At 35.8% G+C, this 144,179-nt stretch overlaps 1 protein-coding gene across 1 annotated transcript; it reads right to left on the bottom strand.

The window, feature by feature from the left end:
* Positions 1 to 24,926: 24,926 nt before the first annotated feature.
* LOC149773244 (dual specificity mitogen-activated protein kinase kinase 5-like) lies at positions 24,927 to 131,772 on the bottom strand. The gene is made up of 20 exons (XM_089946559.1): positions 131,611 to 131,772; positions 111,497 to 111,545; positions 98,148 to 98,215; positions 93,993 to 94,062; positions 86,137 to 86,177; positions 77,392 to 77,483; positions 74,929 to 75,048; positions 70,896 to 70,935; positions 67,285 to 67,353; positions 65,858 to 65,939; positions 61,353 to 61,463; positions 57,665 to 57,738; positions 56,763 to 56,813; positions 55,727 to 55,798; positions 50,900 to 50,929; positions 46,930 to 46,947; positions 43,259 to 43,291; positions 38,449 to 38,510; positions 35,238 to 35,283; positions 24,927 to 29,077 (listed from the first exon to the last, which is right to left on the bottom strand). The coding sequence occupies exons 1-20, from the start codon at positions 131,710 to 131,712 to the stop codon at positions 28,973 to 28,975; spliced, it is 1,335 nt and encodes a 444-aa protein (XP_089802685.1). The 5' UTR covers positions 131,713 to 131,772; the 3' UTR covers positions 24,927 to 28,972.
* Positions 131,773 to 144,179: the final 12,407 nt, after the last annotated feature.

Raw genomic sequence — 144,179 nt, 5'->3', positions numbered from 1 at the left:
TTGGACGTGTGTTCGCTGTATCCCTACGTGTGCAAATATTGTCGCTTTCCTGTAGGGCACCCGCAATTGTTGACGGAACACATCGACCTGGTCAACATTCGACAATACGAAGGCTTGATCAAGTGCAAAGTTTTGCCTCCCACGAACCTATACCATCCCGTCTTACCTCACCATTGTCAAGGCAAACTGATGTTTCCCTTGTGCCGTACTTGTGCCGAAACGTGCAACCAAGACCAGCCTTGTCAGCACAGCCAGGAAGAACGGGCCTTGACGGGAACCTGGGTCAGCGTGGAATTGTTCAAAGCTCTGGACATGGGATACCAACTGTTAGAAGTGTACGAAATTTGCCACTTTCCCAAGACACAACAGTATCGCAAGGGTGACCCCACGCAGAAAGGCATTTTCGCAGACTACGTGGATGCCTTTTTGAAACTGAAGCAAGAAGCTAGCGGCTATCCTTCCTGGTGTCACACTCCCGAAGACCAAATACAATTCAAAGAGAAATATTACGAACAAGAAGGTATCACTTTAGACCACATCGAGAAAAACGAAGGCAGGCGATCGTTTGCCAAAGTGATGTTAAATTGCTTGTGGGGTAAAATGGCACAACGACCGTGTTTACCCAAGACGGAATATTTGACAGAACCTTCCCGCTACTTCCAGATGATTCACGACAAAACCAAATACATGAAACACGTGGACGTCGTTCGAGAGAATTTGATCTTGGTCAATTACGAAGAAGATCTGGACTTTGTACAAGACGACCCTTTTGGAAATGTCATCATTGCGGCTTACGTGACAGCCCATGCTCGCTTAAAATTGTACGAAGCTTTAGAACTGTTAGAAGAACGCGTCCTGTACTTTGACACGGACAGTTGCATCTACATCCATCACCCGATTCAACATCACCCTAGCATCGAAGGAGACCGTTTAGGAGCCTGGACAGACGAGCATCCCGACGACAAGATTCTAAGTTTTGTCAGTGGCGGTCCCAAAAATTACGGCTACCAATACCGGGACAAACAAGGAGAAGTGCACACGACGTGCAAAGTGAAAGGACTGACTCTGAATTATCGTACCAGTCGAGTGGTCAACTTTGGGGTAATGAAAGAAGCCTTGCAATCGGGAGAGGATGGAAACTTTAAAGTGACCACTCACCAACCGAACAAGATTGTACGTTTACCCACTCATCACATCGTCAGTCGGCCCTTGGAAAAAGTCTATCAAATCGTGTACCAGAAGCGAGTTCGACTTCCCAATCATTTCACCTTACCGTACGGTCACGTCGGTATTGGTCTGTATATAAAAAAGGAACCCTAGGCAAGATCGATAGTTCATTGTGACTACCAAGACCGAGCGAACAAGATGAATACTTTGAAAAAGACATCGTTCCGGTTTGGGGATTGTAAAAAAGTTGTATCTTCCTCTAGTGTGACTAATACTGGATGGATAAGACCCATGCATTGCGACGGAAAATGTCCGGAAGGAAACTGCGATTGTCCATGTGGTTACCATTGTAATTGCGTAACGGAGTTTGCAGACGAGTGCGATTGTGAGCCTTGCGATGGGACCGATGCTGCACGTTGTGACCTGAGTGATGCCGTAAAGCATCATGGGAACTTTGTTTTCACTGCCCCTGTCATGGAAAGTGATGCTGTGCGTGTCAAACCTGAGGGATGCGAAAGCGATGCCGCTCGTCCTCTTAGACATTTTACCGGGTTTAAAGGGGAATGTTCACCTTCACGTCTACCCCCCTACGGATGTCATCCAGCCCTGAGCAAACTCCTGTTCATGTCACCCAACCCTTATCGAAACGAACCTGTGAAAGACGAATATTCGTTTCCTGTGCGTTTGTCGGAATACTGCGACTTTGAAAATCGTCTTCAATCGTTCAAAGGAAAATGGCCAAAGTATCTGGGAGGACCGACCCCCGAAGAATTAGCCAGAGCCGGATTTTTCTACTTGGGCGAAGGAGATAAAGTCAAGTGCTTCAGTTGCGGTGTGTCACTTCACCACTGGGAACCGCAAGATTCGGCCTACGTTGAACATGCTCGATGGTCACCGAACTGTCATTACTTACCCTTAGTGGGACCGAGACATTGAAGAAACTTTTTACCATAATCATCTGTTCATGGATACTTTACAAGAGAACATTCGTGCTTTGCCTGTGGAGTTGAGAGAACGCATTTATCGAGAGCTGGTCAAAATACAAGTGAAACGTAAAGAACAATTGCATCCGTTACGTCACCGGTGTTTGAACCACTGGTACCTGAAGGCTATACAAGGACTGATTCAATTGAAAGTGTTCCATTGGACAGACATTGATCAACGACCTCCTGGTTATAAAAAGGAATGGTTTGGTATTGACGATTCTATCTACTACATTGTAAACGTACTGCATCGAATTCCAGAGGAAGAGTTAACGAATTACCAACATCTTTCACGCAATGTCAACTTGGTGAAAGAGGAAACTTCTGAACGAATTGTAATGTGTAGATTAGTGACTCAACGATTTAAATTCGACACTGAAGTGAAACCATGTTTGTGCAAAGAGTACATTTCTTGTGTCAGACCAAAGAGGATTTAGTATGACCTATTCATGGATACTTTACAAGAGAACATTCGTGCTTTGCCTGTGGAGTTGAGAGAAAGGATTTACCGAGAGCTGGTCAAAATACAAGTGAAACGTAAAGAACAATTGCATCCGATACGTCACCAGATCTTTAACCACTGGTACTTGAATGGTATAAGAGAACTGATTCGTCAGAAATTCTTTCAATGGTCAGACATTGTTCAAAACTTTGAGGTCGCTAATGATCGACATGTTCATGATTATGGTTACTTCGAGATTCACCTAGTGCAATGCATTGAGGAAGACAAGTTAAAGGATTACCAACATATTTTACGTGGAATCTACTTAGAGGAAGAGGAAACACCTAAACGAACTCTGACGTTTCGGTTACAGTATGCAAGATTTAGATTCCCTACTGGAGAACGAAGATCTCTGGCTAGAAAGTACGTCTATTGCATCCGAAAAAAAGAGAATATAAAAAGAGGCTGCCATGCCACGGTTTATGTCACATGTCATCCAACAGATTCCGTGGAAGGAACTCAATGACCTATTCATGGATACTTTACAAGAGAACATTCGTGCTTTGCCTGTGGAGTTGAGAGAAAGGATTTACCGAGAGCTGGTGAAAATACAAGTGAAACGTAAAGAACAATTGCATCCGTTACGTCACCAGATCTTTAACCACTGGTACCTGAAGGGTATAAGAGGACTGATTCGTCAGAAATTTTTTCACTGGTCAGACCTTGTTGAATACTTTCAGTATATGAATGATGATGGGCTAGACGTTCGTAATTTTGGTTACTTGGAGATTCACTTACTGCAACGTATTGAGGAAGACGAGTTAAAGGATTACCAACATTTGTTACATGGAATCTGCTTAGAAAAAGACGAAACATCTAGACAAACTCTGACGTTTCAGTTACAGTATGTAACATTTAAATTCCCTACTGGAGAACGAACGTGTTTGGTTAGAAATTACCTTTATTGCTTCCGAAACAAAGACACTATAAAATCAAGTTGTCATGCCACGGATTATGTCACATATCATTCAACAGATTCCGTGGAAGGAACTCAATGACCATATTCAAACCGTGGATCATTACCATCAATTATTACAAGAACTATATCCATTCAATTTGGGACGACAAGTGGTGTGTGTCTTAGTGACTTGTTTTCTGGGATTTCGTTTACCAGCCGATTCCTTGTGGACTCTTTACGATCAGTACTTACCACCTCCATGGCCTTAAATGGTCACGAAAAACTCCTTTTGCTCAAAGCCTTGCGTTTTCATCTGGATACTTCTCGACCTCAACAGGAAAAAAAGATTCGTCAACTTTTAGCGACCCAAGACGTGTATGACGATGTGTGTGTAGCTTGTGACTTACACCCTCATTGGACAGATGTTCGTGATTGGAAAAAGGGGGGTTTTGAGGCTTGGACCCAAGAAGTGGCCCAGTATGCACAAGAGTTGTTCAAGGAAAAAAGTTACTTTTCAACCCGTGTTAGTGACGGTGCCAGAAGAACCCGTCACCGAGAACAACCACTCGCTTCAGGACAGGACTGTCATGGACATGCCTGAAAGGTCATTCCGGGAGGACACTTGTGTGACAATACCTCATGTAGAGACTGTAAGAACATTACACACTGTCCCTAGGACATCTTGGTTACCCAAAACATGTTGTACAGACACTTGTTTATATTCCACTTTGATCGCTTTGCTGTGTTTTATATTCCTGTACATCACTATTTGGGTTGTATGTATTTTTGTCTTTCGTGTTCATATTTGAAACATTCAATAAACGTGTTCTGAAAAAGTATATAAACTCTTGTCTTGTTTGTTTTTCGTGTCACAAGTGACATTTCTCACACCATGGCTACCTCTGCTGTCTCTGCTCCCTCTTCCTCTACTGTCAAAGTCATCGACGAACACTTAGATCGTGCCAGTTGGGAGGCTTTGTATCTTCGCCATCCCTTTAACATGCTCATTGCTGGACCTAGCGGTTCTGGCAAAACCGAATTCGTCAAACGTTTGATCGAACATAAACATCATTTGATCGATCGGCCCCCTCAACGGATCGTGTGGTGTTACAAAGAGTGGCAATCGGCGTACAACCTCTTGCGAGAAAGTCAAGGCGATTCCATCGTGTTTGTGGAAGGCATTCCTAAAGAAGACGATGGCATCGTCTCTGACTCCCGTCTAACCCATTTGGTCATTTTCGACGACATGTTAGGAGAAGACGAAGAAGAAATTAAATTGTGGTTCACGCGCAAAGGGCATCACCGTAATGCCAGTGTCGTTTACATCACCCAAAATTTGTTTCAACAAAGTAAAGCCCATCGCACCATCAGTCTCAATGCGCATTACGTGGTCTTGTTTAAAAGCCCTCGAGATAAATCGCAAGTGCAAGTCTTAGCCAAACAGTTAGGAACGCCTTGGCTGACTCAGGCGTACGACGATGCCACTCAAACTCCACACGCCTATTTACTCGTCGATTTGAAACCTACGACCCCCGAGGATTTGCGATTTCGTACCCACTTGTTTCACCACTGGTGCCAAGACGGAGGGCCTGTCCTGTACACGTCTCCGTCCTCGACTTCATTTCACTCCTCCCATGAAAAAAATCTATAAAAACCTCAGACCCTTTTTCGTCTGTCTCACACAGTGTGAACATGACGTCCCTTCAGTCGCATCTTCCCGTCAAATTGATTCGTGCCTTGTATGGCATCAGCCGAGAAAAAGATCCACAAACACGAGCTCGTGTCTTAGAAGCTAGTCTCAAAGAAGTCTTACGATGGTTCACGGTGACGGCACGTCAATTACTCCAAGGAATCATTCAGATTCCTCATCAAACCCAACGCTTTTTCGATAGAAACAAAGTCGCTTTGGTCCAACTGGCCGATCCCCGCATCGACACTCAAACCAAAAAACAAATCATTTTGAAACCTGGAGGGAGCGGTACTCTAGGAGGGGTCATCATTCGCTCACTCTTAAGATGGGATCCTAATGCCCCCAAAGTTATCCCTAAGACAAAAGTTCAACGAAGCCCCAAGAAGAAAAAGAAAAAGACCAAGTCCCCAAGAAGAACTTCTCCAGTGGCAGGACCCTCCTCTTACCAGACACCACCATCACCCCGGAAAAAGAAAAGAAGCCCCCAGAAAAAGAAACAGAGAAAAAGTCCCCAGAAAAAGAAAAGTCCACAGAAGAAGAAGAAAACTAGTCGCAAGAGAGGCACTTCGGCCAGGACGCAACCTTACACTCGCAAGCCACGACCTGCCACAGCGTCTCCGGCAGCCTCACGTTTGTCCACTTCTCCGTTGATGTCACCAGGAACTGAAGAGTACTTGGAGACGTTGATTACACCAAGAACTTCTCCGTTGATGACCCCCAAAAGAACTTCCCCAGTGGCAGGACCTTCCAATTTAGCGGCAGTGGCTGCTGCTCACAAAGTACCTTCTCCCAAAATCAAAGTCCAAGAAAGATCGGGCATGTTACAAAGTTTACTGGATTTGTCCAAACAAGAACTGGCTCGATTTAGTCCGTTACGTACCCCTGCACGACGTGTCATGCCTGTCCTCAAACTGATAAAACGTAAAGACAATCAGTGGCGACGCGTTCCAGTATAAAAAGACCTGTGACCAAGTCGGGGTATCAGTGAACTTGTAAAAGATGTCACCTCCAAAAAGCCACAAAAGAAAGAGACAAAGGCAGACGCGTCATCCGACAAAGCGCTTAGCCAAGCATCGACGTTACCCTAAAAAAAGACACAGTCGTTCCAAGAAAAAGAGGCGCCAACAAAGGGGAGGATTCCTTGGCGATTTTCGGAAAAACATTGTTACCTTTATGACAAAGCGATAGTCCCAAAAAAAAAGATAAAAGGGTGTGCGTTAAGTCATCGACGTTAGTGTCTGTTCGGTGAATGTCCCGGAACCCACAAGCAAAAAAATGTCACCCTCCAGAAAACCCCAAGGAAAAAAAAGGAAAGGACTGCCACCACGTTTAGCCAAACATGGGGACATGTTATCTGTCCTGTCCAAAGCTTCTCCACCCCTACGAAAAAAACTCATTCAAACGGCCTCCAAAGAGGTCATCGATACCGTGTGCGAATGTTGTTTGAACGTTTTGAAAGGCACGATCCCTTTGTCCAAACACCAGAAACAATGCTTAGGCAAACATCGTCACGTTCTTCGGAAAATGGTTCAAAAGAAAATTCCCATTCGTCAAAAAAAGAAGATGTTGGTCCAACGTGGAGGCATTTTACCTCTCTTGTTAGGCCCCATACTAAAAGGAGTCTTGGGAACCATGTTGGGAGGACTGATGGGAGCAAGATAAAAAGGCCTTCGGAAGTCCCAAGATCTCAGAATTCACCCCTGACAACCCCATGGAAGGACGAAAACTAGCTTTAGTGCCTTACAAACGATGGATGGAATACCATCGGTGGCAAGAACAACGCACCCCGCATTTACCTCCCAATCCCAATTTGAGCGAGATGTCCCAGTTACAACACGAATTGCAGTCCTTGATGGATCGTCAAGATTTGTCCGAAACAGAAAAATCGCAAAAGTATGGTCAACTCTTGCAAAGACTGCAACTCTTTCACCAGAAAGCTTTAGACGAAACAGCTTTACCCACTCTAAAAGATTTTAAGACCTTGATGAAAAGTCCAGCACCATCATTACCACCACCACCACCACCACTACTGTCATCCCCAACCGTCACCAGAGATGCTACCCCACAAAGACCTGAGGAAGAAGAGACGCGCGAAGTGTTTCAAACACCGTCAGCAGCTCCCATTTCGAGTAAGATTGCAGGATCCTTGTTGACCCCGTCCCCCACACCCCAACGAGAAGAAATGAAAGCTTGGGTTAAAAAGATGATGTCCACGCCTTCTTCGACAGAAGTGAAAAAGAAAGAAGGGAAACCAGAAGTGAAAAAAGAAAAGAAAACCAAAGCCATTCCATTGCCACCTCCACCACTACCTTCGACTTCTACTCCCGTAGCCCATCGGACACGTAAATCCGTTTCCAAACCACCCTTTCGACCCACCCAAAGTAGCATCACCGAAGAGTGGGTGACTTATTAACACACCAATACAAAATAAAAAAATGGAAAAAGTCTTAGCCAGCATTTACTACGATCCCTCGCATCCTGCAGGTTACGCAGGAGTTCAAAAATTGTATCGTGCTGCCAAAACGCGACTGAAAAGTCTCCGTTTACCTCAAGTGCAACGATGGTTACAAGAACAAGCTACCTACACTTTGCACAAACCCATTCGACGCAAGTTTGCCAGAAGTCGCACCCGAGTGGAAGGCATCGATCATCAATGGCAAGCCGATTTAGCCGATGTCTCTCATTTGGCCAGCTACAATCGTGGTTACAAATATTTGTTTTGTGTCATCGACGTCTTTTCCAAATTTGCCTGGGTCGTGCCCTTGACTTCCAAATCCAGCAGCGAGTTAGTGCGAGCCCTGCAACGGGTGTTGAAACAAAGCGGTCGTCGCCCTCTTCGATGGCAAACGGACAAAGGCACCGAATTTCTGAACCAAGCTTTCCAAAAAGAATTAAAGAAACGTGACATTCATTTTTTTACCACCGAGAATCCCGAAACCAAAGCCAGCATCGTGGAACGTTTTCAACGCACTTTGAAAGAACGCATGTGGAAATATTTTACGCATCACCACACTCTGAAGTACATCGACATCTTACCACACCTGGTGCAAGCGTACAACCAATCTTACCATCGAAGCATCGGACGTGCCCCGCAAGACGTGACTCCCGACAACGAAGTGCTGGTGTTTGAGCGCCTGTTCGGTACGTCCCCGACGAGGGCTGTCCCCAAGAAAAGTGGAGAGTTGACCGTAGGAGATTGGGTGCGCATTGGCAAAACCAAACGCACTTTCGACAAAGGTTACTTACCTAACTGGACGACCGAATTGTTTCGCGTCACTGGACGAGTGCATGGCCGTCATCCTGCCGTCTATAAATTGGAAGACATGAACGGAGAAGTACTCAAAGGAACGTTTTATTTGCCCGAGTTACAACGTGTCACCAAAAAAGAAGACGACGTGTACGACATCGAAAGCATTCTCGAACGCAGAACCCGTAAAGTGGGCAAACGACGTGTCAAAGAAGTCAAAGTACGTTGGAAAGGATATCCACCCAGTTTCGATTCTTGGATCGACGCTTCGCAAGTCATCGACTATAAAAAGAAGAAGTGACCATCATGCCCTTTCACACAGCAGCAGACGCAGCTACGTCGACCACTCCTTCTTCCCCTAGTTCTTCTGTGCAAGATTTACAAAAACAACCCTTGTGGGTGTGGTGTGGAGAACGTGTGCCTAAAACGCAAATCGTCTTTTTCTGTCAAATCTTCGTGGTGTATTGTGTCATCGGGGCAGCCATCGCCAATTTGAGTTTGCAACAAGGAGACAAACAATTGTGGACCATTTTATTGAGCAGTTGCATCGGTTACCTGCTTCCCAATCCCTCCCTGAAATTCTCCTCGAACGGGAACGTTGTGTCCAGTGCCAGTGCCAGTCACCACTCCAACAACCACAACCAGAACCCCATTTTGGGCGGAGACACGCCTCTGACATCCACTAACCCCTTGGACAGCCACAGAACTCTGGAATTATGAGTCACGAAAACCAATTTTACTTAACCTTACCCAGTGACAGTTCCATGGAGGTGTTTCCCAACAACAAGTTGTGCTGTTACACGGCCAAATTACCTCAAGCCATCCCCTTAGATCACGAAGCCCATTGGGAAGTGGCTTTAGTAGAAATGATTCACCCGACCCAAGTCCTCAATGTCCTTCCCAATCAAAATAAATTTGATGTGGAAGTTTATGACGAACAAATACAACAGTGGATGGATACCCATAGCAAATATGACAAGAAAAACCGTAACAAAGAAAATCCAAAGTGGACTGACTATCAGTTGTTCATTCCCCCAGGCTATTATTTTAGTGGTCAACATTTGGTCAGCACCATAGCCACCAAGTTTAATGGCGTGTTTGGGGAAGCTTTTAAGAATGTCAAGAACAAAACTGTCACCCTGGAATACCACAAAACAGCTCGTCGCTTCCTGATGAAATTTCCTGAGGGGGAAAAAATCATGGGTTTCTATTTTAATGATGAATTGTTTGACATGTTGGGTGGTGACATAAAGATGAGGAAGAAAGTAGAACAAACACTACCCCAAAGAACCATCATTTACGACAACGAGTCTTTTGTCAAGTATTTTCGTACCCCGGTAGAACTGAACCAAGGACTGAATTTGATGTTCGTGTACTCCGATGTGGTGGAGTATAACGTGGTGGGACACACCTCTGTGCCGTTACTGCGTGTCATTCCTTTCAAAGTGGATTCTGCCACAAACGCTGACGAGGAAGGTGGAAACACTTACCACGTCCACCGCGAATTTGTCCATCCTCACTATTTGCCGGTCAGCAAGTCGTATTTGGACACGGTCAACATTACTATAAAAGGAGATTTGGGACAAGATATTCCATTCACCAAAGGAAAAGTCACGGTGAAACTCCATTTTCGAAAACGGTTCTCTCACGATTCGTAAGTAAGTCATGTATCCAGTGTACCGAGGGGTGGCACGACAGCGAGGACACGGTTTAGGAGACATGTTAAAATCGGCCTTTCGTTCGGTGGCCCCGGTGTTGAAACCGATGGTGACACGCGGATTGCACGCCTTGAAAGATGCGGCACTGACGCAAGGCAAAGAATTTCTCCAAAATGTCATCATCGACAAACAAAACCCTAAAGAAGCCTTCATGAGGGCTGGCAAAAATGTCTTGCTGCAAACGGGCAAAGACATTTTGGGCCGACGAGACACACCTATAAATGCCCTGCACGCTACCGAATCAGGCATTCAGCAAGGACAAGGTAGAAAGAGACGAAGACGAAGAAAACACCCTTTCACCAGACTTCAAGCTAGAAAGGCCAAGAAAAGAAAAACCGTTCGAGACTTAGACGTTTTCGATTATTGAGACACAGAGAAAAATGATGCACCGAGAGTCTTGCGCTTGTTCCAAGACGGAACTGGATCTGTTTGCCATGCCCCCCACCATGATGACCATGCAAGAATCCCAGTGGGTGGAATTTCATCCCGTCTCCTCATTGACGGAATCAGCTCCCATCGAGTTCGAAATCAAAGGACAACCCGAAGATTACATCGATCTGAATAGCAGTTACCTGTACTTGAAAGTCAAAGTAACCGAAGCGAACAACGGTGCCATAGACAATGATGATGTAGTAGCTCCCGTCAACAATTTCATGCATTCCTTGTTTAGCGAAGTGGACTTGTACTTGAATAACAAACTAGTCAGCAGCAGCATGGATACATACCCTTACCGTGCCTACCTGGAAAATCTCTTGACGTACGGAATAAATGCCAAGGACAGTCATCTGGATGCTTGCGTGGTATGGAAACCTGACCCAGCGAATAAGTTCAACGCTATTGCACTTGCTGCGGATGCTTCACATTCAAAGGGATTTGTAGATCGACGAGCAAAAATTGCTGGAAGTCGTAGTTTAGAACTGATGGATCGCTTGCATTTGGACATGTGGTTACAAGAAAAGTATTTGCTGAACGGGGTGGATGTCCGCCTGAGACTGAATCGCAGCAGTGCCGCTTTCCATTTGATGGCTGCACAAAATTCCACTTACAAAACCATCATCCAAGAAGCCAGGCTCTACGTACGTCGCGTGGAAGTGTTGCCTAAAGTAGGTAACGACATCAGTCAAACGTTGAGCAGAACGACCGCCAAGTATCCGATACGACGTGTGGAAGTGAAAACCTTCACCATTCCTGCTGGACAACGATCCATGATCCAAGATCATCTGTTCCAAGGACAGTTACCCAAACGTTTGATTGTTGGTATCGTCAAGAATTCAGCCTTCAACGGAGCCTACGAAGAAAATCCTTTTGAGTTTAAACATTACAATGTGTCCAAGATAGAAGTCAGTCGCGATGGCAAGACCTTGTGTACCCGACCTTTCGAGCCTAACTTTGCCCAGAAGAATTATTTAAGATCGTACTTGTCCCTGTACGAAGCTACCGGACAGTTAGGAACCAACACCAGTCACAGTATTAAGTACGACGATTATGACGGAGGCTATGCTTTGTGGGCTTTCGATTTCACTCCAGACCAAGGCAGCGACGAGGGACATTTCCACCCTATAAAATCTGGCCAGATTCGTGTGGAAATTCAGTTTGCAGAAACTTTACGCGCAGAAAACACGGTGAACGTCATCCTGTATGCAGAATTTGACAATACGATAGAAATCAACAGTTTGAGAGAAGTCATTCTAGATTATTAGAAGCCATGGAAGACTGTTATCCCTCTTTACAAAGTGAAGAAACTTTGGACATGAAATGTGAGGAGACCGTGGAAGGAGAATCCCAAGACGAAGAAATTGTCATGATGAAGTCGAGATGGCCAGAACAAGAAGCCCATTTAGTCTCCTGTTTTGCCAAACACTTGGTCGACAAAATGACGGAATTGATCAAGAAAAATTGCTATGGATGTCAAAACGATCATCCCAGTCAAATTCAACACGATAAATGCCTGATGTTAAGTCAAGAAGAAAAATTGGACGAGTATCTGGACGAAGCTTGGAGTCTCATCTCGAACAAAGACGTGTTGCACCAGTGGTATAAAGACTTGCGTGAACATTCTTGTCCACCATTAACCACTCAAGAGATCCATCGTATCGAAGCTCTCCTGAATCAGAGTGAGGAAACAGAACGAATAACCGTTTATTCGTCAGACATTTTCAAGCAAAAAGTCAGAATCGAATTGACCACTTATTATTACCTGTGAAGAAGAAAAAAACACACAAATCAATGGATACCTGGGAACTTTATTACCTTTTGAACCATAGTTCGTATACGGCTTCTTGGAATCCTGTCGTCTGTGCTAAAGATGAACTCCCTCATCGCAAACCTAAAGACCATCAAGCTTACGTGATCAACACGGACGAAAGTCATCTCCCAGGAACCCACTGGGTAGCCGTCTACTTTCCTCAAGAAGGATGTGTGGAATATTTTGATTCGTACGGATTGCCCCCTTTGGAAGACGATATCATCGACTTTATGAGAAGAAATGCTCAAACCACCCGATTCAATAACGTGAAATTACAAGGCACAGATTCCTTGGTGTGTGGACAGTACTGTGTGTATTTTCTGCATCATCGCAGCCTGGGCTATTCCTTAGAACATTTAGTGACTCATTTTGATCCTCGTTCTTCTGCTAGAAACGATGTGAAAGTAGATCGATGGTTTTGTGACCATTATGCTTATCTTTTGTCTCAAGCTAGGAAACGTAGTGTCCATCAATGGCCTAATGATTTCCAACAGTGGAAATCACAATTTCATTCACAACGTTGTCAGCCCTGTTTAAAGTAGATCGTCCATTGAGAAAAAAAGTGTTTGTAATTTGAAAAAAATTGTTTGATGTTATCATGTTGGATTATTGTTAAAAATGTTGATGTTTAGTGTTAAGTGATTTTTTGAATAAAAAATGTTGTGTTTAGAAAAAAATGCCTTTGTGGTTTGTTTAGCTATAAGAATGTTGAATTGATGCTCTTTCATTTCTTACTATCCCTCTCATGAACGTTGCGGCTCGAAAACCGTGTGGGGGATGTTTTCCTTCACGTCCGCGCTTTCACTTTAAGAACCGGGTTGTTCCCAGTCTAGCCATCCATTGTCGACTCATCCTCCTAAGAAGATGTGCTCCAAACTAGCTAAGCTCAACGAAGCCTACGTGAATCTGCATAGGGTCAGACACAGTCTGATACCGAAACCAGAAGAAATAGAGAATGTGAGAATGTTAAAAATCACTGAAGACCTGATAGAAGAGCTCTTCAGAGAAGAAATGAACAGGGAGAAAGAAGAATGGACAGAGAAGTACAGACTTCAGAGACAGCAGCAACAGCAGCAACAGCAGCAGCAGCAACCTGAAGCTGACAGAGGCTTTGTCGATTGTCGTATCGACACCAAAGAATTCTTCTTCTCTTTCCGAAGAAGCAGACCTATCGCCAGAAAGTCTATCCTCAGAGGACATCGCATTCTTAGAAACTAAAAAGAATGCCATAGCAAAAAAAACAGCCCTTTTAAGGGCTACCCAATACTCTAGAAAAGAAATAACTATTAATTTGCCAATGTGAGTAGGTAGAGTAGTGTGAAAATAAACACTAACTCTTTCTTAAAAATTTTGAGGGTATGTGTTGGTGTGTTTGTGTTTGTAAGTGATAAAGTAGGTTGGTGTGGATAGTAGATTAAAATGATGTTAGTTTTTTGGGCTGTTTGAGGTATATTTGGGGTTAGATTGGATTGCTTTGCGTATGTGGATAGTCTATTGAAGTGATGGGTAGCATAAAAAAGTGAGCGAGTGTTTCTTTTAGGTCGGCGCGTTGTTGTTGTTTTATGGTCATGATCTAGGTAAGATCAATTTTATGTTATTAGGGGATGTTTTCCTTCACGTCCGCGCTTTCAGTATAAATTGAAAGTCGTTAGGCAGTCCAGCTACCCTTGTTGATTGATCAACACCAAAAAAAATGAACACGAGACTTGAGAAACTGTTGGAGCTTCATGTGCATCTGGAATATGCCAGGCGCATATTAAATGAACTGGCCGCGGAAGCCATTGTCGAGGAGGGAAGGATAAGAGAGGAGGAAAGAAGAAACAAAGAAGAAGAAGAAAGAAGATATAAAGAGGAAAGAAGAAACAAAGAAGAGGAGGAGGAAAAGGAGAGAAGAAATTTCAAAATCCCGGAGAGCGAAAATTGGGATTCTGAAGCAACATATCCTGCCTCTGCTCTCTCCCCCCAAAAGGTAAAAAGTAACTGGGGGATAAGATGCGTATGTGGCGCCAGGCCTGGAAGGTGCCACCATTAACCAGGTGCCCATGAAGTTCCAAACAAAACAGCCCTTTTAAGGGCTACCCAATACTCTAGAAAAGAAATAACGATCAATTTGCCAATGTGTGTAGGTAGAGTAGTGTGTATATAAAAACTAACTCTTTTTTAAGATAGTGTGAGGGTATGCGTTTGTGTGTTTGTGTTTGTAAGAGCTCAGGTATGTTTGTGTGAATAGTAGATTATGGGTTTCTTAGCGTATGTGAAGAGTAAAGTTAGGGTTTTATTATATGAAATGAGAAAGTAGGGGGGATGTTTTCCTTCACGTACGCGCGTTGTTGGGTCATGATCTAGGTAAGATCAATTTTATGTTTTTAGGGGATGTTTTCCTTCACGTTCGCGCTTTGAGTATAAAACTAACAGTGTTGGCCATTGGAACCCATTCTACGGAATAAGCAAACAAGAAGATGCCAGCAGCTTCAGCTTTATATAACAATCTTATGGGAAGTTGGTATTGGATGGTAGATGGATTGAGTGTAGTAGAAAGGGTTGAACAGGAATGGAGGTATGGAGTGACAAAAGACTTCGTCTCAAGACAAGTAACCAGCCTCCACTTATCCGTAAATATTGTAAAAGAAATGATACAGGATGAGGAGAAGAGAATCAGAGGTTTAATTAACCCACCGTATGTCAAAGTGGGTAAGTTAAAAGAAGCGATAGATCATGTGACGAGTGCAAGGTGCTTTCTAGAAGACATTGTAGAATGGACAGATTGGTGTTTCGCGAAGTGGGGGTTAGAAAAACTTAAGAAAGCTGAAGAACTAATGAGGAATGTGCTGACCGAAGAGGTCAAGAAGATCAAAGAAAAGTGGTTAAAGGAAAGACAAGAAGAAGAAAATAGAAAAAAAAGGGATGAATTCGAAAAACTGAACACAAACTGGATGAAAATCCAAGAGAAGTTCCGGGCCATGGGCCACCCGGACTGGTTGCCGGAAACAGAAAAGAAAAAGAAGAAAGGAATGATGGACAAAATAAGAGGATGGTGGAAGAAGTTAAGAAGTTAAAAGAAGAAGAAGAAAAAACCCAAAGGCCCTTTTCAGGGCCAGCCATATTTCTCGAAAAGAGATAGTCTTTGAATTGCCTACCCCTTTTTTAAAAAAATTTTTAAAAAAAAAATCCCATGTTAAATTCCCCTTGTCCGTAGAGTGACCCACGATTTATTGCCATGTTAAATTCCCCTTGTCCGTAGAGTGACCCACGATTTTCTCCATGTTAAATTCCCCTTGTCCGTAGAGTGACCCACGATTTTTCGCCATGTTAAATTTCCATTGTCCGTAGAGTGACCCAGGGGTCCCTGTAATGCTAATTCCCATTGTCCGTAGGGTGACCCCTTTCACTACTAGCGATCTCACACTATAAATCAAAGGAAGCAATGGGCTATCACTTGGTCGACAGGAAGAGTCATTGAAAAATTATTATCATTTGAATATTAAATTGTATTAAATTGTTATTCTTTTGAATTTCACCTTTTGTGTTCTCAGTAATTTAACTGTCGGCATTGCTGACTGGGGGCTCAGAGCCTTACCTCTCTTTATCACTAATTTCACTCCCTACAAAATCGAGCCCGGGGTGTGACTTCTATGGTAATTGAAATAATATATTGGGAGCACCCCTCCCCAACCAAACCAAACGCCATGTTATATACATTTTCTTTAATTGTTTGTATGTTAGTTTTAAATTATTGTTATTTCTTTACATGGTATTGTAATGTAACATTGTTTACTGGACTTGACCTTGTCCAAAATCGAGTTCATTTCTGCTTGACCTGATTGATTTTTTTAAAATATTGTTTTGGTTTCATTTATGTAACCAACTAAAAATAGCTTGATTATACTCTATATGTATGAGTTCATTAGCCAAATTATTATTCAGGTAAACAAGAAGTGATAAATATGTTGATCAAGGTCAGGGTTTGGGAGATTCCCACGTGAATTTTATAGGCTATTGAGTAGTAAGGAAGCAAGGCTCATTAGACCATTCTATAAGTTTTTTCTCCATTAGGTAATAGTTGTTTTTAGAAAATGCTAATGTGACCTGAGGTCAAGCAGAGAACTATACTTTCTTGTAACTGTAAGGATTTTAACCAGTCGTTCTTTTACATCTAGCACTGTAAGTTGAATTATGTTTTGACCAGTTTGGGCTGAATTTTATTTTCATCAAATTATTGAATTCAAGTGACTATTTTCTCTGGAAATACAGAAGTGTCCTGAAAAAAATTGTGGATAAAGACATTCATAGAAACAAAATTATACTGAATTCAAATCTGGAAAAATGGTTCTGTGATTCAACAAGAGACTGTTGATACATCAGCACTTCGCTGACCATAACAGACACGTCATCGACTTCAAGTTTTGATCTCATCTGGACTTGAACTCAATTTCATTGAGGATTTTTTATCACTAGGACTTTTGTTTTTCATTCTCGGATCAACTTTGGATTTAATTCGCAATACGTAAGTTCTTTTTTCTCATTTTTCACTTTGTATTCCAGGGAATAAACTATTTGTTAAATATTACAATCCTTGTTGTCTTCACACTTTTTTGTTGTTTATGTTAAGAGCATATACTCGTAACACAACAGTCTTTTCTAATATATTCCAAGGTTTCCTTGTTTGAATTCACTATAATTCCCAGTTAATGTGTCTTTCCAAGAATATAATAGAGCAATTTGAATTTCCAAAGAAGAATAACTTGAAAAAAAAAATTTCAGTCCAAATTAAACACTGAAAACAACAATGAATCTACCTCAAATTCTTATAGCACGAATAAAAAGTGTATAGATCAACAAGGTTATACAATTTAAAAAAGCTACGACACAAAAGAAGAACCGATACCGTAGGTCAAAAGTTCATTTCCAAGCTATAATTAAACAAGGTCTGTTACTAAAATAATAATATAGTAAATGGTTAACATCATGTAGATCCAGCATTTCAGGGGGAATTTCCAATGCTCTGGACTCAGATTCAGACAAGCATGTTGTTTAAAAAACCAAAATCAACGATTTTGGTCAGGTAGAAAATGAACTTAATTTTGGACAAGGTCAGCTAAAAATTACAGGTTTGCATAACCTAACGCATATAATGAATAAAATAATCTAACAAACAATGCAAACCAAATATACGTAAGAAGAGTAAATGGGTAACAAATACAAACTGCCCTCACGTCACAAATCTGGAAACAGTTGAATATGTGCTAAACATTTGCCATTATTACGATCAGGAAAGAACAGAATTACGCAACATAAAAAATATAGGAGAAAGATCGAAGCACACATCAGGAGTTATTGGAGGCCAAAAATAAAAACCTGGGAGGATAACCAATAACATCCTACAATAGTTAACTAAAAAAGGAAAGAAGAGGACAAATTTTTAAAAAAATTCAAAGGATAGACTACAGGTCATTCTAGACTCGCCCTGAGAGAACTAATTCTTAAACAAGTGTTCCAGCTCTAAAATATTTAACAGAAAGGAGCAAAGTCAAACAAATATAGTAAAACCTAAATAATTTAATTATCAAAGTTAGAAAATGAAAATGTAAGAGAAACTTACCGTACTATGAACTGAAAGCAGAATAATCTTAAAATGTTATATTCAAGCCCAAAAGAATCAAATTTACAGAATGAATGTTTGATCCTCGAATGCAGTGTTCTGCCAACAGTCCTGATGTATCAAAATGGCATTGTCCAGAACCCCTTTTAACAATTCACAATAGTCCATGAATTATATTTTAGTCCGATGAGCACTTTGGAATTCCAATGAGTAATCTAAACAAATGTTTTCTGTCAAATAATATCTAAACACAACAATATATGCGTTCGAAGAGTGATGTCACAACAAGAACAAAACAAATAAGACTGACCAAAACTATCCAGCTCAAAGTACTTATATACAGACAAAAGGGGTGAAACCGCATTTTGCTGCTACTAGCTACGTGACTTTTCGCAAATCTCCCACATCGTAAAACAAGCTACATGACCTAATCCATCGAAAGGAAAAAAAATTAATTCTTCCAAGAACCCACCTGACCCCACCAGCCAGTGAGTAATTACCCCAAAGTTTTCAACGGGTTTTACTACTAATTTTCGTAAAAACCTACGACAAACAGTCATTTATAGAACTTACGCAATTTACACACTTTAATGTCTTAAATAGCATTTTATGCTCGTTGGCAAAAGATCAACTATCTAGTATCCAGCAGCGTACTAACGTGGCGGGGGTGGGGGTGTGGGGGTGTGGTGGCGGTCGAACGAGATGGTTGCAACGCCCCCAGAGGTCACGTGGCGCCAAAACAGGGTGACAGAATAGTTTTTAAGAAAATGATCAGAATTGGGTTTGTAAATTTGTTTTTCTTGAATCAAGAACTTTCGGTAAATTATATAACGCACCCTTATAACAAGAATATGTGTGCTTCAAGAAGAAACTGATATTGTCTCCATTAGCGTCTCTCCTACCTCCCACCCTGCTAATCCTCTTTCGCATCACAGCCACTGAGAGATCCATACTTCGACCAATACTATCACCTGGGCACAAATCAGTTAAAATATACGTCTTTCTTCGAATCCGTCAGAAAACTACCAGTAGATTGTTTACGGGAAGGAATATGGGGGATTATATTTTTGTAAACGCCTGCGGATGGTGTATGTTTAAAATAAGGCCGATTTCTTCAATATCGACCTTTAACTTTCTGTCAGTTGTGATTTGGTTTTGATCGTGTGTTTATCGCCAATTGTGTATTACGTTCCTTAGTGATAGACGACTTAACACTTGAAAACGTTACGGCGATTGCTCCTGAAGTATTGTGTTTCTCGAGTTAAATTTATTTGCGACATGTTTTATTAATATAAAGAATAATGACTCGCGGGTGTGCTGTGAAAGGTTGCTTTGATTCGGAGAAAATTACTATTGTATAACAATATACGTTAATTTCATTTTGGTTTTAAACTAGCGAAACTTGGGAGAGTTGTATAGTGTTATGTTTATTTAATTTAATTGTTTGTCTGTTAGTTTTAATTTGTTTTTATTCCACTACGTGCTATTGTACTGTAACATTGTATATTGTATTTGACGCTCTCCAGAAATTAGTTTTATATTTTTTTATATTTTAACTTTTCAACGTAAACAACTAATAATAGAAACAATGTATCTAGTTGCTGACCATGTTCCAAAATCAGTGATAATTTTGATAAACAACTATTTGTTTTGTTTTTATTATCTTTCTCAGAGTAAGAATCATTGAGTCATGGTCATAGATGATCTACGTGACATCAAGTATGTATCAATTGGTAAACAAACTTCCATTTTTTTCCAGAAGGATGAACTTTTGCCACTCATCCGGGATTCTGTTTTGCGTCTTAGTCGTATAACAGATGTATTGATCAAAGCTAGTCAGTCGTGCTAAAATATTTGAAACGTTAACTTGTTTTATGTTGTGACCAACTTTTGCTGAATTTTATTTTTCTTCAAATTAGTGAATTCAAGTGATTGTTTTTCATGGAAATACAAAAGTGCTCTGATAATTCTTCAGCAAAGACATTTACTGGAATTTATATAGAATTAAAAACTGGAAATATATTTTCTGTGTTTCAACAAGAGACTTTTGACACATCAGAACAACGCTGTCTATTACAGATGTCGTCGTCTTCCATACTGAATTTCATTGGGATTTGAACCGAGATTAACTTAAGAGCTTTTCATTGATAGGAATTTTATTTTATAATTCTTGAATTATTTTTGGATTTAATTCGTAAAATCGTACGTTCTTTTATTCTCATTTTTCACTTTGCATTCTAGGGAAATAAATTATTTGTTAAATTTTACAAAGCTTATTGTCTTCGCTCTTTTCTGTTACTTATTTTAAGAGCATAGACTCATTACAATTGTTCAATAAGTTTTAGAATTAAATGTGTAGGGTGTAAGGTGTTTTGGTAATTAAAATCTTAATTTGATTAATGTGCCAAATGAGGAAATGACAGATATGCATGCAATTGTGCTTGACTGTCTTGTGTGAACGACATAATTTAGATACCTTAAAAGCCATGAAATGGAATTAAATTACAGACAGATCGTTGGCGGACAGGGCTGCGCCTTGGCCTCTTCTGGGGTGAGTTCACAAGGCTCCCCCAAACTCCCCGCTCGTGGGAGGTGCCCCTCTCAAGAACCTTCCTCCAGCTTCGGTTCACTGGGCTCTCAACGTCACCATGGGCGCCATTGGCCCCAGGCGCCATTTTACCATTTCACCCTTAAAACATCACTGGGTACCTTTTCGGAAACAGCAAGTACGATCAATACACTAAAAGAAACAAAATACATAATAAGAGAATTTCCAACTCAGGAATGTTTTATCCTGGAATGTAGCTACTGCATTTTTCGGCTTTAGGAGAGAGAAAGATCATGCAAATAAATAACTGGACATATATTTGACATACAGTGTGACAGTTGCAAGGCGAAAGGATGGATGGATAGTTGGATGGATGGTTGGTCGGATGGATGGATGGAAGAGGACAAGGAGGCGGATAAGAGAAAGCGGACCCAGTAGGGCTTTCCTCTCTAGACGGGCGTCGGTCCTGCTGTCGTCCTCTCTTTCCGTGGCTTGCTTGGGCGGCATTAGTAGTCTGGGGATAAATGGAAAACATAACTAGTGCAAGACGGGCACGGATTAAAGGGTCACACGTGCTGACGTAGGGGATAAGTGACGATAATACAAACTATTATTTTCATCTTACGTGAATGTTTTGGGCATCCTAGCCTGAAGACGCTTAAACCTTCCCGTCCCCGCACCATAATTAAAAAGATAAACAAAATAAAACTGAATAAGAATCTCCTCGCTACATTTGACTTCGATTATAATCTCATTTATCTTGCGATCTGAGTGGAGTCAGATAAAACTTGCGTAGATAACCACGTTACACGAATATTCAAACTTGAAACCTGAGCAACGTTTACTTGTCATAGACAGGCTAAAGTTTTCAGGCCTTTTGTACTCATTGTTTATTACGACAAAATAATAATACAAATAATAATAATAATAATAATAATAATAATAATAATAATAATGATAATAGGATGAAGAAGAAGGAAATAAGAAGAAGGCATTTTGAGGCCTAATATATTCCTTGACATTGCTGAAGTATCTGTAGACAAGTAGAACTGAAGTGGGGTTTTAAACCAAGGCATGTAATCCAAGCTGTCAAGGAAAAAATACATTTATTACAAGTACATATACAATACCTCCACTACGAATGCGACAGGGAAATATACATGTATCGTTCTCATATACGTTATTGCTTTTGTTGAAAAAAGAGCAAATTTCTTTCATTTCATAGTTAATCATTATCATTTTCTCCATCTTATTATTATTATTATTAGCATTGTATAGTAGTAGTAGTGGTAGTATCAGTATGCCGTATAATATTGTTATTGCATTATTCCATATTTATCCGTCCGATATGTTCACCAAGTTTTGGTTGATGAGTTGTTCATAAGGAAGACCTCTGCGTGCTTTCTGTATTTCATGGCAATCTCCCCGATTTCATTACGATTTGTTTGCTTTTGTGTATTTCATGGCAATCTCTGATTTCATTACGATTTGTTTGCTTTTGTGTATTTAATGGCAATCTCCCTGATTTCATTACGATTTGATTGCTTTTTGTATATTTCATGGCAATCTCCCTGATTTCATTACGATTTGTTTGCTTTTGTGTATTTAATGGCACTCTCCCTGATTTCGTTACGATTTGTTTGCTTTTGTGTATTTCATGGCAAACTCCCTGATTACATTACGATTTGTTTGCTTTTGTGTATTTCATGGCAACCTCCCTGATTTCATTACGATTTGATTGCTTTTTGTATATTTCATGGCAATCTCCCCGATTTCATTACGATTTGTTTGCTTTTCTGTATTTCATGGCAATCTCCCTGATTTCATTACGATTTGTTTGCTTTTTGTGTATTTAATGACAACCTCCCTGATTTCATTACGATTTGTTTGCTTTTGTGTATTTCATGGCAACCTCCCTGATTTCATTACGATTTGTTTGCTTTGTGTATTTCATGTCAACCTCCCCGATTTCATTACAATTTGTTTGCTTTGTGTATTTAATGGCAACCTCCCTGATTTCATTACGATTTGTTTGCTTTGTGTATTTCATGTCAACCTCCCTGATTTCATTACGATTTGCTTGCTTTTTGTATTATTCATGGCAATCTCCATGATTTCATTACGATTTGTTTGCTTTTGTGTATTTCGTAACAATCTCCCTGGACTCATTACGAAATGTTTGCTTTTGTGTATTTAAACGACACTTTAAATACATCAGCAATTATTTCTTGCTGAGGAAATGGGTGCTGCGTATCTTTCACAATGACACAATGAGGCAGTCGATCGGGATGTTATGTGCATATATCGAATCCGCTACCCGTGGATTAAAAGTCTAACGGTCTGCCACATGAGATATCATGGCTCTCTGGGTTTCCTCACGTGATATACTGGCTATTTAAAAAAGACATTGCATATCTTAGGTATTGTTAAAAAAAACCTTTAATTCCCTTTATTTTAGTGCATGATTGATTGGTGTAATATGGGTTATAGAGTATACAGCTTGGCCTTACTCCAGATGTGCATCTTTAAAAAACTGCGAGCTCCAATTGGTCATTTTCACTTCCTGAACTTCAGAGGTAAATTGTATAAAAAAGTGCAGATAACTTTTTTTTACATTTGATATACTTGGTAATTCATTCATTGCATTTTCAGAAGCTGGTATTGTCTAGTCTGGCAAAATTCATTTTTCCTATTTGAATAGGTGCTAAAGATGGTGTACTTTAGACTAATTCAGGCTGATTTTTTTTAGCATAAGGGAGTAGCCAGTTTTAGTTACCAGTGTGCTTGGATCATGTCTAGCATCTAGCATCATTTAGATGCATGTCTAGCATCTAGCATCATTTACATGCATGTCTAGCATCTAGTGTCATTTAGATACATGTCCAGCATCTAGTATCATTTAGATACATGTCTAGCATCTAGTATCATTTACATGCATGTCTAGCATCTAATATCATTTAGATACATGTCTAGCATCTAGTATCATTTACATGCATGTCTAGCATCTAATATCATTTAGATGCATGTCTAGCATCTAGTATCACTTACATGCATGTCCAGCATCTAGTATGATTTAAATACATGTCTAGCATCTAGTATGATTTAGATGCATGTCTAGCATCTAGAATCATTCAAATGCATGTCTAGCATCTAGTCTCATTTAGATGCATGTCTAGCATCTAGTATCACTTACATGCATGTCCAACATCTAGTATCATTTAGATACATGTCTAGCATATAGTATGATTTAGATGCATGTCTAGCATCTAGTATCATTTAAATGCATGTCAGCATCTAGTATCATTTAGATACATTTCTAGCATCTAGTATCATTTAGATACATGCCTAGCATCTAGTATCATTTAGATACATGTAAAGCATCTAGTATCATTTAGATGCATGTCTAGCATCTAGTATCATTTAGATACATGTCTAGCATCTAGTATCATTTAGATGCATGTCTAGCATCTAGTATCATTTACATGCATGTCTAGCATCTAGTATCACTTACATGCATGTCCAGCATCTAGTATGATTTAAATACATGTCTAGCATCTAGTATGATTTAGATGCATGTCTAGCATCTAGTCTCATTTAGATACATGTCTAGCATCTAGTATCATTTAGATACATGTCCAGTATCTAGTATCATTTAGATACATGTCTAGCATATAGTATGATTTAAATGCATGTCCAGCATCTAGTATGATTTAGATGCATGTCTAGCATCTAGTATCATTTAGATACATGCCTAGCATCTAGTATCATTTAGATACATGTAAAGCATCTAGTATCATTTAGATGCATGTCTAGCATATAGTATCATTTAAATGCATGTCAGCATCTAGTATCATTTAGATACATTTCTAGCATCTAGTATCATTTAGATACATGCCTAGCATCTAGTATCATTTAGATACATGTAAAGCATCTAGTATCATTTAGATGCATGTCTAGCATCTAGTATCATTTAGATACATGTCTAGCATCTAGTATCATTTAGATGCATGTCTAGCATCTAGTAATAATTTAGATACATGTCTAGCATCAAGTATCATTTAGATACATGTCTAACATCTAGTATCATTTAGGTCCAAGTAGACCTTGGGATGAATGATCATGTACAGTTGCAAGGCAATCCTCAAAGTAGCTTGGAGTAATAAAAATAACTTAGTATAAAGCATGAATGGTTGATGGAAGAAGAAAAACGATCCCATAAGATCTCTATAACCTGTAGAGCTTGAAAATATAATGCATGTCATTGCAATAAATGATGTAAAAGTACAACACTAGAACTCCTGGTCTAAAATTAGGTCCATAAAGACAATATAAGCATACCATACTTTATTTAATAATCACCACAATCAACAAGAAACATCCAATAATACATGTAGTCTGCTACCTAATACACTCCTTGATAAAATATCACATCTGTAACACTTTTATGGTTCAAACAATGTATCTTAAGAACCAATGCATTTTCAAGGTTTAAGGCTTCCTAGTTTATGTTGTCCATCACAATGAAAGCATTGAAAAGACAACTTTTTTTAAAATCCCTGCTAAGTACAGGTAAGTGTTTCCTGTTTTCATTTTCATGTACCTAAATTACAATAAAACTTCTGTTTATTTCTTTGCAATCACTAGCTCAAAACTTTCCACTGCTGATAATAGGTACTCTGAGTATACATGTCAAATATCACAAAACAGAACTGTAATAAATCTCTAATTATAATGCCTGATATGTACATTGGTTGAACAATAATGAAACAGACAATTAGTATATAAAATATCACGACTTTTTAAGTAAACTCAACACAGTTGGTACTAAACAAAGTGATGAATGACATTTTAAAAAAATAACTGCTTTTTGCAACATCATCTCACTGATAGAATGAAATAGTCAGTAACTATGTAAAAAAGTAGACTTTAAAATAATTCCAGTTAAAATATCACTCTATCAATACAAACTGAATCTAAATGCTGTTTCCTTTTTATAACATTACATTCAGCACAGTATAGGATATATCGTGTGGAGGAATGAAATCTAAATACCTTTCCCAAAGACATACAAAGGCAGGTGGCTGACCTGGACTGGCCTTGGATTACAAATCATATGTTTCACCAATGAAACTACTGTAGCTAGTCTATTTATAATTTATTAAATGCCATCACTAAGTTTCATATCTCATATTTATTAAACAATTAATCACAATATTTTATTGTCATTAAATGTTTGTGAACCTTTCATTTCAGCATCCTTGCAACACATTTAAAACGACTTATAAATGTACAAAAATTTAAAGTTTTGGCTGTGTTTTTTCATAACTTATCAAAACTGATGTGTGACAGGAAATAAGGTGTGGTCATGATTAGATCATCAACAATATATATAACAAGAATTATAAGTAATAGTGAGGAATGTTTAAAACTAACAAAACACATCAATCTTTACATCCACAATATCATCTCCACAGTCACTGTTTTTCTGGTTCCAAACAGCACTTTTAACACATCATTGGCAACTCAGACTGACAGAAATCAAATGAAAACCCTAAGATTATCAGTCTGTGGCTTTACTATATGAGCAATTGTGGCTCTGCTCAGTCTTTAGAATATTGCATCCCTCATGCAAAAGAATATTACATCCCTCATGCAAAATGGCAATCAGGAAATGTGGCTACTTAAATAAAACCCCTTCTACAAACTTTCAGATCTGTCAGTCCCAGCAAACACCAATATTTATATCATGCATCTTCTTTACAAAATATTAGAGAAAATTTACTTCAGTAAATCTTGAATGACATTAATTTATTACATTACAGTAAATTAAATGGATAATATTAACTCATTAAGTTATGATTGGTGTTATATTATATAATGAATTCAAAGGTAGTGTTTCAGGCAAAGATACATCGTTAAAACTATTTCCTTAACTAATTTCTGTTGAAAGAATTCAGACAATTTCATACACCATGTGATAAATAGGTCACTTATAATCAAATTTATGAACATTATTGAATATCATACATCTTTAGCTTGCCAAGGCTTGTAAATAATAGAATCATCTGTTCATAATTAAACAAAACTCCAACAGATATCACCAGTATACAAGTTTTTAAATTCTGAAATATATGGCAGGATGGAAAACAGATGTCAAATTTTGTTGTTGACAGGTAATTTGAAGAGGTATTGTTGCATACGTAATAGTATGAACTGAATCAAATTGAATATTTTTTATTCCTCTTTCTATAGCAATTTCATATACTGAAAGATATTTTGTTTTAAATGCACTGACAATATGCATTCAAGTTATTCACTTTCAAAAAAGGTACCACTGTTTAAAATTTCATACGCCTTATCTACACTGATGAAGCAATGAAGCACAATGGATAATTATAATAACTGTTTATATACTAATGACTATATTAATGTTATAGGCATTCTGGATATTTTGTATTTACCCTAATTGTTTATTTGAAGTTGGTTTGCTAGCTTGGTTGTTAGCTTGGTTGCCTGTATTGTAGGATGCAGCCTGTTTCAATCCAGACAGTGTCTCACTTTTATGCCACATGATCAATATCAACTGGATAAGTAACAGCTGTAATCATAATAAAAAAAACACACCTTTCCCTGTGTGGAGCTAGAGGAAAAGTCCTGTCTGGATGCATATTAATACCTGTTGCAGCATGCAAGTTCTGTGTGGCAAGTGGCTGTACGAAAAATTTTGTAAAAATGTCAGGATGTTATATTTTCGTGCCATCTTGCCACAAAGAAAACTACAGATTTATGACAGTCAGTATGTATCTGACTCTTGTTTTGTAACTGGGTTTTGTAAATGAATATATTAAATATAGAATATCTATGCTACTGTATCTATTGATGGTAAACAAGTGGCATGTTTATCACAAAACAATGAGGAATCTTTTTGGCAAACACTACATGATTTACAATATCTAGTAACATCAGCTTGTACCCCAGGCCTATAGAATTGCATGGGAAACTTCTCTGCAGTTTTCTACACTGACACGTTTGCAAAGGTTCTGCTAGATATATTTACAGGTCAGATATTCCAAAAGAGATCCTTACTGATGTGGGAACAAAGTTTGTCTCTGCTATCATGAAAGAAGTCAGTATTAAGCTCCAATCAATGAAACATTTGGTCATTAAGATATACCATCCACAATGCAATGGTCATGTAGAACTCTTCAATCAATGCACTCCTATTATCTATATCAATATTTTTTGTAACTCACGGTAGATGATTTGACCTCATTTTTATAATTTTTGTTCATGGCTGTAAATTTTACAGAATATCTTTATTTAGTTTTGCTTAATGACTTGAATCTGTTAAAAGCATAGTATTGCATAGGATCTATAAATAGATGATGACATATGTCTTGAGATTCACTAATAATAATCTTAAATATATGACTTAAATGGCACCTTTGGCTTAATTTCTCACTGACAGAATTTGATGAGGTTTTTATTGTTCTAGAAGAATTTATTAAATTCTCATTGGTTGGGCTAGGTCACATGAATAGGCAAGTTTGATGCAAAATCAGTAGTGTGATCTGTCACATGGGGTCTACTGCAAAATATAGTTGCAACAGAGGGTGCATATAAAGAGAGGACTGAGCAGTCAGTTTCACTCTGATCTTGGAGTCATTCGCATTTCTTGTGTTCCTGTTGTAAGTCTGCAAACGTGCTTTATGTTGTACTTAAGTATTATTCAAGAGGAAAAACATTTTGTTTGGACTGTTCATAGGAAATAGAAAGTGGACTATAGCATTATTCTGGAACTGTTATAAATTATTCAGAGGAATTTCGGACACTGCCATCTTCATGTCATTGTTTTTGGAAGACCAGTATATTTCCAGTTATACAATTTATAAGGAACTTTTCATTAGAACTTTCATAGACTTTTATAAGTATTAGTTTGGATTTACTTTATAATACTGTAAGTTCCTCTCATATTTTTCATTTATAACTTTGATAATTAAATTGTTTAAGTTTTACACAATTTGTTGGGTTTGATTTTTTTATGTTACTTAGTTTATGACCACACTGTTGTAACACTTCAATGCTGACATGAAGTAGCCGTTGGAGTGGAGGCATCCAAAGAACCAGCTGTAACACCTTTGCACATGCTAAAATCTGGTTTTAAACCAAGGTCTACTGAGGTGATGAGTAAGGGTTCTACTAATGTTATCTAACCCTCTATCTGTTTTCCTTCCAATGAAGTCCCATCAATTCTATTCAAGTCACATTCCTAACACAAACAATTACTGATCACATATTTGTTGGCATTCAACAAAATGTATGACATTAATTCACATGTGATACACAAAAATAAATAATACTGTCATGTGATATTTTCAGGAAGTAGTTTGATAATTTTGCATTTGTGACAATTTAGCTTGTACCCAAGCAGCTATTATGCTGGTGTTTCCATCACTGTACTGCTGAATAAATGGATGTGCCTGGAAAATACAAATATCAATAATAATAATAATAATAATAATAATAATAATATTAATAATAATAACAATAATATTAATAATAATAATAATGATAATAATAATAATAACAATAATAATAATAATAATAATAATAATAATAATAATAATAGTAATAATAATAATAATAATAATAATATTAATAATAATAACAATAATATTAATAATAATAATAATAATAATAATAATATTAATAATAACAACATGGGTGACAGCTTAATAAGTTGGGCCCATGATACACCAGTAACTAGATGTAGGGCCCACGACACACCAGTAACTAGATGTTGGGCCCATGATACACCGGTAACTAGATGTAGTACCAAAAATGAAACAGCTCCTAAAGTCTTTGACCTAAATGACTCAGGCAATAAAATTAACACCCCTACAGAGTGTCAGGCAATTACATGCTCCATAAATTATGACCATGACAGTGATGGCTTAAACCTTAATGATTTCTACATGTGTCTAAGTCAAAAAACAATTAGGAACTTGGAGGCCCAAACTGATGAATGAAAACTACAGTTACATGCAATTAAGTCAACACAGGGAAGGATTAATGAGCAAGTAACCTCATGTGAAGACAGACTCCCAAATAGCAACAGTGTCAGATGCTCAGACACAGACAATCACAATACCAGCCAAGAGAAAATGTAAAATGACCATGCAAATAAAAACCGATACCCAAAGTAATCCTGCATTGCAAACAAAAGTAACCCCTCTCTCAGTCATGTGTCACACCTGCAACAGCAATAAGTGTACACCCATGGCCCACAGCTCAGACAAGTCTGTTGCCTGCACCAACAACTGCATTTCCCAGTGCTCAAACAAATGTGTCAACATCAGATTGAGTAGTTCACACAACCGAAACACAAATTTCAGCCTCTCTTCCTCCAAGAGATGTGTCTGAAATACAATCCAGAGTCCAACACATGACATCACATGCCAGAAAAGATAGGACTCTAATAATTGGCTCCTCAATATTGAAAAGTATAATACCAAGGAGACTTTTTAAAACAGATGTACAGACACTAAGAGGTGCAAATATCGACAACATCATGGACAGAATAATGAATACTGACCTAACCAAATACAACTAAATTATTATTTTAGTAGGTGGAAAAGATGCCAGTGAAAGAAGGTCACTAAATCAAATCAGAACAGATTTTGAAAGTTTACTATATGCTGCTAGGTACTGCAGCCCAAATACATGTAAAATAATGATATCAGGACTACAACACAAAGGTGAAAGAAATCGATGATCTGATAATTGACCTATGTGAAGACTTCAACCTACAGTACATTCCACAATACACATCTTTCTTTCTTCAGAACCAGGATGTCAACCTAAGTCTCTACCACAGAGACAAAATTAATTTATGCGGAAAAGGAACTTCTCAATTACTGAGAAATATTAACATGTATGCCCTCATTTTCAGGCACTATAATGAAGAGTACTGTCTCTACTGTGGAGAAACTAGGCACATGACACAGGTATGCCATCATGGCAAACAGATTGAGTGCTTCAGGTGCCATAAATAGGGACACAAACAAAGACTTTGTCAATCAATGTATTCTACATATTAACAAGCTGGCAAAGAGGAGAATGACAATGCTTCATTTACAACAAATCTAAATGTACATAATGTGACTCTTGTCTCTAACTATTCATTGGACACAAAAGTTAATGGATTTTCAGGGTCTGTATGTGACTTTGAAGATGCTAATATAATATATGAACATTTAAATATAGAAATAGGATGTTAGAATGATAAAAGTAGTATGGAGGCAATCTCAGTGAGTACCCCATTGCATGATGACTATAATTGATATGAAACTAAATACAAAGGTCACTTAAATGTACAAGGTATAGTGGGAAAAATAGACCAGATGAAGTTAACGTTGTCTTCCAAAGAAAATAATATACGTGTTTTATGACTCACTGAAACCAAAATTAAATGATAACCACAATGATGATCTATTTCAGTGTCAAGGTTACAATAAACCATTACGCTGGGACAGAGAGACAGCAGGGGGAGGTATTGTTTTATACATTAGGGAAGATGTAAATGCAGAAAGGAAACTTAACTTGGAGTCACATGAAATTGAGAGTATCTGGGCGGAAATTTTTCAAAATAACCAAAATCATTCCTAGTTGGTTTCATTTATAGGCCACCTTCCTCCAAAGCAAATTGGAATGATAACTCTTTGAAACAAATGGAAAATGTTCTTGCACAGGAGAGAGAAACATGTATGCTTGGCGATATAAATAAGGACCTTCTCAATACTCAAAAAAGGAACAACTGGAAGGAATTTATTGAATCATTAGGCCTAGTCCAGCTGGTAAATGAGCCCACAAGGGTAACAGAAAAATCAAGCACTCTTATTGATCACATTTATACCAAACTACCAGACAATGTGGCTTGTGTTAAAGTACCGAATGTTGGTCTTAGTGACCACTATCCTACTTTTTTGACAAGAAAGGTTAAATACAAAAAAAATAAGAAAAATACACCCTAAACTATCACTTACAGACTGTTCAAAATTTTTAATGAAGAACAATTTTATATAAAGTTCCATGGAATATGATCCAAAATTTGGATGATATAGATTAAGCTCTGAGGGTGTGGACTGACTTATTCACGGATGTAGTCCCTAAGCATGCACCACTGAAAGTACATCGACTAAAGACTGAAATTCAACATAACTGGCTTACTACTGAAATCCTAGATGCTATGAAAACATGAGGCCATTTCAAGGCTATGGGAAACCATGCACAATATAAAGTATGGAGAAATAAAATAACAAGTATGATTAAAAAAACTAAAAAACTTATCATCAATCATTGCTTGAAAACAAAAACAGCAACACAAACTCCATTTGGAAAGTCTTCAATGAACTCACTGGATAAACAAAAAAAGATCAGACAAATAAAATTCGCTCACTTCTGGTAAATGACACCATAGTCACTGATGACACTGATAATGCAAATGTTTTCAATGATTTTTCTCTAACATTGCCACAATGTTAAAAGAACCAGTGATAGAAAACAACTTTAATGAACTGATTAAGTTCTGCAGCAGCAAAATCTCTAAGGAGGTATGTTTCTCTATCCCACCAGTATCAAAAAACTTTGTTAAAAAATATCTCAGTGAACTTGATACCAAGAAAGCAACAGGACTTGATCAGATTGGTCCACGACTCATTAAATCTTCTGCCTCTGCTATTGTAGATAGCATAACATTCATAATTAATTCAAGTATTGCAACCTCATCTGTCCCCAAAATATGGAAAACTGCAAATGTAACTCCTATTCACAAATCTGGTTCTAAGGATGATGCTGATAACTACCGACCAATCTCAATACCATCAAACTTGTCAAAAAATAATTGAAAAACATGTCCATGACTCAATCATGTCATATTTAACCAAACACATGCAGTTACACCCTAATCAATCAGTCTTTAGACAGAAACATTTCTGTGAGACTGCCTTGATCTCCCTAACTGATAAATGGCTTCAAGCACTTGACCAAGGTAGAATAATAGGATCTGTATTTGTAGATTTCAGGAAAGCTTTTGACATATTGGATCATGAAATCCTTTTGAAGAAACAGAAAAAATCTACCAATGTGATGAATTAACAATTAGATGGTTTACTTCATACTTAAGTGAGAGAACACAACATGTTTACATAAATAATGTTCTGTATGAACCTGGAACAATTAGATATGGAGTACCACAAGGCTCAATTCTAGGTCCATTAGAATTTATTTAATTTATTAATGACCTACCACTTTTACTAAGAGACTCAATATCATCTACAAATCTCTATGCAAATGACACAACATTGTCAGACATCCAAAACACAAAGCATGAACTTGAAATTTTTTTACAGAATGCCCTAAACAAACTGGAAAACTAGTGCACATGCAATGGCATGGTGGTAAATACTGGTAAAACTAAAATATTACTTATCTCAACAAGGCAAAAAATGGACAAATCTTGAAAGTGATGAACTATGTCATACGTGGAAGGATACAAATTTGCAAATGGTCTGTCATGATAGACTACTTGGTGTTCTGGTAGATAATAACCTATCATGGACTGAACATATCAAACATATCAGTAAAATAGTCAATTCAAGTTTATGGCTTCTCAGTAGGATAAGACATTTTCTCCTTGAAAGGCACAGAAATCTATTTTATAATAGTTACATACAACCCCATTTAGACTACTGTAATACAGTATGAGGTAATTCAAATGATAAAAACATAGCAAAGCTGACACATTTTCAAAAAAGAGCATTAGGGCTAATATCAATCCAGAAAGAAAGCAAGGAAAATTTAGCTGGTAAGTTAAAAATATTACCTATTAAAGACCAAATCTGTTTGAGAAAAACCAAATTAACGTACAGGATATCCCATAATAATGCTCCTGAATATTTACAATCACTATTCCTATTACTGTATAAGCTACCTGGTAATACTCCTCACCTGCAATCCATGTCTACCAAACAGTATGAAATTCCCAAACCAAATAAGGAGTTATTTTTTAAAAAATTCCAATACTCTAGAACTCTGCTCTGGAATAGTATTCCAGTTGAGATTAGAAATGCCCATTCTATTTCCTCCTTCTACACCCAATACATGGAGTGGCTTCAGAGATGCAGCTAACATAAATAAATTCCTTTGTAGGAGCACCTCAAGGTATATTAGTTCTTAGCTAATTGTGTTACCCTCTTTAAATACGGTCATTATTATTATATGATATGGGTGTCAGCCTAATAAATTGGTCCCATGACAAGATGTAGGTGTCCACCTAATAAATTGCTACCATGATAAGACATATGTATCAGCCTCATAAAATGCTCACATGTCATAAGACATGAGTGTCAGCCTCATAAAATGTTCACATGTCATAAGACATGGGTGTCAGCCTCATAAAATGTTCACATGTCATAAGACATGGGTGTCAGCCTCATAAAATGCTCACATGTCATAAGACATGGGTGTCAGCCTTATAAAATGCTCACATGTCATAAGACATGGGTGTCAGCCTCATAAAATGTTCCTCTGATAAGACATGTATGTCAGCCTAATAAACTGTTCCTTGACAAGACATGGGTGTCAGCTTAATAAATTTGGTCAGTGATAAAACATGGGTGTCAACATAGTAAATTGGTCATAAAGAACGAGTGACCGTATTATTAGACAAAGAAATCATATGTAAATACTTGCAATAATTTTGAAAAATGAAGGGGATGCATCAGCAATGATGAGATTTGTATCATAAAAATATGGTGCATGTTAACCTATTATCAACAACCACCTCTTCTACCCAGCCCCATTTTTCTACCCAGCCAAAATGTTTTCTTCTCATTGGTAGTTACTTCAAAGAGATTTCAGTGTAAGAATGAATTATCATCAGCAAATGGATTTTACTAATTAGGAAACCATTCACCAAATGTCAAACAGCTAATTTGGATAGACATCCATGATGCTGTAGAGCATCTGAGTGACACTAGTTTCCTGTTCCTGTCCCAGGATAATTCTGAATTTCAGAAAATATCCATTCATAAAAAGTCCATTCAGTCATGCCACCTATTTAACACAATTTACTGCATTTATCAGAGTGAAGTGTAATTATAGATATAAAGAGACCATCGATTTTCCATTATGCATTTTTTCCATATACGAGTCTTAAGATTTTAAATAATTCAGCTAAATCATACATTCATAACAGTGCTACAGTCTGAAAATGTTATACTCTGAAACAACAAAAGATATTCTGCACTGTACAACTTGACTGTCAAAAGAAGACAAGAAACTGAGAAGTTAAACTACCGGGTATGTCCAGCAATACTGTGAATTGGCTGTTTTTGTGGTGATCTGATTTTCATCACTGCTGCAGGACCAAGAAAAGACTTAATGACCCAAGGAACACTGATCATTGTGTGAAAAATATATGATTCTTGGCAAGGCATATAAATTGACATTCAATTTACATTAGACCTATTCATAATTAAAAAGACAGTTTTGTTAGTACTTTATTAAGGATGAAAACTGAATAGTAAAACCATTTCACAGTTATCTTGAAATGTAATGAAGATATGAACTCAAACTTACTGTTATATCTTGTGGCATTATCCTGTCTGCAGGACGTTTCTGCATGCTGTAAAAGAATTAAAGTAAAGATTCGTATAATGTACTCCTTCTCCAGTCCATCACGTCTGTCATCAGACTTCTTAGCTAGACTGTTCACATTTGACTGCCTAGTTTGATAGAGCAATAAAAAAGACATGGCTACCATTTTCTATTCATAAATTAAGAGCTTTCAAATGCTTAATTTAATATTACAACTCTCTTGACAACTCATGCACAACAGTGTCCACTATAAGTGAGGGTGTGAGTTACCAAAGGACCTCTGAAAAATAAAGAAGTGGGTGGCATCTGGGCTATATATCGAGAAAATCATGAAAAGGTGGGTGGGGAGTGGCACTGTTCAAATGACTGAATACTTGTTTTACAATCATATTGGGAATAATTGTAATAAACAATTTTATGTAATTAAATATTTTGCTTTTTAGCTTAAATTAATATTTTTTTCACTGTGTATTACATCACTGCTTTCAGCAGAAGAAAACAAAATCCTTTTTGTTAAAAAAAGTAGAGTTATTTGTTTCATGAAAAGACCATCAGCATTAAAATTTGACTTCTAAATATTAATTTATTAATGAAATACTGATGTAGTGATTTCATTGCAATAGTGAAACTTTCACTTATCTTGGAGCAAATCTCTGAGTGCCAATTCAGGATTTTTAAGTTCACTACAACATTTTAAATGTGCTTCTCTGTGATGAACTGTATCTATGAAAAAAGATTTGAATTTACTGGGTACTCCTTTAACTTGGTTTCCTTGCTATCTTTGATCACATCTGTGTATGACAAGGATAATTTCATGTAGTTAATTATTACTTACACAAAAAATATTTGTAAGTGTTTGAGTGGTCAATTGAAATGAGTTGACCCAACACATGACTGTTTCCACTAGCTGTTATGCATGTAGGATTTGCATGCATTTGAACTTTTTTCAGTCCATTTCCTTTTTTTTGATTTGATACAAAAGACACAATTAACATGATAATACAAAGCACGTATGCCTTAAATTGAGTGTAACAATAAAACAAATATGTCCACAAATTGGAGATAAAAACAGCTGGGAGTTAATGAAGTTCTTAAAGTAATGCCTGTGGAGATAACTAGCACAGTGGATTGACATTTTTCCCATTTGAATACAAGAAGGCATATAGCATTTATGATAATTACAATCAAGCCAAATTAAAATATACAACTAAAACATGAATTTCCCTTGACAAAACATACTTCATTGCCATTTATTTCTTAAAGTGTAGGCATTATGGTTAGGCATTAGTGACATTTTCACAGATAAATATTTTATCAAAGATTGTTGTTTATAGTGTACTGAGAATTTTTGTAAAGAAATTGTGACAAACTGTAAGACTTCTTAATATAAGTTGAGAGTTTCATGGTGTTGATTCAAATTTCCAGACAGTAGCCACCGTTTTTCCTGATAAACCAAATAATATAACAGGATTTTGTTTACCAATTTTGATTACAATTTTCTTCATGTTCAATATATCAGGGTAAATTCTTTTGGACTTTTCTAAACCGAAAAATTGGGATTCAAGTTTTCCTCATATTATAAGCAGATTCGAGAGTTACATGGGCAATACACTAACATTATTTGTCTGTCACAGACTTAAAAAGGTTTACATCAGCTGTCATGACATTTGTTGTATCACAGACTGGTTCCAAAATTCTCATTCACTTCATAATAAACTGAAAAAACTTGGTTCAGTCTAACAATATTCACAGAACCAGTTTAAGATGAATGAAATGACAACCATTCTAAAATCTAATTGTGACTACTTGACACTGTTCTCATAGCAATAAACTTTCCATTTACAAGCTCTAACTGCTGAATAGAAAAAATAATCTAAATCAATCGATCTGTGACTTGTTTATTGCTCAAACATTACCACATGATTGAACTTATTGCAGAAAAATGCCACAATCTTGAGGATGTAACATAAATAGCATGGATAACAGTCTTAAAGTCTCAAGCATTCACCAGCATATAGTACAAAACTATCACCAGCACTGAGCTAGATCTACCTAATCATGCACAGGCAAATCAGGTCTACATCATTTAATAAAAGCAAAGACCCTGATCAAGTGGTGTTATATGTGCAGACAGATCAAGGTCTATATCATAACACTGACAAAATTAAAAGCGTGGACCCTGATCAACTGGTGTTATATGTGCTGACATATCTGAGTCTATGCTGTTCTCCATTTGACTGACACTTTAATTCTTAATTGCAACATACATAGTTTAAAGGAATAATGAGTAACGAGGCTTGAAAACTGATTACACATTCCATTAATCAGTTGTAGTGAAGCGAACACACATCATGCATGGTGTGTAACCAATTTTCACATCATGCATGGAATGTAATCAATTTTCAAGCTTCATGACTTCAACATTCCTGTAAAATATGAAGTTCAGTTCTTCTAATTAAAAATAGCTAAAAATATAAAAATGGAACTCAAGAAATAAACTGAAATATATTTTAGTCACTGTTAACAAATGTTGTCAAACGCATACCAAAAAGACAAAGGAATACAATACAAATGTCACCAGGAGATCTCCAAACCAAGCAGGTTGACACTGATATGTCACTTTGAGGATCTTGACATAACAGTCTACACAACTTTCCCTGAATTTTTCTACCTGTAATAGGATCATAAACTCTTAACCTTTATGTAATGTATGCAGTGCTCTGGCCAAAAACAAAAGAAAGCAACTTTTAAAATCAGAAAGAGTAAGAAATCCCTGGTGTGTCATGTTTACAAAACATGTAAATGTATCATTATGTGACTATCTAGCTTAATATAGAAATACATGAAACTTGCAATTCTATGAGCATAAATAAGATATGTAATCATCAACAACAACTTCCCATTTTATCATTTTGTACATGAAACGTACTGAGTGTAAAAAGGATGTTTTATACAAAGGATGTTTTATACATTTACCAAAATACACTTAACCACCAATTTTTGTTTTATTTCAATGCAAATGAAGAAATATTAGTGTCTTTTGTCAATGTCAAACAAATTTCCTTTATAGCAAAATCATAGATGTATTTTTACTGGGAACTGCTGAAAATGTCAACTGTACAAGTGTTCTGTATATACAGGTGTCCTTTAAGATGAGCTTCACTGTAAAAAAATTGGTAGACATGTAACTTACCATCTGGCAACAAAGTCTATGAAATATGGAGAAAATACTCCCTCAGGCAAAGTTGGTGATGTCTGAAATTTAGAAATATTATACAATTTAGTGCTTTTGTCGAGTTTAATATTTTGTTCTACTGACCTGTGAAAATGATATTGACCGAAATGAAATGTAGTTTTATATTTCACAGCTCACTTAAGAAATACATTTAGCAAAATAAAAACTATTGTTTTATTACTTTCATTCTGTGATTTAAAAATATCCTCACACAAGCACAGTGTTATTTTGTAGAGGGGGCCCCGAGTGGCCGAGTGGCTTAAAGCGCTCTCCGTTATGGATCATTGCCATCTCACCTCTGCCTGCGTGGGTTCAAGTCTAGGATTCGGCCAAGGTGGGTATGTGAGGAAGCTTGCCAGTAACTTCTCGTGGGTCAGTGGTTCTTCCTGGGGTTTTCCCGGGTTCTTCCTCCACCATTAATACTGACCGCCATGCATAGCCTATCGTGTGCTGAAAAATGGCGTTAAATCCCACAACAACAACAACAACAACATTTTGTACAGCTCAAATCACAGAGGATGCCAATATGTTGCACTACAGCTGAACACATGTGACCTGTTCACCTAATTAGAATTCAGAATAAAGTTTTTGAATGTAATAATGAACAATTTTATGCAAAGATGAGCACATCAAAGTGATTTACAAAGAGAGGTTTCAGCTTAATTCTATCACTTGACAGTCATATTATTTAGGTAAATATAAAAAGAAATAAACTTCATATTTTAGTTGATTAGCAGCAAAGCAAAGGCTGTCCTTACTTTGTGTATAGTCAATGTTCAAGCTTTATGACGTTACGAGTCCTGTAAGTTCAATTCTTACACTGACAAATAATTAGAAAAACAATTAAAAAAATTGAAGAAATAAAATAAGAGAACTTTATTTTTAAAATTGTTGACAAATATGGTCAATAGTACATGAGAAGTATGTAATCAACTAATAACTCCTAGTTTTTTGCATCACATGATTGGATTTAACCAATCCAAACACTTGTAACAAAGGCTTTGTAAACCTTTGTAATTACTTATATCATAAATACCCTATATAGTAATATCTTAAGAAATTACAAATGAAATCAAGATGAAAAGCAAGGCAAAGGCACACTGATCAAAGCATCATTTTACTTCAAAGACATTTCACACGCTTTTCTAAGGTTTTGAAAATAAAATCAAACTAAGTATTTGACATCATGTGATAATTAGAATCTTACTTTTGTTTTCATTTCAAATGTGATTTATGCAACTTGTGAAATAATGTCAATTTTTTTTAGCATTATTTGACTCATTTTATACATTTGAAATGAAGATTATGTAGCACCCTTAATGTCTGGTCTGTGAACAGTGCTATGTTGTATATTACATACTTTTCCACACAATTTAGCACTCTTGTTGACAAAGAACTCATGGCTAGAAAAGTGATAACCAAGTGTTGTTTATAAGGCATACAATAAATCTTTTTTATTCAGATGGTATAGAAAAATGAGTTAATACTATATTAGATAAAATCAAAGGGATGAACATAACATTAAAGGGATGAACATATCGTTAAAGGGATGAACATAACATTAAAGGGATGAACATAACATCAAATGGATGAACATAACATTAAAGTGATGAACATAACATCAAAAGGGATGAAGATAACATTAAAGGGATGAATATACTATCAAATGGATGAACATAACATTAAAGTGATGAACATAACATCAAAAGGGATGAACATAGCATCAAAAGGGATGAAGATAACATTAAAGGGGTGAACATAACATCAAATGGATGATCATAACATTAAAGGGATGAACATAGCATCAAAAGGGATGAACATAGCATCAAAAGGGATGAAGATAACATTAAAGGAATTAATATAATATCAAAGAGATGAACATAAGATCAAAGTGATGAACATAACATTAAAGGGATGAAGATAACATCAAATGGATGAACATAACATTAAAGGGATGAACATAACATCAAAGGGATGAACATAATTAACTTACAATATGCTGAAATTAAATTCTCTTTTAATGATTGTAAATTCTAATATCAATCTAAATACATGTAATCCTAACAATGTTTTAAATTATTTCTTCTCTTCATCTATTAACTAACACAATAATTTCTGACAAATATTTACAAGATAGCTTTTGTTGATTTTCTATTGAAATGACTCTTTACTCTCTAAAGTGTTATACAAAAGCTCTCAGACGATATCAAGGGAAGTAAATGCTGACCAATCATGTCCTCTCTGGATAAGAATTGGAGTTGAGTCCCTTATTATATCTTGAAAGATCTTTAAAGGTCAAAAACAGAGACCAGAAAGCATGCAATAGGCTTTGGAGAAATTTAAATCCTTCAAGCCAAAAATCCATCAACAGTTTGATTAATTCATCCATATTTCATGTTTTCAAGTATTTCTCATTCCAGAACCTTCATCATTTACTTAAAGAAAATGTTCTCCACATTGCTAATACATTGCTCTTTCTTGTAAAATGAAGTTTAAAGCAAAAATTTAAACTTCACAGCCAGTAAGGTTTCAAAAACTCATTTCTTTAACAACACATGCATAATTGGACTATGCTGCCTATAATATACCTATGGTTCTTCAAAATAGTAAATAGCAACATAAGGGTATACACATTATGTACATGTGGATTAAAGACAACTTTTAGACTGGTATACACATTATGTGGATACTGATTAAAGCTATCTTTTAGACTGGTATACACATTATGTAGATCTAGATTAAAGCTAACCTTTAGACTGGTATACACATTATGTAGATCTAGATTAAAGCTAGCCTTTAGACTGGTATACACATTATGTGGATCGAGATTAGAGCTAACTTTTAGACTGGTATACACATTATGTAGATCTAGATTAAAGCTATCATTTAGACTGGTATACACATTATGGAAATCTAGATTAACGCTATCTTTTAGACTGGTATACACATTATGTAGCTCTAGATTAAATCTAACTTTTAAACTGGTATACACATTGTGTAGACCTAGATCAAAGCTAACTTTTAGACTGGTATACATATTATGGAAATCTAGATTAGAGCTAACATTTAGACTGGTATACACATTATGTACATCTTGATTAAAGCTAACTTTTAGATTGGTATATACTTTATATAGATTTATAGTACAGCTAACTTTCAGACTGGTATACACATTACATAGCTCTATATTAAGCTAACTCTTAGACTGGTACATACACATTATGGAAATCTAGATTAAAGCTATATTTTAGACTGGTATACCAATTATGTAGCTCTCAATTTAGCTATCTTTAAGACTGGTTAACACATGTAAATCTAGATTAAATCTAACTTTTAGACTGGTATACACATTATGTAGATCTAGACTGAAGTAACTTTTAGACTGGTATACGCATTAGGTGGGGGTTAGAATTATAAAGAAAGAGAATTTCCCCATCTTTCCTCAATGGTTATACTGGCTATTTAAAAAGGACCTTGTATATCTTAGGTATAATTCAAAGAACCTTTAATTCCCTTTATTTTGATGAATCATTGATGGGTGTAATATGGGTTATAGAGTATACAACTTGGCCTTACTCCAGATGTGCACATTTCAAAAAAGTGCTAGCTCTACTTGGTCATTTTCACTGCCTGAACATCAGAGGTGCATTGTATGAAAAAGAGCTGATAATTTTTTTTTTACATTTTATATATTTGGTAATTCATCCACTTCACTTTCAGAAGCTGGTATTGTCTAGTCTGGCAAAATTCATTTTCCCTATTTTAACAGCTGCTATGGATAGTGTACTTTAGAATAATTCAGGCTCAATTTTTAGAACAAGGGAGCAGTCATTTTAGTTAGCAGTGTGCTTAAATCATGTAAAATTTCCTAAAGTACAATATCCAAAGAAATATCATCCAAATTACAATAATGCAGCATAGAGTTATGCAAACATTCTCTCAACTGTGCCTGTTTTAAATGCAAACAACTTCACCTTACATACGTCACTCTCTCAAAAGTACATAATAACTGGTGAGCGCCCCCTTATGTAGACCTAGATTAAAGCTAACTTTTGGACTAGTTTACACGTTATGTTGATCTAGATTAAAGCTAACCTTTAGACTGTATACTCAATATGTAGATAGAGATTAAAGCTATCTTTTTGACTGGTATACATATTATGCAGATCTAGATTTGAGCTAGCTTTTAGACTGGTATACACATTATGTAGATCTAGATCAAAGCTAACTTTTATACTGGTATACACGTTATGTATGTCTAGATTAGAGCTAACTTTTAGACTGGTATACACATGTAGATCTAGATCAAAGCTAACTTTTAGACTGGTATACACATTATGTTGATCTAGATTAAAGCTAACCTTTAGACTGTATACTCAATATGTAGATCTAGATCAAAGCTAACTTTTATACTGGTATACACGCTATGTACATCTAGATTAGAGCTAACTTTTAGACTGGTATACACAGTATGTACATAGAGATTAAAGCTCACTTTTAGACTGGTATACACATTATGTAGACCTAGATCAAAGCTAACTTTTGATGGACATACTGAGACTAAACTTAAAGACTACTAAAAAGTTATCTTATTTGCTGTTCTGATTAAAAAAATATGAAGTATCATGAATACATTGTTGAAATGACTCCCACAAGACCAAACAGTAGCATAGTATCGTTAAATGTAAAACTAACAGCTAGCCTTAAAAAGTACATTTACTTTTATATCATTTCTAATATGTATTACTATGCAGAAGAACAAACTTACTCCTTCTAGAATTAGCTCAAATAGCTTCCTTGGCTGAAAGATAAATAAATGAACAAAAAGTAAATAAACAATGATAAATGTAATTTGCACTTACAGCCTCTAACACTTATGTACAGTTTATTTTTTAGAATCAGTAAATCAACAAAAACATCAATCTAGAATAAAATTGAAAATACATACGAAAGACTTTCAACAGTTAAAGAAGCAAATATACCTTTGACAGAGTATGTTTTGATATTGTTGGTACAATAACTTGTAAAGAGTGAAGAGTCAGATTATTAGTGTGATAACCATTCTTCAAGGCATGAAAGGTACAGTTCCAGAGTGATAACCCCACACATAAAATTCTAGTTTTGACTCACACTGGGACGTCTGATAGAGTGGGGAGAGTCCTTCTGCATTATTCCCATGGATGTAAAATGCTTGTGCATTCCATTCATGATACTAGCACTGTTTTGCATCATACCTAAAGAGTCTGACATTGTTTCAATGCCATTAGGCCACATATTTACAAAACTGAAATAAAACAGGTTGATTTAGAATTATTACTAATACGTGTATACACTTAACAAATACGATGAGAAAGAGAGAGATATGTCAATACTGTAGGAATGCACTTTATGTTTTCCAGAAACTGCAGACTTTCAAGCATGTACATACATAGTATCATCAATGAAAACTCTGAATAGTTATGGTCATAGAAATAAATATTTCTACAAAGAATACATTACCATGGAATTCAACTCCACATTGAACAAATCACCATGGAATTAAACTCTAAAATAAATACATTACCATGGAATTCAACTCCACAATGAACAAATTAATATGGAATTCATCTCTACAATGAATACATTATCATGGAATTCAACTCCACAATGAATAAATTACCACAGAATTCAAAACAACAATAAATACATTACCATGGATTCACCTATACAGTGAATAAATTCCAATGGAATTCAAATTACAACGAATACATTACCATGGAATTCAAAACTACAATACAATACCATGGAATTCAACTCTACAATGAATATATTACCATGTTATTCAACTCTAAAATGAATAAATTATCAAGGAATTCAACTCTACAATGAATACATTACCATGGAATGCAACTCCACAATGAATAAATTACCATACATTACCATGGAATTCAACTCTACAAAGAATTCATTACCATGGAATTCAACTCCACAATGAGTACATTACCATGGAATTCAACTCTACAGTGAATACATTACCATGGAATTCAACTCTACAATGAATACATTACCATGGAATTCAACTCAACAATGAATAAAATGCCACAGAATTCAAAACTACAGTGAATAAATTACAATGGAATTTAACTCAACAATGAATACATTACCATCGAATTCAAAACCACAATAATACATTACCATGGAATTCAATTCTACAATGAATACATTACCATGGAATTCAACTCTACAATGAATACATTACCATGGAATTCAACTCTACAATGAATACATTACCATGGAATTCAACTCTACAAAAAATACATTACCATGGAATTCAACTCTGCAATGAATACATTACTGAAAGTTACTGGAGAGTAACTGGGTGATAGAGTTCAGCAACAAATATTTACTTCGGTAGGATATATTAATTGAAACAAAACAACTAAAAACAACTGCATACTTAAATGAAATATATCAATAACATTTAACTAACTTTGGTACAAAAACAGAAATTCTGATGTTCAGGTTAATTCAATATACAGATGCAAAACAAATACTGCACATTTATTGTTAATTTGTAAAGTGACACTTTTTATGGGTTCTGTGGAGGTCAGAGACATCAAACTTAAACACTTGAAGCTAAATATATTTTATCATAAGTGTCACTTTGTTTGAGGTAAAGAAAAAATATTTAAGATCTACAGTAGTTATAAATTTCACTTTTCAAATATGACAAAAACAATTATATCCATTAAAACAAGTTTCTCAAAGGGACTGACACTCTGCTGGCCAAAAAGAACTTCTAGGAATCCACAAGTCCATTTCTTCCATTCTTTCATTCTTTCTATTTGAAAAACTGACACCATCTCTCATATTCTTGATAAATACCAATATGACAAATCTGGTAACAACAATATTTTTTCAACATGATTGAGTTAACATGTTCACAAAATACATTTCATTACATTTCAAATTGTTTGTCATGGTTTTTAACCTTGAACTTGATATGATCTATGAGCCACTGAATTTTCTTGTATCATTGTCAAGATATGCCCATATTTAAAGTTTGGTTAAATCTACAATAATTTTGGAATTTCCCTTTCTATTGACTCAGCTTCATTCAGTGTATTTTTTAGATATATGCCCAAATAGGATTTGATAAAACCTTGTCATACACAGTTGTTTTATGATGCTTGAAAGCCAGTATTGCTAAACACCTAAGTCATGACCTTGACCTAAAATTCAATGTCAGAGTGCTGACTATTAATTTGTTTATTGGAATGTAAATCTATACTAAGACTGGTCAAATTCATTTGTACTTGAACAATTCAATCTGTTCATAAGTTCAGATAAATACAGAAGTTCTATGAATGACCTCTGACTTGACCCAAAGGTCAATTAAGTCTGGTTTTCGAACTCTTTCACAAATTTGCAGCTATGATGAAGGTCAGATCTGAGTCACTTCCATTCAGAATCAATTATATATTGCAGGAAGTTACCATCAACCAACAACAAAGAGGAGCAGTGATAACAAGATAGTTAGATGGCTACTATGGTGATAACAAGATTGTTAGATGGTTACTATGGTGATATACTGGAGCTCAGCTGAGCATCATCTTCATTCAGTTTGGTCTGGTCTTAAACAATTTTTGGCATATCAACACATGATAGCTTTTAGTGCTTTGTCTAGTGACAGAACATGGGAGGTAAGACTGATCTGTGTCCAGGATTCAGACTTGCACTCTTATAGTCATGGTCTGGCACACAAACCACAGACACCATGGGTCGTAATCAGTCAAAATATGCCACTATGACAGTCTCTTCAGGACAAAAATTTTTCCTGAATGCTGCCAAAGCAGTCATTTTGGAGGTTGTGGAGGTATTTTCATGATTGATGCTAAGGCAGTCATTTAAAGGTTGTGGAGGTATTTTCATGATTGCTGCTAAGGCAGTCATTTGGATGTTGTGGAGGTATTTTCATGACTGCTGCCAAGGCAGTCATTTGGAGGTTGTGGAGGTTCATGAATGCTACCAAGGCAGTCATTCAGAGGTTGTGGAGGTTCATGAATGCTACCAAGGCAGTCATTTGGAGGTTGTGGAGGTATTTTCATGACTGCTGCCAAGGCAGTCATTTGGAGGTTAAGGAGATATTTTCATCACAGCTGCCAGGGAAGTTCTTTTGGACGTTGTGGGGGTTTGACCAGCATCATCCTAATATAAGAGCAACTTTTATTTGGAGCCAACAAGACCTTGAGATGAATGTGCGTGTCTGAGGTTTCATAGAAATTCTCACAGTAGTTTAGAAAAAGGAGTACTAACAACTTGTAATAGCAGACAGATGACAAGCCATCATGTGAGTTGTTCTGATCTGTAAGTAGCACTAACCAAATTAATTTAAAATATACTAAAACCAAGGCACATTACAAGCTGGTACTTTATATATGATTTTGATCACAAACTTACCGCTCCTTGGCCAGGAGGCTGAAATTAAAATAGTTCACAGAACATAAGAGATGAATGATTCATCTAGTATAATACACAGTAATCATCCAATGATGAAGACATCTTGATTACCATTAAATAATTAGCTGACACTGACATGGACTGTTTATGAATATAGATTTGTTTAGCTATAGTCAGTTCATCAGGAAAATAATGTCTCCACATACCTGTATGTAAGTCAAGTCCTATTGCCAACAGCTTTAATCCTGACCTGCCCTCACATGAAGCAATGGCAGATCTTAGGGTGTGCAGCTAGTTAGACTGGACATATAAAAGAGTATTAACAGTACATAACCTGTACAGGTATCTTATCCTTGGTGTCTGATAGCATCATTAGTATGTCGATTCCAATACAAAAAGGTATGCATTCATTCTGTGGGAACAAAACTGCAGTTCTCCACACACCCAAAAAGTATGCATACACTATGTGGAAATTCAAACACAGTTCTCCTCATCCTCGAAAGGTATGCATTCATTATGTGGAAATACAAATGCATTCCCCCAACCCAAAAATGTTCTGTGCCTTAATGGCCTGTGTTGCAGTGCTTTTATTTTGTGACATAACATTAAAAATACTGCTCAAGTGCCCAACACAACAATAACCTTACTTTAATGCAAATTCCTCCTGAACACATTGATATCATGCTTTATTTTAATGAAAAGCCCTTTTTTGTTTTATTTTTTGATTGATGTAAATCAGTTCATGGACAGATAATCTGATTTTAGGAAGTGATGTTTCCATTTATAATCATCGACTGCCATAACTGGTATAATCAATCAAGATTTTGTTCAACTCCCCCCCCCCCATTCATCTCATCTGATATCATTTCAAAAGTACTTATTGGTTCATAAGAGCATAGATGTGTGATAGCAGTCAGTTACTTCGTGATGCTGGAGTTACTCCTTATCATAGGTTATATCACATAAAGGCCAAAATTAAAAACCAGTTACCAAATACAAGTTCATTGTTCCAAGGTCTAAGTTACAGGTTTGCTCCAGAATTCAACAAAATTTTTAAATCATTTTATCAACTTTAAATTTGTTTTATGAAAAATGTTTTATTAATGATGAAAATGATGTAAAAATACCAAAGTTTTTAAATATTTCTGAAATATAAATATGAAAATGAAAACAAAGAAATTAGAAAAAATAAAAATTTACAGATAAAGTTACAGAATAATAAAGAGTCCTAATTTAAATTTGTGAGTTCTTCTGTATTTTTTGAAAAACATTATTTAAATTATGTTAAGTCACAATGTTAAAAGGCAGAGTATCATTAACTTGTCCACTGGAGGCATTAAGTAAACTATCTTACACTTTGACTGCTTTATAATTAATTTCATTATCCATCTTGACTACTTTATAATTAATTTCATTATACATCTTGACTGCTTTACAACTAATTTCATCATATATCTTGACTGCTTTATAATTAATTTCATTATACATCTTGACTGCTTTATAATTAATATCATCATATATCTTGACTGCTTTATAATTAATTTCATTATACATCATGACTGCTTTACAAATAATTTCATCATATATCTTGACTGCTTCATAATTAATTTCATTATACATCTTGACTGCTTTATAATTAATATCATCATATATCTTGACTGCTTTATAATTAATTTCATTATACATCTTGACTGCTTTATAATTAATTTCATCATTGACTGCTTTATAATTAATTTCATTATATATATTGACTGCTTCATAATTAATTTCATTATATATATTGACTGCTTCATAATTAATTTCATTATACATCTTGACAGCTTTATAATTAATTTCATTATATATACTGACTGCTTCATAATTAATTTAATTATACATCTTGACAGCTTTATAATTAATTTCATTATATATATATTGACTGCTTCATAATTAATTTCATTATACATCTTGACTGCTTCATAATTAATATCATCATATATCTTGACTGCTTTATAATTAATTTCATTATACATCTTAACAGCTTTATAATTAATTTCATTATATATATTGACTGCTTCATAATTAATTTCATTGTACATCTTGACTACTTTATAATTAATTTCATTATACATCTTGACTGCTATATAATTAATTTTATTATATATCTTGACTGCTATATAATTAATTTCATTATACACCATGACTGCTATATAATTAATTTCATTATATATCTTGACTACTATATCATGGAATAAGATCCATGACATTACCTGTCTTGTAAGAGGAATGGTGTTATAATGAAGGATTCACAGTGAGAGAGTGCTGTATCCCATCTTGTAACAAGAATGGTGTTATAATAAAGAATTTTACACTGAGGGAGTGCTGTATCCTGTCTTGGTTACCTCAAAAAGTAGTTAGATCTTATAAGCTACCTTTATGATGAACACTTGGAATCAGCCTAGTTTATATGCTGTTTGTACTGTAAACACTTGGAATCAGCCTAGCCTATATACTATTCGTACTGTGAACACTTGGAATCAGCCTAGTTTATATGCTATTTGTACTGTGAACACTAGGAATCAGCCTAGTTTATATGCTATTTGTATTGTGAACACTTGGAATCAGCCTAGTTTATATGCTATTCATACTGTGAACACTTGGAATCAGCCTAGTTTATATGCTATTCGTACTGTGCCTACAAACAAGAATTCCTTGAAGTGACTGACTCTAATGGGCAAAATGAATTGAAGACCATATCTGACTTTTAACTGCTCAGTGGTGAAACCATCTCTGATAATCTTCAGAAAAAGTTTTCAAATGAATGTCAGATTCACATTAATTTCATTTAGGACAAAGTAGACATCATTAGAAGTCTTTTTGTAAAAATGCCATGTTATAATCATCATCCATTCAGGGAGAGTATTGATAAGTATTTCAAGATAGCTGTCTTAACAGCCACTAGACATACGATTGTCACCATTTTCATTTAGGATCAACCAGGTATCATAAGAAGTCTACTGGTGAAAAACTCACTTTGATATAGCAATCCATTTTGGAGAAGTAGAGATATAGTATTTTAAAGGTATATTGAGGGTTAGCCGTTTTCATTTAGCTACAAATGGACACCATAAGAACTTTTCTGATGAAAACCCCATGTCAAAATGACTTTCCATTTAAGAGAAGTAGCAAAAACAAAATTTAGAAGAAATGCCACATACCGAATGTCCGAAGATCACCATCTTAATTTAGGATCAACAAAACCTTATAAGAAGACTTATACTGAAAATGCCATCCTGATAATGACCACTCATTCTTGTCGAGAAGAAGTGATAACACTATTTTCATGACGGCCACTGTAGCAGCAATATTAATCTCAGACTGGCAGTTTTTATTCAGAAACAACTAGAAATCACAGGAAGATTTTTGGCAAAAAAAAAGTCAATATTGCATTCAATTCATAAGGAGTAGCAATAAAAAGATTTCAAATGTGTGTGTATAGCACATGGCAATCCTCCAAGAAGTTTAGGAGAATTAGCAATAAACAAAATTTTTGATAACAGATAGATGGCCAATGGACCATCCCAATAACCTCATCTGGACTAGAAGAGCAAAAAAATATCTAGGGAAAACCATGCTATGAATTTTGAGAAAAGATTATTTACATGGGGAAAAATAACTTGTTATCCAATATTCTTATGTACAATAATAATGATTTTAAACATGCAGAATCTCAATGGACTTATGAAAATACAGCGTGTGCTTTTCAAGCATTCAAACCTTGGCATTAAAAAAGGTTGAATGCTACCCAACTGGAGATTAAAAAAAAGGAAAACAGATGTACAGCTCAGTGATGATGAAACTGGCAACAATATGATAAAGAACATAACTAAATTTTATAAAGAAGTCAAATAACATACTATGACAACTTCAAAAAACTTCATTAGAGTGCATGATTTCAGTTGTTTATGTATGACATCATTAACTTGCTTACCAATTTAAATGGAAAGTGACCAGTGGCAAGCTGAAAAAGAATTGATATATAGAACTTAAAAATTACAAAACAGTAATTAGCTCACTATCTTCATGGAGCACTTGGGCCTAAAATTTGTATATATAAAACTAGACCAATTCAAACATGTTACATATATGACCATTGTGCCTAAAACTTGTATCTATAAGACTAGACCAATCAAATATATTATTACAAGTATATGCTTTTAAAACAAGTAACAGACAAAGGTGAAAGATAAGCTTTGTAAAATTTAGCAAATAATTTATTTCCCTAAAATACAAAGTGAAAATCAGAAAAATGATCTTACAGTATTGCAAATTGAATCCCAAAATAATCCAAGAATTACAGACACAAGTCCAAGTAACTTAAAGTCCTGAATAAAGTTCAGTAAAAGTCCAGAAAAAAATCCCAAAACTGAAGTTGATGACATGTCTGTGGTAGCTATTGAAGTGTTGATGTGTCAACAGTCTTTTGTTGAATCACAGTACATGTAATATAATTTCAGGTTTGAATTCAGTATAAGTTCCAGCGAATGTCTCTATCTATGAATTTCATCAGATCACTTTAGCATTTCCAAACAAAATAATCACCTGAATTCAATAATTTGAAGAAAGTAAATTTCAGCCCAAACTGGTCACAACATAATACAACTTGAAAGAGCTAGATGTTAAAGCTTGAATGACCAAGTCCTCACAACCACAAGATTATATAGTTCTCTACTTGACCTAAGGTCACAATTAGCATTTTCTTTAAAAAAAACATTATTAATAGAAAATAACCTTCTAGAATGATCCTGATGTGTACAAAATCAAAACCATAACCTGTAAAATTCACTTAGGAAAGTCTAAAACCCTGATCCAAATAAACATATTTACTTCTTCTATTACTAAAGATCCTGATATTAAGCCTATAAACATTGAGAATAATTTAGCAATGTATTAGTTGTTGACATAAAATGAAATAATTTTTTTTTTAAGTCAATCAGGTCAAGCAGAAATTAATTTAATTTTGGACAAGGTCAAGTCCAGCATACAATGTTACATTACAAAAGCATGTAATGAAAAAAAAATTTAAACTAACAAGAAAACACTTAAATTAAATATACATAACAATATATGTAACAGATATGACCATACTGTAGGTAAATAGCCTAAAACATGTATATATAAAACTAAACCAATCAAAGCATGTAACAGACATGCCCAAACTAGACCAATCTAAACATGACAGTACTATAATGTTGACAAATGCGACTAAATCTTGTATCTATAAGACCAGACCATTCAAAACATGACATGACTATATTGTTGACAATGTGACTAAATCTTGTATCTATAAGACAAGATAAATCAAAACTTATATCTATTGGACTATACCAATCAAAAACATGGCATGACCATACCACAAGCAAATGTGCCTCAAACTTGTATCTATTGGACTATACCAATAAAAACCATGACATGACCATACTGCAGGCATCATGTGCCTAAAACTTGTATCTATAAGACTAGACCAATCTAAACTAACATACCAGTCAACATTTCAAAAACCAAGTTGGAAGACTGAATGAATAAATAGGAGGATTGGGACCTAAAATCAGGAGGGATTTTGCAGCATTTTTTCAGCCTCATTTTCACTAAATATTGACTGATTTTCTAGGTCTAACACACATGAAATTCTCAAAGGATGTGCCATTTTTCCCTGTGATGCACCTTATTTTCTCTCAGGACATGCCCTCTTTACATATTCTGGTCAGCTGTGGCCAAATTGCACAATAGCTAAAGGTTAGTTATAAGTAAACAAGTAAAAAAGCCAGCATGACTAATTAACAGTTAATCCTTCTCACTGCAATTACCTTGTGAAAAGGACTTATCCTCCAACATAATTTGAAGAAACCATGTTCTACAAGGTGTGTTATGTAAGCACCAGCAATTGATTGGCAAATAAACAATGCCCAATTTTATTGTAACAAGCAGCACCTAAATATGCAGTCTCAAGCTACATGTATCATACATGTAGCAATTATTTTTACTATATTTGACATCTCTCTTTAATTCTCAACTCGAACAGCATTTAACATTATTTACTAATAATTTGTTGAGGGTACATAAGCTTCGTGGTATGCTTCTCCATTCCTTCTTTCAATTTAATGATGGTAATTCATGTTTGTATATATGGTACAGTAATGCCAGGTGTTCATTCATGCAAGTTTCTTTGGTGGGAATGGAGATGCTACAGAATCAAAGTAATCATTCTTGGGATTGAAACTAATTTCTGACAATTTATTGTTGTGGTTTATTTGTTGTGTTTTATTGTCTGATTTTAGTACTGTCGTAGGGTTAGAAACATTCATAAATTGACTTGAATAATGTTTAAACTGAACATTCTATTTACTGAGGAAAAATGTAATAATTGGGAGTTCTCTGCAAAAATCGGGAGATAATATGAAATCGAGAGATGGGTGTGGAATGACCCCATAAATCATGAATTTTTTTCTCCTGCCAGGAGAGTTAACAGGTATGAACATGACATGACCATAATGCAGGCAAATGTGCTCGTACCATTAAGACTATACCAATCAAAACAAGACATGATCAAACTGCAGGCAAATGTGCTTGTACCAATAAGACTATACCAGTTAAAACAAGACATGATCAAACTGCAGGCAAATGTGTTTGTACCATTAAGACTATACCAATCAAAACAAGACATGATCAAACTGCAGGCAAATGTGCGTGTAAAAAAAAGACTATACCAGTTAAAACAAGACATGATCAAACTGCAGGCAAATGTGCTTGTACCATTAAGACTATACCAATCAAAACAAGACATGGTCAAACTGCAGGCAAATGTGCCTAAAAGTTGTATCTATACAACTAGACCAATCAAAACATGTATCAGAATTCTGACTTGTGCAGAAATTTCCTATAATGGTTGAAATTGTATTGCCATTTAGATTGTGAAAAGTTCCATTTAGAACTTTAATTTCTCTTCAAACTGTACAAATAATAATATTAAATACTACTACTACTACTACTACTACTACTACTAATAATAGTAATAATAACAACAACATCAATAATATTAACAACTACAACAATATCCTTTTAAATACAGCATGACATAGATCACATTATGGCCCTGCAATGAAAACATGAAACAAATACAGCTGTAATACAAGAAATCTGTGACTCTTTCCTAAGTTCCTAATTTAGTTAAATATTTAATGTGCGTTTCAAAGTGGCCGGACCAGAATGAAGCATTATCAATAAGTCATATTTGAGACTGTTTTAATTGGGATACCAATAATTCTAAGTAGAATTATCTACATAGGTCTGTGCTAAGAAGATAACCATTTAAGCTAATTACTGCTACACATCCATTTGATGACACATTGTAAATATTTATTTAGTTTGCTCTCAACGATGCTAACACCTTTATTGCTAACATATTGTGAAATATCTGCATACATCAACACTAAAGACAATATCAAACACTCTGAAAATCATTTTATACATAATATGAAAATGAGAGGGCCAAGAGTTGATTCCTGTGGCACTCAAATGGAAATTTTCTTAAAATCCGACATAGCATGTCTCTAACTCACAATCTGTAATCTGATGTAATTGGAAAAGATGCAAATCAGTTAGTGCTTTGCAGATAACTTACATTGTAAACCTGTCTGATTATGTAGGTCTATGAATAAAACTCCAATTCATTCCTGTCATCAATAGTCATTAACCAGTGATTAATCAAATCAGTCAGTGCAGTCTCAGAGAATTAATCTAGGCAGAATCCTGATTGATATGGGATATCAAATTATGTTTTGATAATTAGTCATAAAATGAACTGAAAACACATCTTTCTAATATTATCATAACAATAGCCAAAATATACACAGATTTATTTTTAATGAATCAAGATTGATTATTCTGCTTCTAATCCCAAGAAATTATGGTTTAATTTAAATCTTCTCTCATAGTATGACAATAAACAAAATCAAATTAAAATCAGTCAATGACATGTCTTCAAAAATGTATTCCATGTAATGTAATAATAATGTCCAAGTCACAATGGCTTGTTCTGCAATCAGCAAAATAAACATTTGCCTACTTAAAGAGAGTGGAAGCAGAGTAAGGCACAAACTGCTGAATATTAACTTCAGGCAGCGAATCTCCTCAAACAGTGAAATGTTTAGTATCAACACCAACCAGTGAAACACCTAATATTAACCTCAAACAGTGAAATGTTTAGTATCAACACCAACCAGTGAAACACCTAATATTAACCTCAAACAGTGAAAATGCTAAATGTTTACCTCAATGAAACTCCTAATATTGACTTAAAACAGTAAAATTCCTAATATTTGCTTCAAACAGTGAAACTTCAAGCAATGAAACACCTAAAATTATCATCAACCAGTAAACTCCTAATATGATGTTCAGAAAGAGAAACTTCTAACATTTACCTCAATCATTGAAACTTCTAATATTTACCTCACACAGCAAAACTTCTATTATTTACCTCCCACAGTGAAACTTCTAATATTTACTTCCCACAGTGAAACTTCTAATATTTACCTCACACAGTGAAACTTCTAATATTTACCTCACACAGTGAAACTTCTAATATTTACTTCCCACAGTGAAACTTCTATTTACCTCACACAGTGAAACTTCTAATATTTACCTCAAACAGTGAAGCTTCTAATATTTACCTCAAACAGTGAAGCTTCTAATATTTACCTCACACAGTGAAAATTCTATTTACCTCACACAGTGAAACTTCTAATATTTTAGTACTTACCTCAAATAGTGAAACTCCTAGGCTCCAAACATCTGAAGAAATACCATAGGTATCTGCACGGATTCTCTCGGGCTAAATTTATTGAGAAACCAATTGCACATAATTGTATCAATCATGGATAAATGGAAATGACTTTCATTAGGTATTTTCAAACATGTACATTTCTGATCATGACTTGCATTTATATACCCACGACGCATTTTAAATAAAATGAATGTCACTACAAAATAATGAACAAAAAATTGTATTGGTGTTTTTTTATATATAGGGTTTAACACCATTTTTCAGCACAAGATAGGCTATACATGGTGGCCAGTATTAATGGTGGAGGAAGAACCCGGAAAACCCTGGAAAGAAACACAGACCCACGAGAAAATACCTGCAAGTTTTCTCACATAGCCACATACTCACAATGGCCAAGCCCGAGACTGAAACCCACGCAGAGGTGAGATGGCAGTGATCCATAACAGTGAGCCCTTTAGATCCCATGGCCACTCGGGGCCCCCCAAAAATATGTATAATAGCAATAAATAACAATATACAACAGAAGCATGACAATTTATATGATGAATTGAAAATGCTAGTGATTATTCCCTGATGTTTCTTTGAATACACTAAAAGGGTGAAATTTACTCAATTATAATTTAAACAACTTTTTGGAATTCCCTCCCCCCCCTTATCAGAACAAGTTGTTAAACAAAGCCAAGGTAATGGGAAATGCAAGTCAGACACATACAAAAATTAAATATTTACATCATTATACCTTTTTGACCAAATTTGGCAAATATCAGTACATATTTAATGCACTGTACGCAGTGTGAATCAAAAGTTTACTTTTAACGTTTGAGTTTATAAAAAGTTCTCTGCCATTAGCAAGGAGGTAGAGGATAATTGATTGGTCATCGATGAAGGTACATTTTTTCCACCCAAAATAAATTAAACAAGGCTCAGAAAATGAGTTGAAATCAAAGATTAAATAAATGAAGATCATGACATATAATTGCTATATTGCTGATGGAAATTGTTTTTTACTTACCGACATATATGCATTAGTTCCTACATATGTCTCAGCAATAGATTTAATAAGCTGAAATAATAATTAACATCCAGTTAAATCATTTGTATAGTTAACTGTTCTTCTGATCACCAGATGATAAAAATACACTCTTCTATATTATCTTTAAATAAACTATCCTGCTTTGATCAACTATTGAGACACCAATATGTTGGAGTGTCCATCAGTATAAGGCTTCATCACTTAAAACACCAGTAGCTTATGATTTCAATTGAGAGTGATATAATGAGTATTAAATGTATTTGAATGAGACAAACTATTTGACTGGTCAAACATCAAAATTGGAATGTGACATCTTACTTGATTGGTCAAACATTAAAATTTGAATGTGACATCCTACTTGATTGGTCAAAGATCAAAATTCGAATGTGGCATGCTACCTGATTGGTCAAAAATCAAAATTTGCTGTGATACTATACCTATGATAGAAAAAGAAAACTGCAGCTGCCAATTTGATAACATTACATTTTATCATAAAATAAAGCAACTCTGAATGGCAAATGTGATAAAATCTATGACCTAATTTCCAAAAAGTAAAGAATTAGAATGGGGATTAAAAATGTATTATTGGATTTAAAAACACTCACTGCAGTTTTTGTCATTTAAAAAATCTGCCAAGACATCAGCAGTAAACATTTGCAATGGTAAAACCATTATCAATATCTTCAAGTCCAAATTTCAAACATTTTTTATCTAAGTGAACTTTTTCACTGAAAGACAAAGGTCATGACTTCTTCATTATTTTGTGTAATAAAGAATAAACTACTGTAGCAGTTGTTACCTTATGTAAAAACTGTACATGCAATTTTATCCTTCTATCTTGTTGCTCTCTCAGCAAACACATTAAGCAAATGTTAACTTACCTGTGCACTAACTCCAAAATCACATAGTTTCACCTCCCCTCTTGTACTGACTAGAATATTTGATGGCTTGATGTCTAGAAGTACACAATTATACATAAAGCAACAGAATTTCAAATCCTGTGAGCAATGACAATGGGTGAGTGAACTAATTTAACTTAAGACATTAAATTGGGAACATAATTAAGGATGTTGACATTTCTATAACAAATATTTACTGTGCATCTTGATAACTATCATGTTATATTGACCACCTACATAAAAAAAACACTGTCCATTAATACCACAAATGTTCAGTCCCATCAAAATTCCCCACATAGTTTGCCTGCAGATAGTGGCTATCTGCTTCATTTGACCACTGCTTATTGGTCCCTTGCAAAATTATGTACTATGTTTAAAGTGACCGGAGATTATAAGAAGTGCATCTCTATTTTATCCCATATGCAAATTCTATCCAACAATCTATATTTCCCCCTTTCTTTCTCTGCTTCACAATATTTTCCAAATCAATGTTCATGACAATTAACTGTATATAGAGGTAGTTAAAGTAGCTTTAGTGGCAGAGCATAAGATTCATAATTCAGAGTCACAGGTTTGATACTTGTCCAGGTCAGTCTGGGTCAACTGCCTGAATGTTTCTGCAAGAGGCACTAAGACCCCATTTCCTTGGCATGGTATATGCAACATTGTGCTCAAAGTTCTTTTAAATACCAGCCAAACAACCAACTACTGGTATAGAGAGACCACTTGTCTATACTACTACTTTAGTGTGGTCCCTGTTATACATAGGTTTGATTGTACTGTAGCACATCTTAATATTTCAAAGTTATTTCACTATATTCCATACGCATGTATGCTGCGATGACAATGTTCCCAATGAATGGACACTATAACATTAATTTTCCTCTACGCAAAATCTACCTGGTGTGCTTTTGGTACAGCCTACCTTTTGGCTCAGTATGACGAACAAAGTGATAAGATAATAAAGTGATAAGATAATAAATTACCACACAAAACAAGAGTCTCTTGAAGGGAATGAAACTTTAATGCTGAGTGATGTTACCAAATATTCCCAGATATGCAGCAGGTTGTAAAGGTCATCATCCCTATTCATCGTTGGTTTACGCACACAGATGTACATTCTGTAACTTCTCGATCAAACTAGGTTTGTTCTAGATCAAAGATTTGTACTAAATTCCAAGATACAGTATGACCATGGTAAACATTGTGGATCAGTCATGGTACCTCAGATGAGCTTGAACTTGGCCTTCTTTGTTCATTAAATCTTGTTTTCAATGTCCCTTCCGTTTCTCCAATATGGTTCTGATGGCACTGTCTTTTAGCCTGTCCTCCACAATTAATGTGATAGATAGGACCACAAATATCTTTCATATCAGTCTTATCCTTTGGCTCAACTATCATCTGGGACAATCTATTAACATTTTTCACTATTCCCTTGGGTGATGTTAACGGTCAGTAGAGAACAGATCCATCTGCTGATGAAATCCTTAGTACAAGGACAAAAGGCTTCCTATATTTATTGTGTATATGATTTGAAAGTTAAACATTATCAAATATGAATAATACTACACAGTTAAGTTTTCATTTACTGTGTATGTGATTTAAAAGTTAAACACTATCATATATGAATAATACTACACAGTTAAGTTTTCATTTATTGTGTATGTGATTTGATAGTTATTCATTATCAAATATGAATAATACTACACAATTAAGTTTTCATTTATTGTGTATGTGATTTAAAAGTTAAACATTATCAAATATAAATAATACTACACAGTTAAGCTTTCACCAAACTATAAAAAATTAGCTGTTAGACTTAGTACTGTCAAATATCATCACAGCACACACATACACATATGTGCAAACACTCACATAATCACAATCATGCTGATGTTAGAAAAAAGGTACAGCAAGTTTCCGTCTTTAAAATCCTTTGGATGTTGGCATATAGTTTTAACTGGATGCAGTATTTGCTATGCTCAATAACTTGGTGGGGGGGGGGGTTGAAGGTTATGACTGTGTCACGTGCTCAGCTCTGCACTCTTTGGAAACTGGATGGTGCAATTATTGAAACTTCCTGCTGGATTCTCTGAGTAAATCCTAGTCAGAACTGAGTTTCTCAGGCCAACCACATTGTTAGCTATGACAGAACTGTATCCAATGCAGTTTAACCACTAGATATGCTTGTCACTAAGAACAATGGAAATTTACATCACATTTTGGATTCACTATATCGTTGTGTGTGGGTGGAGGTGGGCCATAATTGTTTCAAGCTTTTTGGAGGCCTTACAACAGTAATAACTGCCTCTGTCCAGTATGAGTGTAGACCCAATCACTTCATAAATACACATCAACCATGTAAACATGAGCTTGTGCTGTTATGACTCTATGGTCTTAAACTAATTAACAGAAACAAGCAATAACCAAAACGTTTTGTAAAATTTTAAAAAGAATGTTTTATCAGCCTAGAATACAAAAATGAAAATTTGAAATAACTTCCAGTATTGTGAATTAAATCCCAAATAGTCCTAAAAGTTCTATCAAAACTCCAAAAGAGTAGAGTATTCCAAATGAGTTCAGTGGTTTTCTGAATGATGACCAATCTATTGTGCTAAGTTACAACAGCCTTGAACAATGTTGATATTGTAACAGTCTTGATGTATCACAATGATGTAATAAAAAGTGACTTTAAATAAATTCATAGTAATTCCAAAATAGTTACTTAGTCCTAAATTTAATGAGCACCTTATAATTCCAATGAATAATTATTATAAAAAAAATCCTCTTGAAAAATAATTAAACACAACTAAATGACTGTCTTCACCACAGATGTTTAAAACAGGAATACTACTTCTGCTATTCTCTACCTTATATAAGAAATAAAGACACAATTTCTGAATCAGATGAGTTCCAAATGTTCACTTCCAGATGATAAGAACTTCTAAACATGGTCAGGTCCTTTAACTGCCAACCGAATTAAAACCAGGTGAGCCTGAATTTCCTTGGGGAAAACTAACGATTTGAACTCAAATCCCATCAAATTCATCAGCAAGATTACTTCTACACCTTCCAAGGTCAATAAACCACAAAAAATGTTTACTCAAAAGAAATGACCTCTTTCCAAAGTACAAACACACATTGGAAAGAATTAGCTATTTAATATGTTGTCTACTAAATGACCCTTACAATCTACAATCACAAGTCAAAAATGAAACACGCACGTTAGATATACATACCATAATGCACAGATGACTGATGGGCAAAATCCATCCCATAAGCTTTTCTGGTCTACAATATACGATGGACAATAGGTCGTACCATAAGCTCTTATGGACCATGACCAGTAGACAGAAAAACAAAATTCTGCGGATGGATCCAAAAGCAGTGTTTTCTCTAGAATGCAAGACTAAGAAATCCAATCAAAATTTATAGTCCCTTTTAAACATGAGAAGGGCATGAATATTGTACAAATATGCCTTTTAATGGGACAAATTAAACCTGAAACCTTCTTTAACATTAATAGCTAAAAGTCATCAGTTAAGGACTAGATTGCAAGATCATTGTGTCAAGATTTATGTATTTAATTAGCTGATATGCTGTATTGTATCAATATGAGAGTCCTTGATATGCTGCAAAAATGTTGAAAGAATATTTGGCTTAATCTCACCTCTGTGGAGAATTTTGAGATTCCACATGTACAACAAGCCCTGTACAATAAAGACAGCCATCCTCCCTAAAACTGTTTCAGGAACCTGCCCATATTTGTCTAGGGAGCCACCTGCAAAGAGAGAAATAAAACAATACTGGATACAGCCCAATTAGTGGCCATGGGATACAGCATTTTCATTGCCGAGTTAAAATTAATAAGTGCTGTTCTTCTCCTCAGTGAGCAGTAAGAGTGACATCGACCAATGAACTCACAATTGATAGCCATCCACAAATTTTGGTAACTAATGATTGTTGACAACTTGAGTAACAGTGCAAAAATAAAACTGAAATAAGGTATGTGTATGTTATCTATGGATGGATGGCTAGAAGGGAAATATCATAAAATAATGGCAGACAAGTAAAAAATGTAAAACTAAGTAATAGATTTATGCTATTTTTGAAATATAAACATGGGAGAAGACATAAAGTTAGGAAGTACATTTTTTTGCAACTAAATGAAAGAACTCATAACAACAAATATTCTAATTTAAATTTAGGAGTTATTCTGCACTTTTTCCTTGAAAATTATTTGAAATTTGATGACTCATGCTTCCAAAAGACTGTGATATCCTTTTATATCCTATTTAATTTACCTCAAAATATATTTATATCTAATTAGCTACTTTTATGATGAATACTAACTTCCACTAAATCAAGCTCTTGCTAGGGTTAGCTCTTTGGATTATGCCTTCATGCTGAATGCTTACTTGTACTGAATCAAGCTCTTGCTAGGGTTAGCTCTTTGGATCATGCCTTACTGATGAGTGCTTACTTCCACTAAATCAAGTGCTTGCTAGGGTTAACTCATTGGATCATGCCATATTGATGAGTGCTTACTTCTAATGAATCAAGCACTTGCTAGGTTTAGCTATTTGGATCATGCCTTACTGATGAGTGCTTACTTCCACTAAATCAAGCTCTTGTAAGGGTTAACTCGTTGGATCATGCCTTCATGTTGAATGCTTACTTCTACTGAATCAAGCTCTTGCTAGGGTTAGCTCTTTGGATCATGCCATACTGGTGAATGCTTACTTCCACTAAATCAAGCTATTGTTAGGGTTAACTCGTTGGATCATGCCATAATGATGTATGCTTGCTTCTACTGAATGCTTGCTTCCAATAAATCAAGCCCTTGCTAGGGGTAGCTCTTTGGATTATGCCTTACTGATGAATGCTTGCTTCTACTGAATCAAGCTCTTGCTAGTGTTAGCTCGTTGGATTATGCCTTACTGATGAATGCTTGCTTCTACTGAATGCTTGCTTCCAATAAATCAAGCCCTTGCTACGGGTAGCTCTTTGGATCATGCCATAATGATGTATGCTTGCTTCTACTGAACGCTTGCTTCCAATAAATCAATCCCTTGCTAGGGTTAGCTCTTTGGATTATGCCTTACTGATGAATGCTTGCTTCTACTGAATCAAGCTCTTGATAGGGTTAGCTCTTTTGATCATGCATTACTGATGAATGCTTGCTTCTACTAAATCAAGCATATTCACGCACTCTTTGGATCATGCCTTTATAATGAATACTTGTTTCTACCAGCATGCGAAACTCACCAAGAAATCCCACAAGCCCACATACCCAGTAACCTTAAAATTCTATTTGTCCTGTCCATAACCAGTTGGTTCTAACATTCATCATGATACAAAAAGACAACATGCTGTGAATGACTCAATGGCAGATAGACATGAATTTAAGCCCTTAGTATGGTAGTAAGATTATCTAAACAACTATAACTGGAGAAAAAAAATACAAACCGAAAAAAATAAAATCGTCTGATAATATATAATTTATTAAATATTATGTAAATTCATCAGCATTTATTGACTAGGACAATACAGTGAACTGTCTAGATAATACAGATATATATATACCTCATCTAGAAGCAGGGCATCATAATCTGATGCTTCCATTGATGACACATATGAATCATACAATTAAATGCAATCCACTGATGCATTATCAACAAAATTACATCAGGCATCAAAGATAGAGCAATAGTATCCAATCATGAAATTATGTCTGCCAAAAGACAAGTTCCATCAGTATATATTTAATTAATGTTTTAGATACTGTGGTTTTATATTTATCTATATGACTTGCAATAAATCTTGTTGCTAAAGGGAACAATGATAATCCAAGGATATTTGTAATCCATCTATATTTAGAACATTGTTTTCTTTAGATAGCATCATATTCCATTTGAACAGCTCTTTTTTCCTGAGCTGTTTCAGACCATGATGGCATCAATGCATCCAAATGCCAACCCATATTGACTTAGCCAAATGTGGCATCGCACTTCACAAATGTGTAGAAGAGTCTTTTAACTGGAGTCATTAGCATATTATGCACAAGTTATTTCCCATGTCATCTAACCCAGCAGATCAGATTGCTGTGCTTTATATTAACAAGAGATCATCAGTAAAAAAAAATTTCCACATGGTTTCTATTATTTAACATGATAAATATACAAATTGTCAATTAAATTTATACAATATAACTAAATACACTAATTGGACAGATGGACAGGCTATTTAGTTTTACCAAGTAAGGCATGAAGTTAGCCGGCATTAGACCAGTGAACTGATGGCAATTTTGCATGCTGACTTCTTCTAAATCAAGCTTTTTCATATGTTCTTTCAATGATGCCTTAATTGGTTACTTATAATGAATCAAGCTTGTTCATACACTCATTGGATAATGCCTTAAAAAAATCTTCGAAGAGTTAGTGCCCTGGAATAATGCTTTGTACATGTGATTCCCAAAATAAATTTTATTGTAAAGAAAATTTTCAAGATGTAAATTTTTCATTTTCAGAAAACATAATGCATACATTAAAAATCAATTTTCTCATAAAATGTATTCAATCAAATTTCCCAAAATTAATGGTTAAAATTAATGAAGTGTCAGAACATTGAAAATTACAGACTGCATTAAATACCTTGCTCAGGTTGCTGTTATCACTGACATCATCCTTGAACAGTCCATAAGGCCACTAAATGTCAAACTTGATGAGTTAGCAACCAATATTGAGATAATTTATCAGATGTGCCCAGTAAATATTACAATTTCGAAAACTTTACACAGGGCTTCAAAAAGCACATATCCATCATTTTTAATACACCCCCATTATGAGTGACTATACAATGTATCTGCATGTCCTTACACACTCTATGTAACTTATGAATAGGTTTCTATCAAACACAAACACAGTTCTCACTTCCCCGAGTCATAAAATTGAATGAGCATAAAAACTGGGCTCATATTCCAAACTCCCAAATATTGTAAATTCCTGTGCTTTTGTGGGCAACCATTTTCAAAGGTTTCTGAAAAATTACCATACATACTTGGTTGTAAGTCAAGATCAACTGAAAACTGCACACATACAAGTGTGCTGTTGCAAAATACACCAGCATATCTGGGTCTCTGTAGTTTTTTAAGAGTAATCAGTAGAAGAAAGAAAATAAACCATCATCTGCCAGTGCATTATGTGATGTTAGACCATGATCAATGCTGCTGGCAGCTGGACCAATTGAATAAGTGAGTATATTCAGTAAATTTACATCAGCACTTCAATTCATCAATTGGAGATTGGGTCCTACTGTTTCCAACAAAATAAAAGTTATCTTCTGGTCTTTAAATTAGTCATGTGCAGCAATCATGAAATTCATGCAAACTAGCATCCATACGAGCTAGTACCCATACAAACTGGTACCTATACAATACTGGTACCCATGCAAAATGGTATCCATGCAAAGTGGTACCCATGCAAAATGGTATCCATGCAAAATGGTGTCCATTCAAGCTGGTACCCATATAAACTAAAAGCCATGCAAATGGTACCCATACAATACTTTAACTCCTGCAAACTGGTACTGATACAAACTGGTACATTTACAATAACTGGTCTGGTACATATACAAAATGTACCCATACAAACTGGTACTTCATGCAAACTTGTATCCATACAAACAGGTATCCTTACAAAGTGATGCAAATTGGTATCCATATAAATTAGTACCCAAATAAACTGGTATCATTAAAAACTGGTACCCATACAAGCTGGTACCCATACAGAACTGGTACCCATACAAACTGGTATCCATACAAAACTTGTACCCATGCAAATTGGTATTCATACAAAATTGGTACCCATAAGAAACTGGTACCCATGCAAACTGCAACCCATGTAAACTGGCATTCCACATAAAACAGTGATTCTTGAGAAAGTTTTTTAAAATTACCGATATTGTGAAAACTAATTTTAGAAGAGAGAATTTCATGCTACTTCTGAAATTACTAAAGCTTTCATTTCTGTTTTGAGTTAAATTATACAAATTCTCAGTGAAAAGTTTGTACCAACATATTCCATTACTTCTGGGCCCTGAATTAAATTCTCTGAACTTCTCTATAACTTTATTTTTTGCATAAAGTCTGCACATGAAATTAAAACAATATTTTACCATCCATAAACTCTGTACACATTGAAATCCTGTTTTCTTTGAAGTACGCTCCATAAAATGTTATAATAGCTGGGGACTGACACTGAAATAAATAAAGAACAATAAATTTAAACTGTACAACCTTTCAAAACCTAGAAAGTCAGGTCAACATTTCTCTCTTAAAGGAAGAAATGTGCAAAAGAGAAACAAATTTAAACTGTTTTCATGCTAAATTCCAAAATTATTCCAAGTTTATGTTTTTTTCCCTCACCATTATGGCATAATATTAAGGATTCGATTATTTAGCAGAACAATCTGAAGAGGTTCCCTCTCCCTTGCCATTGTTCTCAATGCACAATATAAAATACATGTATCAATAATTACACATGTATCAGATTTGGCAGGTCAATCTGAATTCTGGTGGGAAAGATATATATGTTACATCAGGCAAATCAACCTGAATCCAAGAGAGATTTATCATATGGCAAGTCAACCTGAATCCAGGTGGTGGTTATACATGTATAACATCTGACAAGTCAACCTGAATCCAGGTGGTGGTTATACATGTATAACATCTGACAAGTCAGTCAGAATCCAGGTGGTGGTTATACATGTATAACATCTGACAAGTCAGTCAGAATCCAAGTGGTGGTTATACATGTATAACATCTGACAAGTCAGTCAGAATCCAAGTGGTGGTTATACATGTATAACATCTGACAAGTCAGTCAGAATCCAAGTGGTGGTTATACATGTATAACATTTGACAAGTCAGTCAGAATCCAAGTGGTGGTTATACATGTATAACATCTGACAAGTCAGTCAGAATCCAAGTGGTGGTTATACATGTATAACATCTGACAAGTCAGTCAGAATCCAAGTGGTGGTTATACATGTATAACATCTGACAAGTCAGTCAGAATCCAAGTGGTGGTTATACATGTATAACATCTGACAAGTCAGTCACAATCCAAGTGGTGGTTATACATGTATAACATCTGACAAGTCAGTCAGAATCCAAGCGGTGGTTATACATGTATAACATCTGACAAGTCAGTCAGAATCCAAGTGGTGGTTATACATGTATAACATCTGACAAGTCAGTCAGAATCCAAGTCGTGGTTATACGAGTATTACATCAGGCAAGTCAATTTGAATATATGTGAAAGTTCGATCGATCGATAGATAGATAGATAGATAGATATGTAAAATGAAAGAGCTTTAGTAATTTGGCTATGGTAATCATTCAAGGGATACCATGTGTATCAGTGACTGATGTCTGATTTGATATTATTAGCCTTGTAATATAAAATGTGTTCTTAATAAAAACTTTGCCAACACTGTATTACTGAAGAAGTACATTTCATAAAAATAAAAAATAAAAATGAAATCAAACTGCCTGACTTTTTGTTTTGGACAAAACAGTAATTACTGAAGTAAAACCTTACCTTGTATAAAATTTCTAGCTCAGATATAATTTGTTTCTGTACATCAACTGCCACACCAAGCTCTGTTACCTAAAATTGGTAACATTTAAATAATAAGTTTTTTATTTCAACAATAAAATCAAAGAAAATTCCATGATACTGAAGATGTGGCCCCAGTTTCACTAAACATCAAATGTTCTTAAGCAAGTATAAAAAAGCATTACAACATTATGTATACTACTGACTTTTACCTTGTTTTCATCTTGGGAAATTAAAAGATTTCATCAAATCAGACAAATTACTCAATTTGTTTTTATGAAGCAAAAGAAAATTTTTGATCCTTTCTTTCATGTCAACTTTTAAGCAAAATCTGAATAGTTTTCGAAATTTTAAAAGCAAAATAATTCAGAATTTCCACATGAAATAAAAGGAGAAACAGAGAATCTGAGGTCATGTCTTTATAATATATGTGGTTCTTATTACTTACAGTAATATATACATAAATCTTTATTAAAAATAAAACTGTACAATTGCACTAATTAGAGTCCAAATGGTTATCTTCTAGTTAATTTCCATCCTTGAAAAACACATCTTTGTTAACTTTATTTCTATAAAAAAGAAAAATGTTCATGAAAAGGTTTCCATTTAATAGAGAATTTTGGAAGATGGAAGATCACATATAACATTTATCAAGTTTATCAATGTAGATGAGATGCATGTGTGTTCATCAATGTAGATGAGATGCATGTGTGTTCATCAGTGTAGATGAGATGCAAATCTGTTCATTAAGGGGACACTCACCAGTTAATATGTACTTTTGAGAGAGTGACATATGTAAGGTGAAGTAGTTTGCATTTAAAACATGCACAATGGAGAGAATGTTGGCATACCTCTATGCTACATTAATGTAATGTGGATGATATTTCTTTTGGATATTGTACTTCTGGAAATTTTACATGATTTAAGCACACCGCGAACTAAAATGACTGCTCCCTTGTGTTAAAAAATCAGCCTGAATTAGTCTAAAGTATACTATACATAGCAGCTATTAAAATAGTGAAAATGAATTTTGCCAGACTAGACAATACCAGCTTCTGAAAGTGCAATGAATGAATTACCAAATATATAAAATGTAAAAAAAGTTATCGGCTTTTTTTATACAATTTACCTCTGAAGTTCAGGAAGTGAAAATGACCAAGTAGAGCTAGCACTTTTTTGAAAGGTGCACATCTGAAGTAAGGCCAAGCTGTATACTCTATAACCCATAGTATACCCATCAATCATACACCAAAATAAAGGGAAGTAAAGGTTCTTTGCATTATACCTAAGATATACAAGGTCTTTTTTAAATAGCCAGTATAACCAGTGAGGAAAGCCGGGGAAATTCTTTTTCTTTAAAATCCTAACCCTATGCAAAATATTAAACTGTAGAGTGCCACCTAATGTTGATGAGTTGCATGTGTGTTCATCAGTGTAGATGAGATGCAGATCTGTTCATCAATGTAGATGAGATGCATGTGTGTTCATCAGTGTAGATGAGATGCATGTCTGTTCATCAATGTAGATGAGAAGCATGTGTGTTCATTTAATACTTGATGAAGTTTTCAATTGAAACTTAGCTGCTGTAGATATCGTGATATGCAAGTTGGTGACATGTTAAATGAAACTTGACCGATATAGATACTGTCAATTTTTGTGGGGAAAACAATAGTGTTGATTTTGTGATTTAATCAAATTACAAAATTTAATAACAAAAAATTAATCTTATGTTGAAACAATATGACCCCTCCCTCAATCGCTGAAATTATAATTAGGACCAAAAAAAAGATTTTTTTGCCAAACCAAGAAAAGTAATAACCATGAAAATAAAGGACTTCACTGTATATATCCACACAGATGCCAACCTTCCAGACTCGCAATTAGTGAAAATAGATAAAAATTAGTGAATTTTGAACACAATTAGTGCAAAATTATGCCATGACACTAACTCCATCCTCTTTGAAGGTCAGTACTGCATTATATGAAAATCCCGAAATAAAACTAAAACATTATTTATAATGATTACATGTACAAATGTATTTGCAGCCAAATTTACTGATATACACAAACTTCATGCTATTTGTCATAATGCTGTGGTGGACTTGAACTTCCTCAATCAGGCCATGGTTAATTTGTTTTAAAACAGTTAAGGCTCCTTGCCTTCTGTTTAATCTTGCTGACTAAAATTGTTGCAAATTTTAGGCACCTAAGGATGCTCTAAAGTTTGTCTTATTTTCCCTTACAATGGGAAATGCTCTTTCACTGTTACTGTTGCTGATCTCCAACTGAGAAAGGCAGGCTATGTTCAGAAAGAAAACTCACAAACAATGCTTCAGCACTGGTAGCTTGCAGAACTTGAGTAGGAGGCTTAAAGTACTCTAGAGCTGAAATCTGCTGGGTGCTCTTCACTTTTCCAATAACTATGTGCTTTTTGCAAGCTGTGTGCTTTTTCACATCGTTCTACATGTATCATGTAATATTATAATATATTACATATATGACTGGTTGTTGTTGTTGTTGTTATAGGGTTTAACGCCATTTTCAGCACAAGATAGGCTATACATGGTGGCCAGTATAAATGGTGGAGGAAGAACCCGGGAAAACCCCGGAAAGAACCAACGACCCATGAGAAGCTACTGGCAAGCTTTCTCACATATCCACATTGGCCAAGCCCGAGACTTGAACCCACGCAGACAGAGGTGAGATGGCAGTGATCCGTGACGGAGAGCGCTTTAGACCACTCGGCCACTCGGGGCCCCGTATGACTGGTAAACTGTAAGCAATGATATGAGCCTCTGTGCATGTTCCCAATTCTAAAATTCGCAGCATACTACTGTACAAAAACCATAATGTTCACCGATGTTTGATGGCTGAATGCAAGCCCAATTTTTGGTGTACTCCAATCTATATTTCACTTTTTGTGAAATATATATCTTTTTCCATGGAGGCAAAAATATTTTAATTGTTGTGTAGCCTAATTACAAAATGGTAATAATCCATAGGATGAAATGTCAAACAATTAGGGCATAACAATTAGTTGTGTCGGCGCATGCGCGTAAAAATATGAACGTGAGCAAATTACGATACATGCTAAAAATATCTGACAAATGAAGACACTCGAAAAAGCTGTCTTAATTTGGTGTTTGTTTAAAACAAAAATTAGATGCTACAAGTATATACAAGTGACATTTTTTTTAAAAAATCAGCTGGGCCCCGGTTTTCTTCTATAGTATTTGTAAAACTTCTGTCCTAAATAAAGATTATATACTTTACAATGCTGAAACAGGGAAAACTATAACAACTGAATCTAGTTTTACTAACATCGTGACTAGCATTACAAAACCGTTATGGGCGTGAGTGACATTGCTGCTATTCTGGCGTGTACTTAAAATTTATTTTATTCATGATGTAAGCCAAATGAGAATTCAGGAATTTCTGATTTTTTTTGCAAATGGCATGAACTCGTGAATCACTATCTCGAATTGTGAAATTCATGCCAAAATTGTGAGGGTTGGTAGGTCTGTATCCAGATATTCACATAGTGACAGCATCGTTATAAGACAGCAAAGGTGAAATATTACAACTGTAAATACCTTGACAGCCATCTGTTGCTGGGATGGTATGTGTATGGCCCTGGAAAGAGATGAAAAATAGAGGTAAAATGAAATGAAAATGGCAAATATATCTGAATTATGTTAACTTTAATACAGTTGTGACTTTATACCAATGTTGCATGGAAATAGTGGTCTTAATAAAGAGGTGTCGTTGTATCAGGCATCCCTGTTACATGGAAATAGTGGTCTTAATACAGTGTTGTCTTTGTATCAGGCCATCCCTGGTGCATGGAAATAGTGGTCTTAATAAAGTGGTGTGTTTGTATCAGGCCACCCCTGTTACAAGGAAATAGTAGTCTTAATTCAGTGGTGTCTTTGTATCAGGCTATCTCTATTGACCAATGTGGATATGTGAGAAAGCTTGCCGGTAGCTTCTTGTGGGTCGGTGGTTCTTTCTGGGGTTTTCCCGGTTTCTTCCTCCACCATTAATACTGGCTGCCATGTATAGCCTATCTTGTGCTGAAAAATGGTGTTAAAACTTAAAACAACAACAACAACAAATCTCTACTGATTGGAAATAGTGGTCCTGCGAAATACAGGTTCTACTGAGGCTGGGGGTGGGTGGGAGAGAAATGTCAAACATGCTATGCTGGTGTTGGGTAAAGTGGACTCTGATCAGGGGTGGCCTTTCAAATGAGAGACAACAGTATTTGCCAAAAGTAAATAAATATGTTAATGACTTAAGTTTCTTTATGGTGTTATATTTAGAGCTCAGAAAAATTTATATTTTTTGTGGATTTTCAAGTGGCCATGTAAATAATATATTTAGTCCTGTTTTATAGCCAAAATCTGCCATCACATACTGGCTAGCCAAGATCTGACATCACACAATAGCCAAGATCTGCCATCTCAAACAGAACAGCCAAGATTGGCATCACAAACAGAACAGCAAAAATCTGCCACCCCATACTGAACAGCCAAGATCTGCTATCTCATACTGGACAGCAAAAATCTGCCATCACAAACAGAACAGCCAAGATGTGCCATCACAAACAGAAGAGCCAATCTGCCATCACAAATAGAACAGCAAAGATCTGCCATCACATACTGAACAGCCAAGATCTGCCATCACATACTGGACAGCACAAAATCTGCCATCACAAACAGAACAGCCAAGATGTGCCATCACAAACAGAACAGCCAAGATCTGCCATCACAAATAGAACAGCCAAGATCTGCCATCACAAATAGAACAGCCAAGATCTGCCATCACAAATAGAACAGCCAAGATCTGCCATCACATAATGGATAGCAAAGATCTGCCATCACAAATAGAACAGGCAAGATCTATCACAAAATACATGGTCATATCAGATTATTCAGTATTTATTAAATAAACATAAGTAGAATCAAAATCATGGACCTGATATGACAGTGTACAACACTCTATCTTATAGACCCTGATACAAAAGTGTGCTATATTCTGGCTTATAGACCCTGATGTGACACTGTACTATAATCTGGCTTATAGACCCTGATATGAAAGTGTACTACACTCTGGCTTATAGAACCTGATGTGATAGTGTACTATAGTCTGGCTTATAGACTCTGATATGACAGTGTACTATAATCTAGCTTCCAGACCCTGATATGACAGTGTACTACACTTTATCTTATAGACCCTGGTACAAAAGTGTCCTATATTCTGGCTTATAGACCCTGAAGTGACAGTGTACTATAATCTGGCTTATAAACCCTGACATGACAGTGTACTATAATCTGGCTTATTGACCCTGACATGACATTGATCTAGATCTGCCATAGCATAATCCACTAGAAGATCTGGGTCTATTAAGTTATGAGTAATCATTAGAACAAACAACACAGACCCATATCTTCTGGTGTAATATGTACCAGCAGATCATGATATATAATGTTTATAGTTGAACAAGACTTCTATATGAGTACAGATGGTAGATGGCCTATTAGGATGTTTAATACACTATCCAGTATGAATGTTAAGTCTTCACCTCAATTCAGTATACTCCTGGTCAGATCGTAATTTGTTCACCTTTGCCTTGAATTATAGATGTGAATTCCTCACACCTAACCGATTAACTCCTTGTCAAATGGTACTTCATTCCATGTTCATGATGCCCTCACCCCTATCCAATTAACTCCTGATCAAATTGTAATTTCTTCTTCCTTTGCCTTGTGTTTTGTTATATTACAAATGTAAATTAGAAGCCTTGAGAAGCTGGCAGTCCAATTCAGTAGCAGACATTTCACTCTAATTTTCAAAGTCATTTTATTTTTAATTGGCAAACAGATTTTTTTAAAGTTTAGAAAGTTAACATAAGTGTGAGTGAGATGCAAGTGAAAATCATCAGTCAGCCAAGTGTTAGCCAAATGCTATATTAAAAAAGATATTGCCATTTTAATGATACTTTTATCACAAAGTTGATTTTGTATTTTGAAAATAAGTGATACTAAATACTGAATACAAATCGGTCATGTTAAGTCAGTGATTTGCATGACCAGATGATTCATGTTATAAATCAGTGACAAAATTTGCATGCTCGGATGTTTCATGTGATAAGTCAGTGACAAAATTTGCATGCTCGGATGTTTCATGTGATAAGTCAGTGGCAAAATTTGCATGCTCAGATGTTTCATGTTATAAGACAGTGACAAAATCTGCATGCTCAGATGTTTCATGTTATAAGTCAGTGGCAAAATCTGCATGCTCAGATGTTTCATGTTATAAGTCAGTGGCAAATTTTGCATGCTCAGATGTTTCATGTTATAAGTCAGTGACAAAATCTGCATGCTCAGATGTTTCATGTTATAAGTCAGTGGCAAATTTTGCATCCTCAGATGTTTCATGTTATAAGTCAGTGACAAAATTTGCATGCTCGGATGTTTCATGTTATAAGTCAGTGGCAAATTTTGCATCCTCAGATGTTTCATGTTATAAGTCAGTGGCATATGATAAGTTGGCGGCAAAATCTGCACTATCAGATGCAGGGGGTTGCGGGTTTGAACCCCAGCCAAGTCATACCAAAGACTTATAAAAATGGTACTATTGGCTGCCTCACTAGGCGCTCAGCAATAAGAGTTAGTATTAGGACTGATTGGCCTGGTGTCAAGATAAAGTGACTGGGTGGGATATCATGCTACTTGTCTGTGGCATGATGACCCAGTGCTAGACACCATTACAAACTGCCACACTGCAGACATCATAGCAATATGACTAAAAAATTGTTAAAGCTAAATTTAAAATTTAAATCACAAAGGGGCCTCAAGTGGCCGAGTGGTCTAAAGTGCTCCCCATCATGGAATTTTGCCATCTCACCTCTGTCTGTGTGGGTTCAAGTCTCGGGCTTGGCCGATGTGGGTACGTGAGAAAGCTTGCCAGTAGCTTCTCATGGGTAGTGGTTCTTTCTGGTGTTTTTGCCGGTTCTTCCTCTGCCATTTATACTGGCCGCCATGTATAGCCTATCTTGTGCTGAAAAATGGTGTCGAATCCTATAACAACAACAGCAACAACAACATCAAATCACACACAAAAAAACACACACACACACTTTTATCAATATATAAATTCATGAAGATTATAAATAATCTTTGACTTGGAACTTTTTTTATATGTCTGCCAGTATCCAAAATATATTTTATTAACATATTATATTTCATTATTTTGAATTTAATTTTATAAATTATGACACTATTGAAAACATTGTACAATAATTCAAAGGGACATAATTCAACCTTAATTAGGAAATGCAACATATTTTAAAGAAATATATATATATAGAATACAGAGTTTGGATTCTGGCAGATATATCTAAAAAGTTCCTAAGTCAAAGATATTTATAATATTCATTAATTTATATGTTGATTATTTTAAACATTATTAAACTATCTATTTCTTGATATATTTCAAATATTCCATAATCAAGACATTAATAACAGAATATTAGCAAGTCCGAGATTCACAACTATGAAGAAAAATATTCTAGTGTAGCTCTACTAAAGAAAAAAAAAGAATTACCTGTACACTTTGAATTACCTGTACACTTTCCCCCCATTACCACTGCCCAGCAGTTGTAGAATTTGTAGATCAGTTTCTGTGATTTGGCCACAAGCAAGTATCTCCTTTATGTCACCACCAGCTCCAGCCCCGCCTTGGCTGAGGAAAAAGCAAATAGCATTTGAAAGATTGGAACTATCTCTATTCTGATGGGTAATACAAAGCAAAACATTAGAAAAAAACAACAGATTTTATATTACCAACCTTGTGGATCATACAAAACAAAACTGTTTCTTACTTCCACTGTGGCTGATTAGATGATACCAAATAATTTATCATTCCCACTGCACTAGTTCAAATAAAACCAAATGATTTATCATTGTGATTGCAGTGATTCTGTCAAAACTCAGTGATTTGTCATCTGGACTATGGACAAGATCAAATTATTATACTCTCTGAGGCAGGCTGGATGAGATCATATTATTGTACAGGCAGGCTGGATGAGATCATAATACTGTACAGGCAGGCTGGATGAGATTATATTATTGTACAGGCAGGCTGGATGAGATCAGTGGATGCAATAAGGCAATTGATTTTAAGTCATGCTTTGATGTAGTAGTACAATTTCTGTTTTGTACCTTGATGGGTAACAAATACAAAATGACGCCTTAATAGCATTTTACAAAACAGTAGTAGATAAGACAATTTTTTAAAATCCACAATGCAGTGTTTCAAACATTATCAGTACAATATTTCTGGCAGCTGTCTTTTTCAAATACCACTTTTCATAGTCACATTTTTCCATAAGTTTGCATAACTCCAACATCTTTATCATTTTATTTTCTGTTCATTTGATGATTCCATGATGTAAAATGCCAAGTCATGAAAAATTTGGGCAATGGCACTCTAGATTATTGTCCTAAATTTCATGAAACTCATGAGATTTATTTCTATTGTAAATATCTTTTTTCATCCACACAAAATGAAATAATAATATATCAATATGTACTTATTAAAGATTTTCTCCTTTTTTTAACCTTGATACAATTATACACTGATTGTAACTTAATTACAAAACAAGGTACATGATGCAAGATATTGGTCTACGATGCTCCATAAATTAAAAAAATGCCAGAGTCTAAAATACTGATCCAAGATGGCCCTTTAGTTACAAAAAGCCAGAGTGTAAGATAATAATCTAAAATGGTCACTGAGTTACAAAAGTCACAGTGTAAAATATTTGTTTAAGATGGTCCTTGAACTACAAAAAGCCAGAGAGTAACATAATGGTCTAAGATGGTCCTTGAACTACAAAAAGCCAGAGTGTAACATAATGGTTTAAGATGGTCCTTGAGCTACAAAAAGCCACAGCATATGATATTAGTCGAAAATGGTCCTTGAGTTACAAAGCCAGAGTGCAAAATATTTGTCTAAGATGGTCCTTGAGCTACAAAAAGCCACAGCATATGATATTGGTCTAAAATGGTCCTTGAGTTACAAAGCCAGAGTGTAAAATATTTGTCTAAGATGGTCCTTGAGCTACAAAAAGCCACAGCGTATGATATTGGTCTAAAATGGTCCTTGAGTTACAAAGCCAGAGTGTAAAATATTTGTCTAAGATGGTCCTTAAGCTACAAAATGCCTTAGCGCATGATATTGGTCTAAAATGGTCCTTGAGTTACAAAAAGCCAAAGTGTAAAATAACGGTCTAAGATGGTTGCTGAGTTACAAAAAGCCAGAGAGTAAGATAATGGTCTAAAATGGTCCCTGAGTTACAAAAGCCAGAGTGTAACATAATGGTATAAAATGGTCCCTGAGATACAAAAAGCCACAGTGTAAGATATTGGTCTAAGATGGTCATTGAGTTACAAAATAGCCTAAGAATCTATAGGAAATCACAAACAGCAGACAAGCGACAATGTAACCCAGCAAATGCCAGTACAAAGATCAAAAATAGAACCATAACAGTACAAAGACTAATTCTCACCACTGTACCATCCTGATAATTAAAGGATCATGCGTAGAATATCATACCCAGTACTAAATATGTAGTGGCTGATGTCATAGAGTGGAATATCACACCTAGTCCAAAATGTGTAGTGACTGATATCATCAAGTGGAATATCATAGTCAGTACTAAATGTGTAGTGGCTGACATCACAGAATGGAGTATGATACCCAGTCAAAAAGGTGTAGCGGCTGACATCATAGAGTGGAATATCATACTCAGTACTAAATGTGTATTGACTGATATCATCAAGTGGAATATCATACCCAGTACTAAATGTGTAGTGGCTGACATCACAGGTGGACTATCATACCCAGTACTAAACGTGTAGTGACTGATATCATAGAGTGGAATATCATACTCAGTACTAAATGTGTAGTGACTGATATCATCAAGTGGAATATCATACCCAGTACTAAATGTGTAGTGACTTACATCATCAAGTGGAATATAGTATCCAGTACTAAATGTGTAGTGACTAAGTTTGAACTTACTTATGAGCTACTGCCTCACTCAAGTGTGCTTGGGGCTTCAAAGATGACTCAGTCTTTACTAATGCATCAGATGCTGACTTTGGAGTTTTGATCTGCAAGGAAAGTTATGAATAATGTTTTAACTTTGTTTTACCCCTCCTGTTTCTCTTGTTTTGCTTCTTTTTAAAAAAAATTGACTTTTTTCTAAAATGAAGTTTTAAATTTAACAGTATAGCACATTTGCTGAACTTGTGAACTTGTAGACCTGCTGCATTAAATAAGTTTGAAGCACTTGGATAAAATGTCATTGATCTATCCAATTATTTTGTATATAACACTGTAGTAAAACCATCCTAGCTGGATGATTTTCTATTTTTCATGGGGGAGGGGATTCATGTAATAATAATGGAACTCCCAGTGAACTAGTACATTCTGCATCTGGGTCTGATGATCGTTTTTGGAGCAGTTTCCGAATCTCCTGTAGTATGGACATTCGATAGGTGGCAACCTGATTATTTTTGGAGATCTGAACTTTCACTTTGACTTTCCCCGAAACCAAAACACATCAAAACAGTCAGTTAATCAACCCACCCATAAACATGGTCACATTTTAGACTGGATTCTTCATAGACCTGATGATAATATTCTACGGTCCTCCCTGGTATCCCACAAACTTGTATCAGATCACCTCTGCATTATATGCCATATTGACGTATCAGTCCCTAACCCTCCACCTTTATCTGCTACTAAGAAAAACCTCCATATGATAAACAGAACCAAACTAATGCATGACATCCAAGCAAACCTAACAACTTGCCTACCTCCTACAGCAGAACAACTCAATAACTGCCTGCGCTCACTGCTCGACAAACATATGCCCCAACTACCAAGCGCAGAGTATCAATTCAAAAGTGTTCTCCATGGTATAGCAGTGTTAGGGACCAGCTTCGCACTGCTAAAAGAGACTGCAGTAAAGCTGAGAGGCTTTGGATTTCCACCAGACTCACTATTCTTAAGCAAATTTATGAAGCCGCTAAGAAGAACATCACAAACATAGCCTATGCAGCAAAATCAGCCCACTACAGTCCTACGATCATGGAAAGTTCCAGCTGCAAAGAGCTCTTCGAGATTACTAACAAACTAATGTCAAAAAACAAATGTACACCACTTCCACCTACCTTCTCTCCAGTCAACCTTCCGGACTTGTTTGCAAATTTCTTCCGTGACAAAGTACAAACCATTAGAGATAAGCTTAACAACACAATTTCAATTGACTCATCATCACCACACAGTTGGGATACAGAATTTCTGGGGCAACCATTAGCAGCATTTGAACCTGTCTCTATGGATTTCATATGTACAATCCTGATGAAGAATGCATCAAAGTCATGTAAACTTGATCCAATTCCAACATCACTGCTGCATGAGTGCTTAGATCCAGTATTGCCTTCACTACCTGATGTTATTATTACCTCTCTCTCATCAGGGGAATTCCCATCATTTTTCAAAACTGCCATTCTAAAGCCTCTGCTGAATAAGCCAACACTTGACAATAATGATTTAAAGAACTACCGCCCTGTTTCTAATCTCTCATTCATATAAAAAATCTTAGGAAAAGTTGTTCTATCCCAGCTTGTATCTCATCTGAATTCAAACAGTCTTTTTAGCAATGTAAAATCTGCATATCGCCCTTGCCATAGTACTGAAACTACTCTTCTAAAAGTAGTTAATGACATTCTCTCTGCTTTGGATAGCGGAAAGATTACAGTCTTTACCCTCCCTGATTTGTCTGCAGCATCTGACACAATAGACCATGATATATTACTTCACCATCTCCAGCATGTATTTGGCATTCATGATACAGCCTTACTGTGATTCAAGTCCTACTTGGTCAACAGGGCACAAATTGTGTCTGCAAATGGAATACATTCCAGCCCAGTTGATCTATGTTGTGGTGTTCCACAGGAGTCTGTTCTTGGACCTGTTCTCTTCATTCTATACACTCAGCCGCTCTCAAGTATCATAGATCATCATCCAGTGTCTCACCAAAGCTGGAACTTTCCATGATCTTAGTACTGTAGTGATCTGATGACGCCCAAATATACAAATCTAGGCACCAAAATGAAGCTGATGCAACCATCCAAGGTGTAGAGAGGTGCATTTCTGATGTGAAATCATGGATGACATGTAACAAGCTGCAGATGAATGATGATCACTACACAAAGACTTTCTCATTCACATCCTTTACCTCAAACAATAAATATCAGCAACACCAACATTAATTTCACACAGTCAGTACAAAACCTAGGTGTTACTCTGGACAGTACTCTCACACTGCACCAACATGTCATTAACATATGCAAGGCTACATATCTTGAGCTGAGACGCATCAGCTCCATTCGCAAATATCTTTCAGTTGATGCCATTAAAACACTTGTGTGTTCACATTAGTACTTTCAAGACTGGACTATTGTAACTCAATTCTGTCTGGTTCATCTCAATACTCCAGAAACTTCAAAAAGTTCACAACACAGCTGATCGGATCATCCTTGGAGAATCACAATCGAAGCACACCTCCACACTATTCTGTACCCTACACTGGCTATCCATTCGATCCATATCAAACACAAAATTTGTTTTCTGTGCTACATTTCACTGACAGACTCCAGTCCAACATACCTATCTGACTTCACCCAGTGACACACCATCAAGATACTTAGGCTCCTCTTCTGACAATACTATACTCATTATTCCCACTATGAAAACAAAGTCATATGGACAATGTTCTTTTGCATACCAGGGCCTATCGATGTGGAATGAATTGCCCACTGAACTTAGACACAAAGAAACAAAGACACAGTGAACACATTCAAGAGTGCTCTTAAAATGTGCCTATTTAAACTGCAAGAACAAACTTAAACACATAATAATGTTTCCTACCTTAAATATTTTCAGCATGTTTTTTTTATATTTTCTAATTTCATGGTGTTTGCTTTTGTAATAATATCATTATATATGTTTTCTTTTATCTTATAGGTGTTGTCTAATGTTGCAAAGCACTTAGAGCTTCTAAAGATTATGTGCTATACATAGTCCTCATTATTATTATTATTATTATTATTATTATTATTATTATGAGTCAGTAAAATAATTCTATGAACCAGTCTCTTCTGCAGGTAACTTAAAATGGGTTTGATGAGTCAAAAATATAATTTTAAGATTGCTTTCAAATGTCCAATTCCTAGAGGAGCAAGACTTCTATTCCTGGAAAATGGTTTTTAAAACAGTAATTTCGATCTATTTTCTAAAATTATTCTATTTCTCTGTGAAATTGTCTTCTCCAGATAAAAAGCCACTTGAGCAATTTTTTGCCAGAACTTTTCACTCTGATTTTGCATAAGAATATTTGCTCTGAGATTTTTTCTGACACTCTTTTCAGCCTTCTTTCTAAAGTATTTATTTCTCCATATTTTGATATCTAGTCAGTGTGAAGGAGGCTTTGAAGCTGTCCCTCTCTTTGTTGTTTATTCCTCTGTCTTTTCTTGAAAGATGGAATAGGACTTTCCTAACATACTCTAAGAGCTTCCCCATGTAACTATCTTTGATGGTAAAATGAATTTCACCCCAATTTCCTGTTTGTCTGATCCATTTAGTTCTATAGTTTGACTGATCCATTTACTTTATAGTTTGTCTGATCCATTTAGTTCTATAGTATGTCTGATCCATTTAGTTCTAAAGTCTGTCTGATCCATTTAGTTCTACAGTTTATCGAATCCATTAAGTTCTATAGTTCATCTGATCCATGTAGTTCTATAGTTTGCCTGATCCATTTAGTTCTATAATTTGTCTGATCCATGTAGTTCTATAGTTTGTCTGATCCATTTAGTTCTATAGTTTGTCTGATCCATGTAGTTCTATAGTTTGTCTGATCCATTTAGTTTGTCTAATTCATTTAGTTCTATAGTTTGCCTAATCCATTTAGTTTGTCTAATTCGTTTAGTTCTATAGTTTGTCTGATCCATGTAGTTCTATAGTTTGTCTGATCCATGTAGTTCTATAATTTGTCTGATCCATGTAGTTCTATAGTTTGTCTGATCCATTTAGTTCTAAAGTTTGTCTGATCCATTTAGATCCATAGTTTGTCTGATCCATTTAGTTCTATAGTTTGTCTGATCCATGTAGTTCTATAGTTTGTTTGATCCATTTAGTTCTAGAGTTTGTCTGATCCATGTAGTTCTATAGTTTTTTTGATCCATTTAGTTCTACAGTTTGTCTGATCCATTTAGTTCTATAGTTTATCTGATCCATTTAGTTCTATAGTTTGTCTGATCCATTTAGTTCTATAGTTTGTCTGACACATGTAATTCTATAGCTTGTCCGATCCATTTATTTCCATAGTTTGTCTGATCCATTAAGTTTGTCTGATCCATTTAGTTTGTCTGATCCATTTAGTTCTATAGTTTGTCTGATCCATTTAGTTCTATAGTTTGTCTGATCCATTTAGTTCTATAGTTTGTCTGATCCATTTAGTTCTATAGTTTGTCTGATCCATTTAGATCTATAGTTTGTCTGATCCATTTAGTTCTATAGTTTGTCTGATCCATTTAGTTCTATAGTTTGTCTGATCCATTTAGTTCTATAGTTTGTCTGATCCATTTAGTTCTATAGTTTGTCTGATCCATTTAGATCCATAGTTTGTCTGATCCATTCAGTTCTATAGTTCGTCTGTTCCATTTAGTTCTATAGTTTGTCTGATCCATTTAGTTCTATAGTTTGTCTGATCCATTTAGTTCTATAGTTTGTCTGATCCATTTAGTTCTATAGTTTGTCTGATCCATTTAGATCCATAGTTTGTCTGATCCATTTAGTTCTATAGTTAGTCTGTTCCATTTAGTTCTATAGTTTGTCTGATCCATTTAGTTCTATAGTTTGTCTGATCCATTTAGTTCTATAGTTTGTCTGATCCATTTAGTTCTATAGTTTGTCTGTTCCATTTAGTTCTATAGTTTGTCTGATCCATGTAGTTCTATAGTTTGTCTGATCCATTTAGTTCTATAGCTTGTCTGATCCATTTAGATAAAGATATGTAGTGTACAGAAGTTGACATGATCAGAATCAAAAAGACTGTTGTTGTATTTCCATCTCCACCCACCAAACTCCAGTCTGTTCAGAAAATTTCAAGGACAAGGACACTGGACAATGGTCTAATGTTTAACAACATTCAGTATCGGAGTTTTCTAGAAATGTCCAAAAGATCAGAAGATGCAAAACATATACTATTCTGCCACATCCTTTATAATAATTTTAATAACATATTTTATCTTGTTATAAACTCAGAATCTCCTAGAATGTGAAATTCCATTATGTCGTAGTATTTCCAGAAAATAATAGTTTTGACCTAGGTCATGTAGAGGGCTTTATAATCTTGTTTGCTTAGAGAAATAACATATTCTTGCTTTTACTTCTTGTAGCAGAATAAACCTTACTGTTGTGCTCAGCATTTGATTTGGATGAAATTGTTTGTTCAAATTATTCATTTGCTGGAAATACAAAGTGCTCTTAAATAATATTCTTGGACTGACACATTAATATGTACTGATAGTGAATTCAAACATGGACAGCTTCGATTATATTATTGTGATTAATTGGAAGACTATTAGTGTAACATCATAACTTCAGACTAATGGTACATTAGTACATTCAAGACTACAGGCACATCAATGCCTTCAGCGCTGGATCTTATTTTGAAAACCACTGGAATTTAATTAGGTGGGCATGCACACTGAGTGAACAGAAAAGTTCCAATGCAATGGGGAGTAACCTAGTTTTTGAAAAGGTCGATATCACTGGACAACAAATTTTTACAAAAGTCATGTTACTGAAATAAAATTAGTCAATTCTTATCAATTTTTATGTGCTGAACACGAATATGACAGTCAAATTGCAAAATTGGCTCTAGTTTTTTTGTAATCTGCAAGAAATTAATGTTTACATAACGAAATGCATTCCAATAGTAAAAGGTCAACTGTAATAGCCTACCTATAAAAAATCAAGTCATTGACTACATCTTAGATTTCTTCGCCTGTCTCTTGTACAGCTGTTCGGGAGCATCTCTGAGGAGTGTCCAGCAGTAGTCAGCCAGCATTGTAGTGGACCATTTTCCCTGGTATCTTTGTTCCATTGTTGCGATATCTTGATGAAAACGTTCGCCGTGTTCATCACTAACAATACCACAGTTGCTAGGAAAGAAATCCAAATGGGAATGAAGGAAGTGAATCTTTAGAGACATATTGCAGCCAAGTTTCTTATACTTCATCAACATGTCTTCTACTAGTTCCTTATAGTTTTCTGCCCTAACATTTCCGAGGAAGTTTGTAGAAACTAGGCGAAAAGCATTCCATGCTTGTTTCGCGTCACCTTCCAGCAAGTTGTTGAACCGGTCATCTTTGAAAAGCTCTCGAATCTGAGGACCCACAAAAACTCCCTCTTTAATCTTTGCTTCGCTGAGTCGAGGGAATTTTTCATGCAGGTATCGGAATGCTGGCAAAGTCCGGTCAATGGCTTTCACGAAGTTCTTCATCAAACCTAGTTTGATGTGAAGGGGTGGTAGCAAGATTTTCTGAGCCTCAACCAGAGCTGGGTGTTGGATATTCTTCTCTCCAATGGCTACATTCTGCCTGTGAGTCCATTCCTTCCTCATGTAGTGCATTTCCCTTGCTCGGCTATCCCACTCGCATAAGAAACACATGTATTTTGTATATCCTTGCTGCAGTCCCATTAAAAGGGCAACTACCTTCAAATCACCACAGAGGTGCCAGCTGTACTTGTTATACTCAATGGAATTCAGTAGCTGCCTTAAGTTATCGTATGTCTCTTTCATGTGGACAGCATACGCTACTGGAATAGATGGAAGAATGTTTCCATTGTGCAAAAGCACAGCCTTGAGACTCAGTTTCGAAGAGTCCACAAATAGTCTCCATTCTTGTGGGTCATGAGTGATTTTTAAAGCATTCATGAGGCTCTCAATATCGGAACAGAATATCAGATTACTTTCCTTTCTGAAGAAAGGCTCCAATTGCTGGTGGCGCTTTCGATATGCAGTAATTGTGACATCTTCTTCTAGAAGATTCCATTGTTGGAGTCTTGATCCTAGCAATTCTGCCTTGTTCTTTGATAAGTCCAAATCACGAATCAGGTCATTTAGTTCTTCCTGTGTTATTCTGTGTGGGGTTGATGATGCACCACAGTGAAAATCTGGATCACTGCATGCTGATGGACCAGGAGAAGAACAGGTCGACTCACCTTTGTCTTTGTCAGATGAATCAAGAGAATATTCTGCTGGAGGTTCTGGAATAGGAAGTCCCTCACCATGTGGAACTGGTCTCAATGCAGACGGAATGTTTGGGTAGACTATTCTCGACTTCTTTCGCTTCGTTATTCCGCCGGAAAGAGGAGGAACCAAGCAGAAGTAACAGTCATTTAGGTGGTTGCTTGGCTCTCTCCACACCATTGGGACTGCAAACGGCATTGATGACCTTTTGCAATTCAACCACTGTGAAAGCTGTGTTGTACATGTAGCACAGCATATATGCGGAGCCCAAGGCTTGTCTTGGTCACCAACCTTGCAGCCGAAGTAAAGATGATATGCCTTCTTCACTTGAGAATTGATACTTTTCTTCTGGTTGGCAAATGTCACTTCCCCACAAATATAGCAAAAATTGTCCGCGGTATTAACACACTTTCGAGGCATTACTGTTCTTTATTGTACGTAAATGGATAAAATAATAAGTTTTATGTAACAGTAGCTTGAACTGTCTTGCACAACGTCTAAAATATTTTAAATGCTGAACCTATCTGATTGGGCTTTATATAGTACACTGCTTACGTCAGCTTCAGCAGCCGCCTGGCATTAGTATAATAGGCCTACACATGTATAGTACACTGCTGACGTCAACTTACTTCAGCAGCCGCATGGCATTAGTATTGCACTGCATCAGAAAATGATGCAATCAACTGTGGATGATGTGAGCATGATGGTATTATGCAATGTTACATCATTATTCCGGATGTTGCTGCAGTCCTACTGGAGAAATTTACACAGTGAAACATAGAAAATGAGGTATATGAATATCTTCAAAACGAGAGCCAATACAAATTTTTCACGGTTATATTCGTGTTCGGCACACCAAAATACTACAGATTAGGGCCTTTTCAAGTCAGTAATGATTTCACTGTTGACCAGTGTATCTTATAGACAAAAAATAAGCTTGACACTGTTTGCAGGTGGGTATGTCTTATGCATGAACAATAAGCTAGACATCTAGATACAAGGAACAAAATATAGCCAGTCATCAATTATAGGTTCATATTAGATGCAGAAAGAAAATATAGCTGTGACCTTAACAATATTTTGCACACTGAATAATAAAGGTGAGCCTTATGGTTTATACAACTGTACACTACATAATTATGATGAAAACAGCACTGTACCTCATATTTATGGCACAGACTGTATTATAAATGAAAACTGGACAAGTCATGTCTTATAGTAATGAAGACAAAACTAAAACCGTATCAATGTTTTAATAACTTAAGTTATACACAACTTAAACATAAGTAACTGAAGTTATGTATAAGTAACTAAGTTATATGCTAGTAATTGTGGTTACACAAAATTAACTGAGGTTACACAAATGTAAACTGAAAGTACACACTGGCAATCAACATTACAAACAAGCATCTGTGACAGTAATTGAGTTTACTTACTGTGAGACCATATTTGTTCCTCATATTTGGGGTCTTCCCAACTGGAAAAAAGTGCAAATAGTCTCATGTTTAAAAGTGATCAAAAATGATGTGGATCATTCAGAAAGAAAAATGAAACATTGCAAACTAGAGATATTGCAAATGTGTGCATCAAATGGGCCTTGCTTGTTACATTCTGATTAGCTGGATCTAAATGGGAACAGTTAATTCATAAATTATTAAACATGCATTCTTATGTTTTAGCCGTAAATTTTGTCTAAAGTAATTCATAATGCTTGCAATCATTTAAAAAATATAGTCTTGTCAAATGCTCTGAAGGGCATTTGGCAGGTCTATCATATGTTATGAAGGACAGATGACAGGTCTATCATATGCTATAAAGGACAAATGACATGCCTATCATATTCTATGAAGGGTATATGACAGGTCTATCATATGCTATGAAGTAGAGATGACAGGTCAATCACATGCTATGAAGGAAATATGACCAGTCTGTCATATGCTACTGGTATGAAGGACAGTTGACAGGTCTATCATATGCTATGAAGGACAAATGACATGCCTATCATATTCTATGAAGTAGAGATGACAGGTCAATCATATGCTATGAAGGAGATATGACCAGTCTGTCATATGCAATGAAGAACAGTTGACAGGTCTATCATATGCTATGAAGGACAGATAACAGGTCTGTCATAAGCTATGAAGGACCAATGATAGGTCTATCATTTACTATGAAAGACAGATGACAAGTCTATCATATGCTATGAAGTACAGATGACAGGTCTATCATATCCTATGAAGTAGAGATGACAGGTCAATCATATGCTATGAAGGAGATATGACCAGTCTGTCATATGCAATGAAGAACAGTTGACAGGTCTATCATATGCTATGAAGGACAGGTAACAGGTCTGTCATAAGCTATGAAGGACCAATGATAGGTCTATCATTTACTATGAAAGACAGATGACAAGTCTATCATATGCTATGAAGTACAGATGACAGGTCTATCATATGCTATGAAGGACAGATGACAGGTCTATCATTTGCTATGAAGGAGAGATGACAGGTCAATCAGATGCTATGAAGGAGAGATGACAGGTCTGTCATATCCTGTGAAGGACAGATGACAGGTCTAACATGCTATGAAGGACCAATGATGACAGGTCTATCATATGCTATGAAGGACAGGTGACTGGTCTATCATATGCTATGAAGGACTCATGACAGGTCTATCATATGCTATGAAGGACCAATGACAGGTCTATCATTTGCTATGAAGGACATATGAAAGGTCTATCATATGCTATGTTGACAGAAAAGTCTATCATATGATATGAAGGACATATGACATGTCTATTATATGCTATGAAGAACAGATGACAGGTCGATCATATGATATGAAGGACATATGACATGTCTATTATATGCTATGAAGGACAGATGACAGGTCTATCATATGCTGTGAAGTACAGATGTCAGATCTGTCATATGCTATGAAGGACAGACGACACATGATAAGTCTATTCAATGCTATGAAAGACAAATAACCAGTCTACCATATGCAATGATGGACAGATTACAAGACAAAATAATCAGTCATTTCAGTCTTTCTTTGACAACTCTGCATTTTGTGAATAAATATCATACATGTAGATTGGGTCTATTCACCAATAAACATCACACAAATAGATCATGGGAATATTCACCAACAAATAACATGCATGTAGATAGGGCCTATACACCTATAAACATCATACATGTAGACTGGACCTCTTCTGTTATTCACATCATACATGTTGATTATGGGCCTATTCACCAATAAACATTATATATAGATCATGGTCATATTCACCAGTAAACATCATATATATAAATAGGGCCTATTCACTTATAAACATCATACATGAAGATTGCGCCTATTCACCAATAGACATCATACATGTTGATCATTGACCTATTCACCAATAATTATATATAAATAGGGGCCTATTCACCAATAAACACCATACATGTAGATATGGCCTATTCAATAATAAACATCATACATGTAGATTGGGCCTATTCACCAATAAACATCGTACATGTAGAGAGGGCCTATTCACTAATAAACATCATGCATGTAGATAGGGTATATTTACTAATAAATATCATACATGTAGATTTGGTCTATTCACCTTTAAATTCATACATGTAGATAGGGTCTATTCACTAATAAACATCATACATGTAGATTGGGTCTATTCACTAATAAATATCATACATGTAGATAGGGCCCATTTCCTAATAAATATCATGCAAGTCATGTAGATAGGGCCTATTCACTAATAAGCATACATGTAGATTAGGCCTATTCACTAATAAGCATCATACATGTTGATTATGGGCCTATTCACTAATAAATATCATACATGTAGATAGGGCCTATTTTCACTAATAAGCATACATGTAGATTAGGCCTATTCACTAATAAGCATCATACATGTTGATTATGGGCCTATTCACTAATAAACCTCATGCATGTAAATCTGGCAAAGTCACTAATAAACATTATACAATCATGTAGATTGGGCATATTCACTAATAAACATTATACATGTAAATTACGGGCCTATTGGTCCAATTAGCATCATACCTGTAGATTATGGGCCTACTGACCCAATTAACATCATACATGTAGATTATGGGCCTAGATTGCCCAATTAACATCAAACATGAAGATTAATATCATACAAGTAGATTATGGGCCTAATTTGCCCAATTAACAACATACATGAAGATTAATATCATACATGTAGATTATGGGCCTACTGGCCCATTTAACATTATACATGTAGATCATGAGTCTCTTTGTTAATAAAACAAGTATCATTTACACAGATACATAGCACATATTTTTATTTTTTAATGCAATAATGAACTCATTATGTCTCAATTTTATTTGTTCTATCTGTTGCCAGCATTTACAAGATCTTTTATCCTGATCCTGTTAAAGCTATGTGAAGATTAACCAACTTACCACTGGTGAAATTAAGGAACCCCTTATGCAAAAATATGTGTCATAATTAACGCATATCATTATAAAAATGTGTGTACAAAACTTTTGTAAATGCAAAAATAAAGAAGCGACCTTAGGAATGAAGATTTGTATGAAAACACGAACATCCCAATCATATTACCAGTAAGATACACCAAGTAACTGGATACAGTCAATATGGATTTGTCCTTTGATAATTAAAAGACCTGTAACGTGTACCAACTATGTGAAAAAACAAATTATGACATAATCCCTGTCATATAACCTTTAAAGATACACAAGAAAATTTACTGTTAAAATCTTGAAAACAGTATTTCCTAAGAAACTAAATCAACCTAAAAGTATATCTTTTTCTCTGTTACGGAAGACAGGACTTTTTAAGAAGCAAATTTAAACATATCACTTAATGCAAATTATTTTGAATTATGCATAACTGGCCTTTATCAAAAAGGAAAAGTAGAATCTGTCGTGGCACCTCCTGGTGTCGGATTCACTCTGACACTTATCTTTATGGTATTAACACAACCCAAGCTTGCTAGGAATTTATTTGCAAGAGGAATCTTCTTCAGTAGATGCTTGATAGATTTAAAGAAATCTCCTTCTTCTGCTGTTCTGGTTTTCATTTTTTTTTAACAGACATATTTATCAAGTACATGTTGGGTTGAGTATGCAGAACATAACCAACAAAATGAAACAAACAAGTTTATGAATGTTTTAATATAATCTGCAAATATCATCCACTCAAAATGAATTCTTCATATCTGACTTGAAACTACTGATAATAAAATACAGAAAATAGAAAAAGTACATTTCAAAAGTGACATCATACAAAAAATAAGCATGACTTGGCCATTTTATAATTTGCCATCTTGAAAACTGAAAAAGGAAATAGAAAAAAAAGAATCTTCAAATTTAAACGTCAAAACTCTGATGGTGCAAATTTTTGTGGACATAAAAAAAATCTTTGGACATCTGACAATCATGGGTCATAACAACTTGGAATGATGATGTCAAATGCTGAAAATTGAACACAATCAATAACTTATCAACACAAAACTACACACTAATTTGGATGAAATCCAACAATCTTTGCTGAAGCTATGCATGGAAACCAGAGTTTAGGAACATCAGCAATCTGGGCCTAAAACATTTCTAAATGATGACATAGAATGTTATAAATTTAATTCATCCGGTTGAATATGGCCGAAATTGAATCATTTGAAGTAAACTTGTCTGATGAGATCAAATTACTGATGGATGGATGGACACACAGATAAAGTAATTGTGAAAGGACTCCATGCAATTCACTTAGCCAGGACTTAATATTAAATTATTCACAATACTAATGGCTAGGAGTGGTGACCATGAGATCTTATCCAAAAAATCTGGTCCAAGTCTGTGATGTGGAAGTAATGTTACTTTGTGGAAATCTTTGTTCCTCGTTCAGTCTCACATTGATCTTGGCTCTCAACCTCTGATCCCAAATTAGACTGGTTTTGTCCTTACCCTAAGTGCAAGCCATTCACAAAGCTAAGTAGCCTAGGTGAAAAACTTGAGTCACAATGTGTGGAAAACATTGTTCTTTCAGTTACAGTGACCTTGACCTTTGTCCTTTTGACCCTTATATCGACAGGGTTTTTAATAATATGAAGTGCAAGCCATCAAAAAAATTAGTACCGTAAATGGTGCAATAATTGGGTTATTGCACAGAAACATATTTTTGTCAGTCCTAGTTACACTGATGCTTGAACTTTCAACCCTGTAAAAGCAGGCTTCTCCAATACCCAAAAAAAGGAAGCCATCCACAAAGTGTGGTATCAGTAGATGGTTGAAAATTCAAAGCTATTATCCAGAAAATAGTTTTCTTCTTTCCTTCACCTTTGGTTTTGGACCTTAAAATCAATATGGTTCCTCCTCAGCCCCAAGTGCAAGCCATCCACAAGGTCTAGCAACTGTAGATGGAGGACAACTCGAGTTATTGTTTAGAAATAAAAACTGGCAACAAATGGGCTGACAGAAAGAAATCATAACATAATACACTCTGCCTCATTGTGGGTGAATAAAAGAGTTACTGAGAAGTACAGGGAGCCTGCAACAGCCTTTGTAGGACCCACCTCCTGCCTGATGTAAAGAAGTAACTGTATTCATGGATAGAAAACAACATCAATACATAAATAACTGTATTCTACTATCAAAAACCACATCTACATATCTATAGAAAACAACTGTACTACAGGAAACCATATCTATACATCTATAGAAAATAATTGTACCTACATGAAACCATCTCTAAACATCTATAGAAAATAACTGTACTACAGGAAACCATATCTACACCTCTATTGAAAATAACTGTACTACAGGAAATGATCTCTATACCTATATAAAAAATAACTGTACCACAGGAACCATATCTACACCTCTATAGAAAATAACTGTACAACAGGAAACAATATCTACACCTTTATAGAAAATAACTGTACCACAGGAAAACATATCTACATCTCTATAGAAAATAACTGTACTAAAGGAAACCATATATACACATCTATAGAAAATAACTGTACCACAGGAAAACATATCTACACCACTATAGAAAAAAGCTGTACAACAGGAAACCATATCTACACATCTATATAAAATAAATGTACTACAGGAAACCATATCTATACCTCTACAGAAAATAAATGTACCACAGGAAAACATATCTACATCTCTATAGAAAAAGACTATACTAATTGAAACCATATCTATACATCTATAGAAAATAAATGTACCACAGGAAAACATATCTACTCCTCTATAGAAAATAACTGTACAACAGAAAACAATATCTACACATCTATATAAAATAACTGTACTACAAGAAACCATATCTACACCTCTATAGAAAATAACTGTACTACAGGAAACTGTATCTACACCTCTATTGAAAATAACTGTACTACAGGAAAACATATCTACATCTCTATAGAAAATAACTGTACAACAGGAAACAATATCTACACCTTTATAGAAAATAACTGTACCACAGGAAAACATATCTACATCTCTATAGAAAATAACTGTACTAAAGGAAACCATATTTACACATCTATATAAAATAACTGCACTACAAGAAACTGTATCTACACCTCTACAGAAAATAACTGTACTAAAGAAAACCATATCTACACCTCTATAGAAAATAAATGTACCACAGGAAAACATATCTACATCTCTATAGAAAATAACTGTACCACAGGAAGCCATATCTACCAATCAAGAGAAGACTATTGAGAATACTGATGTCTGAAGTGATCTTAATTTACATTAGTTCCGATAGAAGACTCCAGAGATAGTGTTTCACATGACCCGTAATGTATTATTTTGCTATTATAACATATTGCTTTAGCTAATCTTGATACTATTTTCTAAATTTCTTTTCTTTATATTTTTCAAAATAATTTATGTTAGTTATTGAAATATGTAAGGAATTAATGTCCTTATTAACTTCTACAGGCATTTTTCAACGCAAGTGCAACTTCTTTAGAGCATCTCCAAGGGAGATTACTATCAGATATAATAATTTACATAAATTTAAATTGTCTCCCTTGAATTACCTCCTAGACAGCAAGGTTCAATATAGTTAAACATGCTTTGCTATAAAACAAATTTCAACAGTTATGGCATGACTCCTGAAATTTTACAATCATTTCACTAATTTCTTGAAGTACTACAAGCTGTAGCACCAAAACAAACAGAATTTGTTCTAATAATTTGGCAAGACACATTGTGTTCCTGAAGAAAAAAAGATCTATTTTCACTCCATCATGCTTATTTACAAAGGATGTTAGCTCCTTAAAAGCTGATTTGATAATCTAATTATGACTGGACCATCAAGAAGAAAGCCATTAAATCTTTTTGTTGGTCTGTAATCGATTATGTTTACAATTATTGCTCTATTCAAGGTAAGCAATAACATGTCTGCTCAGTCACCTGGCGTACAGAACTAAGCACCAACCAATGTGATGGTCTAAAAGTTTTGCATCCTTTGTTTTATCAGATATATTAGACAAAGACCATTTGTTAACACATGATCATGACCTGGGAATATTTTTACTGATCCACCTGATTCATGATCATTGGGGTTTAAAATTTCCTTCTACAAATTTATTGATCATGGATTATCAGATTGACATAAATTTCAAGCCATTCTAAAGATACTGTTTTGCCTTGATTGTTTCTAAAACTGAAATTGCATGAATGAAACAAAACAAATATGAAAACTTTTATTTGAGTTACAGTCAATGTACAAACTCTGGCATATACATTTTGCAATTTTAAACGTTCAAGTTTAACAAAATTTGTTCATGATCACTTTCTGATGCATCTGTCACAACTTGTTGTCCATACCTACCTCTAATTATAGTAACAACGTGTTTTGGTTAGATGAATCAGTACAGTGGTCACTAGAGAAACTGCAAGCATATCATGGCATGATAACCACGGGTAAGCCAACAAAACATGTCCTGTATCTGTGATGTATTGAATACTGAATAACACCAGTGTAGTAATTCCTAAAATATCCATCTTTGCAAACTATTGCAGTATTAGGTACAAACTTTCTGAACACATGAAAACAAATTCTGGAAGTAGTATACAGGAATATTTCCAAGAATAATTAAGTTCTAGAGATGATATGGATATGTCTTAAAATTAAAAAGCAAGATTTTTTTTTTCAGTCAAAGAACAACAAGCAGACTATGCTTGTAATCATTCTTTGCTTTTGACCATACAGCAAATTCAATTTTTGACCACTCTCCCATCAACATACCTCTAGGGTAAATGATGAAAGGAGGAAGAAGACCTCTGGCAACATCATCTTCTGACAACATCTCATAGTACTGCAAAGTAAAGGCAACTTTTCAGCGAAAAATATTCACAATATATCATATACAAAATATCACTGCAAGGAATTCTGCGTATATGTCCATAGTTTGGCTTTGTCAGGTTGCCTGTTATGAGTTTTACATCATTTTCTGACATGACAGGCCATATATGGCAGCCAGTATATCTGGTGAAGGAAGAACCAACAAAAACCCCAGGAAGAACCAATGACCCACAGGAAGTTACTGGCAAGCTTTCTCATATACCTACATTGGCCAAGCTGTGACTCAAGCCAACACATAAAGAAGACAGAAGTTAGTGATCTGTGAAGGCTAGCATCTTAGACTACTCACCCCCCACCACCAAAGTTTGTGGAACAAACACTATTAAAAATGCTAATTTTTGTTTTCTTTTTTCTTTTTATTTTGTTATACCATGTCCAAATTTTCAGTCTTCAACATAAAATGAGATGCCTTTATGCATGACACTCGAAGTATGATGCAGTATTGATCTCAAGATTTGCAATCAGATTTTAATTAACTATTATACATTTAAAAACAACAAAATAAAAAATCCTGGATGATACAGTAATGAAAGATACAATTTTCTGTAGGTAAAAAATAAAAATCCAAAGTAAGGCAAAAGGCAATTCGCAAATGGGAAAATGCTAAATTACAGGGAATTCACAATGGATTATGATTTTTTTTTTGCGACAAGGATTAAACAGGACAAAGACCGATGGGGATGAATGATAGAGAAAAAAATTATATGATGACCTAAGCCAGGGCCAGGACCCAAGGGGAAGAATGCTACAGGAAGTAAGAGAATTACCATATGTTGTAACATGACCTTAACAAAGATCAGGACACAAGAAAAGAACTGCTAGAGAAAGTAAGGTAGTTATCTGTGTAACATGACCTTAACCAGGTCCAGGAACCAAGGGGAGGAATGCTACAGGAAGTAAAGGAATTTTCTGATGATGCTATGTATACCAGAAAAGGTGCAAACTAGAGATGTTTGAAATGTTGCTTACGAAATGAAATTCTTTCTTAAAATAAAAATTAAAAAATCTAAGCATAACAAGAGGCTAAAGTAAGCCTGAGATTGCTCATCTGGCTGACAGTTGCCAATAACCATGGGCATTCTGCTAAAAACTGGGTCAGTATGATGTTTTCCATTGCAATATCTTACAAGAGCCGATGGTTAAAAAATGTGACTCAGTAGGATGTTGTGCCATTAACTTTCTTCCAATGTTGATGACTGTACATGTTATGAAAACTGTTGTTTCCTGTTTTTTTGCATCTTCATCCACATATGACAGCACATCTGCATAACAGCCAACTGAAAGAGCATGTGGTCACGAAATATATGCCAGCTGGATGATTTCATTTAAAACTGATATAGTACTATTTATACCTTATGTTAAGAAAACAAATGTTTCAAAGTTTCTCTAGTTTTTGTACCATCATTTATTTAAGAGTTTAATGTTGTTTTTTCTGAGTTTATATCATATAAGAAAAAACAAAGTTAAACTCATAATTGTAATTCTTTATAACTGTATTAATTTTTTATTTTGGTTTTATTAAATGATATTTCCTATCAGTTTTAGAGCCTGTTTAAGCATATGAATTCTTGTTGAGGCATCTGCTATGTAGCTATTTAAAGAACAGCAGATTCTCCATCTTTTATATAAATTGGCATATGTGATCTGAGTAGAAGTTTGATATTCAAAACAAAGGATGTGTTGTTTTGTTTGGCATACAAATGACTTGGATTTGATGCTATCATAAGTTCATAGCAATTTGGCCGATTCATTATTGTCCAATCGTGTGAATAACCAATTTTCATGTCTTTAAATCTATTTTCGTGTTGACTAACAGTTTAGGCTACCTATAGCGGCTACTTACAAATGAAATTAAGACTATCGGCAAATGGTTATAGTGATGGGGGTCCAATAGTCAAAAAGTACAAGACATTGACACTGACAGTTATGAAGGGGGTGTAGTGAATCTCTCACCCAGCCCACAGCGTAAATTTCAAGGTCGGCATCATACAATGTAGGACTGTAAATGCAATTGTTATCCAGTTAGCTTTTTAACTCCCCATCTCCCAATTCCTATATTCATGCACCTATAGTTTTAGCTTCATTTGTAATGAGCTGCAGTAAATTTACTGTAGCCCTAATGTTCTTGGCATATTTTGAGTTTCTCAGCTTTTCTTTCGCATATAAGTCAAATAAAGAGTTATTGATATTAAAAAAACAGTAGAAATGTGTTATTTATTTGATTCTGTAAAATCAATTTAACCATTTTTCTGATTAAGATATAAACCCACCATATTTATTTCATTTTAAAAGCATGCTGTGTATACCTTCCAGTTCAGTGTTTACGATAGTTACTTTGCACATGACTCTATTTATAGAAGTTAGTATAAAGTAGTACTCCATACAGTTTATATAGAAATAAACACAATTAGGTCTGATCACATGATTATGTTTTCACCAATGAAAATCTTCCCTTCATTTATCGACTGATGCAACTGCAATTATATCTGAATGGCTTTAATGACAGTATGCTCTGTGGTACATGTGGTTACAATGGTTGAAAATTACAACTACTGACAGATCTTAAATGACACACAAGAATAAAGGTACATACCACAAGCCTACCTGGCCTTATAGCCAGGTCAGCTAATAAAAAATGCATCCACAAAGACATATTTATCCCATGTCACAACCCAGATGCTTGTATCCGGAGTAAGAGTGTGTCAAAAAGGAAGGTAACCATGTGATGGCAAAAATTTCATTTAAAACCATATTCATTGTGGTTCAAAAGTTATAATCTGAAAAGCAAAACAAATTAAAAAATTGTATCTTCCATTGATATGTAACACAACACACTTTCCAGTCATCAAATTGCAAGTCTTAAACTGTGATTTGTGATAAGTGATGTGATTTTGATTTTTAATGTAGCTTTAACAATTTTTCAGTCATATCGCTACGATGTATGCAATGTGGCAGTTTATAGTGATGTCTAGTACTGGGGCATCATGCCGCAGACATGTAGCATGATGTCCCACCCAGTCACATTATCCTGACACCAGGCCGACCAGTCCTAACACTAACCTCTTAATGCTGAATGCCAAGCGAGGCAGCTGTTAGTACCATTTTTTAAGTCTCTGGTATGACTCGGCCAGGGTTCAAACCCACGACCTCCCGCATCCGAGGTGGACGCTCTAACCACTAGGCCACTGGAGCGGTAAGTCTTAAACTATGTAACAGAAAGGAAGTGTAACAACAAATTAAGTAAAACTCAACAAGCAATTTATTTCTCTGAGTTACAAAGTGAAAATCAAAGAGGAACTTAGAGTATTGCCAATTAAATCCCTAATAACCCTAAATGGCCTATCACCAGTCCCAAAAGTATAAAATGTTCTGAATGAATTCCAAGTTTTGAATGTCTTGATTATCACAGTGATGTAATCTAGACTGTCTTTGAAGAGTCCTCAATAATTCCAAAATAGAAAAGTAGTCCAAAAAGTCAATGAGCATTTTGTAATTCCAATGAATAATTCAAATACATTATTTCTCTGAAATTATATCTGAACACAACTATAAGTGATTCCACTGACAAATCATAAAACAGGAATGAGTAATTGTTTACCAAATCCTTTAATCAAATATTCCACTTCACCTAAATCACAACTGATTGGTCTGGAAAACCCATATTTTCCAACAGAAAATTCCTCCATAGTACAAATTGCCTCCAGAACCTTTGAAACTTGTAAACAAGGTCAGGTCATGAACTGAAATTCAAGTAAACTTCTTGTTTACTTCTAAAAAACCATGACAAGAATCAGGTAGATATTAATTCCTCAATCATCAACAAAAATTAAACACACAATGAAAACATATACAGAACAATGGGCAAAGTTTCATTAAGATCTCTCCAACTATTACAAGAGTTATGGACCAAGCAAGCAAATATTATCAGATAGACAGGCAGATAGAAAATGTCATAAAAAGTATAATTACGCACAATTCAAGTTGTGCATACAAAAGCTGGAAAATATTGAGATTTTTAAACACAAATGAATTACATACCAATTCAAACATAGCTTTCAACTCATCGTCACTACGAACTGTAATCCTTTCTCCATCTTCATCATCATCTAAAAAGACAAAGGCTCATAATGTTGGTTTTGATTCAAACGAACATAGTCAAATCTTGAAATTATAGTATACCACATCCATGAAAATGGTCAATGGTCAAAACCTGAAATACGTAAGATAATGTCTCATCTGCAAAGCCTCCAATGAGTGAATTTAAAAAATGTGATTTGAAACCTGGACGGTTCAATGTTCTGGAATTATTCCTTTTTCTGCAAAGATGATACCAATGTCTCACAATGCCTAGAGACAATGATGCCTATGCAGCTGAGACAAAGATACTTATGAAGGTGAGACAATAATTGAAGAACTATAATACAAAACTTAAACATATGAACTTAGGTTCATACTGCTAGAAAAGTGGTACAAACCATGTCTTACTTTTCAAATGCATATGAGACAATAATTAAAAACAAAACAACAATTTTATAAATGAATTAAATGGAAAGTTCCAGTTCCAATACCTGAAGAAAAAATATGATTTTTGACCAATTTTATTGACTGGATCTAAATAAATGCATAAAATAAAAATGTTCTTTCTGGCATAAACTGATTCTATGATTTGTCAAGTTAAAACAGTTGGAGTCATATGAGACAATGGTTAGCATTAATCCTGCATAATGTCTATGCTGGCATTAGCCATCACCATAATGAGTAGTATTAATACTGTGTAATGTCTATGCTGGCACTAGCAATCACCATAATGAATAGTATTATTGCTGCATAATGTCTTTGTTGGTACTAGCTATCACCATAATGACTAGTATCAATACTGCATAATGTCTATGTTGGCACTATCCATCACCATAATGAGTAGTATTAATACTGCATAATGTCTATGCTGGCACTAGCAATCACCATAATGACTAACCTTCACCATAATGAGTAGTATTAATACTGTGTAGTGTCTATGTTGGCACTAGCAATCACCATAAGGAGAAGTATTAATACTGCATAATATCTATGCTGGCACTAGCTATCACCATAATGAATAGTATTATTGCTGCATAATGTCTATGTTGGTACTAGCTATCACCATAATGACTAGTATCAATACTGCATAATGTCTATGTTGGCACTATCTATCACCATAATGAGCAGTATTAATACTGCATAATGTCTATGCTGGCACTAGCAATCACCATAATGACTAGCCTTCACCATAATGAGTAGTATTAATACTGTGTAATGTCTATGTTGGCACTAGCAATCACCATAAGGAGAAGTATTAATACTGCATAATATCTATGCTGGCACTAGCTATCACCATAATGAGTAGTATTAATACTGCATAATGTCTATGCTGGCACTAGCAATCACCATAATGACTAGCCCTCACCATAATGAGTAGTATTAATACTGTGTGATGTCTATGCTGGCACTAGCTATCACCATAATGACTAGTATCAATACTGCATAATGTCTATGTTGGCACTATCCATCACCATAATGATTAGTATTAATACTGCATAATGTCTATGTTGGTACTAGCAATCACCATAAGGAGAAGTATTAATACTGCATAATGTCTATGCTGGCACTATCCATCACCATAATGAGTAGTATTAATACTGCATAATGTCTATGCTGGCACTAGCAATCACCATAATGACTAACCTTCACCATAATGAGTAATATTAATACTGCATAATGTCTATGCTGGCACTAGCTATCACCATAATGACTAGTATTAATACTGCATAATGTCTATGTTGGCACTATCCATCACCATAATGAGTAGTATTAATACTGCATAATATCTATGCTGGCACTAGCTATCACCATAATGACTAGTATTAATACTGCATAATGTCTATGTTGGCACTATCCATCACCATAATGAGTAGTATTAATACTGCATAATGTCTATGCTGGCACTAGCTATCACCATTTGCTCATATAAATATACCTGCACCACTCCTACTTCTGACCCTTAAATCCATGACAACAAGTCAATAGTAACAAAAGTATGGTAACTCTTCTGAAGACAGTTTGAATACAATGATGGTCAGCATGCTGTATGGTAATTGCTTGAGTACAATGATTGGTCAGCATGCTGTATGGTAACTCTGAATAAAAAGATTGCTCAGCATGCTGTATGGTAACACTGTTTGAATAAAATGACTGGTCAGCATGCTGCATGGCAACTCTGAATAAAATGATTGGTCAGCATGCTGTATGGTAACTCTGTTTGAATAAAATGATTGGTCAACATGCTATATGGTAATTGCTTGAGTACATTGATTGGTTAGCATGCTGTATGGTAACTCTGTTAATGTACAATGATTGTTCAGCATGCAGTATGGTAACTCTGAGTACAATGATTGGTCAACGTGCCATACGGTAACTCTGTTCAAGTACAATGACTGGTCAGCATGCTATATGGTAACTCTGTTCAAGTACACTGATTGGTCAACATGCTGTATAGTAACTCTGTTTGAATACAATAATTATTCAGCATACTGTATGGTAACTCTCTTCAAATACAATGATTTGTCAGCATGATGTGTGGTAACTCTGTTTGAATAGAAATATTGTTCAGCAAGCTGTATGGTAACTCCATCTGAACAGAAAGATTGATCAGCATGCTGTATAATAACTCTGTGTACAATGATTAGTCAGCATGCTGTATGGAAACTCTGTTCAAGTACAATGATTGGTCAGCATGCTGTACAGTAACTCTGAGTACAATGTTTGGTCAGCATGCTCATTTTATTATGAGCACCATATTACATACTAAGTTTCACATCAGTCCACTGAAAGCTGCATTCAGACAACAGTGGTCAATAACTCTTACAAAAAATAGAGGTAGTACAGTGATTTGGAAAACATGGACATATTAAATTGATGATCATAACATTTTACCAAGTTTCATAGAAATCAATAAAAACGGCATTTACAAAATGATTTTGACATTCTTATGCAAGATAAAAAGGGCAATCACTCTAACAAAAAATGTTAGAAAGCAGTGATTAGTCAACATAAGCATCTTTAAATGATGACCATAACATGTACAAAGTTTCATGGCTGTCCACTGAAAACTGGGGGATCAGCTGCGTTCACAAAACTGTCATACATTAGATCTAGTTCAAGTCAATAACAGCAATAATAATATTGCAGGCACAGAATGATTTACTGACATGTACAGATCATGAACATAATGTGGGCAAAGATGCAGATTGATCCATTAAACAACAATGTGATGGGACTACAAGTAATGGATGGAGTCAAAGTAGAAGAATGATGTCATCTTAATAACATTCATGTGACGGGACATGTATAATGGATGCAATCAAAGTAAAAGATAAATGATATCGCCTTAAAGAGACTGTATAATCAATGGAATCAAAGCAAAAAGTAAAAGGTGAATGATGTCACTCTAGAATGGTCATGTGATTGGACTGCATGTAATGGATGGACTCAAAGTAAAAGGTGAATGATGTCACTCTAGAAAGGTCATGTGATTGGACTGCATGTAATGGATGGACTCGAAGTAAAAAATGAATGATGTCACTCTAGAATGGTCATGTGATTGGACTGCATGTAATGGATGGACTCAAAGTAAAAAATGAATGATGTCACTCTAGAATGGTCATGTGATTGGACTGCATGTAATGGATGGACTCAAAGTAAAAAATGAATGATATCACCCAACAATGGTCATGTGATTGGACTGCATGCAATGGACAGAATCAAAGTAAAAGGTGAATGATGTCACCCAACAATGGTCATGTGATTGGACTGCATGTAATGGATGGACTCAAAGTACAAGGTGAATGATGTCACTCTAGAATGGTCATGTGATTGGACTGCATGTAATGGATGGACTCAAAGTAAAAAATGAATGATATCACCCAACAATGGTCATGTGATTGGACTGCATGTAATGGATAGAATCAAAGTAAAAGGTGAATGATGTCACCCAGCAATGGTCATGTGATTGGACTGCATGTCATGGACAGAATCAAAGTACAAGATGAATAGGAAATTTCAACATATGAAATTGCATTTTATGTGAAGGTTGTACAGGAATGTATTGGAGGGGTAGCACCTCTGATGGAGAACAGTCATGCCTCCTTTGGGTAAGCTTGCCCACCTTTGGACCCCACATGCACCCAGTTCTCACCTGTGGCTTCAAGAAGCTGCAACATGTGCAGCAGCCACACCCTGGTAAACCATGTTGACTGGCAGGCTAAACCAAGTGAGGGTAGTGAATGAGTAAGTCACTTGGTCATCCTTCTCCCAGAATTCCTGTTTCAAGGGTTGAGTGACAAAGCGGCAGGTGTGGGCTACAATGGCTCAGGCCATATGGTTATTCTTCACTGACACAGAGCAGCAGCAGAGTTTGGTAGCCTCCTGAGAGACTGAGCAGCCCTTTTTAGGATTCGCACTGCTCACCTCCATGGCTTGAGGAAGGGGCCAGAAAAGGTGCCCTACAAATTGCCTGCTCCATCCTTCCCTAGCCAGCTAACCGCAGCTGGAGGGGACCCTACATCAGCAGTGGAAACACTACAAACAAAAAGATGAAAGTCGTTCCTCTCACCCTCAGCACATGGAATGTGCACACACTTTTCAACAGAAGTGATGCTGACAGACTTCAGAGGAGAACTGCTCTGATTGGCAGGGAGACAGCCAGATATAACATCAATATTGCAGCCTTGAGTGAAACCCACCTTGCAGGAGAGGGTGAACTTTGTGAAAGGGCGCTGGCTACACCTAATTTTGGTGTGGAAGAGGAAGTGAGGAGCAATGTGAGACTGGAGTAGGTTTTGCAGTGAAGACAGTAATTGTTAAGCTAGCTGGTCTTCCAAAGGGTGTGAATGACAGGCTTATGACCATGAAACTCCACCTGTCAAATGGAAGAAAGCATATCATGATCACCAGTGCCTACACTCCAACTATGGCCAATCCAGATGAAACAAAGGACAAGTTTTATGAAGAACTCCACTCTGTCATAACCTCTGTTCCCAAATCGGACAAGCTCATCATCCTTGGTGACCTAAATGCAAGAGTCAGCTCTGAAAACATCTCCTGGGAAGGGGTCATTGAAAAGTATGGCATCGACCAATGCAACAGCAATGGCCTTTTATTGCTTCAGACCTGTGCAGAGCATGAACTGCTCATCTCCAACAAGGTCTTCTGCCTCCCTACCTGGAACAGTATGACATGGATGCATCCCCTATCTAAGCACTGGCATCTCACCGACTACATGATAGGAAGAGGGACAGGCAAGATGGATGGGTAACCAAGTCCATGTGTGGTGCAGAATGTTGGACTGACCACAACCTTGTTGTCTCCAAGCCACACATCCATATCCAACCTAAAAGATGCCCACAAGGCAAGAAGATTCCAAAATGGCTGAACATTGCCAAGCTGAAGAACTCGAACTCCAAAGTGACCACTGTCAGCACTCTAGAAAACCATCTTCAATGTAGAGGCAGCCTGGGCAACCCTTAGAAAGCTGGTCTACAACACTACCACAGAGATATTAAGGCCTTCCCCAAGAAAGTACAAGAACTGGTTTGATGAGAATTGTGAAAACGGGCAGCTGTTTGATGAAAAACATCATCTCCACAAAGCATACATAAATGATCTAAAGTCCACTTCAAAGAAAGATGCCTTCAATAACATCTGTCAGACTGTTCAATGGAAACTGGCAGATGCAGGATTCCTGCCTGAGTAATAAAGTTGATGATACCAAAATCCATGCTGTCAAGGATGAAATGAAGGGGTTTTATGATGCGCTGAATGAAGTCTATGGCCCATCATCATCAGGATCATCCCCTCTCCTCAGTGCGGATGGGAATACACTGATCACAGACAAAGAGAAGATCCTCAAAAGGTGGACTGAGCACTTCAACTGCATCCTGAACTGCCCAGCATCCATCAAAGATGAAGCCATCAGTTGCCCCAAGTGCCAGTCAGTGAATCACTGGATGACACACTAGCTATGTTAGAGACCCAGAAAGCGATACTTCTCTCTAGTGGCAAGGCTCCTGGCTCAGGCTCAACTGCAGCAGAGATATACAAGGAAGGTGGTGCAGTTCTGACTGAAAAGCTCCATCAGTTGTTTCATCTCATGTGGCAAAAAGAGACGATCCCACAGGAATTCAAGTTCTCTGATGCTTGCACAAATTTTGCCCATATGATCAACACAAAGAAGACTGAAATAATTATCAGCCAGCCCAAAGAAAACTATGCTGAGCCAAAAATCACAGTCAATGGCTACAAACTGAGTGCAGTGAACAGGTTCACCTATCTTGGCAGCACTCTGTCCCAGAATGTCGTAATAGATGACAAAGTTAATGCCAACATAGCAAAGGCCAGTGCTGCATTCAGCAGACTAAAAGCCAAGGTCTGGACCAGAAAAGGCATTAGTCTTCAGACAAAGTTGAACATGTACAGAGCGATAGTACTCCCTGTGCTATTATACACCTGAGAAACCTGGACAGTGAACCAGTGCCATGCACAGAAGTTGAACCAGTTTCACTCTACCTGCCTCAGAAGGCTGCTAAACATCAAGTGGCAAAACAGGATCCTGGATACTGAGGTCCCTACCCAAGCAAGCCTTCCTAGTATCTACACCATCTTGATATAATCTCAGTTGTGATGGGCAGGCCATGTAGCTTGCAAGCCAGATGACCGGCTTCCCAAAAATTTCTTTTATGGCTAGCTTGAACAAGGTAAACGCAACAAAGGAGGCCAGAGAAAATGATACAAGGACACCCTGAAGACGTCATTGAAGAACATTAGCATTAGCTATGACACATGGGAGCAGACTGCCCAGGACAGGGTTGTGTAGCACTCTTCCACTATCAAAGGTGCTGCAGTTTGCAAATCCAACAGGACAGCCACAGCAGAACAACAGAGGCAGGCCAGGAAATCCCAAGCCAGTAAGCCCACAAACAATGTTGCTACCATCCCATGTCCACAATGCCACAGAACATTCAGGACGCACATCAGCTTCAGCAACCGACTACGCATCCACAGACCATTTGTTCCTGATAAAACACTGGATGACTAAAGTGGTCCTCATGGACTTGATGGACAAACAACACACACATGTATGTATATTTAATTTTTCACATGGCAAAATTTCAATTAGGGTCATGCAGATATTTGAAATTCACAATCAGTGCATGTAATCAGAGTCTATTCTAGAACTGAAAATGTGGGGAAATAATTTATCCTCCATTTGAACGTAAGGGGCATTTTTAAAATCTAGATGTGACTTAATGAAGGCATAAAGGTATGACATGCAAATATAATGCATGATTTTCACACATTCTGTTAATCTGCTGGCCGAGTTTTTGAGAAAGAAGCTTGAATCCACAATTCTGCATCTATGAATAAACCCAAATTCAACTGCCATGCACTTTTTCAGGTGTTCGGATACCTAACAATATGTGAGAATTGCACTGCCTTGTCAAAATAATAACAATGAACAAGTCAGAATAAAAATATATGGACATGTGGGAAAAATTATAACAATTCATCATGATAATTAGGTTGACAAGTCATAATAAATAATCAAAATATCTTGACTGTGACATGGTAATGCCTATATAAGGCATCCATTTAAGTGGGTAATATATGCTATAAATAATATTGTTGCTGTTTGGAATTGGGATTCGTATATTTCACAAATCAGTTAACAGCACTATCATGTGCTTGCAAGGGTTACTGGAAAATCACAAATTTAATAGCACCAATTGTTTTAGAACTGTATCTTATTTTCTTATTAACTTAATTAATCAATTAGAGAATCAAGTTATCTTCAAAACTGATTCATCACTGTCAAGTTCAAAAGTAAATGATATTAACTTTAAAAAGAAATGGATGACTGGATAAAAGTGTTGGATTCTCAGTGCAACCAGTTAATTATATGTCACATATATCATATATACTCACATACGCGTCAAGAACAACTGCATATAATACAGACCATGACCTGCTGTCACACAGTACATCAGTAGATCAGGGTCTATGTTGTTTGTTCTACTGATTACTCCTTACAAAGACTCAAATCTGCCTGAATATTATGGGATGTGAGTCAGTGCAGCTAGACATGGCTTATAAGTGAGTATATTAAATGGTGTCTTGATATGGTGAACATTCATCATTCATTGTCAAGATAACTGTCATGATTCCATACAATAATTATCATTCATTGTCAAGATAACTGTCATGATTCCATACTAATTATCATTCATTGTCAAGATAACTGTCATTATTCCATACTAATTATCATTTATTGTCAAGATAATTGTCATGATTCCATACAATAATTATCATTCATTGTCAAGATAACTGTCATGATTCCATACAATAATTATCATTCATTGTCAAGATAACTGTCATGATTCCATACTAATTATCATTCATTGTCAAGATAACTGTCATTATTCCATACTAATTATCATTCATTGTCAAGATAACTGTCATGATTCCATACAATAATTATCATTCATTGTCAAGATAACTGTCATGATTCCATACTAATTATCATGACATCTGGAATATTTCTTATAAATTTAACTTATTGAGAGAATTACTGTGGCAGCTCAACACAATCTCCAATTTATCTTAGCCATATTGACAACTTTAACTGTGACTGTCCCTTACAAGTAAATGCCACCATAGTATTCAGCTGTCCCATACAAGTAAATGTCACCATAGTATGCAGCTGTCCCATACAAGTAAAAGTCACACCAGTATTCAGCTGTCTTATATAAATGCCAAAATGGTATTCAGCTATCCCATGCAAGTAAATGCTACCACTGTATTCAGATATCCCATACAAGTAAATGCCACCATAGTATTCAGCTATCGCATACAAGTAAAAGCCACACCAGTATTCAGCTGTCACATACAAGTAAATACCATCATAGTATTCAGCTGTCCCACACAAGTAAAAGCCAAACCAGTATTCAGCTGTCACATAAATGCCAACATAGCATTCAGCTATCCCATACAAGTAAATGCTACCATTGTATTCAGATATCCCATATAAGTAAATGCCACCATAGTATTCAGCCGTCACATAACAAGTAAATGCCACACCAATATTCAGCTGTCCCATACAAGTAAATGCCATCATCGTATTCAGCTGTCCCATACAAGTAAATATCATCAAAGCATTCAGCTGTCCCATACAAGTAAATAGCTGTCCCATACAAATAAATACCATCATAGCATTCAGCTGTACAAGTAAATACATCATGGTATTCAGCTGACACATACAAGTAAATACCATCATAGCATTCAGCTGTCACATACAAGTAAATATCATCATGGTATTCAGCTGACACATACAAGTAAATATCATCATGGTACATGTATTCAGCTGACACTAACAAGTAAATATCATCATGGTATTCAGCTGAAACATACAAGTAAATATCATCATGGTATTCAGCTGTCACATACAAGTAAATATCATCATGGTATTCAGCTGACACATACAAGTAAATATCATCATGGTATTCAGCTGACACATACAAGTAAATATCATCATGGTATTCAGCTGACACTAACAAGTAAATATCATCATGGTATTCAGCTGAAACATACAAGTAAATACCATTGTAGTATTCAGCTCTCACATACTTGTAAATATCATCATGGTATTCAGCTGTCACATACAAGTAAATATCATCATGGTATTCAGCTGACACATACAAGTAAATATCATCATGGTATTCAGCTGACACTAACAAGTAAATATCATCATGGTATTCAGCTGAAACATACAAGTAAATACCATTGCAGTATTCAGCTCTCACATACTTGTAAATATCATCATGGTATTCAGCTGTCACATACAAGTAAATACCATTGTAGTATTCAGCTCTCATATACTTGTAAGTATTATGATAGCATTCATCTGTCACATACAAATAAAGTACTTTTCATGTTCCTAATTAGTATTTACAACCAGTGTTTCCCTTTACCCTCATTTGCGCTTCAGACACCCAAATTTTTAATCTGACCCCCAGTTTTGATACCAAAGTTTGTTTTTAACTCAGTCTGACCCCCAGTTTTGACACCAATGTGATTTTTGACTCTCAGTCTTGCTCCCCTAGGGGATACACTGTTTACAACACAAGAACATATCAATAAATCCCAAGAAAAAAACTGAATATTTTTGACATGATAACTAACAGCATATTGAATTTAGAAGCCAAACACTGTACTGTTTAGATCACAAAAAATCATATCATGTACTGCAGACCAGATTATTTTATTCTGAGCACAATTTATTTAAAAACAACTTACCTTTAATTTTTCAGATTTGTTTAACTATTGAATAAGCAATGCAAACATTCCTTCAAAACTGAATTCATGTAACTGTTCTTAAGCTTATGACTATTAGGCTGAAAAATGCAAGACAAAGACAGAATGAAACTGAATTCAAATTCCACGTATGATTTGTTCAATGCATGCTATCTTAATTTTAGACTGAAACTGATAATGTTATTATTTTATATTTTGTAGTGTACTCAAAGACAGGATTTACCTGTACAATTGAGATCAGGCCTGGCAATAAATGCAATCAAGACAAAACAGACCAATCCATCTGTTCAAAAGTCTGTTCATTACCCACAATCATAAAAAAAAAATAACCAATAGTTCAAAATATCTTCGTTTTATGTCCCAGACAAGACTTGTCTTTAAGAAAAAGTCTTTAAACTGTAGTGCCACTATATAAGTTATTACACTCAATATCAACATATTTTGTTATTTAAGGATGTCTTTACTGTATAACTAGACAATAAACACACAAGTATTTCCAACAGGAATAATGTGAAACAGAAGAAGGCAAACTTTGGATGTATATTTAATGCAATGTGTTTAAAAAGAACACTTGGTTCACATCCCAGTCAAGTAAACTAACACTAAAGGTTAAGAATAATAAGGGATTAACAGTCTGGTCAAGTCAACTGATATAAAGTCAGTGAGGTTTATATTAGCAATCTGGTCAAGTCAACTGATGGAATATCAGTCAGGTGTATATAAAGAGTCAAGTCAACTGATATAATATCAGTGATGTGTATATTAACAGTCTGGTCAAGTCAGCTGTTACCAGTGATGTGTATATTAACAGTCTGGTCAAGTCAGCTGTTACCAGTGATGTGTATATTAACAGTCTGGTCAAGTCAACTGAGAGAATACCAGTGAGATGTACATTAACAGTCTGGTCAAGTCAAGTCAACTGATAATTTATATAATAATGGTGGGGTGTACATATTAACAGTCTGATCATGTCTATTGATATTATATCAGTGGGGTGCATTAACAGGTTGGTCAGGACAACTTATATATCAGCAAGGCATATATTTAATCATCATTTGTAACTGAAATGCTATACTGAGTCCACACAATATGCATACATGCTTAGTTTCCCAAATAAACATGGGATTAAGCATGTTGAGTCTTTTCCATTCAATATTGGTGGGGTGTATATTAACAGCCAACACATGTTCTCTGAAAACTGTAACAAAAATGATGAATACATACTCTTAAAGCTGGCACACAAATCTACTCAAAAACTGGAATGAAGATGGTGAATACATACTCTTAAAGCAGTCAAACAAATCTACTCAAAAACTGCAATGAAGATGATGAATACATACTCTTAAAGCAGTCAAACAAATCTACTCAAAAACTGTAATGAAGATGGTGAATACATACTCTTAAAGCTGGCACAAACATGTACTCAAAAACTGTAACAAAGATGATGAATATATACACTTAAAGGTGGCACACACATGTACTCAAAAATTGAAAATCTACTCAAAAACTATAACAAAGATGATGAACACATACTCTTAAAGGTGGCACACACATGTACTCAAAAACTGTAATGAAGATGATGATGAATACATACTCTTAAAGCTGGCACACAAATATACTCAGAAACTGTAATGAAGATGGTGAATACATACTCTTAAAGCAGTCAAACAAATCTACTCAAAAACTGCAATGAAGATGATGAATACATACTCTTAAAGCCAGCATACAAATCTACCCAAAAACTGTAATGAAGATGGTGAACATATACTCTTAAAGCTGGCACAAACATGTACTCAAAAACTGTAACAAAGATGATGAATATATACACTTAAAGGTGGCACACACATGTACTCAAAAATTGAAAATCTACTCAAAAACTATAACAAAGATGATGAACACATACTCTTAAAGGTGGCACACACATGTACTCAAAAACTGTAATGAAGATGATGATGAATACATACTCTTAAAGCTGGCACACAAATATACTCAGAAACTGTAATGAAGATGATGAATAAATACTCTTAAAGCAGTCAACAGAAATCTACTCAAAAACTTTACTGAAGATGAGGAATACATATTCTTAAAGCTGGTACACAAATCTACTCAAAAACTGAAATGAAGATGATGAATACATACTCTTAAAGCTGGCACACACATGTACTCAAAAACTGTAACAAAGATGATGAATATATACACTTAAAGCTGGTACACACATGTACTCAAAAACTGTAACAAAGATGATGAATATATACACTTAAAGGTGGCACACACATGTACTCAAAAACTGTAACAAAGATGATGAATATATACACTTAAAGGTGGCACACACATGTACTCAAAAATTGAAAATCTACTCAAAAACTATAACAAAGATGATGAACACATACTCTTAAAGGTGGCACACATATGTACTCAAAAACTGTAATGAAGATGATGAATACATACTCTTAAATCTGGCATACAAATATACTCAGAAACTGTAATGAAGATGATGAATAAATACTCTTAAAGCAGTCAACAGAAATCTACTCAAAAACTATACTGAAGATGGTGAATACATACTCTTAAAGATGATGAACACATACTCTTAAAGGTGGCACACATATGTACTCAAAAACTGTAATGAAGATGATGAATACATACTCTTAAATCTGGCACACACATGTACTCAAAAACTGTAACAAAGATGATGAATATATACACTTAAAGGTGGCACACACATGTACTCAAAAACTGTAATGAAGATGATGAATACATACTATTAATGATGGCACACATATATACTAAAAAAAAACTTTAACAAAGATGATGGATGCATACTCTTAAAGCAGTCAAACACATGTACTCAAAAACTAAAACAAAGATGATCAATACATACTGTTAAAACAGTCAAACATGTGTACTCATAAAAACTGAACAAAGATGATGAATACATACTCTTACAACAGGCACACAAAAGCACTCAGGAAATACTGTTCACTTACACTGAAAAGCTGTTATGGTTGACTCTGGTAGGATCTTTGCTATAACTTCCTGAAAATAGACAAGTTTGGTAATATCTTACACCGTTTTCAACAGTCTACTTAATACTGAATGTGTATGAATTACATCAGGTTCTTGCTAAAACATGTTATGAATGAATTCTGATATGTAAGCCATCTCAAGTTTATCAAACAGACTGAAGTTGTTTATTTCCCAAAACTAAAGCTGTAGTACTATAAGATTTGAAGTCTTTCATTTCAAGATTTTTTTGAATTGTTAGTTTTGTCATGTACAGAAAGATGGCTGACCATCTGAAGGATATGAAACATTTAAACCATTCTGAACTGCTTAGCTGTATTAATGCTGTGTAAGCAGCTTTACAGAGACTTAAAATGGGGTTACAGCTGCATTTCAAACCCCACATCCTAGAAATAAATTAGCCATTAGAAAACTAACTGCATAATTTAAATCAGGAGTCAATTAAATATTGGCCCCTGTCCCACAGCCAGCAGCTTTTAAGACAGACTAGTCAATAATTCACACAGCTAACTCATTTAGCAAGCCGATACATGAGAGCAAGTACAGCACAACAAAAGCCTGTTTCATTAGGACTAGTAGTACATTTAGATGTAGCTAAGTGAAATAGGAGTCTGTTTCATTAAGACTAGATGTAGCTAAGTGAAATGGGAGAGTGTTTCATTAGGACTAGTATTGCATTTAGATGTAGCTATATGAAAATGGAGCCTATTTCATTAGACTAGTAGTATATTTAAATGTAGCTAAGTGAAATAGGAGTCTATTTCATTAGGACTAGTATTGCATTTAGATGTAGCTAAGTGAAATAGGAGTCTATTTCATTAGGACTTGTAGTGCATTTAGATGTAGCTAAGTGAAATAGAAGTCTATTTCATTAGGACTTGTAGTGCATTTAGATGTAGCTAAGTGAAATGGGAGTCTATTTCATTAGGACTTGTAGTGCATTTAGATGTAGCTAAGTGAAATAGGAGTCTATTTCATTAGGACTAGTATTGCATTTAGATGTAGCTATGTGAAAATGGAGACTATTTCAGTAGGATTTGTATTGCATTTAGATGTAGCTATATGAAAAGGGAGCCTATTTCATTAGGACTAGTAGTGCATTTAGATGTAGCTAAGTGAAATAGGAGCCTATTTCATTAGGACTAGTATTGCATTTAGATGTAGCTATGTGAAATAGGAGTCTATTTCATTAGGACTAGTAGTGCATTTAGATGTAGTTAAATGAAATGTGATGCCACTAGTACATGCTGATAAGTAGTAGCATGATAAATGCATTATGCAACTTTATAAATTTGGTTTCTTTTAAGAAAATGGGTTTTAAAATGCCATGCTATCACATTCTAACTTTGACAATACAAAATTTAGGATTTGAAATCTCACTGAGTTGTCAAGTAATGTGAAATAATTTGGATTAAAATATATTTATGTAAGTATGTAGATTTATGTGACACATACTAAATTATGGCTGACGAGGAGTACAATATAGTGTGAGCTTGTCTTACTCTGTTGATTATCATTTCCTTGAAGATCTCAAATTATGAATCACTGTGAAAACTTGTAATGCATTTTCCATGACTAGGTCTGAAGATACAATATAAATAACACTAATATGTAACACTTGATTTTGTGTTATTTCTGTGGATTTTTCTTTTATTCACAAGTTCAGGTCAAAAATAATTAATGGGAAGACACATGTCAGTTATTTAATTACCAGGATCAGGTACCAGTTATTAGATTAAATTTTTTTTTGTTGCTGCAATGTAATTTCAATAACGAATTACAATGCAGTCAAGAAATAAATCTCAATTACCTCTGTGGAGATTTCTACTTTAGACTTCTGTTCTGACAAAGGCTTTCACAATTAGGTAAACATGTACGCAGACATGTGCAAACAAGGAATACAAATACAAGAAAAGATAAACTCACTGAATGTGCCACTTTGCTAAAAACAGAGATTTATTAAAAAATGATACAAAATTTTGCCTTAAATGAACACCAGTGTGAGTGTGTGTAATGAAGTATGTATGTATGTATGTATGTATGTATGTATGTATGTATGTATGCATGCATGCATGCATACATGCATGCATGTATGTATGTATGGATGTATGTATGTATGGTGGCCAGTATTATTGGTGGAGGAAGAACCCGGGAAGAACCACCGACCCATGAGAAGCTACTGGCAAGCTTTCTCACATACCCACATTGGCCAAATCCAAGACTCGAACCCACGCAGACAGAGGTGAAATGGCTGTAACCCATAATGGAGAGCGTTTTTGACCACTCGGCCGCTCTGGGCCTCCTGTATGCATGTATGTGTGTGTGTGTATATATATATATATATATAGGAATACAGAAATTTACTGGGCAAGAAGAAAAATCTACTGGTCAACAGGACATTCAAGACTGTTTGCACAGTGACGACCATGGAGTTTCCAAAAATATTTCACCTCATGCTATGTACACTGCTTGTGTCATCCAGTACTCTTTCTGCGTATAAGATCCCTTCATTGCCTTTATCAAGATCTCAACTGCTTCTGCATAAATGATCGTTTTAACAGCTCCAATTTGTATGTATGCATATACCAAGCTTGATGGCACACAAGGACAATACTGTCCAATTAAAAGTTTGATTTTAAAAATGTACAAGATAAAGAATTGGGAAAAACATCTTAAGATAAAATGTTCCAAATAAATGTAAAGTGTACAAACATCTTACAAATTCTGAAAAGGCAATGCTCAAGGATATAATGCCCTTAAAACATAGGGTAGTCTCAGTTTATAACTATTTAAGCAAACTGAAATATTTTAATTTTAGAAAATGTGCATACTTGTATAATGTGTACCGGTAACTGCCAACCACTTTATGAACTTGCTGTAAAGTCCAAATGCAAACAAAACTGCACACACCCCTGATCTGATATTGTTTGTTCTAATGATTACTCCTAGCAAACTACATAAACCCAGATGTACTAGCACTTCATGCAACAGAGGATTTGGGTATTTGCAGTTGGATACATCTTGTGCTTAAATATATATGGTAAATAAGACTGAGAATTGATGCAAAACCTTTGTTCTACAAAGTGCATGCACTCAAATTCTCAAGACTGCTTCTTTTGATCTTATCTATCTTGCAGGTCTTTGCAGAGAGAAAATTATCTAGAAAGATAAACGATACAGGATATTTTATTTACAACGGTAACCTGAGTAACATAAAAACACCAAAAACTATTTAACCAATCTGATGTAAAAAAAATTACTACAGTTACAACCCTACATTTTAAAATATGTAACAGAAAGAAAGTGAAACCAACAATTAAAGTAAGCTCGACAAGCTATTTATTTCTCAACAATACAAAGTGAAAATTCAATTGTGAATTAACTATAGAATGTCCCCACTGAATTCCAACAGTCTTGAATGTCCTGCTATAACACAATGATGCAATCCAGAATGTATTTGAATGAGTGAATCCAAACATGAATAAGCACTTTAGTAATTCCAAATAATTTAAATAAATAATTCCTCTCCAATTATATTTGAACGTAACTGTAAACTCTTATTAGAAATCGATTCCCACAGACTGACCTAAAACAAGAATGAATTATTTATCAACTCCCTATTTATGCACATTTTCACTAGACCTAAAACATAATATCAAGAAAGCTTTCCCAAAAAAAAATTTAGTCAACTATACAAGACTGGCGGGGCCCCGAGTGGCCGAGTGGTCTAAAGCGCTCTCCGTTACGGATCACTGCCATCTCACCTCTGTCTGCGTGGGTTCGAGTCTCGGATTCAGCCAATGTGGGTATGTGAGAAAGCTTGCCAGTAGCTTCTCGTGGGTCGGTGGTTCTTTCCGGAGTTTTCCCAGGTTCTTCCTCCACCATTAATTCTGGCCGCCATGTATAGCCTATCGTGTGCTGAAAAATGGCATTAAACCCTACAACAACAACAACAACAACAAGACTGGCAACCATACCATTTACAACTTACAATCATAGAAAAAAGTTAAGTACCGAATATAAATGAAATATATATAACACTATATATTTCATCAGGCAGGTACTAAAATAATTCATATCACAATAAACCAATACAGATTAAGTAACAGTACAAGCCATTAATAATAGTACAAGCCAACAGTAACATTACAAAGCCAACAGTCACTTTACAAGGCCAATAATACTGTATTTTCGCGTATATAAGATGCGTCTTATATAAAATTTTACTTACCACGCACCCTAAGTGCATCTTATATTCGTGGGCGTCTTATCTAATTATTTTTTTACACAAACGGAAACTCAGTCAACAATTTTTATAATAAGCATTTACTAAAAATACTGTTTGTCTTGATTTAAAATCAATCTATTCATCTTCATCGTCATCAGTTTCTGCTTCAAATCCATTGAAATTTTCATCGAATTCACTCTTGTTGCCGAATACCTCCATAGCCGCTGATAATCGATCCTCATTGGAGTCAGTAGTATCGGATGTCCGAAGAACTGATATCTGTGGCCGGTTCTGGAATTATCCCACACTTTCTGAAGCCATTGATGATTGTTGTTGTTTTCACTTTCTCCCATGCCCGGAGAACCCAATCACACACCTCTACGTACATTGCACGACATTGTCGAACAGCTGGCGTGAAGGTGTGCTTACCGCTAGTCATCCAACGATCCCATTCCTCACGAACAAAAGTCCTAAATGGATGAATGACAGCAACATCCAAGGGCTGGAGCTTACAAGTCAGACCACCTGGTATAATGGCTATGTGGACTCCAGCATTGTGGATGTGTTTCTGCACAGTTGTCTCCTTATGGGCAGCCATTGCATCAAAAATCAGAAGATATAACTTCTTGAAAAATCCGCCTATTCTTGTTCTGAAGCACTTATCCGTCCAGGTCTGCATCACCTCTGTATTCATCCAGCCTTTTTATTGCAGACAACAACAACTCCAGCTGGCAAAGTTTCTCTGGGCATGGTTATCCTTTTAAAGATAACAATGGGTTTCAGTTTTCCTCCTGCAGCTGTGCAGGCCAACACAACAGTTAAGTTCATTCGTTCGTGTCCCGTGGTATCAACCGCTACTGTCTTTACTCCTTTCTCTGCCACTGATCTGCTAGCTGGAATATCGAATGACACTGGAACCTCATCCATGTTGATGATGGCATCATCTGCCAACTTCAGTTCAGTTATTTCCTTCTGAACAAAGGTGTTGTAAACATCCAATTTATTCTCCCAATCGTCTGAAAGCTTCTGTCCAACAGTTGTACGTGCCCGGACTGCAAGGTTGTTCCGTTTCATGAACTTGTACACCCAGTTCCCACTGCCACAAAAGTCCATGATCTTCATTTCTGTAGCAATAATTTGAGCCTTGAGTTTGATCGATATTGTTGAAACCGCACGGTTACTGTCACGTTGCGAACGTACCCAGTTGGCAAGATTTTCTTCCAAGTTCGTCCATCTTGCCTTTCTACCTCTACGAGCTCGTTTCCTTGGATTCATCTTCTTATGCTCCTCTTCCTCCAACTTCCAGTCACATAAATTCACGTGCAACTAAAAATTAGTTCACGTGCAACTAAATTCTCTTCCAGCAGCTCTGTTGCCATGCTCCTTGGCAAACTTGATGACGTCTAATTTAAAATCGGCCATATATGATTTTCGCTTCGTTATCGTGAAAATTTTATAAATGCTCAAGAGATTGATCATTCATTTATTTATAACATGAGATTGATCCCACGTATACCCTATATACCGGTATATACCAGTGTTTACTAACCCCAGCCGCTGAAGCCTAGGCCTAGTGGCCTAGAGGAAGATAAGATCAAACGATAACCGTTGCGGCCCTGCCTCAAACAATTCTTTGAGCTTCAGCCAAAACGGTCAATGAAGCCTTTTTTACATTAGGTGAGTGATCGAAACATTGGAGATATTTGCGTTTATGACAATGGAAAGTACATGTACCGGCAGCCACTTTGATGCACGTGGTTTGAAAATGGATGTTTACCAGTACATATTTGAACAAAACAACACACAGAATTATTCAAAAGATTTTATTAAACTTTACTGGAACAATAATGTAATAGTACTTAACAAAATAATATTAGATACAGATCAATACCGTAAGTAACTTATAAGTTTTTAAAAAAATCAACGCTATATCATCTGCAGTCAAAATAGGGTTTGCTCAGTTAGGCAGATGGCGTGGCTGAGTGTGTCTTATATTCGTGGGCATCTTATTTAAAATATTTTTTACACAAATCGTCAAAACCCACGTCTTATATATGGGTGCGTCTAATATATGCGAAAATACAGTAATATTTCAAGCCCAACAATAACATTACAAGGCCAACAGTAACATTACATGGCCAACAGAAACATTACAAGGCCAACAGAAACATTACAAGGCCAACAGTAATATTACAAGGCCAACAATAACATTACAAGGCCAACAGTAACATTTCAAGTACCAACAGTAACATTTCAAGTACCAACAGTAACATTTCAAGTACCAACAGTAACATTACAAGGCCAACAGTAACATTACATGGCCAACAGAAACATTACAAGGCCAACAGAAACATTACAAGGCCAACAGAAACATTACAAGGCCAACAGTAACATTACAAGGCCAACAAAAACATTACAAGGCCAACAATAACATTACAAGGCCAACAGTAACATTTCAAGTACCAACAGTAACATTACAAGGCCAACAATAACATTACAAGGCCAACAGTAACATTTCAAGTACCAACAGTAACATTACATGGCCAATAGTGATATTACAAGGCCAACAGAAACATTACAAGGCCAACAGTAATATTACAAGGCCAACAATAACATTACAAGGCCAACAGTAACATTTCAAGTACCAACAGTAACATTTCAAGTACCAACAGTAACATTACAAGGCCAACAGTAACATTACATGGCCAACAGAAACATTACAAGGCCAACAGAAACATTACAAGGCCAACAGTAACATTACAAGGCCAACAATAACATTACAAGGCCAACAAAAACATTACAAGGCCAACAATAACATTACAAGGCCAACAGTAACATTTCAAGTACCAACAGTAACATTACAAGGCCAACAATAACATTACAAGGCCAACAGTAACATTTCAAGTACCAACAGTAACATTACATGGCCAATAGTGATATTACAAGGTCAATGGTAACATTACAAAGCCAACAGTAATATTACAAGGCCAACAATAACATTACAAGGCCAACAGTGGTATTACAAAGTCAACAGTGACATTTTAAGTACCAACAGTAACATTACCAAGCTTACAGTTACATTTCAAGTGCCAACAGTTAATATTACATGGCCAACAGTGAAATTACAAGACCTGCTGTAACATTACAAAGCCAATAGTGATAGTACAAGGCCTACAGTAACATTTCAATGCCAACAGTGTTATTACAAAATCAAAGTAACATTTCAATTACCAACATTAACATTACAAAGTCAGCATTAACATTTCAAGTACCAACAGTTATATTACAAGACCAGCATTAGCATTAAACGGCCAACAATGAGATTAAAAGGTCAACTGTAATATTACAAGGCCAACAGTATATATTACAAGGCCAACAGTTATATTACAAGGCCAACATTATCATTACATGGCCAACACTGATATTACAAGGTGAAAAGTAACATTTCAAGTACCAACTTAACATTACAAGGACAATAGTGATATCAGAAGGCCAGTAGTAATATTACAAGGCAAAAAGTGCTATCACGGGACCAATTGTATCATTACAAGGCCAACTGTAATATTACAAGACCAAGAGTAATATTACAAGGCCAACAGTAATATTACAAGGCCAACAGTGACATCACAAGGTCAACAGTACAGTGCTTTCACAAGGTCAACTGTATCATTACATTGAAGGCCAACAGAATATTACCAGGCCAACAATGACTTTACAAGGAAAACAGTGCTATCACAAAGCCAACTCTAATATTACAAGACCAATATTAATATTACAAGACCAACAATAACATTACAAGGCCAACTGTAATATTGAAAGGCCAATAGTGACATCACAAGGCCAATTGTGACATCACAAGGCCAACTGTATCATTACAAGAAAGGCCAACCTCAATATTACAAAGCCAACAGTGAATTTACAAGGAAAACAGTGAATTTACAAGGAAAACAGTACTATCACAAGGCCAACTGTATCATTACAAAGAAAGGCCAACAGCAATATTACAAGACTAACAGTGACTTTACAACGACAACAGTGACATAACAAAGCCAACATAAAAAATTCAAGGCCAACATTAACATTACAAGGCAAACTAAAATATTACAAGGCCAACAGTAACATTTTAAGGCCAACAGTAACATTTTAGGGCCAACAGTAACATTTTAAGGTCAACAGTAGCATTTTAAGGCCAACAGTAGCATTACAAGGCCAACAGTAATATTTTAAGGCCAACAGTAACATTACAAGGTCAACAGTAACATTACAAGGCAAACAGTAACATTACAAGGCCAAGATGAAAATCACAAGGTCAACAGTAATATTCAAAGGCCAAGAGTAACATTACAAGGCCAAGATGAAAATCACAAGGTCAACAGTAATATTCAAAGACCAATAGTAACATTACAAGGCCAAGATGAAAATCACTAGGTCAACAGTAACATTACAAGGCTAATAGTAACATTACAAGACCAAAAGTAACATTACAAGGCCAACAAATATATTACAATGCCAACAGTAACATTACAAGGCCAACAGTAATATTTAAAAGCCAACAGAAACTTACAGCAGTTTAAAGACAAACTATCAATATACATAATGCAGATATAAAATTTTAACATAAAAAGCCCCAATGATTTGTACATTTTTGATACATAAAGGAGGGCATGCATATGAAAATTAAGATAATAAATATGAAACATTTTTACTTAAAATTCATATAGGAAATGAAGGTGCTTGAAATTTTATTTTAAACTGAAAACCTAACTAAAAAAAATATATTAGCGGTATGAAGCATAGTTTAAACCAAAGAAACTCTGCACAGAAATGATAACCTCAAGCTGGACAGAATATCTTTCACAACATCCCATCTGGCCACGAGATTGACAGACATGACAAGTGTCAAACATGTGATTAAAGGATCATAAATAGAATTATTTTTGTAATATTAAAAATTAACTTTTGACAAAATACAAATGTATGGAGTAAAAAAAAATGATCTTTTTAATTGTGTCATGTGAAATGAAAACATGCTGTTAATATTACTAAATTTGTTACAAGATTACTCAGGAATTTCAGTTTGTTCCTTACTTATGGAAACTACATTAGTACAGGTACAATGAAAAAATACAGTGATGCATACCACAGGAAAAAATGTGCATCTCTATTACCTTCCCATTTTATCTTCATGCTCAGAAAGAAAATATATATGTTGCCAAAAAGCCACAATGAAAACATCAAGAATTCAACTTAAACAGCATTTTAGGTGCCTTGAGTAATTTTTCTGAAGAGTCAGACTAAAATTCAAATGAATGTAAGTGTTATTTTCCCTGTTTTTCTTCATAATCAGCGTGACAATATATCCATTCCTTTAATGATGAAGATGAATGGAAAGACAGCAAAAACTGTATGACCGGTCTACTTAAATGTAGGGATTATTTAGTAGAGGACTGGGTTCACTACATGACCCTAGCATCTGGTAAAAAAAAATATTTTCATGTTAGACTTATCTCTATCATAAAAGTACTCATCCTAGGGCATCATAGGCACATGCTGATGCCATGATAAAATGGTAGTGGAATACTTAAAAATACAATGTTAGCCAGAAATATACCCTTTTGGACAATACATGTATTGAACACAGAGCCCATGCATTTCCCACAGCGATATTTTGTCAAGCAAGAGTTAAGGTAAATCATGATATAATATGAAATAACTAAGTTGGTCCATAAATACACTATTTATTAAAATTAAAGCCTTAATTTTGCGGAATTTAATTCTGTTTATTAGCACATGTGGCTATTCATGAGGACCAGCATACTTCAAGGAGGAAGAACTGGGAAAGGAAGAACCACTGACCCATGGGAAATAATAAGCAAGCTTTCTCACATACCTATGGTGGTCCAGCTGAGATGCATACTCCTACATACATGTTAATACTCCTAGCAAACTTTTCTTTTCTTCAAAATGCTGTGAATTTGTTCTGAGATGTCAACTTGATGAAAATAAATTACAAAAATTCCTGTAGAGAATCAAGGCTGAAAAAATATGGTTGTACCTAGTACAATAGAGAGCAAGCTATTGAGAGATGAAAGATATATACTTGAATCAAGCACAATGAGTCCATGGCAATTAGATAAAAACTTTAGTAAATGACTCAAAATGAGTAAGAATTAAGTTGATCTAATTACTCTAGGAAGACATGCCTTTGATAGAAAAGAAACTGTTTCATTATTAGGCTGCAGTTCAACAAATACACAGCAACTTTTTAAAAAATTATGTTTGATAATACTTTAACATTATGATTGCTCTCTGCTACCTCAGAATCTAACCCTCCACGAAAGACAAAGAAAAGTATCCTTCTCTCTATAGGTCATATAGACAATGGGAAGCTACTCTTACCAATTAACTTCTATTGTGTTATAACCAGTTTTCACTTTGCAAAACCTATAACAGGACTTCTGCATTGTGGGGAAGGAAGGTAAGGATTTATACTAATGCAATCAGGAATTAAGTCTTATTAGAAAAACAATTTACAAGAAAATTTGCTTCCTCCGTCAAATGCATTACCAGATCTTATTAACAATATGAGAAAAGGTAAGAGGAGGAAATGCTGAGTATCCTACCTGATTAGCTGTGTCTTGAGGAAATGCTGAGTATCCTACCTGATTAACTGTGTCAAGAGGAAATGTGAGTATCCTACCTGATTAACTGTGTCAAGAGGAAATTCTGAGTATCCTACCTGATTAACTGTGTCAAGAGGAAATGTGAGCACCCTACCTGATTAACTGTGTCAAGAGGAAATGTGAGCACCCTACATGATTAACTGTGTCAAGAGGAATTGTGAGTATCCTACCTGATTGTGTCAAGAGGAAATGTGAGCATCCTACCTGATTATCTGTGTCTAGAGGAAATGCTGAGCATCATATCTGACTGTGTCAAGAGGAAATGCTGAGTATCCTACCTGATTAACTGTGTAAAGAGGAAATGTATCTTACCTGATTAACTGTGTCAAGAGGAAATGTGAGTATCCTACCTGATTAACTGTGTCTAGAGGAAATGCTGAGCATCCTATCTGACTGTGTCAAGAGGAAATGTGAGTATCCTACCTTATTAACTGTGTCAAGAGGAAATGTGAGTATCCTACCTGATTAACTGTGTCAAGAGGAAATGTGAGTGTCCTACCTGATTAACTGTGTCAAGGGAACAACATCTCTTCTAAACACATAAATTTCTCTGAACATTAATTTAGCACAGCAAGAGACAATTTGCTTATACACATCCAATGGTGTTTCTTGTGGGCTTCCATAATCAATTACTGTCTCACAATCAAAATTTTCCATGCAAATCCAACAAGAGTGGCAAATTCAAGGCTGGGGATAAGGTATGTTTTCATGTCTGCAGCTACCACTAACTCAATAACATTCAGTTCTCTCCTTAACAAGATCATGTCATGCCAGTGGGTATACTGTCAGCTGACTCCGATATGTCCCCAACTAAGACAATACCAGGCTTAAGGAAGTCATTTGTATTTCATGAACTAAAATCTTCTCTAGTCATACTTGAGCCATTGAGTTTAAAGTAAGCTGATTTAGCCAAGTAGACAATGCTACATTCAGCAGTCTAGAAAAATCTTTTACACTTGAAGCAGCTGGAAAGGTCTTTTACACTTGAAGCAGATACTGTCCATTCAGCAGTCTGGAAAAATCTTTTACACTTGAAGCAGTCTGGAAAATTCTTTTACACTTGAAGCAGATACTGTCCATTCAGCAGTCTGGAAATGTCTTTTACACTTGAAGCAGTCTGGAAAGGTCTTTTACACTTGAAGCAGATACTGTCCATTCAGCTCAGATAGCATCTGATGGCATGTATGGGGTCATGAAGCTTTGCCTCTCTTGACAGACTGCAGACAGGGCTCAAATACTTATTTGTTGGATGACTAATGACAGAAACCTGTCCTTTGAAGGGAAACCAGGTTGTGCTATTAGAATGAGTGATGATCAAAACAAAACTGCCTGCAGTTCGCATCTATGGACATCATAGGATGCTCAATCACTCTTCACTCTGAAGTTAGCATTATCATAGGTTGCTAGTCTCGTAAAATAGATGCTGCAGTAAAGTGGAAGATGGTGGTTCAAACTTTGGTCACATGTTTGGTGATGTCAAAATCCAGGAATTATTTGGAATAATGTAAATATACTCTGTCTGGATATTCAAAATTGGACAAGTCAGAGATTTCTTTCTTGAGGTCAACACTGTCTCTTCCATGAAGCATGAACATCATCGTAACATGGAATGGTATCCCTTAACTATAATAGAAGCTAACTTCTTGTCTTCAAAGAGAAAGATAAAGATGTTCGCCATCCAGGAACAGGTACTGAGAGTGCTGTTACATAATGGATGTCACACCCGTCATTGAAAATAAATAAAATCCCTTCTTATGTCTTCAAAGTAGAAGGTCTTCAGCTGTTGCAATCTTCTCCACGACTGAAGTTCCAAAGTCCTTTTTGATCAGGATTTCCCTGAAAGGAGCCAGGTGTGAAAGAAGGGTTTCTCTGGACATGGATGGAATTGTGGCACCCTCAAGAGCTGGATGGAATGGTGGCACCCTCGAGAGCTGGATGGAAAGGTGGCACCCTCGAGAGCTTGAGAGGAGTGGAGTTTACAATGACTTCTGTGCCAGTTTGAGATTTAGAAGGGCTTGTATTAGGCTGAAATATTTTTCTGCCAGAAGACTGATGAGTGGAAGTCTTATTTACAAAAGTGTGATTGTCCCTTTCCCTTCCGCCAGCCAGTTTGCTGGTTCTCACCAAAATGGCACCCACATTGTCAGTCTTTGAATCTTTAGAACCCGCTTGTCAAAACTGGATTTTATTATGCTGATGGCATCAATGAAAAAAGAATTAAATGACATTATCTGCACTGAATGCTGACACTGAAACAGCAAGCTCATGTGCTTTCATTACTTCCAAATTCAGGCAGCAAAGCTCATTCCAGCAATGGACATTTTTCTTGCGCACTATGCAAACCACTCTTTATTTTAAGGTCACATCTTTTCTCACCCACTTAATGAAGCCTTTGTCTTACAGCCAACTATTGCAGAATGTTTGCTTCCCAGGCATTCTGCAATGATCACCTGTTAAAAAGACTGTTGCTAATGAACCATCCTTTCTTGGTGGAAACATGTGATGAAGTAAAAAAGTGTGCATGCATTAATCACATTATATGAAAAGGACACTATGTACAATGTCTGATTACTTCCCTTGGATTCTGATTATGGCAGAACAGACAGCAGATTATGGAAAAATCAAACCGTACTGCCAGTTTTTGCACAATGTTAAAAAAAGACTAAAGAGCAAAATTTTTCATTATATTTTATTTTTAAGCAAATTCTCTCATATTCAAGAAAGTTCAATTTCACCGGTGAAAAATCAAAAACTCTCAATACCTTGAAACGAGGTATTTATTTCTCAAAAATTATAATAGTAATAATAATAATAATAATAATAATAATAATAACAATAATAATAATAATAATGCCCTTATTTAATGAGGGTAAACTCAATTAAATACAACTTGAGTCCTTCTAACAAAAAAAGTATATATGAATACATCTTTATGTACATTATTCGCTCTCATGAAAATAACTATTTACAAGTAAACAAATCTACAAATACATGCTAAAATACATTATGAAAGTAGGAGAATTTACCTGCATTAATAAATTCTTGTTTCATCTCTCGAATAACTTTCTTTTAAAAATGACTTTCAGCAAGCTCTTTTTGCATACATAGCAGTTAATGGTCACTTATACTTAGAGATACCTTTAGGTTATTCTGCAAAAATATGGCATGAGTATGATATTTGTTCCTAAAACAACATTAGGTACAAAAGTAGATAGATGTTCATAAACTGAATTTATATATATAAGAAATTTTTACATACTTTTTATAAATATGCTAAAATAAAAGATGCAAAAAAAGCAAGTAATAAATTTTAAGAATAACACTGCAATAAATCCCAGAATGCACACATACTTTTCCAGTTCATCAATATGTAAGTTTGAAATACTGCATGTATATTTCTTTTGAAGGATTTAAGTTAATCAGTAGATCAGCAGGAAGTTCCGTATTTTGAACCCTGAATACTGTAGACTTCTTTTGAATTGTTCAGTACAAAGTTTTAGTAATTTTAAATTGTTAAAATTTGATCTTTGATTATATGGAGAAAACATTAAAAACAGAACCACTTTCTGAATTTTATTATCTGGTTTATTTTTAAACATTTTAATTATGTCAACATGTCTAATGATGATACATCAATGGGGACAACATGCCTAATGATGATACATCAATGGGGACAACATGTCTAATGATGATACATCAATGGGGACAACATGTCTAATGATGATACATCAATGGGGACAACATGTCTAATGATGATACATCAATGGGGACATATCTAATGATGAGACATCAATGGGGACATGTCTAATGATGATACATCAATTGGGACATGTCTAATGATGATACATCAATTGGGACAATATGTCTAATGATAATACATCAATGGGGACATGTCTAATGATGATACATCAATTGGGACATGTCCAATGATGATACATCAATGCAGACATGTCTAATGATACATAAATGGGGACAACATGTATAATGATGATAAATCAATGGGGACAATATGTCTAATGATGATACATCAATCAGGACATGTCTAACAATGATACATCAATGCAAACATGTCTAATGATACATAAATGGGGACAACATGTCTAATGATGATAAATCAATGGTTACAACATGTTTAATGATGATACATCATTGGGGACAATATGTCTAATGATAATACATCAATGGGGACATGTCTAATGGTGATACATCAACTGGAACATGTCTAATGATGATAAATCAATGCAGACATGTCTAATGATACATAAATGGGGACAACATGTCTAATGATGATAAATCAATGGTTACAACATGTCTAATGATGATACATCAATGGGGACATAACGACTAATGGGGACAACATGTCTAATGATGACGAGCTACTCATATTTCTTAAAGCTTGTAAATTATGCCTACTTGAGAACCATATTGTTGAACAGTAGTCAATTGTTGGAAGTATATAAGCATTATAGCAACGAATTCTGGGGTCCTCTGTCAGATATTTTTTTATTCTACTAAGCAATGAAATTTTAGATGTGAGGGATCTTTAGACATTGCTACTTGTTTTTTCCACTTAAGACTTCTGTCAATGATTACACCTAACAGCTACTCACCATTTACATTTAGACATTGCTACTTGTTTTTTCCACTTAAGACTTCTGTCAATGATTACTCCTAACAGCTACTCACCATTTACATTTTGAACTGCCTTATTCCTAATGAACAGTGATATATCTTTCTTTAACTTTGAATGTCTTTTAGATAAGCATGCAATCTGTCTTAGATTCAAGGACTATCAATGACCCAAAATGAACTTTTATGTAAAACATCCACTTCACTGGATCATTTTCAAATTCCATCATGAAGTAGGTTAACAAAAAGAGAGGGGGTTTGGATAACAAAATCCAGAGACCCTTTAGCATGTCTTAAACCAACTGTCATCTTCCCAGAATGGCTGATCAAAATCTGATATTTAAAAAAAGGCAGTCTGGTGCCCCAATGAGGCCACCAGAGGGCATGGGTAAAGGTGCTGTATGCATCATATAAAACAACATTTGACTCAAGTATACCACTGAAACAAAAAAGTGGATATTTAAATTTAAATACAGTGTAATTGGATTCATTGAGTTTAAATACTTTGTGTGGAATGAATTAGGTACTTTAGTTATTTAATGACTTGGACCTGAAAATGTTCATTGCTACAGATAGGAGATCTTTGCAATGCTATGTTGAATGAACTAAAACACTTCCGCTGTGTACAAGATAGTCAGGCTAGAACAACATGTAAAGAAAAGTGTGCAAGCCAGTGCAATTTTACTTCAAAATTCAAGTACCCTTCCACATAAGTATCAAAGTCCCAAGACCTAAAGTCTAATCTTGTTCAAAGGGGCCTCACCTTATTATTTGGAAGGAGAAAATTCCAAAGTCATCCATTTGAAGCCTCATTCATCAACACTAGAGATGTCTGATTTGATGGCTGGCAAAAATAAATGTGTTCACACATATTGCATTACTGGTCTGATACTGTAAGGCTGAATTAGCCACAGATTATGACACTAAAATGCGAACTGACCTGCAATAACTGGTTCTGCAACAATGATCATAACAGACTAGCAATACGAGTCATGAATTTTTTAACTTTGGCTTCTCATCCATTGGCATATCCAAAAAGCTGCATTAACCCAAAATTGAAGATAATGAAACCCCAGCAAAAATGAATAAGCCAAACAAAGATGCAAAAAGTATGACAAACAACCAAACACAAAAACAAATTGGCTGTGGGTCAAATATGATTGGGATACTGGAAAAATGTTGTTTTCAACCTGTTTGTAGTTCCCTGATTTAACTGTCCAGTGCGTTATACCATGGTACAAGAAACTTCAAGTTTGACCTGATTCAGGCAAAACACAGAACATTTGGCATGTGTAAGACAGCAACTGGATAAGCCTAGTGAATATAAAGAACATGACTGTGCTGTAGCAAATGCTCCAATCATTAAAGAAATGATTAATCCAAACAAAGAGCACATAAATTATATGTTCAATACTGCTTACTTTTTGCACAAGATTTTTTTCCGATTTTTAACTTTTTTTGTACTTGGCAGAAACAAGATGGTGTCAATTTAGGTGAAAATTATATTAATTCCTATGCATTTATTGCATACTACCTTCTGGATCCAAATCTGAATGAGATCACTGATAAGGACAGATTGGTAGAATCAGGAAAGCCATTCTGAATAGCTAGACAGTATACAATGTGTACATGTGTTTCAGTACAGTATACAATGTGTACATGAGTTTCAGTACAGTATACAATGTGTATATGTGTTTCAGTACAGTATACAATGTGTACATGTGTTTCAGTACAGTATACAATGTGTACATGTGTTTCAGTACAGTATACAATGTGTACATGTGTTTCAGTACAGTATACAATGTGTACATGTGTTTCAGTTTTCATCACGTTAAACATATTAATTTGATTTTAACTGAATTTATCTAGAGTCCTGTGACAGTGAAAACAATGACCAGATAAGACTAGTGGACATTTTATTTAGATAAGTAAAGAACAGAAAAGTAGATAAGTAAAGAACAGAAACTGCATTGTTCATAAAAAATTACTTTATTCATTTATTAATCCTTGTATGTGTAGCTATGCTTTTGTATTGAATTTATGTTCTTCACAACAGCTCAGTAACACAGACCTATTTATATCCATGTCAGACCTGGCTCCCTCAAAAGGTGACAGGGTTGTATACACTGCAGCACACTAACAGATCATGTCAGACAGAGGTCTAATGGACAAACAACAGCTACAGTATATGTTGGTGGTATAAAGAATTTGGAAAATTAAACTCAATGCCAACCACTAGTTCTTCTCATCTGGACATTTAGCCACTTCATGCATGCCCAACATGTTTATGGGGACTGCAACACTAGCCGGTGGGACTCCTATTTTTATTAAAATCAGAGTCCTGGACTCCTAGTTTTAAAATCCTAGTGAGACCTCTGATATATATGGAATGGTGATACACATCATTCCATGTATATAAGGTTATCATCATTTTGTGTTAAATACATAGTAAAGATTAATACCCATTTCAATAAGAAAACTGTTCTATGAAGTTGGTATATAGTACATAAATTTGAATAATACTGAGCATTAAAAGCTCATTTAGGGCCAGGGTACAATTACTGAGGGATGGTGGTGATAATGATACAGTATGCAGTATTGACAATAACTGCTCCTGATGGGAAAAATGTCCAACAACAATTCACACATTTTTCGTAGCTCTGGTTAAGTGATGCATAAGCACTTTGTTAATTTTAATATTACAACTCTTAAGTACCAAATTCTTCATCAATTTACCATTTTACACAATGCCATCTCTGGAATGACAATAGAAATATTGATCTTACTGATCGCGATTACTGTCAGAAAAATGTTATGATCAAGTAAAATCAAAAAAGACCGAGTGATGTCATTACATGGATTGCACCACGAATTGGAAAAATGTAAATAATTTGTATTAAAATCAAAGTTTGTTTTATTATTATCATTACTAAAACAATTACAATTTCTGATATTTACTGCTTAAATAATGGTGTTTGTGAAGCATTTTCTATGGTTTGATTGGATGTAAACGGTCACGTTATACTATCTGGAATTGTTTACACATTGATAAATTCTGCAGACTACTTTTGGTTCCCTGTTTCCAGATCATCTGATGTGAATTTTTATCTATATCAATGCCTTGCACCCTAATAACAATAACAACAAGCTCCCAGCCAACCACTCCTGTGATTTCCAATCAAAAATGACAAGCCACAGATTAAAATAGACCATTAGAAGTTAAAACAATGTAATTGCACAGACCTTCCTGCACTCCAACACTCACCACTTTTGCTGAAGAAGGCATATGGCAGGCTTTAGAAGCCAATATTCAGATATTATTGCATTTCATCTTGACAACATGTTACAGCAGCGGTTATTAAAAGTCAGGGTCATATGTCAACCAAGGGATGTCACTAAAAATGGATACAAGTTTGCTTTTGAAAGAACGAAATGCGTAGAAAGTAACAACGACGTTGCTATAACAAACACATACCAAAAGCAAGAGTAATTTTCATAAAAAAGGAATATTCCTAGTTTAACCGCAACAACCATTTTTTTATATAATAAAATAATGATCATATGTGTTACAATATATCACTGGCATGACCCGCTATGACATTTACCCCATAGAACTGTATAAAGAATAGATGAATCTTGGATAGCGAAGATAGGACTATGTATTCTATCACAGTTAAGAGGCTAATGAAAGAAAATTTTGATGTACATAAAAGTGAATGCTTTGTTGATTAAATCTGCTAATCTGATGTTAGAAAGGAAGTAAATTGTAATTATAAGGATTAAATGATCATGGTTGGGTATTTATCGATGTGTCAATTTTACCTAATCACTCACAAAGTCAGTGATTAGGTAAAATTTACAAATCGATAAATGCCCAACCATGATCATTTAATCCTATAATGAAGAAAGTGTTTAGAGAGTTTCATTTCATTCAAGACTCTTGTCATCCTTTTAATCGCTTTTGGTATTCCCAACTTCTATCGCATTCCTGGCAACTGAAATGTAGGCCAATGGAACTTGAAAACATGCCAATATGCTTGTATGAGAATTTTAATTTATTAGAAAAAAGACATCAAAGTAAAGTCTGACTCAAACATTATGACTTTAATTTGTAGAAAACCATCAATATGGACTGCCAGATGTGTGAGATATTCCTCAAAATTTGACCTATTATTCCAATGTTAATTGACATTAGAACACGCTACATGCTTCTCAGGGTTGATGTCTTACATTGTAGGACTAGATGTACCCCAACACACGCACCCAAAATATGCAAATAATTGTGTATTTAGGTTTTTTAGTGTATTTCGGTGTTTCTAGTAACCGGAGAAAGGGAACAATTTACTTCCCATTATTGAAGTAAATTTTTATAATATTGATAATAGTCGCTAAAATGTTCCTGCGAGCTAATGTTTCTTATCATGCCATGAAACTCCGACTCTAAATAAACTTTATCTACTGTCTTGTCTGTTAAGTATATTCTAACGTTATAACTACCCCTACCGAAATTTTGAGTACACAATTGTACAATTCTTACAAGAGCTTGATGAAATGTTATTTCATCCGGTTGAACCATCCAGTCGAAGTCTTGTTCTTGTTCAGTTCTTATTCTCAACGTGAATGGTGGTGGTGAATTCATATTAAGAACTGAAACAGCCTATCATTCTAAGGAGAAATAAAGCCTGTGGGCGCAGCCATCTTTCTTTGGTTAATATCAAAATAAAAAACCGGACTCGGAAGATAAACGCGGAAGATGACTGAAATGTTGTGCTTGTGGCTCGGATTCGGTGTTAATAAAAAAATTATTATTATTATTATTATTAGTAGTAGTAGTAATATTAGTATTGTTGTTGTTGTTATTGTTATTATTATTATTACTATTATTATTATCATTATTATTGTTGTTGTTGTTGTTATTTATATTATTATTATTATTATTATTGCAATCCCTTTACTCAGTAGCAAAAATCTGTATTTCCTCCAGCAGACGTACTATCGTAAGAATTGAATTTTTATTAAAATAAATGCAGATGATACATCGCTGCATTCGTCGTATTGAAAATCTCGAAACTTGACTCGCTAAAGTGAGTGAACATAATCACTAGCGCAGATTCTTTTCTTAGAGTGGAGAGCAGAGAAGACCGTATGTCAATGTGTACGTAAATCTTACATAATTTGTTTGCAAAACATCCGAGTAAGTAACAAATCACAGACGCTGTTTCCATGGAGTTCATGAGCTCTTGGTGGAGTAATCACGTGAGCAGCAGAGAAAGTGAATCCCACAATCGCTTAACAGAGCCTTCTATCGAGAACATTTTAGATAGAAAGATTATCTTTCACAAAATAAACCCTTCTAGTCAGAAAAACATGACAAAATAGGCTTTCTCTGCTGACTAGAAGGGTTATCTCATGAAAATATCTACCTATACAACTATTTCTGTTAGCACAGGGGTATCTCGCGAAAACACTCGGTGGCGTCGTCACTTTCTCTGCTGCTCTGTGAAAGTCCGTGGCAGAGTTTGCTTGTCGTCGCCGTGCTGTTTAGTTAAAAATTGTATCTAACCCAACTCGATACCGTGTTCGAGGATCATGCAAATTTATCGTTACAAATCCGTATGGTTTTGCCTGAGCACGACTAAAGAAATTTCTGAATTTATTTATGTCCATGTCGCCGCTGCACCAAGTCAGATGTATATTTCGTAATGTGTGTATGTCAACGCCGTTGAACAGCGCAAGAATGTCACAGTTGTCCCTGATCACTTTCGGGATTTGTGTATATCGTTGAGTTACATAAATCACATCCACACTTTTATGTCTGCCGCGTGAAAATATCCTGGCAGGGTTTGTTTGTTTGTCCAACATCACATCGTCGTAAATTATTGATGCTCCCGTCAATATCATCGATACCCGGCGACTCAGCGATGCCAGTAATAAATTCAATAATATCATCACCGTCATTTATCGCCGCTGCATTCTCATTAAAATCTTTTAACACGTTGTAGCATCGCTGATCGTCCACAGATGGTGCTACCAAATACAACTTATCCCACTTCATCCACTTCATTATTAAATTAAGTAACAACTGCGTCTTACCCGACCCAGATGGGCATATAATAATCATTCGGACAGAATTTCGTAGCACTGAGTTATGTTTGATTGGCTCTCGTCGTTTTGTAGCAGAAAAGTCAGTGATCTCCATTAGATATATCATAAAATAATATGAATTTATATTGTGTGAAATGTAGAACACGTACCCCAACTGCAGATATAACAACCACTACAACAAAAAATAATCGATCTGCGCTTACAGGCAAGTGTGAACGATGTTCAAATTTATTTAAAAAAAAGGAGGTGATATCGCAGCCAAGTTAACAGCGCTGCCAGGAGCTCCGTGGGCTAAATACCCAGGAGAAAAAACATCTTCCAGGATATAATTACTGTGGTCCTGGAACCCGACTTGATATCAGACTTAATGACCAGAATCAGCCCAATCCAGGTGAGTATCCGATAAATGCTATTGATAAGGCGTGTCATGCTCATGATGTAGCTTTCCGAAGTAAGGATTTGCAACAGCGCCATCTCGCGGATGTGAAATTAATTCACGCGTTAAATGCCATCACTGATAAATCTTTCAAAGAAAAGTTAGCAACCTGGTTAATAAAATCTGCAATGAAAGGTAAATTTGTGCTAGGTGCTGGTATATAATGGAGTCGATTTATTATTCCCCAAGCGGATATTGGAGAGGTAGCACAGCAATTAGTAAACTCGCTGAAGAAGCAAAGTTACGAGAGTTACTGCTAAAAATTGGTTATCCCGACAAGCAATATGGCAAATTTCTCTGCCGCGTCCTAAACAAATTCACTTTGCGCATTTCAGTGTTAGTGTGCCAAATGAAGTTCATCAGGCTGATATATTACTTCTGCCACACGATACTATTAAAATCCGGAGACGTCAAAACACATACAAGTACGCGTTAACTGTAGTTGATGTTTCAAGTAGATACAAAGATGCTGAGCCTTTAACAACTAAAACAGCATCCGAGGTTGCTTCTGCGTTTGAACGAATTTATCAACGAGGTGGTGGACCACAGAGTGGTCTGCGATGGCCAAATTTATTACAAGTTGATCCTGGCAAAGAATTTCAAGGTGTAGTATCATCGTTGATGAAGCAACATAACGTCACCATCAGACGAGGACATACTGAAATTCACCGTGATCAGGCAATTGTTGAGCGATTCAATCGAACACTTGCTGAGCGGTTATTTGAATATCAATACGCGAAGGAATTCATTCAGGATACGAGATCGCGTGAATGGGTTGCAAGATTACCAAGCGTGATAGCTGCGCTAAATAATGAAATTACTCAAACAACCAACATGAAACCTGCCATCGCGATCACAAAAAAAAAACATATACCCGTACGACATGATTCTTCAGCACAACCAGTACTGGGTAATGTCACTGTAAGATATTTATATGAACCAGGTGAACTTGAAGGCGGTAAACGAAGAGCGACTGATCCCATTTGGAGTGTTACCACACACAAGATATCCACCGTGACAAGATCCACTGGCAGACCAGCAATCTACAGGTTGGATTCAACTGCTCCTCAACGTGGATTCACACGTGAGCAATTACAAGTAATTCCCGAGGACACACAATTACCACCCCGATCACTTAACTAGCGCCAAGGGTGCTAGCACCCCGACGTCGATTACACTCATGACAGGTCAGCATGATATTATCGCGTGTATGACCGCGACTGTTATCTTTTCTATCTACGGTGAATTGTTTTGGATTATTACTCGAATACTGCCATAGCATTATACAATTACAGCTCGCACAGTGATTATTCTGCTGTTGTTTCAGCGCAACAACGAAGTCATCATCGAGGTCGAAATCGCGATTATTTTTTTTGTCACTCTGTTTGTAACCGGCGAGTTTTTTTCTTATTATGTCGCTGTTGTTTTCATTATTAATTTTATCAGCTATTGAACCTTCCAAGACAATTCTTCGCAGGTGAGATATTCTTCTGACTCTGGACACAGACAAGTAGACCAAGTTTGACCATTCGATTCGATCATCAACAATGCAGACAGTTGTATCACTGATAGTTAGTCCTTGAGATGAATGTATCGTCATGCGTATCCCAGCGTCCACGGGGATTTATTCATTTTTAGTGCATCTTTGACAGCATTAATATCAACTAACACAATATCATTCAGTACTAAATTCTGTTTCCTTGACTCTGTCAAGTTCCCAGGAATATCAACATCTATATTCTGTAACCGCGTATCAGCTGGTCTATAACATAACGGCACTGGCAGCATTGGAAACTTTTCTTGTTGTAACTGAAATAGCTGCTGTTGAAGTGTCTCTGACTATCTTTCTACTTGCCACTATCAGATCGTTTGGTTTCCACGCGCTCCAGAAGTCGCTTATTGAAGTTTCAGGAATCATCTCGCGCATAATTTCACATTGAATTTTATTCAGTTGTAATCTGATTAATGTTTTAAATTCCTTCAACGTTGCATCAAGTGCTCTATGATCATCATACACTTCTTCATAATAATCAACAAAATCTTTTAACCACGAATGTGGGGATACGCCGACAAACGGAGGTGGCTGACCGTGATCGCCGCACATTATCACTGCAGTATTCGCTGTTAGCAGCCAATCAAGAAACGTTTTTAACGTTTCCAACGGCACCGTACATATCTCATCCCAAATTATTTTCTCGGGAATATATTTTGTTCCCATTCGATCTGACGTCCACACACCGCCGCTGTATTTGAAAAAGCTGTGATAAGTACAAGAATTGACTCCTCGTTGTTTCATCTCCCTGGCAAGTCTGTGTGTAGGTGTTAGCACAATCATGTCTGAATTTCGAAATAATTCAATCGCTCGAGTTGTCTTACCAGACCCACCCGGCCCGTTTAAATAAACAGTTTTGTGTCTGGTGATTGGATCATACTCAGATGGTGCGTTCGACATTTCTGATAATTCTGATTTCCAATAATTATCCTTAATTGTAACATCAGCAGATTCACAATATTCATGTAACATCTCCGCTTTTATTCTCCACGAACTCCATGATTCATCGTAAAAGTCTTCGACTTTCTTTGTAAAACGAGACAGTGATTCTAAGTATCTTTTATTGATGCAAAATGAATCCGTTGCAACTCTAACTGCGGTGTCAGGAAATCGATTTATCATTGATAGTAAATTTATAGAAACATAAGCTGGCATCGAAGATCTAAGATGTGTGTATTGAGGCGATTCTCCGTCGATATAACTTACAATTGTGCCCAACTTTTTCCCGTCGGACAAGAGCGCGTCCTCCCGCTTACAAAATATATTTCTCGCAACGGCATCAGCAATTATAAAATCCAATTCAGCATCATCGATAATCAGTCGCGAGTGATGTAGTTTGTGATCATATGCAGCACCTTGAGTAAATTTACCGATTATTCTTCGTCCGAGATCTTTTGCTGTTTTTTCACTATTGCTAAGTTTGATCTTGAGAACTTTAGGAGCCTCACCGATAATGACATCCATGGGAGTATTTGGACTCTCTCGTGCAAACTCGCTAATAACTTCATCGACACTGATACGCTCCGGTGTTGGTAACCAAACTGAGGTCTGCGGTCGATATGATATGATTGCTTCACTGACAGTCAACGATACCAGTATTCGGCTGTCAAGCATATATCGCAATAACACTATTGGTACCCAGCGCTTTTCACTGAAGTGTCTGCCAAACCAAACATAACAGCACGGATGAAGTCTCGCAGCGAATTCAAACGAAGTCACACGAGCAAATCCTGTCAAATCAAAGTCGGGTAAAGGACCGTTTATAGCAACTCGTGTCATCGAGTTCGTGGGATGTCCAAATCGCTTAAAGTATTCGCGGCACTCGCCCATCCCGAGAAAGCTTCCCGGATAACACGCGATCATATCCACGGAAATCATATCCCGGTAGTCATACCGGGTATTCCACAGCCCGCCATGCCCATACTCGACACAGCTTAATTGTATATTCGAGAGAAACTGACTTTGGGTTGGTCTCCACGAATTTCTTTCTCTTGCTGTGTGAGCGGCAACACTCTGAATTGTAAAACAATTAACCAGTAACTGCTCAGTGTTTTCTGAATATTTCTCTGCGAGTTTTTTCATTTGTTGTTGCAACGACTCCGTCCGGTATAATTCACCGTTGGGTTTTACAAATTGATCATACTCGGAATCTTCGGAGCTTTTAAACAACCACATCGACACAGGGTCGGTTTTGCTTATCTGTTTGATAGCATCAAATATATTTCCCGAATAATATTTCACAACACGATCCCGCGGAAATATCGTAACTGCGTTAGTCCAAGCATGAGCGTTATGATCAATGATATTTATTGGAGCCCCGTATCGATTATATTTCGATTTGTATAATACTTCCTTTGTTATCGTTGTTACGGTTATGGGAAATCTTAATGCGCTTTCTAGCTTGGCAACATCGTTTATTGACGCTCCTGTGTGTTTGACCCGCTCAGCCCACGCTGCTCTCTTGGACTGTCTTAACGCAGTCAAACCGTTTCCGCGCATCGCATTTTTAAAATGTTCCATTACTCGCTCGGCTACACAATTCAGCTCCAACGACGTAGTCGTCCTCATCGGGGTGAGTTTATCAATTTTTGGTTTTTGTATCGGATAGATTCCATAAATGACTGCAGTCGCAGGATACGCTCGAGCGTAATATGGTTTATCAATCCCGGTCAGCATTCCTGGCTTGGAATCTTTACTTAACAGAATGGTCTTTCCGCTAGCAAGAACAGGGTCGAGTTTGTCACGGATAATCCATGTATCAGAATCTGCTTGCACAATAAATTTTATTCTGAAAAAAATATTTCCGACCACCTTGATGTTCATCAGCGGTGAGATAATCAATAATTGTTTTTGCTCGTGCATCATTCATTGTAGCATCGATGACTTTGTCAACGACATTGACAGAATCGTCGCGGTTAATTTTAAATGACGACCACACGTGAGATGCGCCGTCGTCGCGGAATTCTTTTTTGGCATTTCTGATAATATTAAATAGATCAGTCAGGGATTGTCGTCGTAAGTCCCGGGTTAGTCTGTCAAGATCGAATCTCCCGGCGCCAACTGCAGATAACCTCGGAAACTCCTCCATATTATATTTAAGACAAATATTTAAATAAGAAATATTATATATACAAATGAATAATTGCAAGTGGTTAAAAGTTGCATTTGTAACAGTCTGTAATAAGTCCTGCAGGAAGGAATTCTGCGGTGAACACCTACAAAGCATCAAACGAGGAAGCACAGGACCTATACCATTCCTGCGATGTGGTATTGGGATCAGAGGTAAAAGGCAGTTGTGTGCAGGATGCGGAGGAAAGCGATACCGTGAACTCAAGCGATATTACAATAAAAAAAATAATGGAGATGCGCTGAAATCCGAGCTTGATTATATAACTAAGGTTTCAGACAAATTATAAATTAGACAAATATATTATTATATAAATGAATCAAGAATTTGTCCCACATCCAACCATTAAAAATTACGAAGCATCTCGCGAGGGAATAGTCAGAAATAGCAGGTTGAAAAAACCAGTTGGTGCTGTTGGTAATGCTGGTTATCTACGATTTACTGTTGGAAAGAAAAGTTATCTCTGTCACAGGTTTGTGTTTGAGGTATTTAACGGAGTGATCGGAGACGGTCTTGTAATTGATCAGGTTGATGGCCAAAAACTTAATAACTCTCTTCAAAATTTACAGGCCATCACACAGAGAGAAAATTCTGCACGAGGTGGCACTGGTAAATTTGTAAAAATTCCCAGAGCTGTCAGATCTTTCAACATAAATACCGGTGAAGAGAGAATTTTTCGGTCAATGGCCGCAGCTGCCAAGTATTTCGGTATTTACCCGATGTCAGTCCAACGTGTTGCAGAAAATATAATCAAATCTACCCTCTCAAAAAAAATATAATAAGCAGAAGATTGTTTTTCATTATCACTAAAATCCTAGGATTTTTCAAACGGAGATAACTCTGTTAAGTATATTTCATGCAATTAGTTCCCTCCCTTTGTGCAATACTCCTTGAGATGTTGTTGTGGGTAAATTTATTCAGTGCGGCTTAGCGGTATATTATTCACAGGTAACACTTCCGCGTTTATAGGTATTTTTCAATTCAGTGTTTAAAATTCAATTCAGAATTTGTTAACTGTCTGTTACCACTACAGAGGTAAATCGTTTACAGGTAACACAACGAGCAGACGGTTTTCTGTGCACAAGGAAGTAAATAACTTCCTTTTATTCCTTAACAAAGTCAAGAATGATTTTATCATAGATAAAGGCGCAATTATCTATTTATCTTTTTTTTGCGGATAAAATCTATATTTTATTACACTTGTTCGGGGTTATGGTACATCTGTATTTTCCACACGATCATATTTAAGAAAAAAACAAATAAAATATTTTAAACAAGTCACGCCCATCGCGTGAGCTATTTTTGAGCTTCCAAGTATCAGTCGGTTTATATACGATACGATCCTATTAGAAGACGGAGTCTTCGAAGTTCAACAGCAATCAATACCATCTCGTCATATCCGCTCATGGCGGATGCTTTTTGCGTCCATCCAGGGGTTGATTTTCGGGATGGTATTGTCCCGCTGTTGAGTGTAGAAAAATGACTCCGTTAGGATAAGTCGTCTTACTATCTGTCTGTGCTGTCCTTAGTTACTACTATATATCTGTACAATACTACTGTGTAAGCTTGCTAAAATGCGGTGGCAATTTAGAAGCTTTACAGATGTAAATACTATATGTCTACAATACTACTGTGTAAGCTTGCTAAAATGCGGTGGCAATTTAGAAGCTTTACAGATGTAAATACTACTGTCCTAGGATAAGTTAGAATTAAGTTATACAGTGTAAAATACTACTGTAAGCTTGCTAAATGCGGTGGCAATTTAGAAGTTCTACAGATGTAAATACTATATGTTGTGTGTTGTCCCTATATGAACCTTGCTAGCATATCATCAGGTAAGCTAGGGGTTCAATACGGGGAATGTCTCGTCGCTCGCAAACACACCCTCTGGGCTCTCTAGACTGTTATTTGACAGGTTAGGGGCTCATATGGGGGTCGTGTTTCCGCTCCTGAGTTTGGTAGCGTATCATTTGATAAGCTAGAGACTCAAGGAGATGTGATGTCTATTTGTTTTCTTCAAAATAGATAATATTTATATATATGAATTACGAAAATATCAATCATGTGATTGCTGCTATTAAAAAATTAGAAGAACAAGGATTTAATATATCACTAAATCCTGAAACAATTCTGTCTGATTTTGAATCATTATATGAAGCTAAAGGTTATATTCTTCCTGCTCAATATCGATTCATAAAAAAATTCAAAATAATTTGTATAAATCGCTGGCCACAGTAGAAGAAGCACAAGTAAATGAATTTGTTTCACTATCTTGTGCAATTGAAAAGATTAGGTTGCCATTGGCAGCCGAGTATGAAAAGATAATAAATACTCGGGTTAGAAAATTAAAAAATTGTCTGTCCCTTGATGAAATCAAGGATGACAAAGTCAAGGATGACAAAGTCAGCGATGAAATCAACGACGAAATCACTGACGAAGTCATCAAGGAAGTAAATACCTCACCTTGATGAAATCAAGTACTTGGAAATGAAATCGAAAGTAAAAAAAAATATCACTTTTTTTTTACTTCCACTTGACAAAGTCAAGGATTTTATCAAGATGACAACAAGGTCCTGGACAATAAAATCAAGATGACGAAATCAAGGTGATTAGTTGGTCGGGCTCAATGCAGGAGTGTGCATAATTGAGAATTTGATCTGGGTCACATACTATTGCGGTAATATGCTCGCGTCTGAGATTATCTAACTGTTCCTGTGTTAGTAAGAAATCTTCTTCTCCGTATTCATCAATAAGCAATTTAACGTTAACGCGTGCTTGTTTGTCATGCACGAAAATATCGGTGTGGTGGTACATATTTAAGATTTATATAAAATCTACGATCCAAATACGTGTATATACTCGAGGATTTGATGTATATCGCAATGCGCGATCACAACATGATCTTTTATCAATACTTGCAGTTGTGCATCAGTCAGTATAAAATCGTCATGACCGTATATATCAACAATTATTTTTACCGGGATAACTTTTTCCCCGCTGACAGCTTTATCAAGAAGTTCCTTATCATGTATGAAACATTTCACGCGGTGATACATTATATGATACTTGCTTGATTTAATTGTGAAAATCTCAGAAGTCTTCGACTTCCGCGATTTTTTATACTAATGTCTGTGATTTTTACTAGTAAAGTGAAATGCACGAGTCATGTTATATTTTTTAATAATTTATTGAAATATTTTTTATGTTGACGGTGACGTTACTGCTATGATCATCGTCGTCAGTGACATCACTGCTATCAGCATCGTTGTCAGTTACATCACTGCTATCGTTGTCAGTTACATCACTGCTATTATCATCGTTGTCACTGTCGTCGACAGTGCTATCATCAATGAAATCATCATCACATTTGTTCTTCAAGGACATTATTATAATATAATATTATTAATTGAAAATCGTTTTACGATTGAAAGTCCCGAAAATTGAAGATTTTTAGGACTTGGAAATCCTCAGGATTTCACAAGGAGATTAATATGTAGTGTTTCATTTCGCAAATCAAGGGGATTCCCAGACTGGTCTGTCAGCGTGAAATTTTTTCTGGTCAGCCATGGATTTATGACATCATAGATAGACCTGATTGATCGGCTCTTGCACAATCAGAAATCCAGGTGGTTCTTTCGGAGTAAATGAATAAAGAATAAATCCTTGCTGGGCTTGATTTGATAATGTCGTGTCTGTGCTGTAACTGCCATTGATGACATCACACACAAGATTGACCGCGACCACTGAAGTTATATTTACGATGCCCGGGGATACATGCCGGCCTTGCCCTTCGGTGTTATTGTTGTGTCTGAGGACAGTTGGCTCCGGTAGTGTTTTTCTGTGTTGTGCAAGTATGTCATCGAAGGACTCATTGATGAGATCAGTGACGGATTTTCTTAACTCGGGCACGTTGTATCCGGGAAATTTATAATTCGGCAGCGTGGCCTCTGTCAGTGAATATGCAGCTAGAAATTTCTGCTTACTACTATCTGCGTCATCATCAGTGTGATCAATTGTTGCCTGAATTACTCGCTGGTTAATATATTCCATGTCTGCGGCAAGCTGATTTAATATTTCAATCCGCGCAATAATTTCGCTGCGTAAACTTGTTATATAAAGATGTTCTTGGAAGAGTCGCCGTAGCTGCGCTAGTTGTGTTTGATGTTCTTGTTTAATGTTTTTAAAATATTCAATAATTGCACTTAGGTTAAAAATAGAAAGACCACCAGTTCCTATAAAAGCCCACCGAATAACGTCCTTGTTGATGAACCAATTCTGCCACTCGACGTTGTACTTTTCATATCCAGATGTTGTTTGTATGACGGTGTAACTTCGTGATATGACTGCGCGTTAGTGACATAATCAGACTTTTTAGGTGCTGGTGGTATTGGTGGCGCCCCGGGTGGAGATTCAGGCCATCCTAACACTGTTCGGATTGAACTATTATATATATCCACGGCGTAGTCTGGGGAGTTTATTTCGATCGCGGATGACAGAGTTGGCTCATGAACAGTTATTACTATTTTGGATTCCTTTGTTGTAATATTTTTTATTCGACGTTGTAATTCCTCATTGATTTCTTCGATTTGATAAGACCCGGTTGGTAACCCAATGACATTCCAGTCTGGCGTGCCATCGGGTTTATTTTTATATGCAAACACAAACGAATTATTTGCTGGCAATCCACCAAACGATTTTGATCTGATATTGGGCCAGCTGTGATATACTCGTAATTGTGCTAACGCGATTTCGCTTACTGGAATCGCAGTTGGAAAATTAATACTGAATTGTGGCTTATTTGATGTTACTGTTAACAAAGATGTTCGCGCCGGGCTTGTATTTGCGACTATCTGCTGAAGTAATTCCGTCATTATTTATCTACCGTCGTTTCAAATCGAAGTTCTTTGTGTAATCGTTGTACACCCCTGCCATTTGCACGAATTCGAAATCTGATATTGTTGTATCGTCAAGGCTGGATGATATGAACGACGACAATTTCGAGTAGGTGCTTGTGGCCGCGCTGTTTAACTTTTCATATACGTGCAATTTTGTTAGCGCACACGAGGATATTTTTTTCGCAATGATATTAGCAACTCCTGCAATTGTCGCTGATGTTGAAATTGTGATTGTAATCGCGATTGCAGTTGTCACTGGTGTCAGCGCTGATAATAGCACCCCAGTAGATGCAACTACCGCGGATACCGAATACACTATTGTGTCTAACATGGTTACACGCCGTTCGTATTTTTTTTATCTTTGTTGCGCATTTGTCAATAGTATCTTTTAACTCTGAATGCCATTCGCGTACTTGATCATATCTACAATGCTGCGCATTTAATGACTCTGTCATTAGAGTTGTCGTTGATGCTGACTTATTTTTTAATGCCATTTTATTATTTTACGCGGTAACCAATTGAGGCGTTTCAGCTACAAATTCCAAACACCACCAGTAAGATGTTGCGGTTAATTTCTTGTCGGCGGCTTCCAGTATAAATGTTTCTTCGGTTTCCTTGTTTAATATGATAGTCACAACCCCGGAATACTTATCAGTGGAATGTCTCCAGGGATATGTTGTGAAGATTTCAAATTTAGCGGCAATGAATACAGACAGTCTATACACTCCAGTGGCTGTTGCTGTATATTTGATAGTATTATTTTGTTTGGACCATATTGCGAATCCCGATGATACCGTGTATACTATGTTGGTGATATGCCCGGGAGTAACTCCAGTGGGGACTTTAATCAAGCTAGTTTTGTTAACGATCTCAGGAATCCCCGCTACGATGTTTTGCTGTGTTTGTTTGATCGTGTCAATGTTGGTCTTGATATCAGAAAGTTTCATGTCGATGACGGGAGGAGTTCCAAAGAACTTATCCGTGGCATCAT

This window comes from Sinohyriopsis cumingii, unplaced genomic scaffold (assembly GCF_028554795.1).
Source record: "Sinohyriopsis cumingii isolate HCF-2022 unplaced genomic scaffold, ASM2855479v2 utg000744l, whole genome shotgun sequence".
NCBI lineage: Eukaryota > Metazoa > Mollusca > Bivalvia > Unionida > Unionidae > Sinohyriopsis > Sinohyriopsis cumingii.
Note: the sequence above shows the minus strand (reverse complement) of the source record. Positions and strands in the feature narration are given on the sequence as shown.

Coding starts and splice junctions, on each gene's coding strand:
- LOC149773244 (XM_089946559.1), bottom strand. CDS start 131,712: ATGAATTCACCACCACCATTCACGTTGAGAATAAGAACTGAACAAGAA. Junction 56,814..57,664: donor ATTTTGGAGTTAGTGCACAG/GTAAGTTAACAT, acceptor TTATTATTTCAG/CTTATTAAATCTATTGCTGA. Junction 38,511..43,258: donor TTGAGCTAATTCTAGAAGGA/GTAAGTTTGTTC, acceptor TCTAAATTTCAG/ACATCACCAACTTTGCCTGA.